The sequence below is a fragment of the Neoarius graeffei genome, chromosome 11 (genome assembly GCF_027579695.1).
Source record: "Neoarius graeffei isolate fNeoGra1 chromosome 11, fNeoGra1.pri, whole genome shotgun sequence".
Classification (NCBI taxonomy): Eukaryota; Metazoa; Chordata; class Actinopteri; order Siluriformes; family Ariidae; genus Neoarius; species Neoarius graeffei.
Window position 1 is genome coordinate 62,194,925 of NC_083579.1, and position 129,946 is coordinate 62,324,870.

At 42.7% G+C, this 129,946-nt stretch overlaps 6 protein-coding genes across 12 annotated transcripts; 3 read left to right on the forward strand and 3 right to left on the reverse strand.

The window, feature by feature from the left end:
• Positions 1 to 13,227: 13,227 nt before the first annotated feature.
• Positions 13,228 to 17,025, reverse strand: plaat1l (phospholipase A and acyltransferase 1-like). Of its 2 annotated transcripts, XM_060933113.1 has the most exons (5): positions 17,006 to 17,025; positions 16,215 to 16,295; positions 15,695 to 15,824; positions 15,364 to 15,617; positions 13,228 to 14,028 (listed from the first exon to the last, which is right to left on the reverse strand). In XM_060933113.1, exons 2-5 carry the CDS (start codon positions 16,221 to 16,223, stop codon positions 13,963 to 13,965), a joined length of 459 nt encoding a protein of 152 aa, XP_060789096.1. In that variant the 5' UTR covers positions 16,224 to 16,295; positions 17,006 to 17,025; the 3' UTR covers positions 13,228 to 13,962. The 2 variants fall into 2 exon arrangements, with proteins under 2 accessions (XP_060789096.1, XP_060789095.1); XM_060933112.1 differs by lacking the exon at positions 17,006 to 17,025 and having other exon boundaries at positions 16,215 to 16,304.
• Positions 17,026 to 35,959: 18,934 nt separating this feature from the next.
• LOC132894556 (zinc finger protein 513) lies at positions 35,960 to 40,150 on the reverse strand. 2 transcript variants are annotated; one of them, XM_060934540.1, is made up of 4 exons: positions 39,251 to 40,150; positions 38,726 to 38,845; positions 37,908 to 38,618; positions 35,960 to 37,576 (listed from the first exon to the last, which is right to left on the reverse strand). In XM_060934540.1, the coding sequence occupies exons 1-4, from the start codon at positions 39,288 to 39,290 to the stop codon at positions 36,813 to 36,815; spliced, it is 1,635 nt and encodes a 544-aa protein (XP_060790523.1). In that variant the 5' UTR covers positions 39,291 to 40,150; the 3' UTR covers positions 35,960 to 36,812. The 2 variants fall into 2 exon arrangements, with proteins under 2 accessions (XP_060790523.1, XP_060790522.1); XM_060934539.1 differs by having other exon boundaries at positions 38,726 to 38,848.
• A 7,343-nt stretch (positions 40,151 to 47,493) lies between these two features.
• On the reverse strand, positions 47,494 to 67,950 carry fndc4b (fibronectin type III domain containing 4b). The gene is made up of 7 exons (XM_060932818.1): positions 67,876 to 67,950; positions 67,571 to 67,679; positions 54,401 to 54,516; positions 54,023 to 54,227; positions 51,230 to 51,319; positions 49,480 to 49,616; positions 47,494 to 47,529 (listed from the first exon to the last, which is right to left on the reverse strand). Exons 1-7 carry the CDS (start codon positions 67,948 to 67,950, stop codon positions 47,494 to 47,496), a joined length of 768 nt encoding a protein of 255 aa, XP_060788801.1.
• On the forward strand, positions 62,918 to 88,126 carry gckr (glucokinase (hexokinase 4) regulator). Of its 5 annotated transcripts, XM_060934541.1 has the most exons (21): positions 62,930 to 62,988; positions 74,693 to 74,802; positions 75,543 to 75,701; positions 75,831 to 75,986; positions 76,091 to 76,159; positions 77,986 to 78,054; positions 78,208 to 78,281; positions 78,382 to 78,448; positions 79,178 to 79,231; positions 79,345 to 79,439; positions 79,550 to 79,655; positions 80,223 to 80,341; positions 80,425 to 80,523; positions 82,426 to 82,523; positions 82,636 to 82,712; positions 82,909 to 83,005; positions 83,095 to 83,192; positions 83,295 to 83,375; positions 85,102 to 85,251; positions 86,767 to 86,901; positions 87,084 to 88,126. In XM_060934541.1, exons 3-21 carry the CDS (start codon positions 75,687 to 75,689, stop codon positions 87,201 to 87,203), a joined length of 1,779 nt encoding a protein of 592 aa, XP_060790524.1. In that variant the 5' UTR covers positions 62,930 to 62,988; positions 74,693 to 74,802; positions 75,543 to 75,686; the 3' UTR covers positions 87,204 to 88,126. The 5 variants fall into 5 exon arrangements, with proteins under 5 accessions (XP_060790525.1, XP_060790524.1, XP_060790526.1 ...); XM_060934542.1 differs by lacking the exon at positions 74,693 to 74,802 and having other exon boundaries at positions 62,918 to 62,988; XM_060934543.1 differs by lacking the exons at positions 62,930 to 62,988; positions 74,693 to 74,802 and adding an exon at positions 73,289 to 73,455.
• A 91-nt stretch (positions 88,127 to 88,217) lies between these two features.
• Positions 88,218 to 99,778, forward strand: si:ch73-340m8.2 (tyrosine-protein kinase SRK3). Its single transcript, XM_060934547.1, has 9 exons — positions 88,218 to 88,640; positions 90,220 to 90,341; positions 97,588 to 97,754; positions 97,848 to 98,007; positions 98,118 to 98,270; positions 98,377 to 98,432; positions 98,574 to 98,727; positions 98,819 to 98,947; positions 99,043 to 99,778. Exons 1-9 carry the CDS (start codon positions 88,357 to 88,359, stop codon positions 99,261 to 99,263), a joined length of 1,446 nt encoding a protein of 481 aa, XP_060790530.1. The 5' UTR covers positions 88,218 to 88,356; the 3' UTR covers positions 99,264 to 99,778.
• A 24,871-nt stretch (positions 99,779 to 124,649) lies between these two features.
• Positions 124,650 to 129,020, forward strand: c11h8orf74 (chromosome 11 C8orf74 homolog). The gene is made up of 4 exons (XM_060933115.1): positions 124,650 to 124,694; positions 125,198 to 125,387; positions 126,033 to 126,430; positions 128,814 to 129,020. The coding sequence occupies exons 1-4, from the start codon at positions 124,650 to 124,652 to the stop codon at positions 129,018 to 129,020; spliced, it is 840 nt and encodes a 279-aa protein (XP_060789098.1).
• The last annotated feature ends 926 nt before the right edge of the window (positions 129,021 to 129,946 follow it).

Here is a 129,946-nt window from a genome sequence, read left to right on the forward strand (position 1 = left end):
TTTAGCAAATCCAATTATCAGAGATACTGTATGTTATAGCAAGCTTGAGAATATTGGTTAGCATACCTCCTATGGTGGACCCAGAGACCTTGACCAAGATAAAGCAGTTACTGAAGATGAATGAATAAATACCTCTTGTGTTTTCGCATCATCATAAACATATTTTAAAATTTTTAAACCAAAATCTAAACTAATTTATCTCTGTTTACAATATCATATATCAAGACAAAGCTGTTGAGAAATCCATACCCAAGATGTACATGATCATTAGTTACTCACTCAGCTAAGGATAAAAAGCAACATCATCAGCATTTTCTTGATATGTTCCCCTCTTTATATTTTATGGATAAATGTGCTTTGAGATTGAATAAAACCACTTGTGTGAATCAGTGTCTTAGGAAAGAGTGACAACTCCATTGTGACCTGATATTCTTGTACTGGAAAAATGGATCATTTTTCCCCATTGCCACTGCTGGGAGGTCATGTAAAGCATGCAACTAATTAAAATTAAATTGAATGCTTTAATTGAAGTTGAAATACAGCAGTTATTGCTATTAAATAAGTAAGCAAGCAAACAAACAAACATGGTGTCAGAAAGCAGACACTCCAACAGTCCTGCCAAACACTGAACATGAAACGGATTTTTCACCAGGAACTAAATTATGTTCTCTGGCAAGACAATAATTGTTTATTTATTTTGCATTATTAGATATCTCTGGTAGCCTCTACTCTGTATTTCACATCTCCCCTCATGGCTAGCAATTGCTTTATACCTTAGAGCTATATACAGGAAATGACTGAATATAATGACTTTTTCGAAATCACAGTGAAAATACACATTATTATTGAAAAATGAAGGAATACAAGTGCACATCTAGAATGGTTTACTATTTGGATTTCATTTTCACACATCTTTCAACTGGTGTTCATGTAATAAGTCTCATTCGTCAAACTGTCGAGTCGATGTCTGCGTTCTTAGACCTGACTGCTCCGTTAATAAACACATTGTGCAATTTAATATGCTGTTGACTCCAAGGCCGGATTAACTATATGGGCCTGCGGCACAGTGCCCAGGGGCACCAGCCAGTGGGGGGGCACCACATGACAGAAACTTTAAAAATATTTTTCATGAATGTTTGTATACTTAAAATGGTTATACACTTGACACTGTTAAATAGTCATATATAATTCATTATGAACACTGATTTCATAAGAACAATAATCACAATTCTGAGCAAGAGTGGCCTATGTGACCATTAACCCCCCTTTCCTCAACCTGTCAGTTGAGCCAGTCCACCTACGGTGAAATGCATCAATTTTTTAAAAACCGCGGTAGAAATGAAAAATGGACAGACATCAATTGAGTGGTTGTGCGAAGAGAAAATAAAAAAAAAAAGAGAAAGACTCCAGGCGTGTAGCTGCAATTAAAAATGTTCCAGTGTTGGATCGTTTTTTTAATAAAAACATCGACAACTGCTGTCACTACCAGCGCTGAAGCCGAAGCTAGTGAAATCAGCGATGCTAGTGAGGGAGATGGCCCTGCTAGCACTAGCCAGGGAGATGCTACAACCACAGCCAGTGTTAGCCGAGGGGTCGGCAACTGAATATGCCGTACTGGATGTTATTTGAATTTATATTTTGAATTGAGACATTTGAATATGTTGCCTAGATCGATGCTATTTTAATTGATACACATTTTGAATTGACACATTTGAATATGCTGTATTGTATATAGATGGATGCTGTTTGAATTGATACACATTTTGAATTGAGACATTTGAATATGGATAGAATAGAGTATGGATGCTTTGAAGGTTTTTATTGAGACATACAAATATATGCTGCTCATTTTTGAATAAGACATTTCAATATGCCTACATGCATATCGTTGGTTGTTTTCAGTGAATTTGATGGGCTGATGTAGCCTACTTAATACATTTTCAATGAGGAAGAATGACCTTGTTTATGTGTACTATTGTTTATGTATATGCTACTATTTTTGACAGCAAAGGGCAAGGTTTGTGAGTGTGTGCAGGAGGTTACTGAACGCGTGCGCGCAGGGTGGGTGGGGGGCACTTGAGGTATAGTGCCCAGGGGCACCGCATTGGCTTAATACGGCACTGGTTGACTCTGTATACAATTCTCAAACAAGTCTCAATGTACATATGAATTTACTATCCTGATTCCATATAAACAAACAAACAAACAAACAAACAAACAAATAAAAAAATCCCACTGAACCACAGATGCTAAAGAAGGCAACTGGATGTGCTTGAAATCCTTGAAGACATTTCACTTCTCATCCAAAGGGTTTCTTCAGTTCAGCTTCTTCAGGTCCTGAAGAACTGAAGAAGTCTTTTGGATGAGAGGTGAAACGTCTTCAAGGATTTTAAGCATGTCCAGTTGCCTTCTTTAGCACCTGCAGTTTACGATGACCTGGATGACTGACAACCTTCATAGACAAAAAAACAAAACAAAAAACACTGATTTATATACAGAATTAAAAGCATCAGCTGACCACTTACCTAAATTCTTATTGTTACCTCACCCACAATGGCGTAAACAGGGCGAGGTATTGTAATCAGTGCTGTTTGTTTGTTTGTGTGTCTGTCTGTTAACAATCTAGTATCTAGACGGTTGCACTGATTGACTTCAAATTTTCAGGGTAGGTTGCCAATGGTCCGTAGATTACCTGATTAAATTTTGGGGGTAATCGGGTCAAGGTGAAGGTCACTGGAAAGGTCAACCTGAGGAAATTTCCCCATTTATTTCTACTATTGTTTAATTCTTATTATTTTCTTTTAATTCTTTTAATTCTTTTAATTAATTATTTTAGAATAAAGATAAAATTATTTTATGTAATTTTATTTCTCTATTGTTTACTGTTTTTGTTTTTACTTCTGTAAAGCACATTGAACTGCCATTGTGTATGAAATGTGCTATATAAATAAACTTGCCTTGCCTTGCCTTGCCATTGTGGAAATTTCTTCTTATCGTATCTTTTGGTCAAAATAACGTGTTCCATTATAACTCAAAAATGGTTGCCAATAGACAGATGTTTACTACTATGAGCATATAGGAACTCCCATATGGCCTTTCATTTGGCACCATGATCTTTGACCTTGAGTGACCTTGAAAGGCCAAACTGAAGGTCATGGGTTTTCAAAGGGCTATAACTTTAAAATGATTCATGAGAGCCAGATGTTTACCATTATCAACATATAAAAAGTCCCATATGGGCTTTCAGTTGCTGCCATGACCTTTGACCTTGAATGATTTGAAATGTTAAACTCAAGGTCATGGATTTTCATAGGACTATAACCTGACAGCTGATGACTGAGAAATATTACCATTATCAACATATAGGTATAAAATAAGTGCTGCCAGGCAAGATTTGTTTTGCCTGGCAACACTTGTTGAGATTTATTTTTTTCCTCTCTCTATATGTTAAATAAGATTTACTTTTAAAAAGATACACAAATCTGCAATTTTGTTCTTGACACATGCAAAAAAAAAAAAAGATGAGCTCGAAAAACCAGGTTGGTTTGTGTCTTTGATTGAGGGTTTTATTATTTCTTCTGTTGCCTTCAGTAATGGTCAGGGCATAAAATCATAGAGCGGGCTGATGAGAAGCCTTGTTTTTGTACAGGTCTAAAATTACTGCTTTGTGAAGTGTCACACTTAATACAGTAGGACAGTTGCATTACTGAAGACTCATTAGAGAAGATGGCTTATAAATATACTGACACGGTGACTGTGTCTAAACTAATTAACTTTCCTAAATTGCAACATGGCAATGAGATTTAGCATAGTTAAGCAAATTATGCAAATGATGATAAAGTGCCTATTTAGTTGGAGCGACTTTTGATATGGAACAAGCTGCTGAACCATCTCAAGCCAACAACCTCAGTAAAACAGAGCACTGTTAGGGATTTTTTTTTTTTTGCTAATATTATTTATTGTTAATAAACGCAAATTAAGTAGTATGTCAAAGTATTCAAGATTCAACGATTTTTTATTGTCAATTCACTATATCCAGGACATATAGGAGAATCGAAATGCCGTTTCTCTCTCACCTTACTTGTAAAAACAGATAAAGATTACCAAATATATATATATAAAGAAAAACAATATATATAAATATTTATAAATATAGATAAAAATACACTCTAAAATCAATGTACAAAATAGCAGTAGTGCAAAATCTAACAGAGAAGGTGCTTAAGAAGAACCCTTTATTTGTCACTTGTACACTTCAAGCACAGTGAAATTCATCTTCTGCATTTAACCCATCTGAAGCAGTGTACACATGCGCGCACACACCCAGAGCAGTGGGCAGCCATACTAGAGCACCCAGGGAGCAGTCAGGGTTTAGGTACCTTGCTCAAGGGCACTTCAGCCCAAGGCCACCCCACATTAACCTAACTGCATGTCTTTGAGGGAAACCGGAGTACCCAGAGGAAACATGGGGTGTCTCCCATGCAGACACAGGGAAAACATGCAAACTCCACACAGAAAGGCCCTCTCCGGCCACTGGGTTTGAACCCAGAACCTTCTTGCTGTGAGGCGACCATGCTAACCACTACACCACCGTGCTGCCGGGTGAGTAGAAGAGTAGCTTATGAGATGTATATGAACAGTAGTGCAAATGAGCAATAGCAGCAGATACAGCAGTAATGCAAATGTTTGTAGTGTGATGTGCAAACAGATGAGATAGAGTTTCTTGTGTGAATGAATGTGTTACAGACTAGGGGTAGGGGGTAGGTAGTGGACAGAGTTCAGCATCCTGACATCCTGGTGGATGAAGCTGTTCAGCAGTCTTGTGGAGCAAGCAAGCCCGGAGGCTCCGGTACCTTTTTCCTGAGGGCAGGAGGTTGAAGAGTGAGTGTGAAGGGTGGGAGGTGTCACCAGCGATGCTGATGGCTCTGCAGGTGAGACGGGAGTGATAGATGTCCGTAAGGGAGGGCTGAGGAGTACCAATGATCTTGCTGGCCGTGTTCACTATGTGTTGCAGAGTCTTCTGGCAGGTGGCACTGCAGCCTCCGTACCACGCAGTGATGCAGCCAGTGAGGACACTCTCAATGGTGCCCCTGTAGAATGAGCAGATGATGGGGGGTGGGACTCGTGCACTCCTCAGTTTGCGGAGGAAGTAGAGGCGAGTTTGAGCCTTCTTGGCCAGCGAAGCGGTATTGTTGGACCAGGAGAGGTCCTCAGCGATGTGCACCCCTAGAAATTTGGTGCTGCTCACCTGCACATCGATGGTCAGAGGGGGATGCTGTGAGTGACCCCTCCTGAAGTCGACTACAATCTCTTTGGTCTTTTCCACGTTCAGGAAGAGATTGTTTGCTTATGATATTTGTTTTTAATGAATATTTCTATACTGTATACAACCCCGATTCCAAAAAAGTTGGGACAAAATAGAAATTGTAAATTAAAAAAAATGGAATGCAATGATGTGGAAGTTTCAAAATTCCATATTTTATTCAGAATAGAACATAGATGACATATCAAATGTTTAAACTGAGAAAATGTATCATTTAAAGAGAAAAATTAGGTGATTTTAAATTTCATGACAACAACACATCTCAAAAAAGTTGGGCACAAGGCCATGTTTACCACTGTGAGACATCCCCTTTTCTCTTTACAACAGTCTGTAAATGTCTGGGGACTGAGGAGACAAGTTGCTCAAGTTTAGGGATAGGAATGTTAACCCATTCTTGTCTAATGTAGGATTCTAGTTGCTCAACTGTCTTAGGTCTTTTTTGTTGTATCTTCCATTTTATGATGCACCAAATGTTTTCTATCGGTGAAAGATCTGGACTGCAGGCTGGCCAGTTCAGTACCCGGACCCTTCTTCTACGCAGCCATGATGCTGTAATTGATGCAGTATGTGGTTTGGCATTGTCATGTTGGAAAATGCAAGGTCTTCCCTGAAAGAGACGTTATCTGGATGGGAGCATATGTTGCTCTAGAACCTGGATATACCTTTCAGCATTGATGGTTCCTTTCCAGATGTGGAAGCTGCCCATGCCACACGCACTAATGCAACCCTATACCATCAGAGATGCAGGCTTCTGAACTGAGCGCTGATAACAACTTGGGTCGTCCTTCTCCTCTTTAGTCCGAATGACATGGTGTCCCTGATTTCCATAAAGAACTTCAAATTTTGATTCGTCTGACCACAGAACAGTTTTCCACTTTGCCACAGTCCATTTTAAATGAGCCTTGGCCCAGAGAAGACGTCTGCGCTTCTGGATCATGTTTAGATACGGCTTCTTCTTTGAACTATAGAGTTTTAGCTGGCAACGGCGGATGGCACGGTGAATTGTGTTCACAGATAATGTTCTCTGGAAATATTCCTGAGCCCATTTTGTGATTTCCAATACAGAAGCCCCTGCCCCAACTTTTTTGAGATGTGTTACTGTCATGAAATTTCAAATGAGCCAATATTTGGCATGAAATTTCAAAATCTCACTTTCGACATTTGATATGTTGTCTATGTTCTATTGTGAATAAAATATCATTTTTTGAGATTTGTAAATTATTGCATTCCATTTTTATTTCCAATTTGTACTTTGTCCCAACTTTTTACATCCAAGTAATCCGGTTGTAAAACTTTTTTAGCTGTAGCTTTCTTCGAACCACAGATGTCTGACATCTTCAATATCACTTGTCTTCAGGACAAACAAAAATTCACTTGTCCCCCAGGACAAGGGTAGCAACAGTTGCTAAGGTAAGTGTGACATCAGTGCAAGGGGTCTATAGTAAAAATTTGCTATTTTGATGAATTACAGGATACAGTACACGGGTCATACAGAGGAAAGGTGAACTTTAATATTTCACCTTCTAGCTTCTAATAGTAGGATGTTTGATCTGTGATGTACATGGTATATTCCCACCTCATGATCAGGGATAAGCTCTGGATCAACCCTGGCCCTGAGAAGGATAAAGCTGATAATGAAGATGAGTGAATTAATCAAACAAATGATCTGGGAACGTTGTGTGTAAGATTGTCGACATGACCATAGTGTTAAACAGGTTTTGGTCACATGCAACACCTTAGAATTATGATAGTAGCCTTGGGAAGTACAGGTCTCTGGAGCATCCAGGTGAGAATGAATTGCAGCAGGAAGTTAACTGTATGTGCAAACAATGACAGACAAACAGGGGAGTGAATCAATACCCTGCAGCAGCGTTACACTGAGACACATACAGTTGAAAAGACAGGGTTAACAGAATTTTATGTATGACGGAAGCATACACAACATGGTGTACGGTAATCACAGTGCAAGTAGGGTCTCCAGCAGGTCTAGTTATGACGGCATGACTAAAATAAGAAAACCTGGAAGTAGTACAGGCACGAGGGCACCTTGAGACGTCAGCAGCCACTCCTGCCACTGTTATCCTGACTGAATGTGCAAGAGGACCATGTTTAGCATTAATATCCCTGATTTGTAGCTTTTTTGGGTAAAAACTGTCAACAAAAGGCCAGATTAAACAAAATGGTTTTCAGCATAGATTTCTCAGAGACAGACAGGAAGGTTAGTTCAAAGTTGGTGCATTGTAGGGTGAAAAAAGGTGCTCACTGTGCTGCAATTTTCATTATTCTATGCATTGATAAAGAATATTTTGATCTAGAAAGAGATGGCAGATCGTAACAAACTGCGTTTACTCGGGTAATATGTAATAAGACCACTCAGAGCTTTGTAAACTCGTAGGGTTCTTTAAGGCAGTGTTCCTCAACCACTGAGCTGCGGCCCATTAGTGGGCTGTGAAGCGCCATCTAATGGGCTGCAAATTTTTTTCAAGTTGAAGTTAATGTTTTACTCATAATAGGGTACAGTTTCTGGGTTGCAGCCGATGTCACATCCGCCTCATTAAGCTACGGTCAAACTGCAGCTCGCAATACTTTGCAATGGGTTATCGATGAAAATGAGGCATTTTGGTGGCAAAATACACACGTGAGCTAAAGTTGTGGTTGCACAGTAGGTGAACACTTGACTGTCACCCCTTTGCGCACTTGAGCCTGGTGCAGTTCGAGCAGCTGCGTGCGCTTGGGACCCAGTCGTTATAGGAAACACCTGATACTAAGCACAATCAGCACACACAGACACGGAAGCTGTTTTCACAGAGGCTTTGCACAGTATTATCATTATCACTGTCATGTTTGTTTCTAGCCATGTTTATAACTCTGTTTAAATATTCTGCTTTGTGTTTTGTTTTTGTAAATATCACACCTGCTAATAAACACTCTTCCTGCACTTAGATCCATCTACCACCGTCTATCTTAGTGGCCTGATCCCCAGATCATTAACCCAGCCACATGGGCCCGGCGCGATGGGCGGGCCTTTGGGGGCCGGGCCCGCCCATTTAGTCATGTGGGCCCGCCCTAGTGTGGGCCCGCCCACCCTGTCATAGGCTAGGGCCAACAGCTTAACACGATATTTTAAATAAATAAATAAATAAATCGCAGACTATTACAATTAAACACTTTTCTTTTTTTTTTTTTTAAAAAAAGGGCATAATATTAAAGAAAAAGTCCTTAATTTAAAATGTGTTAAAAGTATTTGGAGTCATCTGATTGGTTATTTCGTAATGATCTGGGTTAAACGGAAATGGTGTAGCAGCTGTAAACGGAAATGGTGTAACGGAATATTCCCTGCAAATGCGCTCAGTGATGGACAATATATAGCAGCGGAACAGGGTGTCTGAAGAGCTCAAAATACACCATTTTAGAGTGGTTTTTTTTCTTCAAAAATTTCTTCTGGGGAAGCATGCCCCCGGACCCCCCTAGCAAATTTGGGTTCGCCGATGCGTGCCCACCCCCAGCCAGTGCAATGCCCCACTACTAGACCGCTTCTGCTGCTGGGTCTGCAGCCACATATAAAAAGTTGTACACCTCCAAACTCTTCCAGGTTTACATCTGTTTGTCCGTGTAGAACAATGTCTGCAGCACCAGGTAGTCTGAGATGTCAAGGAACTCAACAGATGGATAATTTTCCAACTCATAGGAAAAATCCTTCTTCGTTAATGTGACTATCCCATTGAGTGGTTTCTATATCCACTTCTTTTGAGTGAACTTTTTGATTTTAATAACTTGCTTGCTTGCTGTACAATAACATGTCAATAAGTTCTTGTGTTAATGGACCAGACTCCACTTTTGGATCATTAATCCCTTTTGGCTGAGAATGTCCTGCATGCATGGTTTTATGCTGGCTTCTGGCACATCCATACAGTTTTAAATACAATACCTACAATTAAAAACAGTTCATTTTTATTGCATTTAATTAATTCCTGGACTCCCATCTGTAACAGAGAGTGATGTTGCATCCCATTAATACACTTTACAATAGATTATTAGAGTCTAATAGAATAGATGAGCCAAAATAATTGGGGAGCTTTTTTAATGGACCCCGACTTGTTACAAGTAAGAATAGGTGGGCCTTAAAGTAGAAAAGGTTGAGAACCCCTGGTTTAAGGGGTTCTATGTATTCTAGCATTTCAGTCGCATGACTTTGCTCTTGTGGTCGCCATATTTGGGACCGGATTTTGCACAATGTAGCTAAAATTGAATGATGGCTATAATGTCTGTCCTTGTTTCAGACAAGAATAAACAGTATATCAACAAAGCTCATGAAAGGTTGTAATGTATGACAGAAAACTTACCAAATATGTGTTTTCCTAGTGTATAGATTCATCTGATACACAACCCCATTCCCTATTCTGGAGAATGCCTCAAAGCGTTTAAGTGCACAGGGAAGGCCCCTTGGCCAGGGCTTTCAACAGGAGGAGAGAAAAGTGTTTGTCTTTATGGAATATGTATGTCTTGCTTAACACTTGTAACTTTTGCTAATATTACCAATACCTGCTGCAGATATAAACTGGTCTAGATATTGCAACTAAGTATGGAAGAGAGGCTATGATAAGGTATTAGAAATGGAAAAGGCCCTTTGGTTGACCTTGCCAGAAGAAAGAGGACTCATAACTGATTCTGGGACAGCAGCGCAGCCTGACACTGAGGCAGGATCAGACCTTGACATTGGGATGGGAGAAGACACTGATCAGCCATAACATTAAAACCACTGACAGTTGAAGTGAATAACATTGATTATCTGCTTACAATGGCACCTGTCAATGAATGGGATAAATTATGCAGCAAGTGAACAGTCAATTCTCAAAGTCTGGGATTGAGATGCTGGCCTCTTCTGCCCCTCGGACCTGCTTGATCCATCCTGGTGCCCTGTGTCTGGTCGGAGTTTTATCACACCGCTCCTGTGAAGGACGGCCCCATGAGGACAGTTGAGGGTTATACCTGTTAAAACTGTTAATATTATAGTCAGGCTGTCTGTTGTTGCCCAAATGAGGATGGGTTCCCTTTTGAGTCTGGTTCCTCTCGAGGTTTCTTCCTCATGTCGTCTGAGGGAGTTTTTCCTTGCCACCGTCGCCACAGGCTTGCTCATTGGGGATAGATTAGGGATAAAATTAGCTCATGTTTTAAGTCGTTCAAATTCTGTAAAGCTGCTTTGCAACAATGTTTATTGTTAAAAGCGCTATACAAATAAACTTGATTTGATTTGATTTGAAAGTTGATGTCTTGGAAGCAGGAAAAATGGGCAAGCAAAAGGATCTGAGTGTCTTTCACAAGGGCCAAATTGTGCTGGCTAGATGACTGGGTCAGAGCATCTCCAAAATGGCAGGTCTAGTGGGGTGATCCCAGTATGCAGTGGTTAGTACCTACCAAAAGTGGTCCAAGGAAGGACCACCGGTGAACCGGTGACAGGGTCACGGGCACCCAAGGTTCAGTGATGTGTGTGGAGAGCAAAGGCTAGCCCATCTGCTCTGATCCCACAGAAGAGCTCCTGTCGCACAAATTGCTGAAAAGGTTAATACTGGATAAGATAGAAAGGTGTCAAAACATAGTACATCACTGCTTACTGTGTATGGAGCTGTGTAACCTCAGACCGGTCAGAGAGCCCATGTTGACCTCTGTCCACCACTGAAAGGGCTTACAATGAGCATCAGAACTGGACCATAGAGCAATGGAAGAAGGTGGCCTGGTCTGATGAATAATTTTATCTTTGTGTGCATCACTTACCTGGGGAAGAGATGGCACCAGGATGCACTATGGAAAGAAGGTAAGTCAGTGTGGTACTCTGGGCAATGTTCTGCTGGGAATTCTTGGGCCCTGGCATTCATGTGGATGTTAATTTGACACCCACCTACTGTATCTAAGCATTGTTCCAGAACAAGAACACCCCTTCCTGGCAATGATATTCACGAATGACAGTGACTTCTTTCAGCAGGATAATGCACCCTGCCAACCTCTTAACTTACAGAACTTAAAGGATTTGCTGCTAATGTCTTGGTACCAGATACCACAGGACACCTTCAGAGGTCTTACGGAGTGCATGCCTCAAATGAGTCAGAGCTGTTTTGGTGGCACAGGGGGACCTACACAATATTAGGCAGGTGGTTTTAATTTTATGGCTGCTTGGTATAAACACACCACACCAAAGGATTAATTGGGAAGACCAGATCCTGAGATTTTTCATCATTCTGGTCTGTGGTGTCAGGCAGAGACAGCTACAAAGAAAAACTGCCAACAGAAACCATTAATAAGGCATGAACAGGGGTAGAAACAGAGGCCATGACAGGAGCTGGATCAGAAGCTGAAAAAGGTACAAGACTTCACAAAGAAAATATAGAGTTGGGAGGAAATACATAATTAACAAGCCAAACAAAAGTGTTAACAAATCAAACACAGGTGCAAACAACAATCGGTAGATATGGACAAGATGGAGCTCAGGCTGGACCTGACAGCAATACCAAGGCAAACATGAAATGTTAATGACATGAAATAATCAGGCCATGCATCACTTTAAATCTCCTTTGACTTATGCAGCTCTAAGTGAGGCCACATCACAAACCAGAGAGATCAATAATTGCTCAATGTCTAAATGTCACTGCTTTAAATCTGTTGTCTTTTTCCAGTTGTTTGGAATTCAGGGTCTAAATTACACAGCTCTTGACTCCAACCTCCTCTAAAAATTCTTTACCTAAAACCTGATGTGAAAATCACAAATAAGTGAAGGACGCAACAATCAATATGTTGATAACAGCAATAAGGTGCTGGCATAGCAGAACACCTTCTAGGTCATCTTGAAGATACTAGTGAAAGACATGAATTGTTGTATTGCAGAACGAGTCACGTGCTGACAGATTAACTACACATTTATTAGTTGTGGAATTATTTTCTCATCTCATCTCATTATCTGTAGCCGCTTTATCCTGTTCTACAGGGTCGCAGGCAAGCTGGAGCCTATCCCAGCTGACTACGGGCGAAAGGCGGGGTACACCCTGGACAAGTCGCCAGGTCATCACAGGGCTGACACATAGACACAGACAACCATTCACACTCACATTCACACCTACGGTCAATTTAGAGTCACCAGTTAACCTAACCTGCATGTCTTTGGACTGTGGGGGAAACCGGAGCACCCGGAGGAAACCCACGGGGAGAACATGCAAACTCCACACAGAAAGGCCCTCGCCGGCCACGGGGCTCGAACCCAGACCTTCTTGCTGTGAGGCAACAGCGCTAACCACTACACCACCGTGCCGCCCTGGAATTATTTTATATATGTAAAATAATGCCATGGCCTAATGGTTAGAGAAGCAGTTTGGGACCAAAAGGTTGCCAGTTTGATTCCCTGGACCAGCAGGAATAGCTGAAGTGCCCTTGAGCAAGGCACTTAACCCCCAACTGCTCCCCAGGCTGCTCTGGGTATGTTGTACGTCGCTCTGGATAAGAGCATCTGCTAAATGCCTGTAATGTAATAATGCTTTGACCTTAGCTATGATTTTTGTCTGTATACTCAATTATTAGACTTCCTTAACCATTTCTTAAACAGCTTGCATCGCTTTAGAATTTAAATTAATAAAGTGTAAGAAATTAATGGCAATGTTAAAATCAGTAGAAAACTGAAGTGCATATTTCTTCTCTTCTTCTTCTCCTTCTTTGTGGTTTTCATTATTTTTTCCACACATGCATATTACAACAAAAACAATTATTCAGTCATGTTCCAGCAAATTTTACACTTGAGTGTTTGTGATGAACAACAATTTAATCAGGATATAGCCAATATTTCAACATCTCTCTTTCAAATGTTGGATTATTATAATGTTTCAGTTCCAAATTGTATTCATATTAAAATATTCACAATGTCTGAGCAATATGAATTGCAGAAAATAAAACAAAAACAGGCATCAGAAATATTACATTCCAAAAGCTTATGTTATGCTGACATTGTGGAGTACAAACTATATTCTAATATACACATAGCTTATGGAAATAATTGCGTAAATAATCTTATGTAAAGACAAAGGCATTTAAAGATAAAAAAAAGAAAATATGCCAAGGGATTTTCAGATTATGAACATTTCAGATTATGTAAAGAGCGGAGGTTTCCAGTACTGAGGGTACAAATTATCTAATGTCTGATATAACTGGCATGTCAAAAGAGAAGGGAAGGAAATAGTTCTGTCTTGTTAATGATGAAACATAACCAATAACTCAGAGTATGATAGCTTATTGTGATGAGAGTTTGAGGAAAGGAAATGCAGTACTTCAGCATTAAGAAGGTGGAAAAACAGTACAGTGAAATAGTAGTTCTGTAACCTGCGGGCTTAGGACAGAAATACTGTTCCAAGTAAAAAGAGAAATATGAAGTTTGAAATCCAGTTTTGATATTACCAAGCTTCCTTTTTAGACATTTTGTGAAAGCTGACATTCATTTTTCTAATGCCAAAGTCTCCAGTCTCCTCCAGTACCACAGCAGGAATGACTTCTCCAAACTCACAGCACAGAATGAATCACTCAGAGTTTGACTTCATGCCACGCTTCAGTTGAACAATCTTGAATGTTTCTTTTCTGCCCCCAAGTGGAGATTTGGAGACCCTCAATCAAAATTTCTTCTTCACAAATGGTTCACGCCAAGTGCGAACTATCTTTGCATAGGCCTTTTCAATCTGAAAACCACATGACACCAGGATTAGATGAGAAACGCCTCCTTTATTCCTAATAATAGTCTCGCAATATGTCCTGATATAAAGTTGTAGATTCACTGTAAGAAATCGAACCATCTAAACTGCAGTTGGTAGAGATTTAGAGAACAATTTACAATACTGTTCAATTAATCATAGATAGTACAATATTAGCACTGATGTTAATCTAATGAATACTGGGTAATTACTCACTGAGTAACAATAAAGTCATGGTTTGGTCGTTCGTTATGAACTAGGCAATAATTCCCAAGTATTATATAGCTCTTGGAGAACTTACTATTATTAGTAATATATTAGTATATTTGAGTAGTATATTTGTCATATTTAGCTCCTGGAGAACTCATTCAATAATATTTGGAAACTATATTGCAAAGACTATGGAATTAAGGCACATCTGTAGCACAGTGATGTATTTATGTGAGCCATCTCTTTGTGATTGGTGATTACTGAGATGGAACACAGACACACTCATTCAAATACTCATGCAGAACAGAATGATCTAGTTTACAAGACACTTGTGTTTGAGTCTCAAGCTAAGATAGGTGAGGCAGTATTTCCATCCATCCGTCCATTATCTGTAACCGTTTATCCTGTGCAGGGTCACGGGCAAGCTGGAGCCTATCCCAGCTGACTATGGGTGAAAGGCAGGGTGCACCCTGGACAAGTCGCCAGATCATCGCAGGGCTGACACATAGAGACAAACAACAACACTCACACCTACGGTCAATTTAGAGCCACCAGTTAAACACAGTCTTTGGACTGTGGGGGAAACCGGCGCACCCGGAGGAAACCCACACAGACACGAGGAGAACATGCAAACTCCACACAGAAAGGCCCCCGGCGACCACTGGGCTTGAACCCAGGACCTTCTTGCTGTGAGGCGACAGTGCTAACCACTGCACCACCGTGCCGCCCCTAAGGCAGTATTTGAGGATTAATAAAGTGATTAGTAATTAATCAGTTGTCCAGGTGACATATAAGACTGGGTCATTATTGTAATGCTCATAATGAACTGCCAAACCATTACATTATTATTACTTACTTAGTAATTCCCTAATGTTCTTTCCCAGTTAATAGTAGTTATTTAGGTGTTAATATAATACTACTCATTTGTTCCTATTTAATCCCTGCATAGCATCTATGACTTATTTAAGAGTATTGTTTTGCATCTTGAATACAAAATCCAAAAACATAATGCTTATTTTTTAGATATATAAGCAAACATGTCAAAATTATAATAGCATAAAACAGTGTACCTCATTAATTCATTGTATGATTAGTGAAAATTGTATTTCTCACTTGCTCTGACTTTTTGACTCCATAGCGTAACAGTGTTGCCTGGTGTTCACTGTTGTGGAACAGGATATCATAGGTGAAAGTTTTAGTCATGGCATCTTCAATCTCTGGCTTGATGTGGGAGTAGAAGTCTCGAGGTGGGTGCTTATCATCCAGGTAATTATTCACTTTGTATTTTTTTCCAACTACATCAATTGGGTCCAGCTTTATAGCAGCGTTCAAACCCCGACCAAAGAGGAGGAACTTTGTCTCACAGTCTAAAATGAAAGATTCTTTTTAAGAATTCTGTATAAATCAATTATTAACATATGCATAAATATTATACACAACTTACCCCTGCATGTTAAATGAGCCACATAGGGAACGCCATCTCTTTCTCCATAGTAAATTCCAAACTGGGAGAAATACTTGTTTCGGGGGAATTCAAGAATATCTCCAGGGAACGGCTGTGGCCGTGAATTACGCTGAAAACCGATCAATTTCAGACAGTAATTTTACCCTACAGAATTCTTTTACATCGTACAGTGCATATATCTTTACCCATTTCCTTAGTATTAGGTAAACTGATTTACTGGATTGAATTAAGTATTATTTAATTTTCAGTTGAATCATCTTATAGTTTATATTCAAGATTGTATATATACATTTGTGAAAAGTTGTATTAGGCTAAATAAGAAGTATCTTTTCTCATATATGTATATATCTTTACAAGAATCAAACCTACCCTGAGAATCATTAAATTCTTTTTGATTAAATCAAATGCATATCTTATCATGTATCTCATCATGCATATTTAAAGACACTTTTCAGGAAATGGGAACCAGAGTTACATTAATAGTGAAAATGTAGCTTACCAGACCCATTGCTGAGGTTGATTTCTTTACGGAGGCAAGTGCTACTGATGAAGAGAAGTGCTTTCGTGGTGCCCTTAGGTGCTGAAGCATAGAAAAACACACTTATCAGTCAAAAAGGGGTGTTTCCCACTACCCACTATCAAATACTGAACATCAGTGATTGCTCATGTGAATCCTGATGTAATAATACATTTATATAACATAAAGCAAACTATAACTCCTTAAGAGGCACGTTCAGGAACTACGGCTTAATGACCTTAAAGTGTTGTTTCATGAATGCATCACTGATTACATTGTGCCTTAACGTAGATGTTTTAAATGGGCTGCTGAAATGGAGAAAGGATATATTGGTGGCATGTGTTAATTTACAAGAGTTTAACAAGGCAAATAAAGCATAAACTTAAGAAAATATAGATCGTCTAGACATTTGGTTCACAAAGGTCATGAGAATAGCAGCTAAACCTGTGAGATATGTGAAACCAGTGACCCTAGTTATGTATTGCTTTCTCTTCTTCTCTTCTTAAACTTCTCATTTCATCAGGAAACATCTGTTTGTTGAATTCATGTGGGCAAAACCCTCTATGCAAATCATCCACCAGACTTCGAGAAGATTAGATGAAATGAAACACTGCACAAAGTTCTCTATGAATACTAGTAGCTAAAATTGGTGACTCAAATGCCCTAGAAATGAACAATATCAAAACAGAGCAATAGCTTCATAAAGATGATTGTGCATAGTTAGTTTTTTTTTTCCCTTTTTTATCAGACATCTAGTTTTTGGGTTTGTTTACCTGACATGTTTCGACGTACGACTGTCGTCTTCCTCAGAGTGTCACCGGATGCCGGGACAAAAGGGATATCAAAAGGGATATCAAAAGGGGCGGAACAGGTTAAGAACAACAAAACACAGAAGAAAGAGAAAAAACAAACCAACAAACAAGAACACAGGGGAGTAGTTACATTACCATACATTAGGGGAATAACTGAACGCATTCAAAGAGCAATGAGGAAACACAACATTAACACACCTGTCAAACCATACACAACACTCCGTCAGATCCTGGTTCATCCCAAAGACAGAATACATCCGGACAACAGATGCAACACCATATATGAGATTCCATGTCAATTATGCAATAAAACTTACATTGGGGAGACAGGAAGGAGTTTCAACACAAGAAAAAATGAACATAAGAAAGAGTGCGAAAAGGAGACAGCTACAAGACAAACCCGAACAATAAAAGAAAAGGCACAACAGGAAAATTATAAGTCAGCCATAACAGGGAAAATCATATTATGGACTGGGGGAATGCTAGAGTCATCCGCACAGAAGATAACAAACATCAGCGCTGGATCAGGGAGGCCATAGAGATCCGTAAGCGAAGCCCGAGGACCATCAACCGGGATGAGGGAGCATACATGCTCTCCCACACCTGGAGTGCCATCTTGCAGGGGACGAACAGACAGTAGAAGGCGTGACCGACCTGTCAATCCAGACAGGAAGGCCACGCCTTCAGAAACATCAGCTGATAAAAGATGCGTCACCAATTAACATCCGGTGACACTCTGAGGAAGACGACAGTCGTACGTCGAAACATGTCAGGTAAACAAACCCAAAAACTAGATGTCTGATAAAAAAGGAAAAAAAAAAAAAAACTAACTATATTTAATATAAGACATAATGAACGTAATCGAAATATAAAGATGATTGTGCATTTGGCATTGTAACAAGCATTAGTTTTTGGATTCAGTAGGAATATTCTGTAGACTTCATACTGCTGAGAACAGCCTACAAAGCAAGCATGAAGAAGACAGAGCGCAGTGGGGACAAATGCAGTTTGTTGCCTAACATCCTGAAGATGTTGCAAAAAATACATGGGCTCGCTTAGCAACGGCAGCAGCAGCTATTAATCATACACTTGTGAGAATGAATGCTTAAAGTATGTTGTTTCCATCACTGAACAATTGATAACTTCAGTTTCATACAAGAAACTTAAAACTCTAATGATGCTCATACTCAGGCCCGGCGCCATGGGGGGGGGGCGAAAGGGGGCGTCGCCCCCTCGTGGCTACAGCCCCGCCCCCTCAACGGAGACTCAGATCACTTAATTGTTTTCTTATGAAAATATAATGTATTATAGATGTATTAATAATTTGCATTTTCAAATACGAAATATTAAGTGGTTGCGCATTGCACAAAAATACATTTTACATAAATCACTACTAAAACTGGCACGGTAGAACAAATCTGATTGGTTGTTATGATTCTTACGTTGCAATCGTAGAATTCAACTGTATTAAGGTAGGATTATTTCAAAAAGCCTGAATTTAATATTAACCCTGTTTTAGACATATGTATCAATCCTAACTACTGGGGACTACTAGTTATTGTGGGTGTATGTGTGAAATGCTGACACAGCCGCACACACACAGACCTGTGATAAGGACAAGGGTCGTGCGGGCGGGGGTTTTACATGTACACTTACAAGTGCACTGTCTCTGCAATATCCTGCAATATGCAGTCAGTTTACGGGAGTAGTCTTTCCCCTTCCGAATTAAACGAATTCAATCACAATATTGTGAATCCATTTTCTTTCTTTGTAGGCTAAGTTTATCTCCGTTTATGTTGGTGTACGTGTTCATATATGGTCCGCTTTGTGCGCAAATAGCGTAAGAATATGCGTCGTTGACGTCACCCCCCATGCAGCGGGGGTGAAAATTCATCACTTCAGAGTGTTTAGTCCCCTACACGCCTAAACTGGGATCGCGGATTAAGTGGTTAGCGTTGACTCGGTGCGAGTCAGGAAGGCTATTACTGGTGCAGCCGCGGGGTCTGTTGATTTTTTTAAATTATGATTTTGGCCGCCGAGCCAAGTACCTTAGCCTTGCATTGACGTTTTGTTTTCATGCCGCAGAGCTATTTGTATGTATTTTAAATGTAAAGGACTTGCCTGTAGGTTTGTGTGTGTTGTTTTATGTTTGGCATCTTTCCGGTTGTAACGCGTGTCTGTGAGAAAATTGGAGGGGAGGGTTAACAGGTGGGCACGGGGGTTGATAAAGCGCAACTGCCCTGGTAATATGCCACATGATTTTCCCAGACTAAAGGGGCCGTGGTTTTGTGGTTGGCGCAGTTAATTGTTTGAAACACGTTGTCAGACCGCCATCACTACTACACACTATATGAAAAAATATTTGCCCCCTTGCGATTTCTAATTGCCCCCTTAGTAAACTGTTCCTGGTGCCGGGCCTGCTCATACTTAAGTTCTTTTTAACACGCTTAGTGCTGCTTGACTTTATAGTATACAATTATAGAAGTGGAATGATTTATAATCACACTATCCAGTATCATCTAGATGAGGATGGGTTCCCTTCTGAGTCTGGTTCCTCTCAAGGTTTCTTCCTCTTATCGCCTCAAGAAACACGAAACAACCGCTTCACAGGCACAGGAGAGCCGGTTCCTCAGGCCAGGAGTCTGCAGTCTATCTTCATCTCAATAACAAAAGACACTCGTTTCAGGACTGCAATGTACACATTTTAGCCAGAGAAGACTGGTGGTTTGAAAGAGGAGTAAAAGAAGCCATCTTCGTCAACCTGGAACGACTATCACTGAACAGAGGAGGTGGTCTGAAACACCACTTATCAGCCACCTACAATGCAGTCCTTGGCACACTTCCCAGAAAACTGAATACACATCCACACCAAAACTCAGCTGACTTCAGTCTCACATGATGACTCACATGATGGCAAAGAGAACCAATGACCCACATATCACCCTAACGATTCGCTAGGCTGCTAATGCTGTTCACACCTGGCCCCCAGGGACCCTAACAACTTACAGGATGACTGAGAAGGTCAACGACCCACGTGACCTCAACAACTCAACTTAGGCCCTGTCCACACGGCAACAGATTCAGGTGAATCCGATAAAATTGTTTATCGTTTCGGCCTGGCGTCCACACGGCACCGGCGTTTTGGGTGCCCCAAAACGAAATCTTTTGAGACCGGGTTCCAGAGTGGAAAGATCTGGCAACGGCACCGTTGCGAAGTTGTCTGGATGAGTAGAATGAATTTGTTTACGATGACGTCACAACCACATGTGCTTCACGCTGGGTAGAAGTGTAACGAACTCGATGCGAGTTGTCAACAAATCCTATAACTTGGTTCATGAAACGTGCTTACAAAATATTTTCACTGTGAATATTTATTGTGTAATGGTGCAAAGTGAGAGAGAGAGAGAGAATAGCCCTTAGGGCAGAGTCAATCCCGCCAGCAAAAATAGGGAAAAAAAGGAGTGATCTCACCTCTTCAGATGTTGGTTTAAGTCCTACAATACATTCCTCAAAAAGGGCATAGAAGTACAAATTAATCCATCAACGTGTAGCATTCAATTTATTCCGGACCATTAAAGACGGCGCCTTCCGCGTAAAATCATACGTCATCCTCGCCGCCATATTGGATGGGTCAAAGCGGAGAATAAAGATGCCTCATTCATGTGCTGCGTTTAACTGTACCAACAGGTTTGCCGTCCAAACGAGATCACATGGGATTACCTTTCACAGGTGAGACTGGAAAAATACTTTTCATTGTATTTGGTCATTATAATGTAATTTTACGAACAGATTTTTCTGACTTTGTGGCTAATATGAAGTCTCGCGCATAATAGTTTATGCGCATGCGTCCTTACTTCTTCTATTGTTCTGGTGTCTCCAAAGGGACTGTCTTACAGCGCCCCTAGAGGTGTGGCATGTGTATTGCATCGTTTTCAGCAAGCGTTGCTTGCCATATGTACCTGATATTTTACTGATCCGTTGCCCATGTGGACGCGATATTTTTTTAATAACATCTCGTTGCCGTTGTTGTGTGGCTGTAGCCTAGTGTTGCTTTTGGTCCACTAGAGGGTAAATACCTGGAACTCCCCACTAGTCAGACAGAACTGAAGAAGCCTTTCAGATGAGAGGCGAAATGTCAAGAATTTCAAGCAAGTCCAATTGCCTTCTTTAGCACCTACGGTTTACGATGACCTGGATGACTGAGAACCTTCATAGACATGCCTCAAGAGGTTTTTCCTTGCCACTGTCACCTCTAACTATATAAATAAAATCAAACTGAATTGAATGGAATTGATCTCTCTAAGTCATTACAATTTTATCAACATATTCACTCATAGACTGACAGGATTTCTTCACTTCAATTGTTCTCTGAGGGAGAAGGCTTTTCGACGCTTTCTTTATTCAATGACTTGACTATTTCGATTAGTATTAGTCTGCTTTAGGGTTTAAGATTGATTAGGTTCATTCATGGTGACTCCAATGGTTGACTTTACATTTGCTAAGTGTATACATACTCTATATGTATTGCATACTATGTATAAGATACACAATGTTTCATGTATTTTCTCATCTCTCAACAGACACACAAAGCACATGCATGTGAGTTTTAAAACAAATGCCTTCACAACTGTCATTAAACATTCAGGGAAGACCACAGTAGGCCTTGAATGGCATGCTAGAGATTTGGATAATGTGCTAAATGTGCATAGCTGCTTCCTTGCCCTGCCAAGCTCGCAGGAACTTAAACAATGGGGCACATGAGACATGGGCATTATCCCAGCTGAAAAGCCTGGCCTTGGAGAGAGGTGACATTGCTGGAGGAGGCGAGTTCTCAGGTCGTACTCCACCTGCTGTGCGGACCATGTGTAGGCCTTCGGTGTGTGTGTGTGTGTGTGTGTGTATGTGTGTGTGTGTGTGTGTGTGTGTGTGTGTGTGTGTGTGTGTGTGTGTGTGTGTGTGTGTGTGAGAGGCAGACTACCAGCTGCTTTTCAACTGTGGTATGGTGAAAGGGAGCAAGCAACAGTACTGACTAGGCAATGGGGTTTTCTTATGGCCTGTCAACTACTAATCAATAACTTAATAACTTCAAGAAACTGGTGTCTCCAAGCTCTGTTTTTAGCTGATTCCCTGGTGTAGATGTCCTCTCCTGCATACATGACAGTCTGTGAAAAGTTTGATCTGTCTATTCTTCATGTCTCCGGAGAGAACTCTCAGCTGTCGATTCCTTTTTGACTTGAAATACTGTTAGCATTTTTTTTTCAATCCCCAAATCACTGTGGTATGTTATAAACTTATTTGTCTAAATTTAATTATCCACGACCTTCTTTGGAACATAGTGGCCAGAATAATTTCTACTTTTCTGTGCAAAAGTCTTCATGCAAACTTTGTTATCGATTTCTATTTTATGAATTCTACATTATCGAGTCAGTACAAAAACATTTTCGAGTTCCAAACACTTGTTTTTCAGCACAAAATTAAATGTTACAGAAAAAAAATGTTTGTATCTAAGCAGCATATTACATAAGAGACCACTTTCCAGATGAAAAAAGAAAACATAATGACGGCTACTGGGTTTTGCTGCAAAATTAAGAAGCAAGTGTGACAAAGTGTCCAGATGCTCAGTGAAACCTACAGCTCATTTCCTTATAAAACTGCACTCATTGTACCTGAGACTACTTTTATTTTTTAAAGCAAAGGGTTGTCTCACACTAAATATTGACTTTGTTTCATTTATTATGGCTTACTGCTGTATATATCCATCCATTATCCATAACCGCTTATCCTGTGCAGGATCACGGGCAAGCTGGATCCTATCCCAGATGACTATGGGCGAGAGGCAGGGTACACCCTGGACAAGTCGCCAGATCATTGCAGGGCTGACACATAGACACAGACAACCATTCACACTCACATTCACACCTACAGTCAATTTAGAGCCACCAATTAGCTTAACCTGCATGCCTTTGGACTGTGGAGGAAACCCACGCAGACATGGGGAGAACATGCAAACTCCACACAGAAAGGCCCTCATTGGCCACTGAGATCAAACCCAGAACCTTCTTGCTGTGAGGTGACAGTGCTAACCACTACACCACCGTCCTGCCCCTGTTGTATATAGTAGTTTTTTAAATGTTGAAACATTTAATTGTTCATTTATTTGTTCTGTAAGCCATATTTGATCTACAGCATTTCTTTACATGTGCCTAAGACTTCAGCACAGTAATATATATATATATATATATATATATATAGTATATACTAACCCCTTCAGTCACCGCATACACAATTTTGTACATCACTTTCTCCAGTAGTATAATGTAATATCGTGTGTGCGTTTGTGTGTTGTCTTATTTTGCTAAAAACCTGTGAAGACTTCTATTTATTTCATTATTGGACTGAAAATGGACACACAGTTACGGGTCCAACTTATTAAAGATAATTCAGGAGCATGGATGGCTGATATAAATGAGCTAGCAGGGCTAAGCTCTCTCTCTCTCTCTTTGAAGAAAAAAAAATAAAAATATTTCTAACTTTCTGAAATCTGTATCATCTGATTTGCTGTTGATTAATTAAAGTAGATTGTGTTTGACTTTTTTCTGGAACAGAAATAAAAGCACCACCAATGGTCATAGGTAAAAAACAAACAAACAAACACATTGTTATGATGTAGAAGCTGGGGCTAAATTATTTCTGGCCCAGACTGTAGATTCACACAACCAATATTGTCCAATCAAAGTATAGATCACACAAAGTGACTGACAGAACCGCACATTTGTGTGCTTTGAACAACAGATCTGTGGTGGGTTTCCCAAAAGCCTCTTAATGCTAAGAGCATCTTAACTAGGAGAGCAAGTGTTCATTGTGCTGCTCGCTCTACCATTTAATGATGATCTTTGTACTACAGTGCTTTTGGGAAACTTGGCACTGGCTATTTGCAAGCACTGTTTACTGTGATTGCAATTCGGAAGAGACTCAGCAGGACAACTAAATTGAGGCCAAGTTTACATTAGACCGTATCTGTCTCGTTTTCTTCGCGGATGCACTGTCCGTTTACATTAAACCACCTGGAAACGCCGGGAAACGGGAATCCGCCAGGGTCCACGTATTCAATCCAGATCGTGTCTGATCCGATGCTGTGTAAACATTGAGATACGCGGATACGCTGAGCTGAGCTCTAGCTGGCATCGTCATTGGACAACGTCACTGTGACATCCACCTTCCTGATTCGCTGGCGTTGGTCATGTGACGCGACTGCTGAAAAACGGCGCGGACTTCCGCCTTGTATCACCTTTCATTAAAGAGTATAAAAGTATGAAAATACTGCAAATACTGATGCAAATACTGCCCATTGTGTAATTATGATTGTCTTTAGGCTTGCCATCCTTCCACTTGCAAGTGGTAAGTGATATGCGCTGGGATCACACACACAGCGGCTCAGTCCCGAAAACACTGCTTGTGCACTTCACTCGCGCGCTGTGTGAGCTGCGCAGGGCTGGAGTTCGCACCCTCCAGAGGGCACTCGCTGTTCAGGGTGGAGTGATTTGGAGCGCAGGAAGCCTGCGGAGCCGAGCGTATCCATGTATTGGTGTTGCTGTGTGCACGCAAATCGTGTATTGGTGTTGCTGTGTGCACACTAATCGTTTTAAAAACGTTAATCTGATGATCTGCTGATACGGTCTAATGTAAACATGGGCTGAGACACGTGATTGAAAAATAGGAGGGTAAGTCAAAAAATTCTAAGACAAATTGAAAAAAAATCTTTATTTATGAAAATAACAAAGCTATTTCTCGACATACTCTCCAGTTAAGTCTAAAATTATGTGTTTGGGCGCTGTGTGAGACGGCTGCCTCTCCAGTAGCTCTGTAGGTTTTAGCTCTTTAAACCTCCTTTTTTCCACCTTTTTTTACTTTTTTGCTTTGAACTTGAACTCGCTGCCGAATAAAGTCGACGAGCTTTCCGCTCTGAACAACCAGTGGATTTACCGGGAGAGCAGCTTATTTATCTTTATGGAGACATGGCTAACACACCTTGTACCGGATGCTAACATGGACCTGCGGGGATTCACTGCTGTGAGGGCCGACAGAGACACTAACACATGCAGGAAAAGCAAAGGTGGGGGACTCATCATTTATGTTAACAACCGCTGGTGTAACCCGGGACATATCTCCGTAAAGACAGTTTTATGTTGCCCGGACTTGGAGCTGCTAGCCGTTAGCCTGCGGCCATATTATCTGCCGAGGGAGTTCAGTCACATGATCACCATCTGTGTTTACATCCCTCCGAAGGCAGACGCAGCCGCTGCATGTGAGAGGATTCACTCTGTCACAGCAAGGCTGCAGACACAGCACCCTGAGGCATTTATCATCATTTCTGGGGACTTTAATCACGCTACTTTGGAGGGGACAGTGGAGAGGGTGAACGAGTTGAATGACTTCTTCAATCGGTTCAACCAGCCCACGTCCCCCCCCACCCTCTCCCTCACTGCAGCCATCTCTCCTTCTTCCCTCAACACACCTCCCCCCAGTCATCACAGCAGCCCCCTCCTCCCCCACCTCAACACAGACTCCTTTATGCATTACTGCAGACCAGGTCAGAGGTCAACTGAGGAAGCTTCACCCCAGGAAAGCAGCAGGCCCGGACAAGGTGTGTCCACGATTACTGAAGACCTGCGCTGCTGAACTGGGTGAACCACTCCAACGCATCTTCAACCTCAGCCTGCAGCTGGGGAGAGTGCCAACCCTCTGGAAGACATCATGTATCGTTCCAGTTCCCAAAAAGAATCGGTCCAGCGAGCTGAACGACTTCCAACCGGTGGCACTCACTTCACATCTGATGAAGACATTGGAGCGGCTCTTCCTCAGCCTCCTCAGACCCCAGGTACAACATGCCCAGGACTGTCTGCAGTTTGTGTACCGGGCAGGTGTCAGTGTGGAAGACGCCATCCTCTACCTGCTACACTGAGCCCACTCGCATCTGGATAAGGGAAATGGCACAGTGAGGATCCTTTTCTTGGACTTCTCGAGTGCCTTCAACACCATCCAGCCCCTACTGCTTCAGGACAAACTGAACAGGATGCGAGTGGACCCCTGCCTGGTCACCTGGATCTCCAGTTACCTCACTGACAGGCCGCAGTACGTCAGGCTAAAGCACATCACATCTGACACTGTAATTAGCAGCACCAGAGCGCCCCAGGGCACGGTGCTGGCCCCTCTTCTCTTTACCCTGTACACTGCGGACTTCTGCTACAACTCGGAGCTGTGTCACATTCAGAAGTTTGCCGATGACACAGCCATCGTTGGGTGTATCAGTGACGACAGAGAGGAGGAGTATAGGAGCCTGGTGAGGGACTTTGCTGTGTGGTGCAACAGGAACCATCGGCAGCTCAACACCTTGAAGACCAAGGAGCTGGTCATTGACTTTGGGAGGTCCAAACCAAGGTCACGACCAGTTCTGATCGAGGGAGTCGAGGTGGAGGCTGTGGATTCCTACAAGTACCTCGGGCTGTGGCTGGACAGCAAGCTGGACTGGACTTGCAACACCAAACACTTATACAGGAAGGAACAGAGCAGGCTGTACTTCCTTAGGAGGCTGCGGTCCTTTAACATCTGCAGGAAACTCCTGTGGATGTTCTATCAGTCTGTGGTCGCCAGTGTCCTGTTTTACACCGTGGTGTGCTGGGGGGGCAGCACATCCAAGAAGGACACATCCAGGCTGGACAAACTGATCAGGCGGGCCGGCTCTGTGGTCGGCATGAAGCTGGACTCTCTGGTGATGGTGGCAGAGAAGAGGTCTATGGACAAACTATTGAACATCATGGACGATGTCAGTCACCCTCTGCACACCATCATCAGCAACCAGAGGAGCCTGTTCAGTGACAGAATGCTCCTTCCCAAGTGCAGGACGAACAGACTCAGACCCCGTTTACACGTAGCCGGGTATCTATAAAAACGGATATTTATGCGGTTGCACCCATCATTTACACGTAAACGGAGGTTTCAGTCACTGAAAATGGCTGCTTTCGAAAACTCCAGGCAAAGTGGAGATTTGTGAAAACTCCGTTTCCATGCCTGCGTGTAAATAGTTGAAAACGGAATTTTCTCCGTGTTATGGGGAAAACGGAGTTTTAGCATTGTGATCCAACGGTCCCTCCTCCTTGGCTTTCAGATCTCTGGTTGGCTTTCTATTTGTTTGACATGTTTTTGACAGACTTCCCTGGCTGTTTTTGAGCATTGTGTAAACGGAATTATTTTCTAGTACGGGGAGGAGAAGATACCTGTTTTCATACATACCCGGCTACGTGTAAGCAAAGTATCAAAAACTCCTTTGTCCCTCACGCCATCAGACTGTACAACTCCTCTCTGGGGGGGGGGGGGTAACAGGAGGACAGAGGACGGGAAGGAGCAGTAGCCTAGCCTAACAATAAGCAATACCGGACAATGTACAATATAATGTGCAATATAAAGTGCAATATCTTTCCTGCTCCCCCCCCACACACACACACTTACCCTAACCCCACTTCTCCCCCCTTTCCCCCTCCCCCTTCCTCTCTTCCCCATATCTTATTCTTTTATATTTGTATATGTAAATACTTAATTTATTTTAATTTATCTAGAAGTTTTCTCTATTTCTTTTTTCTGTTTATCTGTAATGATGCTGCTGGACTCTTAATTTCCCTGAGGGAACCCGCCCAAAGGGATCAATAAAGTTTTATCTAATCTAATCTAATCTAATCTAATCTAATCTAATCTAATCTAATCTAATCTAATCTAATCTAAACACTTCTGTAAGCGGTGTTTCCATCGGAGAATTCCTTCTTTGGCGAATTCTGGGGGATGCCTTTCATACCTTTTGAAATTATAACATCTGTCTTAGAACTTTTTGACTTACCCTCATATAACAGTCGTGAACGGTGTGCCTATCTGCCTTTTAATGAATATGTTCCTATGTGTACGCATAATAGGTTCATTCCTATGCTGAGACTTTGTGCTATAACGCTCAACACTAATGGTTTGATAATAGTAATGCCAGCTTACTGGTAGGTAGTAGAATTTCTTTAGAACTCCCATTCAGTATTGTCACTGTGAAACACTCTTCACCAACTATAAAGCCAAACCACACATGGAGATGAGTACATTCAATCTAGTTTGCAAATTGCTATAGAACTCTGCCCAACGAAGAGGAAAATCAGCACATGCTACATTCAGTCAGAATCACCACCTGTTTTTTAGCTGTTGATTGTAGTACCTTTGACCTCTGGGATAGGAAGATACACAATGGCAGGCCTTTAGGAGACTGGTCGTGTGGCCCTTAGTGAACAGCTGTATCCACCTCAAGGCTGGCAACTGGCAAGCACACACTAGGACTTCACCTCTTTTAATGCTGAGGACCTTCTGAGTCAGCATGGGTTTGTGAATCAGTCTTTTCTGTGCCACAGCCCTGATGTAGTACTGAGTCACATAAATGCACAATTTTAAGCAGTTAAGGAGACATTGTTCAGATAAGGCATCGTTTCACACACACTGATTCTTTAGCTGAACTCAAGTTACCGTTGAATTTACTGAATATCAATAAGTATTATTGTTTATGCTTTTATATTTCAGCCATTTTGTAATTTGGAAACTGTCAATTTCTATAAAAATGAAAGAAATTATCCTGAACACACAGAGACACGGTGGGCATTATTATTCCTTGTCAAGTATTTATTTTTGATTTTACAAAATCTACGCACACCATTAGAGGCTAAACTGAATGAACAGGAAGGACTCTTAACCTGCATTTGTGATGACAAGGTGATAGATGAGTTATTGAATGGAGAATAAAATGATTACACCACCAGCGTGTTTTTACACCACCAGTGTGTTTAGCAATCTAAAAATAAGCTGGCTCACTCCATTATGAGTTACACTCTGCAGCACGCCATTTAAACACTGATCAGGTTGAGCAGCTTACCGGTATATTGTGATTGAATATCCCTGAGTATATTGCTCAGAGTAAAATTAAGTCATAATTAATGTGTTTCTTTTACAAACTTGTAAGCAAAACAGCTGAATATTGAAAATATTGTAGGTCCATAACAGTTTTTGAAGCGCATAGTCTCATCTCATGTCATTATCTCTAGCCGCTTTATCCTGTTCTACAGGGTCACAGGCAAGCTGGAGCCTATCCCAGCTGACTACGGGCAAAAGGCAGGGTACACCCTGGACAAGTCGCCAGGTCATCACAGGGCTGACACATAGACACAGACAACCATTCACACCTACGGTCAATTTAGGGTCACCAGCTAACCTAACCTGCATGTCTTTGGACTGTGGGGGAAACCGGAGCACCCGGAGGAAACCCACGCGGACACGGGGAGAACATGCAAACTCCGCACAGAAAGGCCCTCGCCGGCCACGGGGCTCGAACCCGGACCTTCTTTCTGTGAGGCGACAGCGCTAACCACTACACCACCATGCTGCCTGAAGCGCATAGTGTCTTGCAAAAGTATTCCTCTCCCTTGGTGTTTGTCCTGTTTTGTTGCATTCCAAGCTGGAATTAAAATGGATTTTTGGATCGTTAGCACCATTTGATTTACACAACATGCCTACCACTTTAAAGGTGCTAATTGTTTTTTTTTTTTTATTGTGACACAAACAATAATTAAGATGAAAAAAACAGAATTCTGGAGTGTGCATAAGTATTCACCCCCTTTCGTTTGAAACCCCTAAATAAGAGCCGGTCCAACCAATTCACTTCATAAGTCGCATAATTATTTGATTAAGATCCACCTATGTGCAATCAAAGTGTCACATGATCTGTCACATGATATCTGTATAAATCAACCTGTTCTGGAAGGACCCTGACTCTGCAACACTACTAAGCAAGCAACATGAGAACCAAGGAGCCTCCAAACAGGTCAGAGACAAAGTTGTGAAGAAGTACGGTATGGATCAGGGTTGGGTTATAAAAAATATCCCAAACTTTGAATATCCCAGGGAGCACCATTAAATCCATTATAGCAAAATGGAAAGAATATGGCACCACTACAAACCTGACAAGAGAAGGTCACCCACCAAAACTCACAGACTGGGCAAGGAGGGCATTAATCAGAGATGCAACAAAACCACCAAAGAGAACACTGAAGGAGCTGCAAAGATCCACAATGGAGATGGGAGTATCTGTCCATAGGACCACTTTAAGCCGTACACTCCAGAGAGTGGGGATTTATGGAAGAGTGGCCAGAAAAAAGTAACTGCTGAAGAAAACATGTTTGGAGTTTGCCCAACAGCATGTGGTAGACTCCCCAAACACATAGAAGAAGATTCTCTGGTCAAATGAGACAAAAATTGATCTTTTTGGCCATCATGGGAAACGCCATGTGTGGCACAAACCCAACACCCTGAGAACACCATTCCTACAGTGAAGCATGGTGGTGGCAGCATCATCATTCTGTGGGGAGGTTTTTCATCTGCAGGGACAGGAAAGCTGGTCAGGACTGAAGGAAAGATGGATGCCACTAAATACAGGGCAATTCTCGAGGAAAACCTGTTTGAGTCGGCCAGAGGTTTGAGACTGGGACGAAGGTTCACGGTCCAGCAGGACAATGACCCAAAACATACTGCTAAAGCAACAGTGGAGTGGTTTAAAGGGAAGCATTTAAATGTCTTGGAATGGCCTAGTCAAAGCCCAGACCTCAATCCAATTGAGAATCTGTGGCATAACTTGAAGATTGCTGTACACCAACACAACCCATCTAACTTGAAGGAGTTGGAGCAGTTTTGCCTTGAGGAATGGGCAAAAATCTCAGTGGCTAGATGTGCTAAGCTAATAGAGACATACCACAAGAGATTTGCAGCTGGAATTGCAGCAAAAGGTGGCTCTACAAAGTATTGACTTTTTTTTTTGGGGGGGGGGGGGTTTGAATACCTATATTTTTTTCATCTTAATTATTGTTTGTGTCACAATAAAACAACAATTTGCACCTTTAAAGTGGTAGGCATGTCGTGTAAATCAAATGGTGCTAACCCTCCAAAAATCCATTTTAAATCCAGCTTGTAATGCGACAAAACATGACAAACACCAACGGAGATGAATACTTTTGCAAACTTTTGAAAACTTCATACAAACTTTTTTATGACTTCTCCATTAGCGAGTCAGTACAAAAATATTTTCGGGTTCCAAACGTTTGTTTTCCAGCACAAAATTAAATGTTACAGGAGAAAAATTGTTTGTATTGGAGCAGCATATTACATGAGACCACTTTTCAGATTAAAAAAGAAAACATAACGAAGGCTACTGGGTTTTGCTGCAAAATTAAGAAGCAAGTGTGACAAAGTGTCCAGAAGAACTGTGGCTGGTTCTGTAAGATGCTCAGTAAAACCTACAGCTCGTTTCCTTATAAAACTGCACTCATTGTACCTGAGACTACTATATAGAAACACAGGGGGCTGCAAAAGTAGGTATACAGTAAGGATAATTCCAGTATTACCAGTATTATAATAGTGGTGCTAGGTTTCATTTAATACTAATGTTTTATGCAAACGTTTTGTTTTTCATTACTGTATACCTACTTTTGCAGCCCCCCCCCCCCCCCCCCCCCCCCGTGTGTGTGTGTGTGTGTATATATATATATATATATATATATATAGAAAGCAAAGGGTCGTCTCACACCACATATTGACTTTGTTTCATTTATTATGGCTTACTGCTGTATTTAATATTTTTTTAAATGTTGAAACATTTCATTTCATTATTTTTTAAGCCATATTTAGTCTACAGCTTTTCTTTACATGTGCCTAAGACTTTTGCACAGTACTCTCTCTCTCTCTCTCTCTCTCTCTATATATATATATATATATATATATATATATATACGTATATATATATATATATATATATATATATATATATATACGTATATATATATATATATATATATATATATATATATATATATATTACCGTTCAAAAGTTTGGGGTCACTTTGAAATTTCCTTATTTTTGAAAGAAAAGCACTGTTCTCTTCAATGAAGATCACTTTAAACTAATCAGAAATCCACTCTATACATTGCTAATGTGGTGAATGACTATTCTAGCTGCAAATGTCTGGTTTTTGGTGCAATATCTCCATAGGTGTATAGAGACCCATTTCCAGCAACTCTCACTCCAGTGTTCTAATGGTACAATGTGTTTGCTCATTGCCTCAGAAGGCTAATGGATGATTAGAAAACCCTTGTACAATCATGTTAGCACAGCTGAAAACAGTTGAGCTCTTTAGAGAAGCTATAAAACTGACCTTCCTTTGAGCAGATTGAGTTTCTGGAGCATCACATTTGTGGGGTCGATTAAATGCTCAAAATGGCCAGAAAAATGTCTTGACTATATTTTCTATTCATTTTACAACTTATGGTGGTAAATAAAAGTGTGACTTTTCATGGAAAACACAAAATTTTCTCGGTGACCCCAAACTTTTGAACGGTAGTGTGTGTATATATATATATATATATATATATATATATATATATATATATATATATATATATATATAAAAGAACGTGTTTGTGTTACATTTATCGCCTAAGGAAGCTAAGTAGTGTTAAGGAAAATGCTTTAATGAAGGATGCATCCCTGAGTCAGTGCCATAATCAGATCTACATCAGTTATTTATTTCTAGGGCATGTGTCTCTCACTCTGCCAAAGGACAGCACCCAGAAAATAAAACAGGCAGATTGTCAGCCCCTGTGTAGAACTTACATAGTGTCAATCGTTGTCCTTCACTATCAGTGTTTATATGTATGAGCTTGTCTTATAATTATCCTGCCTCTCTGGCTGAGTTTAGAACACAGGTGTTGACCTTAGTGCCCATGAAGTGCTCGCTTCCCTGTTCACATTTCCCTGTGCTCTCCTGTTTCCAGCTTCAGCCATGGAAGGGATCCCTATTTGTGATCCCACAGCCACTAGATGGAAAGTTGAAATGGAAAAAGGGAAATGTATATGAGTTCATCTGGTGCATTCTGTTATCATGCTCACATGCAGTTAATCAGTCAAACAGGAACTTAATCCAATCCATGGACCAAATGTTGTTTTGTTAACCATAGCAGATTTTGCCTCACTGGTGAATACTAAAGATGTTTTCCTTACTATGTTTCCTTCCTATGTTTACCCCACTGTATATTGTTCAAAATCATAACTGCTGCTGATCTCACTGAACCAAAGGCCATTACCAAAAGTGATTAATTCACTGCAGACGCTTTACGTCTGAGAAGCCGTTATGATCAAATGTGATTAAAGCTTAGTGATCTTTTTTGGTCACAGTAGACAAGGTACGTTAGAGTACGTGTCCCTGTATACGACATACCTAAAATTACAAACTCCGCAGTCAGCTGTGCTGCTGGAACCATTTTCTTCTCTACTGTCCCAATAAAAAACTCCTCGCAGTTGTCTCCCAGTCATCCCTACCCCCAAAAGTGCTCCCTTTTTAAGGAGCCATTGACATTCAGTGGAAGAGTGAGCAGTGGGTATAGGGTGTCTCGAGTGTAGTGCGAACAGCTGAGAGGTGTGATTTCACAGGCTGCCTGGCCCTGTCAGAGTGCTGAGGCCTGGGAACAGGAGGCGCAGGAGAGCCCCAGGCCTCTAAAGGACACTGACAGGTGGAAGGCCAACAGCAAGGGGGAGGGCGGCTCATAGAAAAGGCTGAGAAGCCAAGCCTGGCCTGGATACAGTCCAGCGCACGACTGCAGAGGAGGAGGATATGGAAGGGAGAGCAGCACAAAGGACAGAGGGACAGGCCAAGGTGGACAAACTCCACTGCGAGTGAGGGACCAGCTTTCAAGGGTTGGGCAAGTAATGTGCAGAGCCTTATAATTTTCTTAATACGTGTCCAGGGAACCATGAAGTCAGATTCATAACTGCTGCATAATGAGAGTGGCAATTTCAGCTCATTAAGGGTTTCTAGCAAATATAAATTGGTTTCTTTGGATGGTGAGACAAAGAAGGAGATCATTTGCTTCTCAGTGTGATTATATTCTGGTGTGTATGAAAATGAGCTGAACTACTTCAAACAGGTCAGTTAATGTTAACTTGTTAGGCGATAAAGTGTTGTCCACAAAACGTCAAAGGTGTTGAACCAAATACATGCTAGCACTGGAGTTTAGTATTGTATAATATCATTAGTCTTCTTAAATTATGACAGCAAATCCTTTTTTGTTCTGGTACATATCTGCATTTTATGTTTTACACTATAAACTAGAGGCAGTGTGGCAGATAGAGGAATTCATATTTACCCTTTGAGATAACATACTTCCTTATATCCCCATATACTGCACTCAGCTATGGAATGTAAGGAAGTGTGTGGTTTCAGGGGGACCGTCGTCATCATATACAGGTCAAGTTCGACTAAAGAAGTAAACAATTATTTTCTTCACTGGTATTTTGACATTAACAAATGAGTAAATAATTATCTTCACTGTGTAACCATTTTCTTCTTTTATCCATCTTTCTTTTTCATATATAAAATTATGGAGACTAAATGCATATTACTGGTGGAGAGGATATGTCAAAGTCACGTGGACATCACATGGAGATCGTATTATATGTATGTATGTATGTTCCCTCCCTCCATGACATGCATGCTGCACTAGTAGACTAGCATCTTATTCAGCCAGTGATGGTGCAGGCTGAGTGACAGAACACAGGTGCAATGAAGTGTTCACTTTTATAAATAGAGGGACAGGTGTGAGGAAGCTAATTTGGGTGGGCTGTTTCCATAAGGACATAATGGCACATCTATTTACACTCTCAGTGTCTTGGTAGCTAATGAACAAAAAAAAAAAAAAAAAAGGTTTAAGGAAACAAGCAAGTTTTGGGAAAACATGCAAAGAAAGTATAAAGCAGACCAACAAACCTAATGTACAGCAGATGGAGCTCTAACTACAGGATAAAGAGTCCTTGATATTTTCCAAGCCAGTTACCAAAACACACCCTTGTAGACTTTCTTCTCTTTTTTTAGTGTTTGGACATTTTTTAAATATTTATAAGGTTAATACAATTTCATTTATTATATAGAATTATTCCACTCTTCAATGGAAGTGTACCATACTGACATTAGACTAACACGAAGGAAGAATGCGTTAAGAATTAAATGCTGCACATCCACCCATCTTGCTGGACAGCACGTCTTAGTGGCTGGTAAACTGGAACCAAGTCAGGAGTCTTAGTGAGGTTTGGTCCCCTTCAACCAGCTACTGCGCCGTGATTTCAGCCAGCAACACCCCTCTCTGGAGCAATACTGAAAATTTCTATAAGTGTTTGTCATCCACAAGCCATAGAGTACAATGTGTTCACGTGTACTGCTCACAGCTGTTTCAGTTCTCTAAAAATGAAGAAAGCCTTCTATTCGATGTAATAATCATCTTTAATGTTGTTTACAAGCTCGATGCTGATCTCTAGAGGCAAGTGACCTCAAATGCTCAGAGAAACTCCAAAATTCCTTTTATATTTTCAGTGTAAGGAAATATCAAGACATGCAATTAAAAATAAATATATAATCTAAGCTCATTTTATTATAAAGCCAAAGGTCATTTAACAAGTCCCCACAACAATGAAGCAAATGAAAAAAAGTACATAAATAATTGACAATATATAGCAAAAATCACATCCATAATAATGCATAAGTTATGTTGACTTAGTCCCTGATTTCATTGAATGATTAAGGAGCTTGACCATTTTATAAATGTTGTGCTCTTTCTGTACAAAATATATTTTACTATTAAAAAATATATTGTACAAAAAGCATAGTGACAACCATTAAGACACTTACAATCAGAGAAATGTGCTGTCTGACTGTCAATAAAATATCATCATCAAATGTGGTCTCTTTCCTTTTTTTTTTCCACCTCATGAAGTCTTCCCCAAACAAAACATAATAAAATTACACCTTTATCCCTTTTCATTGGTTTATTTTTCATGACATTTCACAGTAGGCATCACAACTTAATTAGAAAAAAAAAAAATTGTCTGAAAGTCACTTACAAAAAGTCTCTCACTCACTCACACACACACTTACTTACTTCCCTAGGAAATAAGGTGAGTGCCAGGGGCCAAGAAGATCCCCTGTGTACACATACGTACACACCCACACCAGTGCAGCATTGGTGCAGGGGCAGCTGACAATAGTTTTACAGTAAAACTCAGAAACGCACCTACATACACTTGTACATCCTACATAATTTAGCAGCAACCAGAGGTTTTCAGTGTAATCAAATCCACAATATAGAATTTAAAATAAAAATAGTATCAACCTCGAAAAGGATGACTCATTGGCTTTATTGCAACACTCTTTCGCTCAGTAAATCAAAATTGATAAGAATGGAGGTGTTAAACGTTTAGCCTTGAAGTCAGCTTCATCAGATGAGCTTTAGTCACAGATATAGAACCACAAATGTCCAGCTCTCTGTCTAAAGTTAAAAAATCAATTGCTTTTCAAAGCAGATATGAATGGTTTGTCAGATTAGACATAACTTAATTGTGTCAATTCCTATGCATGCTTGCAGTGATATTCTTACTTCTCTGATGAATTTGTTCAGCATGATGATAAAAAGATTTATCGGTGGTCTTACTACGGTCCTTACTATTATCTGCATTCGAAGACAAACAAAATTTGAATGAAGGGGTCAAACATAAAATGACACTCTTGCCATATGCACCTTTGCAATATTAAAACAGTAAGGCAACATCTGCTAGGTATTAAGAGCACGAGAGAAGAGCGCCATTAAAAAAAAAAAGCACCCGCTACATCTCGCCTTCCTCCTCTTCCTCTTCCTTCTCCGGCAATGGCAACTTCATCCACCCTTCAGAGGCGTGGCCGTGCTTTTTTTGGTGCCGTTTGTAGTTGTCCCAGTGGCCTGTGGTGTAGGCACACTCCTGGCACTTGAACGGTTTCTCGCCAGTGTGCCGCAGCATGTGGCGTTTCAGGTTCATGCTCTGGTTACAGCTGTAGCTGCACACAGTACACTGGAAGGGCTTGGCACCCGAGTGGATGCGTTCGTGTCGCTTCAGGTTAGCCAGGTTTCCGCAAGCATAGTCACACAGGTGGCACTTGTAGGGCTTTTCACCTGTGTGTACGCGGTGGTGCCTTTTCAGGTTGTCGAAATGAGCTGAGGCGTAGTTGCACTGTGGACATTTGTAAGGCTTTTCCCCGCTGTGAGTCTTCATGTGCCGCACCAGATGATTGGGGTACTGTGTGATGAAAGAGCATGAAGTGCATGAAAAAAGCTTGTCTCCTTTCTCTGGGCTAGATGGAGAGCTCTTAGCTAGCATATCCAGAGTGCACTTGTTACAGATGTGCATAGCCTCCGCTTCCTCATCCTCCAGTGCCGAGCCACACACGCGACACGTGAAGGGGAAAAGAAGCTCGGCCATGGGCTCCGTCTCCTGGCCGAGTGCCTCGGCCTCCAGCAGACTGGGGGGGTGACGATCAGCATGCAGGCTCCCAATACTTTGCAGGAAGTCTGGATCAGCACTAATGTGCAGACTCAGATCAGACTCGACACTCTCTGCAAAAATACACACAGAAAAAGCAGGGGTTTTTTTGTGAGGCATAGACAGAATAAACCTCTTCCTCTCTGTGAGGGAAGTTCAGCTTAAGGAACTTGATTGTTCTTACTTCCCCTTACAAGTTCAGCGCTTAGCGTTTAAAGGCATGCTGTGCAATGTGTGGTTCCTCTTTGGTTAATAAAGCTGAGAGAACATTTCTAACTTGAAACATGCAATTACCAACTCTTAGGCAAAAAATAAAAAATAAAAAATGCAGAAGCAACTACAAGAGCTTAATTGCAATTCATTTCCATTTATCTATTCACTTACATAGACTAAACATACATATACCTTCCATCACAGCTGTGGATGCATCTGTCTTATGTACCATCATATGTCGTTTTAGGGTGTGGCTGCTACTTGCCCGGTATTCACATTGGCAACACTTGTTGGGCTTCTCCTGAGTGTGCATGCGTCGATGCCTCTTTAGGTTGCCTAGGGAGTTGCAGGCGAATGTACAGTAATCACACTTGTATGGTTTCTCTCCAGTGTGCGTACGCACATGTCTCTGTAAGTTAACCAGTTGAGATGACGCGTAGGTGCAGTGCTGGCACTGGTACGGCTTCTCGCCATTGTGTGTTTTCATGTGCCGCTTCAGATGGTTGGAGTAGCGCGAAGTAAAGCTGCACAGCTTACACGAGTAAGATTTGTAGGAGTTGGTGGTAGATTTCACTCTGTGTCCTTTCTGCTGGGCGCCCTGAGCAGACACAGCCTCCTTTCCCTGTTCATGTTTCTGTTCTGCTCCCCTCTCTTCACCACCACACTGAAGGCAGTAGAGTCCTGCTACATCTAGGGCCCCACTAAGGGGATCACCAAGAAGCTGGCCACACTGCCTGCACGAGAGGTATGGGGCAAAGGCTGAGTCTCCGCCCATCTCCTCCCGTTCACTCTCAGTGTCTCGGGGGTCCTCAAAATCACTTTCCATGCTGAGGCGGTTGTAACTGGAGCAGTCCTCATCACTGAAGGCGTACGCTGGAATTCCCATGTCAGCAGTTACCGAATCTGTAAAGAAACCCCAGAACATGTTTCACAAGCTTTTGGAAAAAGAATGGGAACTACTCCGTGTGTGTGTTTGTTTTATTTTGTCTGTCACACTTAAATTTACTAACCAGAGTCTCTCTCAAATCCAATGATCTTGTAGTCATTCTCTCCAAAATCCTGTTCGAGGAGGAAATCACTCTCCAGAACCAAACTCTCCGGATTCCCAACCCCAACAGCATCTTCAGACCCTACTGAGAAACCGAGAACAAGAGTTACATTAATTTCAATGAAATAAGTAGCAGAGACTAAAATACTGGCAAACGTTTCTTAACAGCACAGTGAGCAGTCAGCAGTGATAGAGGAAAAGGGAGTAAGAAAGTGAGGAAGGAACCAGAGAAAGGACACAGATAGACAGGGAGGGGTACAGATTTCTGCTCATGGCAGAGATTTTGAAAGGAAACGAAGCTTGGAAAGAATGACAACGGAAGACGAAATAAGCTGGTTGAGAACAGTGAGAGAGTTTTAAGGCTTGTATAAGCAAGTCTTAAAACAACAAAAGGTGAGATTTGTAAAAACGAGCTAGATTTCATAAATCTGTCGTGCAGATGATAAAACACACCAACGTAATACACACATGGAAAAGCCATACTTACATTTGACAGGCTGTGGATTTGACTGTTTTCTTCTGGGCATTTTCGAGCAGTCTCCGAGGATTGTTCTGGTCGACTCTCAATCAGCTCATCACCCTTCTTCCTACACTGTCATCTTCCTCTTCCAGAGCCACACAAAGCCAAGACTAGCCGTGTGATCAGCTCACTCATCTTTCTTTCCTTCTCAACTTCACCGAGTGACTTAACAGATCTTTATCGGTAGCAGATCAGAGTTAAACAAATCATACCGGGTTTAACAGAAAACTAACCAAAGGATCTTGTTGGTCATTTTAAAAGGCCAACTAACCAAACCATACGCAGTTTCTAACTCGGGGTTTTCTCATTAGCTAATGCTGACAGACTGAGAAATAAAAAAAAGAAACACGTCTGCCATCTAGACGGCTTTTCTACTCAACTGTCAACTAGCGTTAGCGACCTAAAACTAAAAAAAAAAAATTCAATAAACAGCTGAATGGACCACGTTAAACACAAACATTAGTAGCCAGAAAACTTTTGACCAACCGTTATCTTTCTAACACAGGCGAGAAGTTCAAACAGACCAAAACAACGCACTGGCATGGCAAAAAAAAATGTTTTTCTCAACAATACTATATGAAACAATTAACTGCTAAATTAGCAAACTAGCTAGCACACTAGAAACAGCTAACTAAATAGCCTGTAGCCGAACTTGGTGGCTACCTCACTAGCATTAGCTCAGCTGAATAACGTCGAGTTGATAACAGCAGCGTTTAAAATATCAGAAAAATAAAACAGAGTAACAATGCTGGCAATCCGGTGTGAAAAATGTCAAGCTTATTGCCTGACAAGCAGCTAGCTTAGCCACTCACAGCACTATTTGGAAATAGTTCATGTTAACAACAATGCATTGCAAGCGGTTTCGACTACAGGAAGCGATTCAGTGTTTGCGCATGCGTCAACATTTTGACCGTCGTGCAAGCGCCCTCTAACGGATATGGACATAATCTTCAGCCTCCTAACTCCATCAGCCTCACAAATCTCATCTCATCACATCACATCACATTATCTCTAGCCGCTTTATCCTTCTACAGGGTCGCAGGCAAGCTGGAGCCTATCCCAGCTGACTACGGGCGAAAGGCGGGGTACACCCTGGACAAGTCGCCAGGTCATCACAGGGCTGACACATAGACACAGACAACCATTCACACTCACACCTATGGTCAATTTAGAGTCACCAGTTAACCTAACCTGCATGTCTTTGGACTGTGGGGGAAACCGGAGCACCCGGAGGAAACCCACGCGGACACAGGGAGAACATGCAAACTCCGCACAGAAAGGCCCTCGCCGGCCCCGGGGCTCGAACCCAGGACCTTCTTGCTGTGAGGCGACAGCGCTAACCACTACACCACCGTGCCGCCTCTCATCTCATCATATCTCATTATTCGGTTCTACAGGGTCGCAGGCAAGCTGGAGCCTATCCCAGTAGACTACGGGCGAAAGGTGGGGTACACCCTGGACAAGTCGCCAGGTCATCACAGGGCTGACACATAGACACAGACAACCATTCACACTCACATTCACACCTACGGTCAATTTAGAGTCACCAGTTAACCTAACCTGCATGTCTTTGGACTGTGGGGGAAACCGGAGCACCCGGAGGAAACCCACGCGGACACGGGGAGAACATGCAAACTCCGCACAGAAAGGCCCTCGCCGGCCACGGGGCTCGAACCCGGACCTTCTTGCTGTGTGGCGACAGCGCTAACCACTACACCACTGTGCCGCCCCTCAACAACATCAAAGCCTCCTAACTCCATCAGCCTCATAAATCTCATCTCATCTCATCTTATTATCTCTAGCCGTTTTATCCTGTTCTACAGGGTCGCAGGCAAGCTGGAGTCTATCCCAGCTGACTACGGGCGAAAGGCGGGGTACACCCTGGACAAGTCACCAGGTCATCACAGGGCTGACACATAGACACAGACAACCATTCACACTCACATTCACACCTACGGTCAATTTAGAGTCACCAGTTAACCTAACCTGCATGTCTTTGGACTGTGGGGGAAACCGGAGCACCCGGAGGAAACCCATGGGGAGAACATGCAAACTCCACACAGAAAGGCCCTCGCCGGCCACGGGGCTCAAACCCGGACCTTCTTGCTGTGAGGCGACAGCGCTAACCACTACACCACTGTGCCGCCCCTCAACAACATCAAAGCCTCCTAACTCCATCAGCCTCATAAATCTCATCTCATCTCATCTCATCTCATCTCATCTCATTATCTCTAGCCACTTTATCCTGTTCTACAGGGTCGCAGGCAAGCTGGAGCCTATCCCAGCTGACTACGGGCGAAAGGCGGGGTACACCCTGGACAAGTCGCCAGGTCATCACAGGGCTGACACATAGACACAGACAACCATTCACACCTATGGTCAATTTAGAGTGACCAACCTGCATGTCTTTGGACTGTGAGGGAAACCGGAGCACCCGGAGGAAACCCACACGGACACAGGGAGAACATGCAAACTTTGCACAGAAAGGCCCTCGCCGGCCACGGAGCTCAAACCCGGACCTTCTTGCTGTGAGGCAACAGCGCTAAGCACTACACCACCGTGCTGCCAGCCTCACAAATATCTTACTTAATGACATAGTATCAATTTTCCATCCATCCATCCATTATCTGTAGCCGCTTATCCTGTTCTACAGGGTCGCAGGCAAGCTGGAGCCTGCGACCCTGTTCGAACCCAGCGGCCGGCGAGGGCCTTTCTGTGTGGAGTTTGCATGTTCTCCCCGTGTCTGCGTGGGTTTCCTCCAGGTGCTCAAGTTTCCCCCACAGTCCAAAGACATGTGATTAGGTTAATATGGGATGGCCTTGGGCTGAGGTGCCCTTGAGCGAGGCTCCCGACTGCTACCCGGGCGCTGTTTGCACGTCTGCCCACTGCTCTGGGTATGTGTGTGTGCTCACATGTGTGTGTTCACTGCTTCAGATGGGTTAAATGCAGAGAGGAAATTTCACAAGTGTGTGATGAATAAAGTTGTGCTTTCTTTTCTTCTTTCTTTCTTTCCTATCCCAGCTGACTATGGGCGAGAGGCGGGGTACACCCTGGACAAGTCACCAGATCATCACAGGGCTGACACAGAGACAAACAACCATTCGCACTCACATTCACACCTACGGTCAATTTAGAGTCACCAGTTAACCTAACCTGCATGTCTTTGGACTGTGGGGGAAACCGGAGCACCCGGAGGAAACCCACGCGGACACGGGGAGAACATGCAAACTCCACACAGAAAGGCCCTCGTCGGCCACTGGGCTCAAACCCAGGACCTTCTTGCTGTGAGGCGACAATGTGAACCGCTACACCACCATGCCGCCCAGTATCAATTTTTATTATGTTTAATATGTATTTTAATATTTTATATTTAGTATTGGGGCGGCACGGTGGTGTAGTGATTAGCACTGTTGCCTTACAGCAAGAAGGTCCTGGGTTTGAGCCCGGTGGCCAACGGGGGTTCTTTCTGTGTGGAGTTTGCATGTTCTCCACGTATCTGCGTGGGTTTCCTCCGGGTGCTCCAGTTTCCCCCACAGTCCAAAGGCATGCAGGTTAGGCTAATTGGTGGCTCTAAATTGATGGTAGGTGTCAATGTGAGTGCGAATGGTTGTCTGTCTCTGTGTCAGCCCTGCAATAACCTGGCGACTTGTCCAGGGTGTACCCCGCCCCTCGGCCATAGTCAGCTGGGATAGGATCCAGCTTGCCTGTGACCTTGCAGAGGATAAGCAGCTACAGATAATGGATGATACTGTATCAATTTTAAGTCTGTTTAATATGTATTTTAATATTTTATATTTAGTATTGGGGTGGCACGGTGGTGTAGTGGTTAGCGCTGTCGCCTCACGGCAAGAAGTTTCTGGGTTCAAGCCCAGCGGCTGGCAAGGGCCTTTCTGTGTGGAGTTTGCATGTTCTCCGGGTGCTCCGGTTTCCCCCACAGTCCAAAAGACATGCAGGTTAAGCTAAATTGACTGTTGGTGTGAATGTGAGTGTGAATGGTTGTTTGTCTCTCTATCAGCCCTGCGATGACCTGGCGACTTGTCCAGGGTGTACCCCGCCTCTCACCCATAGTCAGCTGGGATAGGCTCCAGCTTGTCTGCAACTCTGTAGAACAGGATAAGCGGTTACAGGTAATGGATGGATATTTAGTATTGGTTACTGTGGGTGGGTATCCACATGGATAGCCTAAATGTTTGCACTCCTCCCAAAACAAGTTTATGCCCAAGTCTCACTATTGCTTGTACTGTAGACTTGAACCTAAAACTGCTGCTCTAATCATAACAGTTACCCTGTGCTTATCTCAGGACTCATATTCACAATATGTTGATATTCAATATCCTTTCCACACATGTAGTATAAAATTGGTGTCGTATAATGATTTATAATCCCTCTGTCTGACGTCACTCAGGAGAGGAAGGGTTTCCTTTTGATTCTAGTTCCTCTCAAGGTTTCATCTTCATGTCCACTTAGGGATTTTTTTTTTCTTGCCAAAGCCACCTCTGGCTTGCTTATTAGGGATCTAAATCTAACTAAAAATCTACATACCAGCTGCAAATTTTTTTTTTTGTCTGGTTGTTTCTGTTTCCTTAACATAAGATTTCCAAACTGCAATTTTAAACCATAAATTAAAACCATTATGGTCAAATCTTGTAAACCCATGGCTATCTGGAGTTTCTGCAGGGTTTCTTAAAAATCCACCCTGACACAAGCTACAGTTCCAGTCAAAAGTTTGGACACACTTTCTAATTCAATGGTTGTTCTTTCTTTCTTTTTTTTAATTAAAAGACACTTCATGTCTTAAAGTAATGATGGATGTCGTTTCTCTTTACTTAGTTGAGTGATTATTGACATATTATGGATTACTACAGTTGTGGAATAGGGCTATTTACTGTAGTTTTATTATTTAATATTTAATGTTTGGGGCAGCACGGTGGTGTAGTGGTTAGCGCTGTCGCCTCATAGCAAGAAGGTCCGGGTTCGAGCCCCGTGGCCGGCAAGGGCCTTTCTGTGCGGAGTTTGCATGTTATCCCCGTGTCCGCGTGGGTTTCCTCCGGGTGCTCCGGTTTCCCCCACAGGCCAAAGACATGCAGGTTAGGTTAACTGGTGACTCTAAATTGACCGTAGGTGTGAGTGTGAATGGTTGTCTGTGTCTATGTGTCAGCCCTGTGATGACCTGGCGACTTGTCCAGGGTGTACCCCGCCTTTAGCCCGCAGTCAGCTGGGATAGGCTCCAGCTTGCCTGCGACCCTGTAGAACAGGATAAAGCGGCTAGAGATAATGAGATGAGATGAGATTTACTGTTTGATTTCAAATGCATTACGAAGGCATGAATTAACTTTTGACGAGGCACCTGTTAATTGAAAAGCATTCCAGGTGGCTACCTCATGAAGCTGGTTAAGATAATGCCAATAATGTGCAAAGCGTCATCAAGGTAAATGGTGGCTACTTCGAAGAATCTAAAATATGAAACATTTTGGTTTTTTAAAAACGTTTTTTGTTCACCACATAATTCCATAGGGCAGCACGGTGGTGTAGTGGTTAGTGCTGTTGCCTCACAGCAAGAAGGTCTGGGTTCGAGCCCCGTGGCCGGCAAGGGCCTTTCTGTGCGGAGTTTGCATGTTCTCCCCGTGTCCGCGTGGGTTTCCTCTGGGTGCTCCGGTTTCCCCCACAGTCCAAAGACATGCAGGTTAGGTTAACTGGTGACTCTAAATTGACCGTAGGTGTGAATGTGAGTGTGAATGGTTGTCTGTGTCTATGTGTCAGCCCTGTGATGACCTGGCGACTTGTCCAGGGTGTACCCTGCCTTTCGCCTATAGTCAGCTGGGATAGGCTCCAGCTTGCCTGCGACCCTGTAGAAGGATAAAGCGGCTAGAGATAATGAGATGAGATGAGATCTTAAAACTTGAGAAACGTAGGGCCTTGTTTCCCATTAGTGACTGGATCTTTTCAGTTATATGTTTAAGCTCATATAGTCATTTATGCATAGAAAAGCTTATTTGTAATTAGCACTTACACTAATAATTACACTTATTACCATAAGTGATGTTTGTGTATGCATATACATTACGAGTAGGATCCCATAAGATATATTTAACAGTTATTCCATGAAATCGAGTTGTACATGAGCTGAAAGCTGATGAGGTGCATAGCGCCGAGTCGGCTATAAGCCATATACAATGAGATTGAGTGGAATAACTGTTTTATTCTATCCACATTCACTGGATTTTGAGAAATGGAGCATTTTTATTTTTTTGCAAATTCGATAAATAAAAACTTTATACAAACCGTCCAACAAAATAATTTCCGCTTAGAATGTAAACAAATCAGCGAAATGACAGTAGCAATTTGTGAAAAATGCTAGAAGAATAATAATTCTTGAAAAATAAAAAAGATACGTTCTGACCATCAAATACTTTTACTCCGTATTTCTTTTTTTTTTGCATTTTTTGGGGTTTCTTCTTCTTCTTTAGTTTTTTTTCTTTTTTTTGTGGTTGGCAAACCAACTTAAAGGTACATTAGTGCCACCAACTGGACTGGAGTGTGAAACAGGTGTGTGTGGGGGGGGAATGACACTATATTCTTTGAGCTATTTCTGTTTCTTTTAAATACTTGATAACAATTTTTGAGGTTTTGTTTTTGAATAGAGTTTTTATTTCGTCCTCAGTTGGTTCAGCAATACGTTCTGCCATTTTGTTTTTCTCTATTCATAGTATATGAGCTGATAGCCTAATAGTAGAGTAGCCAATTAGAGCGCACGATTGCTCATATCCAGTTAATGTGGATAGAATCTCATTATCTCTAGCCGTTTTATCCTGTTCTACAGGGTCGCAGGTAAGCTGGAGCCTATCCCAGCCGACTACGGGCGAAAGGCGGGGTACACCCTGGACAAGTCGCCAGGTCATCACAGGGTGTGGATAGAATAATGTATTTTATTCAGAGTTCAGGCAAGCAGAGTTCAGAGCTTATAGGTTTATTTGGATGTATTCCAGATGTGACACATTTCCAGTAATAACAGCTACTATGAACAGTAGGTATAAAAGAAAAAAATGTGGAAATTTCAACTACATTTATGCCAAAAGGTGATGGAATTCTCTTATGTATTATAATGCTGTATGTTATGTGGAAAATGAAACCAACCTGACTTAGTGTCCTACTGTAACAGTTTACAAATGGTTCTACTACAGTCCTCTATCAACAACATTCTCAAAATGCCACATGTAGCATTATTTTCCAATTGAAAAAAATATATATACAATCAAAACAATATATCTAATGCGCTATCAATATGCATCTTAAATTTATTATATTACAACTTTCCAATTCATTATATACAACAAATTTTGTAACATAAAAGTAAGACTATGGTTGCATGCTATCACCCAAAGTCACAGAAATACAGTGCTATTTTTCACTGCAGCTAAATTTCATTATAGTCCAGGATTTGTGTGTGTGTGTGTATATATATATATATATATATATATATATATATATATATATATATATATATATATGTATATATATATAAAACAGAGATTATCTACAAGAGTGAGATCAAATTGTGTCTTTAAACCTGGAGAGTACAGTAGCAGACATTTTATAATATTGTCATATATCAAGTAGTAGGTGATACTATGTGAGAAAAATACATTTTAAAGTATTGTTGTTGGCAGTATAGAAGTGTGGTCGAAGTGTAATGTGTCAGTAGCATTTTTTGGTACAGATAATAAAATTTGATCATATTTTAACCTGATCAGGATGCTATGGAAATAAGTTCATTTCTGCACTATTAAAATTACTATTAAATGCAACTTTCATATTTTTCATATGCATAGAGGATAGGTAGCAGAAAGACAATTCATATTTGTTCATTATGAACAGATTTCAATATTTAGCATTTATTCCTGGACATAACACCGATTAGGTTATGCCTCATTGACTGATAAGATAAACCTGGTCAATAATAATGCAATTTAGTCCCAGCATGATTCTAAATAAATAAATAAATAAAACAAACCTGTAACTGAGCTTTAATTTGTATCAATCTTCTTCTATTGTTTTGTCACTACATTTACATTGTCCTACTGACTATTTCAGACTGTAATGCAGAACAGAAATACACTGTATTACACAGAGCTGGATGTTATTACTATTGAACGATGAGTTAGAGGATCCCTCTAGGACCCGATCGACCACTTTCTGCATCAGTGTGCTGGTCAGACCTTAATGATGCTAACTGCTGATGGTGTCCTCTGGAAATAGGGAAAACACAATACGCAAGACAATCTCAGTCACACAGAAAACTCAAAAATTAGAAAATGCAAAAATAGGGAAAGAACTTTTTTTTAATTCATTTTTTTGAATTACAAACTACTAATATATGTACAACCCCAATTCCAAAAAAGTTGGGACAAAGTACAAATTGTAAATAAAAACAGAATGCAGTGATGTGGAAGTTTCAAAATTCCATATTTTATTCAGAATAGAACATAGATGACATATCAAATGTTTAAACTGAGAAAATGTATCATTTAAAGAGAAAAATTAGGTGATTTTAAATTTCATGACAACAACACATCTCAAAAAAGTTGGGACAAGGCCATGTTTCCCACTGTGAGACATCCCCTTTTCTCTTTACAACAGTCTGTAAACGTCTGGGGACTGAGGAGACAAGATGCTCAAGTTTAGGGATAGGAATGTTAACCCATTCTTGTCTAATGTAGGATTCTAGTTGCTCAACTGTCTTAGGTCTTTTTTGTTGTATCTTCCGTTTTATGATGCGCCAAATGTTTTCTATGGGTGAAAGATCTGGACTGCAGGCTGGCCAGTTCAGTACCCGGACCCTTCTTCTACGCAGCTGTGATGCTGTAATTGATGCAGTATGTGGTTTGGCATTGTCATGTTGGAAAATGCAAGGTCTTCCCTGAAAGAGACGTCGTCTGGATGGGAGCATATGTTGCTCTAGAACCTGGATATACCTTTCAGCATTGATGGTGTCTTTCCAGATGTGTAAGCTGCCCATGGCACACGCACTAATGCAACCCCATACCATCAGAGATGCAGGCTTCTGAACTGAGCGCTGACAACAACTTGGGTCATCCTTCTCCTCTTTAGTCCGAATGACACAGCGTCCCTGATTTCCATAAAGAACTTCAAATTTTGATTCGTCTGACCACAGAACAGTTTTCCACTTTGCCACAGTCCATTTTAAATGAGCCTTGGCCTAGAGAAGACGTCTGCGCTTCTGGATCATGTTTAGATACGGCTTCTTCTTTGAACTATAGAGTTTTAGCTGGCAACGACGGATGGCACGGTGAATTGTGTTCACAGATAATGTTCTCTGGAAATATTCCTGAGCCCATTTTGTGATTTCCAATACAGAAGCATGCCTATATGTGATGCAGTGCCGTCTAAGGGCCCGAAGATCACGGGCACCCAGTATGGTTTTCCGGCCTTGACCCTTACGCAGAGAGATTGTTCCAGATTCTCTGAATCTTTTGATGATATTATGCACTGTAGATGATGATTATGTTCAAACTCTTTGCAATTTTACACTGTCGAACTCCTTTCTGATATTGCTCCACTATTTGTCGGCACAGAATTAGGGGGATTGGTGAGCCTCTTCCCATCTTTACTTCTGAGAGCCGCTGCCACTCCAAGATGCTCTTTTTATACCCAGTCATGTTAATGACCTATTGCCAATTGACCTAATGAGTTGCAATTTGGTCCTCCAGCTGTTCCTTTTTTGTACCTTTAACTTTTCCAGCCTCTTATTGCCCCTGTCCCAACTTTTTTGAGATGTGTTGCTGTCATGAAATTTCAAATTAGCCAATATTTGGCATGAAATTTCAAAGTGTCTCACTTTCAACATCTGATACGTTGTCAATGTTCTACTGTGAATACAATATCAGTTTTTGAGATTTGTAAATTATTGCATTCCGTTTTGATTTACAATTTGTACTTTGTCCCAACTTTTTTGGAATCAGGGTTGTAAAGAAATAAGATAAAAATGATCATCTTGTTTCTAGATATGATTAATGTCTATGATCCATGTTTTTTTTTTTTTGTTTTGTACAAGTGCCGCATATCATAGAAATGTGATGAACCATAGAAAAGTCACTGCTTTTATGACTCAGTCCATGACTCAATCCATACCGCAGTGATTAAATTATAGCCATCTGCGTCAGCAGTTTTGGGCTCACCTTGTTCCCGAGAAGCCCTCCATTATGGTAATCTGGAGTACTGTGCACAGAGAGGGGTTTGGTCTTCTCCTTACTGTGGTTGTTTGAGTCATTGTCTTTGATGATCTCGTACTGCCTACAGAAGAGAGCAATCACCGCTGCACCAAGACAAATACATCCGATTAGAAAGTGGATCAGATCCACTTGAACTCAAGCTCTGGCATCTGGCCAAAAGAGCGAAATTTAAAACCATGCACATCCTCTAAATGTGCTCTTAATGCCAGCATGGCAATTTAATTTCATTCTGATGGAAAAAAAAAAAAAACTTAACACTGCAATACTAATATGGTAGTATAAAAAAAAAAATCACAGTTATGGCTAGTGTGCACTGTATTTTTTTTATTATACACAGTACTGTGCAAAAGTCTTAGGTGGCCTGTTTTTTTTATTCAAACTTTATTATAGATTTGTATTTATGACTTATACATTATCAAGTCAGTACAAAACATTTTAGATTTCCAAACGTTAGTCTTCCAGCATGGCGGCACGGTGGTGTAGTGGTTAGCGCTGTCGCCTCACAGCAAGAAGGTCCTGGGTTCGAGCCCCGGGGCCAGCGAGGGCCTTTCTGTGCGGAGTTTGCATGTTCTCGCCGTGTCCGTGTGGGTTTCCTCCGGGTGCTCCGGTTTCCCCCACAGTCCAAAGACATGCAGGTTAGGTTAACTGGTGACTCTAAATTGACCGTAGGTGTGAATGGTTGTCTGTGTCTATGTGTCAGCCCTGTGATGACCTGGCGACTTGTCCAGGGTGTACCCCGCCTTTCGCCCATAGTCAGCTTGGATAGGCTCCAGCTTGCCTGCGACCCTGTAGAAGGATAAAGCGGCTAGAGATAATGTGAATGTGAACTTTATTATAGATTTGTATTTATGACTTATACATTATCAAGTCAGTACAAAACATTTTAGATTTCCAAACGTTAGTCTTCCAGCATGGCGGCACGGTGGTGTAGTGGTTAGCGCTGTCGCCTCACAGCAAGAAGGTCCTGGGTTCGAGCCCCGGGGCCGGCGAGGGCCTTTCTGTGCGGAGTTTGCATGTTCTCGCCGTGTCCGCGTGGGTTTCCTCCGGGTGCTCCGGTTTCCCCCACAGTCCAAAGACATGCAGGTTAGGTTAACTGGTGACTCTAAATTGACCGTAGGTGTGAATGTGAGTGTGAATGGTTGTCTGTGTCTATGTGTCAGCCCTGTGATGACCTGGCGACTTGTCCAGGGTGTACCCCGCCTTTCGCCCGTAGTCAGCTGGGATAGGCTCCAGCTTGCCTGTGACCCTGTAGAAGGATAAAGCGGCTAGAGATAATGAGAATGAGATGAGTCTTCCAGCACAAAATTAAATGCTACAGAAAAATGTTTGTATGTCAGTAAAGAAAGCAGGATATATTTTTTTCGACAAAGAAATACAATGAAGGCTGCTGGGCAAAATTAAGAAGTGTGTATGACAGTCAAAATCTCCAGAAGAACTGGTTCTGCAAGATGTTCTCCAAGATGTTCTGCAAGATGATCCGACAGCTCATTTCCTTATAAAACTACAGACTACTATTTTTTTAAGGCAAAGGGTCGTCACACCAAATATTGACATTTTTAATGTTTACTGTTCTTTATAGTATTTTTAAATTCCATTATTTTTGAAGGCATCTTTGCTCTATAGCATTTCTGTGCATGTACCTAAGACTTCTGCACACAGTACCGTATATTTAAATTTGTTGATTTTGAACAGTCACCTGCCCACATTAGGAGCACAGTCGTAATGATTAACATCTCTCCAGTCTGAAGGTGCCTGGAAATATCAAGACCTTCTACTGAGGGGTCACCTTGACAGACACACACACACACACACACACACACACACACACACACACACACACACACACTGTAGTGTACTGTAGTGATGACCAAATCATCACAGAAAAACACCCAAAGCTAATCACTAGGTAGTACTGGACATTCTGATGGATTTTTGATTTCCTAGAAATGCATGTCATATAAAAAAAGTCCATTAGCTTTTGGTAAAAATTGCCTAAATACAGTCTCTGTAATTTACATTTAAAAAAATTTCACATAACATTTTTTAAATAAATTGACCCAAACACTTACAATTTAAAGGAGAACTGAAGGCAATTTTTTTATTGTCAAAATTCTATTTATCTCATTTTATTAAATATAAAAATGCATTTTTGATAGCTATTTTGTCGCTGCTATAGCAAGTTATGAGTGTTTGAAATATGCTCTGTAATATATCAGTCCATATGTCAAGGCAATGGCCGTAAACGAGACCTGTGCGAGACATCGTAGGACGGAAGTAAAACGTACAGCGGAAATCAAAGTGACCGACATCTGCCAACGTTGTCAAAAGATGCGTGCGCCCTCTTTCGAATGCTGATGTAATCAAGCCGGAAGTTTTGTGTGTTTTGATAGCTATCAGGAAAGTTTGAAAAAAGTAGGCAGTAATTGTCATTTAAACTCATTTTTGTGCAATATTTCGTTTGGAAAACAGTTCATTTGGTGGAATAAATGTGACACAAGATGCTGAGTATGTGTTTTGCACCTAGTTGTGGTCTGGCTGACACTTCACGCTTCGAAGTCTCGCACAAGTCTCGTGAAGATCGCGTGGATAAGCGACACCTGCAGTGGACCAAACGAACTAAATTCAACATGGCTAAAAACTGAATAGGCCGATAAGTATACAGTGGTGCTTGAAAGATTGTGAACCCTTTAGAATGTTCTATATTTCTGCATAAATATGACCTTAAACATCATCAGATTTTCACATAAGTCCTAAAAGTAGATAAAGAGAACCCAGTTAAACAAATGAGACAAAAATATTATACGTGGTCATTTATTTATTGAGGAAAATGATCCAATATTACACATCTGTGAGTGGCAAAAGTACTGTATGTGAACCTCTAGGATTAGCAGTGAATTTGAAGGTGAAATTAGAGTCAGGTGTTTTCAATCAATGGGATGACAATCAGGTGTGAGTGGGCACCCTGTTTTATTTAAAGAACAGGGATCTATCAAAGTCTGATCTTCACAACACGTTTGTGGAAGTGTATCATGGCATGAACAAAGGAGATTTCTGAGGACCTCAGAAAAAGCGTTGTTGATGCTCATCAGGCTGGAAAAGGTTACAAAACCGTCTCTAAAGAGTTTGGACTCCACCAATCCACAGTCAGACAGATTGTGTACAAATGGAGGAAATTCAAGCCCATTGTTACCCTCCCCAGGAGTGGTTGACCAACAAAGATCACTCCAAGAGCAAGGCGTGTAATAGTCGGCGAGGTCACAAAGGACCCCAGGGTAACTTCTAAGCAACCGAAGGCCTCTCTCACATTGTTAATGTTCATGAGTCCACCATCAGGAGAACACTGAACAACAATGGTGTGCATGGCAGGGTTACAAGGAGAAAGCCACTGCTCTCCAAAAAGAACATTGCTGCTTGTCTGCAGTTTGCTAAAGATCACATGGACAAGCCAGAAGGCTATTGGAAAAATGTTTTGTGGAGGGATGAGACCAAGTAGAACTTTTCGGTTTAAATGAGAAGCGTTATGTTTGGAGAAAGGAAAACACTGCATTCCAGCATAAGAACCTTATCCCATCTGTGAAACATGGTGGTGGTAGTATCATGGTTTGGGCCTGTTTTGCTGCATCTGGGCCAGGACGGCTTGCCATCATTGATGGAACAATGAATTCTGAATTATATCAGCAAATTCTAAAGGAAAATGTCAGGACATCTGTCCATGAACTGAATCTCAAGAGAAGGTGGGTCATGCAGCAAGACAACGACCCTAAGCACACAAGTCGTTCTACCAAAGAATGGTTAAAGAAGAATAAAGTTAATGTTTTGGAATGGTTAAGTCTAAGTCCTGACCTTAATCCAACTTAAATGTTGTGGAAGGACTTGAAGCGAGCAGTGCATGTGAGGAAACCCACCAACATCCCAGAGTTGAAGCTGTTCTGTACGGAGGAACGGGCTAAAATTACTCCAAGCCGGTGTGCAGGACTGATCAACAGTTACCGGAAACATTTAGTTGCAGTTATTGCTGCACAAGGGGGTCACAGCAGATACTGAAAGCAGAGATTCATATACTTTTGCCACTCACAGATATGTAATATTGGATCATTTTCCTCAATAAATAAATGACCAAGTATAATATTTTTGCCTCATTTGTTTAACTGGGTTCTCTTTATCTACTTTTAGGACTTGTGTGAAAATCTAATGATGTTTAAGGTCATATTTATGCAGAAATATAGAAAATTCTAAAGGGTTCACAAACTTTCAAGCACTACTGTAATATTTAATTGCAATTAGTTGCCAATATGAGTCACGATATAAGGTTACTAAAACCGAAAATGTAATTGAATAACACATTAATTAAGAAATAAAGCAAGTTTAAAAATGACTTCAGTTCTCCTTTAATGCTGGAAAATTTCTGAACTGTACCTTAATATAAATGCTTTTTCCTCTCTGTATTGTATGTGTGGCAGAACCATTAAACCAAAATGTCTCAGAGTACCTTGAGCCACCATGTTAGACTGGAAGTGGTCTGATTTTTCAAGGGTTCGAAAATGAACCCTCTTGCTGGTTTGGCTCTCCCCATGCAACCCGATAGACTGGACCTGAATAATATAATCTGTGTTTTCATCTAGGTCCCATAGCACACAAGCACGACTGGTGGTGTTAATTTCCCTGATGAACCGCTGCATGAGGCCATCTTGTCTCTGCAGGATCAAACCCACACAAAGACATGAAGTTTATTTGTACAGAACCTAAAGAGAAGGTTTATTAAAGAGGAGTAGCTGCATAGTTAATGAAGCCATAAACGGCATGGTTTTCTCAACTGATATGATAGATTTTGTTAGGGCTGTACATCATTTTAATAACTTTACAGAACCTGCTGGGAGATGGCGTAGCCAATTACAGCCTCCCCCTCTGGGACGTTCCAGGATATGGTGGCTGAGTTTGCTCTCAGGTGAGTGACAGAGACATTGACAGGAGCAGCAGGACGATCTGTAGACAGTCATGAATACAACTCATTTCTTAAAATTTGTACATCACTGCACACCATTCACTACAAAATAAGAATAAGATAAAAATTCAACCATACGCTGTTATTATATTAATATTAAACAATAATATGGATGCAATTTTAATTATTACACACAACCATTTTTAGTTTATGTTTGATTTCCGCATTAAATATTTTTCAGCGGCGGCACGGTGGTGTAGTGGTTAGTGCTGTCGCCTCACAGCAAGAAGGTCCGGGTTCGAGCCCTGTGGCCGGCGAGGGCCTTTCTGTGCGGAGTTTGCATGTTGTCCGCGTGGGTTTCCTCCGGGTGCTCCGGTTTCCCCCACAGTCCAAAGACATGCAGGTTAGGTTAAGTGGTGACTCTAAATTGACCGTAGGTGTGAATGTGAGTGTGAATGGTTGTCTGTGTCTATGTGTCAGCCCTGTGATGACCTGGCGACTTGTCCAGGGTGTACCCCGCCTTTCGCCCGTAGTCAGCTGGGATAGGCTCCGGCTTGCCTGCGACCCTATAGAACAGGATAAAGCGGCTAGAGATAATGAGATGAGATATTTTTCAGCAATATACTCTTTTAGTTTAAATAGAAATGTTTAAAAAAATGATATGATAATGCAAAAAAGTGTGTGTGTGTGTGGGGGGGGGGGGGGGGGTTTAAAACAAATAAAATTCTCAAGTTTAACCACGGGCAGCACGGTGGTGTAGTGGTTAGCGCTGTCGCCTCACAGCAAGAAGGTCCTGGGTTCGAGCCCCGGGGCCGGCGAGGGCCTTTCTGTGTGGAGTTTGCATGTTCTCCCCGTGTCTGCGTGGGTTTCCTCCGGGTGCTCCGGTTTCCCCCACAGTCCAAAGACATGCAGGTTAGGTTAACTGGTGACTCTAAATTGACTGTAGGTGTGAATGTGAGTGTGAATGGTTGTCTGTGTCTATGTGTCAGCCCTGTGATGACCTGGCGACTTGTCCAGGGTGTACCCCGCCTTTCGCCCGTAGTCAGCTGGGATAGGCTCCAGCTTGCCTGCGACCCTATAGAACAGGATAAAGCGGCTAGAGATAATCAGATGAGATATTTTTCAGCAATATACTCTTTTAGTTTAAATAGAAATGTTTAAAAAAATGATATGATAATGCAAAAAAGTGTGTGTGTGTGGGGGGGTTAAAACAAATAAAATTCTCAAGTTTAACCACGGGTGGCACGGTGGTGTAGTGGTTAGTGCTGTCGCCTCACAGCAAGAAGGTCCTGGGTTTGAGCCCCGGGGCCGGCGAGGGCCTTTCTGTGTGGAGTTTGCATGTTCTCCCCGTGTCCGCGTGGGTTTCCTCCGGGTGCTCCAGTTTCCCCCACAGTCCAAAGACATGCAGGTTAGGTTAACTGGTGACTCTAAATTGACCGTAGGTGTGAATGTGAGTGTGAATGGTTGTCTGTGTCTATGTGTCAGCCCTGTGATGACCTGGCGACTTGTCCAGGGTGTACCCCGCCTTTCGCCCGTAGTCAGCTGGGATAGGCTCCAGCTTGCCTGCGACCCTGTAGAAGGATAAAGCGGCTAGAGATAATGAGATGAGAATGAAGTTTAACCACAAAATGGGCGGTGTAGTGGTTAGTTTCAGGTTTATTTTTATAGCGCTTTTAACAATAGACATTGTCGCAAAGCAGCTTTACAGAATTTAAATGACTTTAAACATGAGCTAATTTTATCCCTAATCTATCATGCATTTCACATGCACACTCAAGCAAAGTGAACTTCATCCTCTGCATTTAACTCATCTGAAGTAGTGAACACACACAAGTGAGCAAGGAGCACACACATATACCCAGAGCAGTGAGCAAACATGCTACAGTGCCCGGGGAGCAGTTGGGGGTTAGGTACCTTGCTAAGCAGTGAACACACACAAGTGAGCAATGAGCACACACTGTTATCACTGTTGCCTAACAGCAAAAAGGTTCTGGGTTCGAGCCCAGTGGCCGACAGGGGCCTTTCTATGTGGAGTTTGCATGTTCTCCCCATGTCTGTGTGGGTTTCCTCTGGGTGTTCCGGTTTCCTCCACAGTCCAAAGACATGCAGGTTAGGTTAACATGGGGTGACCATGGTCTGAAGTGCCCTTGAGCAAGGTATCTAACCCCTGACTGCTCCCCGGGCGCTGGCTGTTCACTGCTCTGGGTACGTGTGTGTGCTCATTGCTCACTTGTGTGTGTTCACTGCTTCAGATGGGTTAAATGCAGAGGACGAATTTCACTGTGCTCGAGTGTGCATGTGACAAATAAAGGGTTCTTCTTCTCTAAATTTGTATAAAAATACACAATGCACATAAAACTAGCTAGACTTGAACTAAATCTGCTGTGCTCTAGGTTTGCTGTAAGTAAGCATGATGAAATGTGTAATTTAGTTAACATTAATGACGAATAAAGTTTCTCATTCTCATCTCATTATCTCTAGCCGCTTTATCCTGTTCTACAGGGTCGCAGGCAAGCTGGAGCCTATCCCAGCTGACTACGGGCGAAAGGCGGGGTACACCCTGGACAAGTCACCAGGTCATCACAGGGCTGACACATAGACACAGACAACCATTCACACTCACATTCACACCTACGCTCAATTTAGAGTCACCAGTTAAATTTTAAGACATGGCTAAAGGTGTAGCAATGGTCCCAGGCTACTTTTGGTAATTTAGTTGTGCATGTCCAATATATAAGTGCTAGCCTCATTAAATACAGTAGACTATGTTCAAATGGCTCGTGTAACTGTGCATTATTGAGACGATGTGGTAATGCAATATGGATAATACGCATGAATAGTCCTGTGTAATGAATTTTATACTGTATATGGCTGTGTAGTATTCAGGTTAGCACTCACACTGTGGTGGAGTGGGTGGGAGTAGGCAGCCTGACAGCTCAAGAATAGAAGCTGTTCTTTAGCCTTGAGATTATGGAACAGCTTGCCATTTTTATAAAGGCATCGCCCACAACAGACATTTGAAATCCAATTTAAAAGCATATTTATTTGTCTAGGCATTTGAGGTTTGTAGTATATGTAGTTCTCTGTTTTGTCTTGTCTTTAGTAGTTTTATCGCTTACTCACTTTTATTGTTCAATTCACTTATTCATTTATTTTATTTTTAATTACTCGGTTGTATTGTGCAGCACTCTGGCTTGTCATTCAAATGTGATATATGTGTGGTTCTCAATGTTTTTGAACCCAGGGAACTCTTTGACTGGAAGAAGAAGAAGAAGAAGAAGAAGAAATAATAATAATCCATGGACCCCTTCACTTTATTTTATGGAAGTTGAATCATTTATTTTATCTATGAACAACTACTCAAAAATATTAAACTCATTATTTTAATACGTACAATGATAGTTTGGCTAATTTTTGAAGGCACAGTGCTTTTTATGAGCTCATCCAGCCAACAGGTGATGAGCTTATGCCATCATGTGTTGTCCGTCGTCCATCCGTTGTCCGTTGTCCAACCGGCGTCATCCACATTTCACAAAAAACGCTTCTTCTCTCTCAATACTTCACCGATTTTTATTCTTTTTGGCAGGAAGGTAGGTCTGCCTGGGGTGCATATACATAGCTCCTACAAATTTTCAATTATGCAAATTTGGATTTGCATAATTGCAATTAATAATGAATATATGGAGTAATTAAGCCCTAACGAGCAGTTTCCACACAAATCGATTCTTCTCCCTCAATTCTTCACCGATTTTGATTCTTCCTGGCATGAAGATAGGGGTACCTAGGGTGCATATAACTTCTACCCAGATTTGCTTAATTACAATTATTAATGAAGTTATGGACTAATTAAGCCTTAATGAGCAATTCAACAAAAATCGCTTCTTCTCGGTCAATTCCTCGCCATTTTGGATTCTATCTGGCAAATAGGTCGGTATTCCTAGGGTGTACAGTGCTCAGCGTAAATGAGTACACCCCCTTTGAAAAGTAACATTTTAAACAATATCTCAATGAACACAAAGAATTTCCAAAATGTTGACAAGACACAGTTTAATATAACATCTGTTTAACTTATAACGTGAAAGTAAGGTTAATAATATAACTTAGATTACACATTTTTCAGTTTTACTCAAATTAGGGTGGTGCAAAAATGAGTACACCCCACAACAAAAACTACTACATCTAGTACTTTGTATGGCCGCCATGATTTTTAATGACAGCACCAAGTCTTCTCGGCATGGAATGAACAAGTTGGCGACATTTTGCAACATCAATCTTTTTCCATTCTTCAACAATGACCTCTTTTAGTGACTGGATGCTGGATGGAGAGTGATGCTCAACTTGTCTCTTCAGAATTCCCCATAGGTGTTCGATTGGGTTCAGATCAGGAGACATACTTGGCCACTGAATCACTTTCACCCTGTTCTTCTTCAGAAATCCAACAGTGGCCTTAGATGTGTGTTTAGTCATGTTGGAAAAGTGCACGACGACCAAGGGCACGGCTTGATGGTAGCATCTTCTCTTTCAGTATAGAGCAATACATCTGTGAATTCATGATGCCATCAATGAAATGCAGCTCCCCGACACCAGCAGCACTCATGCAACAAAAATTGCTTCTTCTCGGTCAATTCCTCGCCATTTTGGATTCTTTCTGGCAAATAGGTTGGTATTCCTAGGGTGTACAGTGCTCAGCGTAAATGAGTACACCCCCTTTGAAAAGTAATATTTTAAACAACACCTCAATGAACACAAACAATTTCCAAAATGTTGACAAGACACAGTTTAATATAACATCTGTTTAACTTATAACGTGAAATTAAGGTTAATAATATAAACTTAGATTACACATTTTTCAGTTTTACTCAAATTAGGATGGTGCAAAAATGAGTACACCCCACAACAGAAACTACTACATCTAGTGCTTTGTATGGCCTCCATGATTTTTAATGACAGCACCAAGTCTTCTCGGCATGGAATGAACAAGTTGGCGACATTTTGCAACATCAATCTTTTTCCATTCTTCAGCAATGACCTCTTTTAGTGACTGGATGCTGGATGGAGAGTGATGCTCAACTTGTCTCTTCAGAATTCCCCACAGGTGTTCGATTGGGTTCAGATCAGGAGACATACTTGGCCACTGAATCAATTTCACTCTGTTCTTCAGAAATCCAACAGTGGCCTTAGAAGTGTGTTTAGTCATGTTGGAAAAGTGCACGACGACCAAGGGCACAGAGTGATGGTAGCATCTTCTCTTTCAGTATAGAGCAATACATCTGTGAATTCATGATGTCATCAGTGAAATGCAGCTCCCCGACACCAGCAGCACTCATGCAGCCCCACATAAGGACACTGCCACCACCATGTTTCACTGTAGGCACCATGCATTTTTCTTTGTATTCCTCACCTTTGTGACGCCATACAGTTTTGAAGCAATCAGTTCCAAAAACATTTATCTTGGTCTCATCACTCCAGAGTATAGAGTCCCAGTAGTCTTCATCTTTGTCAGCATGGGCCCTGGCAAACTCTAGGTGGGCTTTTTTGTGCCTGGGCTTTAGGAGAGGCTTCTTTCGTGGATGGCATCCATGAATGCCATTCCTCTGCAGGGTACGCCGTATTGTGTCACGGGAAATAGTCACCCCAGTTTGGCTTTCTACTTCTTTAGATAACTGCAGTGAACTTGCATGCTAATTTTCTTCAACCCTTCTCATCTGAAGACGCTCCTGTCGAGGTGTTAACTTCCGCGGACGACCTGGACGTCTCTGTGAGATGGTTGCAGTTCCATCTTTCTTAAATTTTTGTACCACTTTTGCTACAGTATTCTGACTGATAAGTAAAGCTTTGCTGATCTTCTTGTAGCCTTCACCTTTGTGGTGTAAAGAAATTATTTTCTTTGGGGAATTCTGAAGTATGGAAGCCGCGAGAGGCCCTTCATATAATCTTTTTTTATTCACCTTGTTATCCCGAGATAATGACATAATTAATTCAGGATCTCGAGAAAACAACACAACTAATTCGAGATCTCGAGAAAACAAAACCGTTATTCCGAGATAACGACATAATTAATTCAGGATGTCGAGAAAACAACACAACTAATTCGAGATCTCGAGAAAACAAAACAATTATTTCATGATCTCGAGAAAACAGCTGAGATTTCTAGCAGAGCTGCGCCCCCCTGTGGGTCAGACAACGAAGACTTAGAAATTGGCGGACATGTAACAGAGCAGAAATGGCTTTTTACGATGCCTTGAGAGAGAGAGGGTTCCCAGAGGAGATTATTCCAGACATTCTGATGACCAAAGTTGCGTCTATACAGAATGAGAAATAGCCCCAAAGTCAGCATATCACAAGTCTATTGGCGTACCTGAATGAACCATTTCTCAGCTGTTTACTCGAGATCATGAAATAATTGTTTTGTTTTCTCGAGATCACGGAATAATTGTTTTGTTTTCTCGAGATCTTGAAATAACGGTTTTGTTTTCTCGAGATCTCGAATTAGTTGTGTTGTTTTCTCGAGATCCTGAATTAATTATGTTGTTATCTCGGAATAATGGTTTTGTTTTCTCGAGATCTCAAATTAGTTGTGTTGTTTTCTTGAGATCCTGAATTAATTATGTCGTTATCTCGGGATAACAAGGTGAATAAAAAAAAGGATTATATGAAGGGCCTCTCTCAGCTTCCGTACTGAAGAGACAAGTTGAGCATCACTCTCCATCCAGCATCCAGTCACTAAAAGAGGTCATTGTTGAAGAATGGAAAAAGATTGATGTTGCAAAATGTCGCCAACTTGTTCATTCCATGCCTAGAAGACTTGATGCTGTCATTAAAAATCATGGAGGCCATACAAAGTACTAGATGTAGTAGTTTTTGTTGTGGGGTGTACTCATTTTTGCACCACCCTAATTTGAGTAAAACTGAAAAATGTGTAATCTAAGTTATATTATTAACCTTATTTCATGTTATAAGTTAAACAGATGTTGTATTAAACTGTGTCTTGTCAACATTTTGGAAATTGTTTGTGTTCATTGAGATATCGTTTAAAATGTTACTTTTCAAAGGGGGTGTACTCATTTACACTGAGCACTGTAAATAGCTTCTATATATAGCTTATATATAGTGTATATAGCTTGCGATATTTATTGCGCAAGGTGGCCCACTTTACAGTAGATCGTTCCTTCTGGACTAGACGGGGCCGGAGTGAGCTATGCCGTCACAGACGGTCTCGTTGGGGGTTAAATTAAACCCACTGAACTGAATGAACACGATAGTAACCATAAAAACTCAATAAAAAAGTAAATTATGATGATTTTAAAAACTGCGCAATCCCACCCACCCCACCCAACTATGCTTCACAGACGCCACTTTGAGAAATGTGGTGCTCTACAAATTAAGTTACCCTAACTTGGCTTTATTCTGAAACTGCATGCTATAATTCTAATAAAGAGGCTGTGGCTTGGGAGTATGGGATCTGAGATTATGCTGCATGTTTTCCTCACACGTCATAATGCAGAGTTCCCAACTGGGTGACAGACTATGATGTACTTGTCTGACTTCACCAGCCTCTGCACAGTTTTGCAGTAGAGCAGCCATATCAGATTGTGATGTACCGTAGCTGCTTCTCCACTGAATATCTGGGTGGTTGACGTGACGTGTGATTTTAGTGTAACATAGTGTAAATACTTACTAAAATGTGTTTTTCCTTCCAAAAATCATAAGTAAATGAAGAAAATTACAGTATTTTATGTTGTAAATTTACTTTTGTATGAAAAAATATATTTTGTTCATGTTTATTTTAAGGTTGTTATGCCAAATGACGGCGGCACGGTGGTGTAGTGGTTGGCGCTGTCGCCTCACAGCAAGAAGGTCCTGGGTTCGAGCCCCGGGGCCGGCGAGGGCCTTTCTGTGCGGAGTTTGCATGTTCTCCCCGTGTCCGCGTGGGTTTTCTCCGGGTGCTCCGGTTTCCCCCACAGTCCAAAGACATGCAGGTTAGGTTAACTGGTGACTCTAAATTGACCGTAGGTGTGAATGTGAGTGTGAATGGTTGTCTGTGTCTATGTGTCAGCCCTGTGATGACCTGGCGACTTGTCCAGGGTGTACCCCGCCTCTCGCCCGTAGTCAGCTGGGATAGGCTCCAGCTTGCCTGCGACCCTGTAGAAGGATAAAGCGGCTAGAGATAATGAGATGAGATGAGATGCCAAATGACCTGTGGTGTGACTGTAACACGAATGAGACATGAAATATAAACAGCTATAAAATAAACCAGCAACATTTGGAATAATTCATAAAAGCTTTGGCATTATTTTGCAAATATTAACTACTTTAAAAAAAGGTTTTGACTTGCAAAAACATTATACAGTAATGTTTACAACAAGTTAAATTTTGTAACGTAAATGCCGTCCTGCGGCATGGAAGTTCAGGTTTTTGAACAGGCAGTTGCATGGACAACTGTAGGGGCCTTCAAAACGGAACCCCTACCAGGAAGTAACTCAGTTATTGAGGAGTGCTGTGAAGTTTGAAAGGTGAGTATTAATCTCTTAATATTTATACAGATTTCAATGTTTCTGTTAGACAATGTATGTGTCCATTTCTAGTGTCCTGTAATGTGACAGCTCTTATTTAAGAAAAAAATATAAGGAATTGAAGTAAGGAGTGAACTGAAAAACAGCTGTCGAAAATAACTGTATCCTGGATTTCAATGGGTGGCACGGTGGTGTAGTGGTTAGCGCTGTTGCCTCACAGCAAGAAGGTCCGGGTTCGAGCCCCGTGGCCGACGAGGGCCTTTCTGTGCGGAGTTTGCATGTTCTCCCCGTGTCCGCGTGGGTTTCCTCCGGGTGCTCCGGTTTCCCCCACAGTCCAAAGACATGCAGGTTAGGTTAACTGGTGACTCTAAATTGACCGTAGGTGTGAATGTGAGTGTGAATGGTTGTCTGTGTCTATGTGTCAGCCCTGTGATGACCTGGCGACTTGTCCAGGGTGTACCCCGCCTTTCGCCCGTAGTCAGCTGGGATAGGCTCCAGCTTGCCTGCGACCCTGTAGAACAGGATAAAGCGGCTAGAGATAATGAGATGAGATGAGACCTCTATTTGTCAAGTACCCATCTGAAGAAGTTAGAAATTAGCAGGGGGTATAAACTGAATTGTGACACTTATGCTATACAGTATACACTATATGGCCAAATGTTTGTGGACAAATGATTATCACAGCAATTTGTGGGTCTTCTCCAAACTGTGGTCACAAAGATGGAAGCATGCAGTTGTCTAGAGTACCTCTGTATGCTGTAGAATTACAAGTTCCCTTCACTGTAATTAAGAGGCCTAAACCTGTTCCAGCATGACAATGCCCCTGTGCAAAGCAAGGTATGTGAAGACATGGTTTACTAAGGTTGGGTTGGGAGAACCCAATGATCTACACAGAGCCCTAACCTCAACCCCAGTGAACACCTTTGGGATGAACTGGAACACTGACTGCACTACAGGCCTCCTCACTCAACTCCAGTGTCTGACCGCATTCATGCTCTTGTGGCTGAATGGGCTAATCCCCACACCCATGCTCCAAAATCTAGTGGAAAGCCTTCCCATGAAGAGTGGATGTTATTAGAACAATAAAGAAGGACTAAATCTGGAATGGGATGTTCAAAAAGTACAGTATGTATGGGACTGATGGTCAGGTGTCCGTATACTTTTAGCCACTTTATCTTGTGTAAAAACAAAAAAAACAGTGCAAGCCTACATTTGAAAGACTACCTCTAATAAGATCAATAAATGAAAACATAAATCCTGCTAGTCAGCAACAGCTGTGTTGTCAGTGTACTGTAATATGCTTTGTTTGGCTAATGTTCTTCTAAATGAATAAAAGTTTGATGTGATTATGGTAGATAAGGCTGAAAAGTGTTTTTATGGATTTCCAAATTCTGCTGAGTTTGTGTCTGGCTAAATAGCTGTCATTAACTGAATGAACAGCTAAGCATTTTGAATTTATGAATATGTACCAGGGTGACACTATGGCACAGCGGGTAGCTTCGTCTCTGTTTGTGTGGAATTTGTGCTTGTTCTTTCTCCCACCTCCTAAAAATATGTCAGTTGATGGAATGGCTACTCTAAACTGCCCCAAGGGGTGTGTGTGTGTGTGTGTGTGTGTGTTATAGACCATTGTCCCATCCGGTGTGTATTACTGGCCAGTGCACCCATGACAGGCACCGTGAACCAGACCAGGACAAAGCGGTTACTGAAGATGAATGAATGAATATGTATGAGATTCTGTAGTTGGTTGTAATTGTCTTCTGGGTTATTATGCTAATGTATTCGGACTCTGAGTTTCATTCTCTTCTATAGTTAGAAGGATGAGAGGCTAGTTGACAAAGGCTGCTACAATCCATCATCACTATAATCTGAACTCAGCCCATCCCTATAACCTCAGTACACATGCAGCCATGTGAGTCCTTTAGTTAAAAGTAAAACCTTCATATATGCTATTACTGCGTTTGTATTTTAAAAAGATATTTCATCATTTGAAACGTTTTTTTGTTCAGTAAAAAAAAAAAAATGTAAAAGGTGAATGGAGTCAGATTGTGAACTATTAGTTATAGCGATTAACTGTCAGCTCTAACAGCATAATGGCATTATACAACAACAGAAGAAGAAGAAGAAGAAGAAGAAGAAGCCTTAATAATTATGTTATGCTCTGCAAAAATTAAATTGCTGGAAGTCAATACTGGCACGATTCCATGAATTCAGAAAAGAAATTAGGATAAAAGCTGTAAGGCAAATTAATTATGAATTACTGCTCGAATACCACGCCTAGTTCAAGACTTAAATGAAGACCCGAAGATCCATCTCATTTATCATACAGATATGATGTACTTGTGCCTTCTAGATAGCTGAATCATATGGTGCTATCTGAGCTAAAAATTACTCTGCAAGTTTAAGTGTAAGCTTGAAGGCAGATACTTTTCGATTTGCATATATTTTATCTACTATTCAGGTGGTCTGGTGCATTTTAATATGAAAATTTAAAGCTAGTGTAGGCAATTTATTTTAGAAACCTTTTTTTGGGTTATATTTCTTGAAATTCATCCCCGAAGCAATGAATAAATCAAATGCTTTGACAATAAAAAGAAAAAAATGCAATCTGTGGTAAGTGCAGGGTTGTAAAAAATAAAAAACTGTCCAATTATTTCATTTGGTCTGCATGAAATAACCGGATAGGCTACCTGCCTACCTCTGTGCACTCAAGAGTGGCAGAGAAAGGACGGCCAAAATTTCCAGTTACACCTAATGTGATATCTACAACAACTTGCATTACTAAACGAAGCAAGAAAAGAAAGACTGAAGTAGAAAAGGCTATGGTGAAAAACAGGTGAACATTGGTATGGCTTTTCAACAAAGGTGACAAGGGAGTTGAAGTGATGCCATGGTTGCTAAATTTCTGTTAGACAAATAATGATCTGGTTTGGTTTGGTTTGGTTTGGTTTGGTTTGGGCGAAATTTTGTTTCCCCCTTGCGGTCCAGAAGTAGTCAGGCAATGTCATGTTTTTTGGATGTTTGGCCTTGGACGAAGGCCTGAAGGGAGTGGGTGAGATTTTTCAGTTGGATACTTTCAAAATCTAGCATACTTTTGCTGGCTTCTCCAATGTCACCTACCCTACCTTTAAATAAATGAGTTTAAATTAAATTCCATCCATTATCTCTAGCTGCTTATCCTGTTTTACAGGGTCACAGGCAAGCTGGAGCCTATCCCAGCTGACTATGGGCAAGAGGCGGGGTACACCCTGGACAAGTCGCCGGGTTATCACAGGGCTGACACATATGGCCCTTTTCCACTACCCTTTTTCAGCTCACTTCAGCTCACTTCAGCCCAACACGGCTCGTGTTTTGACTACCTCAGAGCAGCACGACTCAGCTCGCTTCAGCCCTACTCAGCACCCAAAACTCGCAGGGTTTTGGAGTAGGGCTGAAGCGAGCCAAACTGAGCCGAGTGGGGCTAGGGGCGTGAGGAGACACTCCCCTGTGCACTGATTGGTGAGGAGGAGTGTCCTCACATGCCCACACACGCCCCGCGAGCACGAATTACGAGAATTTCTGAAGCCTTATGCGCCTCGCCTCATCTATACGCTCTTGCCAGTATCTGTTGGCGTTGTCGGTGACAACAAGCCACAGCACCAAGACCAGCAACACTAACGACTCCATGTCCTCCATGTTTATTGTTTACTATCCGGATCATGAGACTACCGCTTAAAAGGTCACTGATGTCACTGTTTGCGCCGCCTAACGACATCACGTGACGTCCACCCACTTTCGCTAACTCCACCCAATGTGTCCACCCACTTCCAGCCAGCACAGTTCAGCGCGGTTGTAGTCGAAATGCAACTCCAACAGCCCCACTCAGCTCGACTCAGCCCAACTCAGCACCGCACGGCTCAGCCCAACTCAGCTGCGTTGGTAGTGGAAAAGCGGCAATAGAGACAAACAACCATTCACACTCACGGTCAATTTAGAGCCATCAATTAGCCTAACCTGCATGTCTTTGGACTGTGAAGGAAACCGGAGTACCTGGAGGAAACCCACGCAGACACGAGGAGAACATGCAAACTCCACACAGAAAGGCCTTCACCGGCTGCTGGGCTCAAACCCAGGACCTTCTTGGTGTGAGGCGACAGTGCTAACCACTACACCATCGTGCCTCCCTTTAAATGAAATTATAAAATATAATAGTTAAAATAAAACTGTACAGTAATTATAATTATACATGTTACATGTATACACACACATCATCATCATCATGTTCCCCTTTCTGAAGACTTATCTCCTTGGGGTACACCCATGTCAATGAGGCACATAAAGTTCTCTCTGTCCATCATTTGTCGCCTGATCTGCTGGGCATCCATGCCCAACAGTCTTTCGAACCTTGTCCATTTTGAGGACTGCTCGTCAAACAGTATCTGCTTTCTGATGTCTGCATTGTCCATCCTGCAGATGTGTGCCAGGTATTTCAGTTGATGAGCAATACAGACGGACTTGATTGATTTAGTCCCAGTTATATGGTGCAAATCCGCGTTTGAATATTTGAACCTCCACTCCTGTCTCCCATTATCGCTCATATTACCCACATCCTCATCACTTTGTCGCTTATATCCACCTTTCACCATCTTCCTTAAGAAACCATTCCAGACCACCTCGATCTTCGCTAATTCTTTTGCAGTCAGCTCCCATGTCTGAACATTATATAAGAGTCGGGATCTCACGCAGGCAGTGAGGAACTTTATTCTAATGGACAGGTGTATACGATGATCTGTTAACACATGTTTGAGCTCGTTCCATTTCTCAAAAGTGGATCTGATTCTAGTGCCAAGATTCTGTGTATTGTCTCGAGTTTGTGATTGTGTAACCCAGGTATCGGAAACTTCTGACGTTCTTTAATTTGGTTCCCCCGACATCAACAAGACTCTCTTGGTTCTTGACGGCATCGCTGACATTGAAGGCCATCGTCTCTGTTTTCGTGTACGACATTTTCAGTCCAAATCGCGTAAATCATAAATCTGGAGGATGGTTTGTAGTTCTTCTATTGATTCTGCAAAGATGGCTTGGTCATCTGCATATAGAAGCTCCAATATTCTTCTCTCCCCTCTCGCTCTAGCATTTCCCCGGAGTCCCCCCCCCATGCACCATACTTAAAACTAACTAGTAAATCCTTGACGAAATGGTTAACCCTTGAGGAATTATTTGGACAAAATAGTTTTAAATTTGTTAAGAAGCGTGGATACCATGATCTACTGAAACATCTAAATGTGCAGAACTGGTCAGCATGCTTGCAGCACACAATGAAACTGTGACTGGTTAGAGGGCTTACTGCAGTCTTCTGCTATATCAGTACTGGTCAAGTAGCCTAAAGTTACATACTGCATTAAACAGTGAATGATATATTGTGCAGCCACAAGCTTACACATTTAAACACATCCAGATCATGCACCCATCCATCCATTATCTGTAACCACTTATCCTGTGCAGGGTCACAGGCAAGCTGGAGCCTATCCCAGCTGACTATGGGCGAGAGGCAGGGTACACCCTGGACGAGTCACCAGGTCATTGCAGGGCTGACGCATAGAGACAAACAACCGTTCACACTCACATTCACACCTACGGTCAATTTAGAGCCACCAATTAGCCTAACCTGCATGTCTTTGGACTGTAGGGGAAACCGGCACACCCGGAGGAAACCCATGCAGACACGGGGAGAACATGCAAACTCCACACAGAATGGCCCCCGTTGGCCACTGGGCTTGAACCCAGAACCTTCTTGCTGTGAGGCAACAGTGCTAACCACCACACCACTATGCCACCCCAGATCATGCACCATTCAATCATTTCACTAGGAAGCTCATTTATTTATTTAGCTTTGCCATAGAGAGATATACATGTGGCTGAGAAACCTCTACAGCTTGCTCCAGTTCCAGTCGCCCCGTTGCACCTAATCTGCATGTCTTTGAACTGGGGGAAACCGGAGCGCCCAGAGAAAACCCACGCAGACACGGGGCGAACACGCAGAAAGGCCCCCATCAGCTGTGAGGTTCGAACCTGGAACCTTCTTGCTGTGAGGGAATAGTGCTATGCCGCCTGAAGTTCTCACTGATTTGATCTACAACAGGCTAGGTTCCACCTAGCCTGTAACTCAATCCAGTGACCTAATAAATAACATGACCCACAAACACTGCATTGAGAGCAAGATCTGTTGTGTGTAAATCAGTCATGAAGGATCAGACCATGTCAGTAAGACTCTGACATGGAGATGATGATGATGATGATGATGATGATGGTGATGAAGAAGAAGAAGAAATGGCAGGGATTAGATACTCTGTTCACTCACTTGCTTGGCTAAGGCAGATGTGGCAGCACACCAGCAGCTGGAGAGAGCTGACAGCAGGAAGGAGAGCACTCATATCTTCCTTGAAGTTGCCCAAAATGTTACAATCCCATCAACTTGTCGGACCTTCAGTCACATTAGTGGTGCGCAAACTTCACAGTCAGTGCCGTGCGTCCTGCCCAACTCCTGCACCCGCGGTCACAGAATGAACATGAACTTAACTCGCCACCATTTTCACCCACAGCATCGCCTTCAGCATGCAATCCAGAGGCTGTTTCTTTCTCTCTCTCTTTTTTTTTCTTCCACACTCCAATATTGGACAGCAGTGTAATATCTAGCCTCAATTACAAAGCGAGCAGGTCAGGTTCCAACGCTGTTTTAATCTGAAGCGTAATTACGCAAAAACATGTGCCATTAGCGGTAGACTTCAGTAACAGCAAATGTGTCAAATCTCACCAGTTCATCGAACTCATACTGCAGATGTGTGGTAAAAGAAATCTATCCGTATGTGTCCAGTGCAGAGATGGTTCATTTTGCGTCCTCGTTTTGTCACTACGCTTTAAGAATACCAATAAATCTGCGATGCTGCGACACAAGCGCATGACCTACAGGTGGTGGTGAGCTCCATCTCTCTCTCTCTCTCTCTCTCTCGCCTTCTGAATAGTGATAGCCACAGAGAATCACTGAATCGACTCTTTCTAACCGATCCGTTTCAGTGAATCGAATGCTTCGGTAATTTATAGGGATCAGGGAACGTGGTGCAGCTGTCAGGAGCAAGCTTTATTCCTCCAGGAACCTATAGATCATCCTCATCTCATCTCATCTCATTATCTCTAGCCGCTTTATCCTGTTCTACAGGGTCGCAGGCAAGCTGGAGCCTATCCCAGCTGACTACGGGCGAAAGGCGGGGTACACCCTGGACAAGTCGCCAGGTCATCACAGGGCTGACACATAGACACAGACAACCATTCACACCTACGGTCAATTTAGAGTCACCAGTTAACCTAACCTGCATGTCTTTGGACTGTGGGGGAAACCGGAGCACCCGGAGGAAACCCACGGGAAGAACATGCAAACTCCATACAGAAAGGCCCTCACCGGCCACGGGGCTCGAACCCGGACCTTCTTGCTGTGAGACGACAGCGCTAACCACTACACCACCGTGCCGCCCATTATTATTATGATGATGATGTCAACTGGTGACCTTAAATTGCCCATAGATGACGCAACCACACGATCAAAATGTGCTACGTCATGAGCGTCCGCCATGACGGTGGTGGATATATAACAACTAGGGTGGGGTTTAAATTAGACCGTATCAGCGGATCATCAGATTAACGTTTTTAAAAACGATTAGCGTGCACACAGCAACGCCAATACACGGATACGCTAATCCGGCACGTAAGTTGAAATGTGTCAGTGCGGCTCATCGCTTCCTCCTCAGCGGCTGCACTCCAAATCACTCCGCCCTGAACAGCGAGTGCCCTCTGGAGGGTCCGCACTCCGGCCCTGCGCAGCTCACAGAGTGCGCGAGTGTAGTGCACGAGCAGTGATTCGGGACTGAGCCGCTGTGCGCAAGTCACTTACCACTTGCAAGTGGAAGGATGGCAAGCCTAAAGACCATCATAACTACACAATGGGCAGTATTTGCATCAGTATTTGCAGTATTTTCATACTTTTATACTCTTTAATGAAAGGTGATACAAGGCGGAAGTCCGCGCCGTTTTTCAGCAGTCGCGTCACATGACCAACGCCAGCGAATCAGGAAGGTGGATGTCACAGTGACGTTGTCCAATGACGACGCCAGCTAGAGCTCAGCACAGCGTATCCGCGTATTCTCAATGTTTACACAGCACCCGATCAGACACGATCTGGATTGAATACGTGGACCCTGGCGGATTCCCGTTTCCCGGCGTTTCCAGGCGTTTTAATGTAACCGGACAGTGCATCCGCGAAGAAAATGAGACAGATACGGTCTAATGTAAACTTGGCCTAGGATTGCAGCCGCTGAAAGCGTGTCTGTAAACCATGCTGAATTTTCTCAGTATTACTACGATTTGAACACGCTTCTACCAACCATCTTCTTTTAGCTATGCCATATCTTTGTGCTGTATATAGTCATGGTCACAACAGTACTCGTGACCATGGCACGTTCTGATTTTTTGGAATTCCGTCCGTGATTCAGAAAGAGGGCGAGGAAACTCTGAGGCTTAGTACGGAGAGGAGACGAACACGGCTGAACAACATCGGCAGGGCTGATCTAACAGAGCCTAAAACCAAAACAGCTCATGTTTGCAGTAATCATTTTATCTCAGGTGAGATTCAAAAGCTTTCTCGATAATATCATGGAAGAATGTTATTTCGTGTTGCTAGAATTTTGCTATAAAATGAGCGTTCTCTTGTCATGGTTCACTCAGTCATTGTTAAAATTTTAACACGTGTGTTACCATTTCACTTCTAGGAACGCCAGCAAAATTATACGATAGAAACAATCTAGACTGGGCACCCACTCAGAAAATGGGCTATGTTTCGTCCAAGGTCAGACTTGATTCTTCGGCAGCCAAACCAGATAGAACGTGATATCGATGGTCGGTAGAAGCATCTTCAGAAAAGTGAGTAGAACATCTTCAAAAATGGTTGGTAGAAGACGCTTCTACTGACCATCGAGTACCCAGATATATATCACGTTCTATCTGGTTTGGCTGCCGAAGAATCAAGTCTGACCTCGGGCGAAACGTAGCCCATTTTCTGAGTGGGTGTCCAGTCTGGATTGTTTCTATCGTATAATTTTGCTGGCGCTCCTAGAAGTGAAATGGGAATACACATGTTAAAATTATAACAACGACCGAGTGAACCACGACAAGAGAACGCTCATTTTATAGCAAAATTCTAGCAACACGAAATAAAATTCTTCCATGATATCATCGAGAAACAATTATTACTGCAAACATGAGCTGTTTTGGTTTTAGGCTCTGTTAGATCAGCCCTGCTGATGTTGTTCAGCCGTGCTCATCTCCTCTCCGTACTAAGCCTCAGAGTTTCCTCGCCCTCTTTCTGAATCACGGACGGAATTCCAAAAAATCGGAACGTGCCACAGTCACGAGTACTGTTGTAACCACAACCACGTACAGCACAAAGATATGGCAGAGCTAAAAGAACACTTAAAGCAGTGGAAAAACAGATTGGCGACCTGTTCAGGGTGCAACCCGCCTCATGCTAAATGTCAGCTGGGATTGGCTCCAGCTCACCTGCAACCTGCAATGGATAAGTGGTATAGAAAATGAATGAATGTTTCCAATCATTTTTGGTGACGATACTTCCCAGCAAACCAGCCATCAATGGTAACAATCAATGGTAACAAGATGCCAGCCCAAAGAAGAAAACCTGCTAAGGTCCACAAGTGGCTCTTGATTAGTTGACCACTTGTAAATGTGCTAGTGTTAGACCCACCATGCCTGTCATTTCTTTTTCTCTCTCACATATAGTGGTAATGAAAGCAAGCTTAAAAGTAGCCAGGTAAGAATATCACAGTCATTCATCAGTATCACAGTATCATTGAAAATAAGGATAAAAAATGATCGCCGCCTTCTTCATCCTACGATCTTTGAGAAATTCAAATGATGTAACTTCATGTAACTTCATTAGCTGTCCCATGTGTATGTCGAATGAATTCATACAGTAATGCAAAGATAGTAATATTTCTGAAGCATTATAATTAAATTTCAAGTGTTATAGTGGATTGGGGTAAACAAAATTTACATTTCTGACTGTTGTAGGTTTTATTAATCTCATCTCATCTCATCATCTCTAACCGCTTTATCCTGTTCTACAGGGTCGCAGGCAAGCCGGAGCCTATCCCAGCTGACTACGGGCGAAAGGCGGGGTACACCCTGGACAAGTCGCCAGGTCATCACAGGGCTGACACATAGACACAGACAACCATTCACACTCACATTCACACCTACGGTCAATTTAGAGTCACCAGTTAACCTAACCTGCATGTCTTTGGACTGTGGGGGAAACCGGAGCACCCGGAGGAAACCCACGCGTACACGGGGAGAACATGCAAACTCCACACAGAAAGGCCCTCGCCGGCCACGGGGCTCGAACCCGGACCTTCTTGCTGTGAGGTGACAGCGCTAACCACTACGCCACTGTGCCGCCCGGTTTTATTAATGTTCTAAGTTATTTATTTGAGATATGCCCAGAGGTTATTGCTATGAATGACACTACTTATGCTTGTATGCCAATATTCAATGCACTGTTTGGTCTTTTTATTTTTTTTTCTCAGTAATTATTACAAGTATTAACTCCATAAATGTGTGTGTGTGTGTGTGTGTGTGTGAGAGAGAGAGAGAGATTTAGTATTTTGTAAGTATATGTGGTTTTCTCTGCTACAGGACTAAAACACTGCATGTTAGAATTGTCTGCATTAAGAATGGTCCAGGGCGGCACGGTTAGCGCTGTCGCCTCACAGCAAGAAGGTTCTGGGTTCGAGCCCCGTGTCCAGCGAGGGCCTTTCTGTGTGGAGTTTGCATGTTATCCCCGTGTCCACGTGGGTTTCCTCCAGGTGCTCCGGTTTCCCCCACAGTCCAAAGACATGCAGGTTAGGTTAACTGGTGACTCTAAATTGACCGTAGGTGTGAATGTGAGTGTGAATGGTTGTCTGTGTCTATGTGTCAGCCCTGTGATGACCTGGCGACTTGTCCAGGGTGTACCCTGCCTTTCGCCCGTAGTCAGCTGGGATAGGCTCCGGCTTGCCTGCGACCCTGTAGAACAGGATAAAGTGGCTAGAGATAATGAGATGAGATGAGAAGAATGAATTAAACCCCCATCCCCACCCCAATCTTGGTTGGATATCTTTGGGTAGTGGACCACCCAAAATGATCATTATCACTTTGGTTGGTGGTAATGTCCTTTCGAATTGTGAAAAAAAAAAAAAACCACCCTGTTCAGCATTTTTTATGACTTTCTATCTTTTTCTGTACATTTTCTAAATCAACTTTGATCCGTTTATATTTAATTTATACATTTAAAAACATGAAATGAATTAAGGCATTCATTTATTTTTTTTTTAAAATCAAGTATTTAGCATACTTCTCTGCTGAACAGCTCCTTCCCCAGTTGGTATTAGAGCAACACAGTAGGATAACTGAAAGATCCATCCATTATCTGTAGCCACTTATCCTGTACAGGGTCTCGGGCAAACTGGAGCCTATCCCAGCTGACTACGGGCGAAAGGCGGGGTACACCCTGGACAAGTCGCCAGATCATCACAGGGCTGACTCATAGACACAAACAACCATTCACACCTACGGTCAATTTAGAGCCACCAATTAGCCTAACCTGCATGTCTTTGGACTGTAGAGGAAACCGGAGCACCCAGAGGAAACCCACGCGGACACGGGGAGAACATGCAAACTCCACACAGAAAGGCTCCTGTCGGCCACTGGGCTTGAACCCAGAACCTTCTTGCTGTGAGTCGACAGTGCTAACCACTACACCACTGTGCCGCCCTGAAAGATCCCATTTCTATTATTTTTACTTTTCAAACTAATAGTTGTATCCAAATTGTGTGCTTGTACTTATAAGTGACTGAAAAATAGGTTGCTTGTGAAGTTTGGTAGTAAATAAGCTCTGTGACTAAAATGTGTATTTGCCTATTTGTTAAACTGTAAACTGTACATTTCCCCTTTGGACAATGCTCATAACTGAGAATTGTGCTAATACTGACTGCTTAATTGTTGATGCCAAATTACTTACATACCAAATCCAAAGTAATCTTTCTAATTGGGGACTAAAGGCAGCAGTGTGCTGTCATAAACTGCAGTGCAAGGTTGGACCAATCCTGGACCATTGATTAAAACAGAAAAACTGCAGTGGACTGCTTTACTGCCTAGGAGCAAAAGGATAGCTGACTACTGCAGACAATTGCCAGCAGCTCAGTGTTTTTTGCCCTACAGCAGCCTAATGGGCTAATATATTGTGATTAAATACAATCTAAATGTATAGAATTGGCACGCATGGCATTTGAGCTTGGCATTAATAAGCCTATAAAAATCATAGTTTGACCATTTTAACTTTTGTTTTGCTTAAAAATCTGAGTTTGTTGCGACCTGGTTTGTGCAGCAGGCTAAAGTCTGCTCTGCAAAGAAAAACCTTTACAGCCAATATCAAAGTCCATTTACATGAGCCTTGGTTTTTCTCTTCTGCCTAGTGTGAGTTACACCGCACAATTCCTGAGCAACTGTAGAGCTTGCCGTGTATAACCGTGGCATGCATGAAACATGTTCAAAAGGACCTAAGCTAGATTACAAGAAAAAAGTCAAAGGGGCTTAAATTTGATGACGAAATACAGGATATGCAACACTGGCAGGTAAGAGGATAGAGTGTATCTGTGGTAAGACGTAGATAATCACGGTTATGATTTTTTTTTTTTAACAGCCTGCATGGTTGCCTTTAATGCCTTTGTTATTGTGGAAATTTTTTTGTATTTCCCTGATAGCAATCCAGTTATGAGCCCTACTTACCGGTCACAGAGAAATCAAATCCAATTACCACAGACATTGATAGAGCAAATCCCAAAGAAATAGTACAAATGCTGCAAAAATGTGATGCAGAACTCTTTGAAAGAACATCACATGGAAATCCTATGTATCAGGTTTGTGTTAAAACTGTTCTAAGTGTTATAGGTGTACTTTATGTAATGATGTACAGTATGGACTGTATGCAAACATTAAGCTGTTAATATAATAATGTTTATAGACATTGAACAGCTCATCTGTGATACAGACAATAGTGGACGTGTCCAAGAGGGTTGAAGTGATCCTTAAGGTATGTAGACCATAGACCAGAACTGTGTATACAGACTTTATGATTTATATTGTATTATAAGTATCTGAAAAACTGTGATACATATACACTCACCAGCCACTTTATTAGGCACAATTGACAACATTATTTAAAATCTACAACTGTCCGATTTCAGTGAGTCTGTACCCAATGTAGCCACAGATATCTGTTCTTGGTTGACAGGAGTGGAACTCGGTGTAGTCTTTTTTGGTAGAAACTCATCCACCACTAAGTTCGACATGTTGTGCTGTGCATTCTGACACGCTTTTCTGCTCTCTGCGGTTCTAAAGAGTGGTCATTTGAGTTTCCATAGCCTTCCTGTCATCTTGAATCAGTGAAGCCATTCTCCTTTGACTTCTCTCATCGACTAAGTGTTTCTGCCTGCAGAATTCCCATTCACTGGGAGTTTTTTTTTTCCTCCACTATTCAGTGTAACCTTTAGAAACTGCTATGCTTGAAAATCCCAGGAGATCAGAGTTTCTGAAATACTCAAACTAGCTTCAACAACCATGCCACAAATCACATTTTCCCTCTTCTAAGGACTGATGTGAACAGTAACAGGTCTTGATTTGGAACTGAATGATTTTATACAGGTGGTGTAGTGGTTAGCGCTGTCGACTCACAGCAAGAAGGTTCTGGGTTTGAGCCCAATGGCCGACGAGGGCCTTTCTGTATGGAGTTTGCATGTTCTTCCCTTGTCTGTGTGGGTTTCCTCCGGGTGCTCCAGTTTCCCCTACAGTCCAAAGACATGCAGGTTAGGCTAATTGGTGGCTCTAAATTGACCGTAGGTGTGAATGTGAGTGTGAATGGTTGTTTGTCTCTGCCCATGTTTACATTAGACCGTATCAGCGGATCATCAGATTAACGTTTTTAAAACGATTAGTGTGCACACAGCAACACCAATACACGATTTGCGTGCACATAGCAACGCCAGTACACGGATACGCTCGGCTCCGCAGGCATCCTGCGCTCCAAATCACTCCGCCCTGAACAGCGAGTGCCCTCTGGAGGGTGCGCACTCCGGCCCTGCGCAGCTCACACAGCGCGCGAGTGAAGTGCACAAGCTGTGATTCGGGACTGAGCCACTGTGTGTGTGTGATCCCAGCGCATATCACTTACTACTTGCAAGTGGAAGGATGGCAAGCCTAAAGACAATCATAACTACACAATGGGCAGTATTTGCATCAGTATTTGCAGTATTTTCATACTTTTATACTCTTTAATGAAAGGTGATACAAGGCGGAAGTCCGCGCCGTTTTTCAGCAGTCGCGTCACATGACCAACGCCAGCGAATCAGGAAGGTGGATGTCACAGTGACGTTGTCTAATGAGACGCCAGCTAGAGCTCAGCACAGAGTATCCGCGTATTCTGAATGTTTACACAGCACCGGAGCTGACACGATCTGGATTGAATACGTGGGCTCTGGCGGATTCCCGTTTCCCGGCATTTCCAGGCGGTTTAATGTAAACGGACAGTGCATCCGCGAAGAAAACGAGACAGATACGGTCTAATGTAAACGTAGCCTCTGTGTGTCAGCTTTCTGATGACCTGGTGACTTGTCCAGGGTGTACCCCGCCTCTCACCCATAGTCAGCTGGGATAGGCTCCAGCTTGCCCTCAACCCTGAATAGGATAAGCGGCTACAGATAGTGGATGGATGATTTTATACATTGTGCTGCTGCCACATGATTGGTTGATCGGCTAATTGCATAAATGGACAGGTGTACATGTGTTCCTAATAAAGTGGCTATATATTCTAAGAAATCTAGAGAAGTATGGGGAAACAGTTTAAATGGTTTATTGCAATAGGATCCAGAAGACAGTTTGATTGTCCTGAGTGGATGTGGAACTTCAGGCCGTATCGCATTTCTCTTGGCGGTAAAAAGAAAATAAAAAATAATTCCTAAAGAATTTTCCTCCACATTACAGAATTTCTGTACATTTATTATATTTCATTTGTGATGTCATGAGAGTTCACTGGTGATTTCTGTTAATATAATTGTTCATTTCATCTCATTGGTTGGGCTTTAGACATCCCTTAATCGGTGGCTTGCTTCTCATCATCAAAAGCAAATCTATTGGTACATCATTGCTGGAGGTGACAAGTGAGTAAACACTGGTTGGTCAATTATTACACTGGATGACAAGTCACACTGCAGTATTTTAGGAGGTTTTTTTTTTATTTTTTATTTATTTATTTTTAAGGTCCCTGCTGACATCACAAGAAACTGTAGAGGATGATCCCTTGCTGGGAGCTCTTACACTGGAGAAGGTGAATAGTAGGTAGAAAAACAAAAGATTATGTCATAGAGCAAGTATTTACTTCCTGTTGTAATGAATTACTCTCATGCCATGCTTCGGCCACATACCAAACAACCAAAACATTGAACAAGGAAATGATACTGTAGTATGTAACATACAGTATCGGTCAAAAGTTTGAACACAGCTTCTAATTCAATGTTTTTCTTTATTTTTATTCATTAAAAGCCACTTCATGTCTTAAAGTAATGATGGATGTCGTTTCTCTTTACTTAGTTGAGCGGTTCTTGACATAATATGGATTACTACAGTTGTGGAATCAGGCTATTTACTATATGTTTATTACTTACTATTTACTGTTTGAGCTCAAACACATTAAGAAGGCAAGAAATTGCACGAATTAACTTTTGACGAGGCACCTGTTAATTGAAAAGCGTTTCAGGTGACTGCCTCATGAAGCTGGTTAAAATAATGCCAATAGTGTGCAAAGCATCATCAAGGTAAACGGTGGTCACTTTGAAGAATCTAAAATATGAAAATTTTGTAAAGCTTTTTTGTTTACCTAATTCCAGATATGTTCCATGTGTTACTTCATAGTTTCGATGCCTTCAGTATCTACAATGTAGAAAATTAGTCAAAATACAGAAAAACCTATGAATGAGTAGGGGTGTGCAAACTTTTGACTGGTATTGTAGTTATCTGACCAAGCATGGTTTAGCCCTTTTTTTTTTTTCCTGGACAGGCTTGTGCGGGAAAGAAGCACGTTCTCTTCTTTGGAATATCCTGTGGTTTGTCTGTATGAACAGTTTAGTCATTTCATTCATTTGTGGAATGTATTTGAATTCTTTACTCCTAGCTCACTATTATGCTTTGATAACTATCCTGATGTGATATTTTTCTATTTTGTAGGCACCATTTGTTGCTGGCCAACTTGACTTTTGTCTCAGGAATCTGGAGAGCTTTACTCCAGTGCTGATTGGATTTAACCCTGTTGACATGGCACGGTACCAAAGCTATTAAAGGACATTATGTTTGGCTAATAAACTTAGAAGGGAAAATGAAAATTTGTGATTTACAGTAGAATATCTTAAATTGCTGTTGATTATGTTGACAGGACTGAACCAATTCAGAACTGTACATTTCACTTCAAGGAGGTTGCAGAGAGAATGAATGAAATGCAGAAACAGCAAAAGGCCTACGTGCTCAATCCAACAGTAGGGGTATAAAATTTTCTATCTGACTAAAATACATTCCATCTTTAAAAGACTTTTTAAAATATCAGTATACAGCTTTTGCATAGTTAGTAATCTTTTGAAGACCTGACAATTTCTTGAGTATATAAAATAGTTTTCTTTATGAATACATGTATATAGAAACAATGACTGTATTTTGAATTTACTATAATAATATCTGCTTGGGGGAAGCACGGTGGTGTAGTGGTTAGCGCTGTCGCTTCACAGCAAGAAGGTCCAGGTTCGAGCCCCGTGGCCGGCGAGGGCCTTTCTGTGCAGAGTTTGCATGTTCTCCCCGTGTCCGCGTGGGTTTCCTCCGGGTGCTCCGGTTTCCCCCACAGTCCAAAGACATGCAGGTTAGGTTAACTGGTGACTCTAAATTGACCGTAGGTGTGAATGTGAACCTGGCAACTTGTCCAGGGTGTACCCCGCCTTTCGCCCATAGTCAGCTGGGATAGGCTCCAGCTTGCCTGCGACCCTGTAGAACAGGATAAAGTGGCTAGAGATAATGAGATGAGATGAGAATATCTGCTTAATTTTTTTTTTATCTCAAAGCCAGAAGCAATCAGTGGATCTTCAAGAATGAAAGGAGGAAGTGCCACAAAAATCATTTTAGAAACTATCCTTTTGGCAGGCCACGAAGCTGCATGCAATAAGAAAGCAGTAACTCTCAAGTATGCTTTCAAAGAGTTTTCCTTTTGTGAATATATACTAGTTTTCCTTTTCTATATTAACACCAATATGTTGCTTTTACCAGTGGTATACTGAGCCAACTCAGTACGTTTGAGAAAGTTCATCAACTCACTTACTCACAGACTAATGAACTGGCAGCCCTGGTTCAAAAAGCAGCAATAAGGTAGTGTTGATTTATCTCATCATTTTAGAGGTTTTGTCTGCATAACTTGCTTGAGCAGTGCCAGTTGTGTTCAGTTTTCAGATGAAAAAAGCCACTAAGTTTATCATCTATACAACACCTATTCCAAAAAAGTTGGGACAAAGTACAAATTGTAAATAAAAACGGAATGCAATAATTTACAAATCTCAAAAACTGATATTGTATTCACAATAGAACATAGACAACATATCAAATGTCGAAAGTGAGACATTTTGAAATTTCATGCCAAATATTGTCTCATTTGAAATTTCATGACAGCAACACATCTCAAAAAAGTTGGGACGGGGCAATAAGAGGCTGGAAAAGTTAAAGGTACAAAAAAGGAACAGCTGGAGGACCAAATTGCAACTCATTAGGTCAATTGGCAATAGGTCATTAACATGACTGGGTATAAAAAGAGCATCTTGGAGTGGCAGCGTCTCTCAGAAGTAAAGATGGGAAGAGGATCACCAATCCCCCTAATTCTGCGCCGACAAATAGTGGAGCAATATCAGAAAGGAGTTCAACAGTGTAAAATTGCAAAGAGTTTGAACATATCATCATCTACAGTGCATAATATCATCAAAAGATTCAGAGAATCTGGAAGAATCTCTGTGCGTAAGGGTCAAGGCTGGAAAACCATACTGGGTGCCCATGATCTTCGGGCCCTTAGACGGCACTGCATCACATACAGGCATGCTTCTGTATTGGAAATCACAAAATGGGCTCAGGAATATTTCCAGAGAACATTATCTGTGAACACAATTCACTGTGCCATCCGCCGTTGCCAGCTAAAACTCTATAGTTCAAAGAAGAAGCCGTATCTAAACATGATCCAGAAGCGCAGACGTCTTCTCTGGGCCAAGGCTCATTTAAAATGGACTGTGGCAAAGTGGAAAACTGTTCTGTGGTCAGACGAATCAAAATTTGAAGTTCTTTATGGAAATCAGGGACGCCGTGTCATTCGGACTAAAGAGGAGAAGGACGACCCAAGTTGTTATCAGCGCTCAGTTCAGAAGCCTGCATCTCTGATGGTATGGGGTTGCATTAGTGCGTGTGCCATGGGCAGCTTACACATCTGGAAAGACACCATCAATGCTGAAAGGTATATCCAGGTTCTAGAGCAACATATGCTCCCATCCAGACGACGTCTCTTTCAGGGAAGACCTTGCATTTTCCAACATGACAATGCCAAACCACATACTGCATCAATTACAGCATCATGGCTGCGTAGAAGAAGGGTCCGGGTACTGAACTGGCCAGCCTGCAGTCCAGATCTTTCACCCATAGAAAACATTTGGCGCATCATAAAACGGAAGATACGACAAAAAAGACCTAAGACAGTTGAGCAACTAGAATCCTACATTAGACAAGAATGGGTTAACATTCCTATCCCTAAACTTGAGCAACTTGTCTCCTCAGTCCCCAGACGTTTACAGACTGTTGTAAAGAGAAAAGGGGATGTCTCACAGTGGTAAACATGGCCTTGTCCCAACTTTTTTGAGATGTGTTGTTGTCATGAAATTTAAAATCACCTAATTTTTCTCTTTAAATGATACATTTTCTCAGTTTAAACATTTGATATGTCATCTACGTTCTATTCTTAATAAAATATGGAATTTTGAAACTTCCACATCATTGCATTCCGTTTTTATTTACAATTTGTACTTTGTCCCAACTTTTTTTGGAATCGGGGTTGTACACTGTATACTGTAGATTACACTGGAGACTGCAATACAGAATATAAATTCCAGACCATTACTTCCATTGCTATTTTAACATTGCTATTTCTTTACACATATTGCAATGGGCCTGAATAACCAAGGCTTCTCAGAACTGATGAGATAATATAAAGCAAGAATAATATATGATTTGTAAAAACAGCCTCCAAAGGAAAGGACATGTGTATTACCTTGGATGGCAGACTCTTGGCATTATCGGGATTATTGATGCTTGTGAATGCATTCCGACATTTGGAGCAGGTATCACGACTGATAATTTCGAAATACATTCAAAAAGTGTGATGATTTTTTCAGATTATTGTAATATTAATGATATAATCTCAACCAAAGCTACATTTTGTATTTTTTCCAGGCTTTGATGATATCAGAGGCTTTGTTAGCAATGGCTTCAGTGAAATGAACAACAAAGAGGGAGATCTATCATCTCTAGTAGGTGAAAGGCTTTGCATTCAACTAGAATAATGAATAGTAGCATCTAGGAAACAGACTGCCTGTATTCGTGTCTTGCTCCTTTTGTTTCCTTGTTTTTTTGTGTGTGTCTCTCTCTGTCTATATCTCTGTCTCTATCTCTGCCTTTCCTTTCTCTGTTTCTATCCTCATTATCCATGTCCTATGGGATGTCTAGGGACCACATTTCATTATTGACCACAAGGATTTTGTGGACACCATTTTACCCAATCTTAGTGACGATGATACAGTGATATTTCTCTATAGCGAAAATGGTAAGGAGTATTTAGAGCCAAATCTGATCATTGTACTGTTGGCACTATTACATGATATCAGTGCACATGATGCTGAAATGCCTTCACAGATGACATGAATGAGGTTTCATTATTGGCCAAGAGTGTGAGACAGCGCATATCAAACCTTCATGCAATTGCCCATGAGCTTAAGGGACTCAGTGATCCTGTGAGTAAAATGAGCCATGGTGTTGTTGTTTTTTTTTTTTTTTTACAAATATATCATAATGTTAGATTTTTATTTTTTTAAAGAATGATATTTACCTTTCAGGAAATAATGAAAAACCAGTTTATGACAGTCTTGACAATTAAGTGGCCCTCATCATTGTATAAGGACAACCCTGTCCTAATGGTAAGCTAGATATAGAAATATATAGAAATATACACTCACCAGCCATTTTAATTGGAACTCCTGTGCGCTACATGATTCATGAAATCCAGTCAGCCAATCATGTGGTAGCAGTACAATGCACAAAATTATGCAGATACATGTAATAAGCCTCAGTTAATGTTCATATCAAACAGCATATGATTTTGAAAAATATGATTTTGCTACTAGATTGGCAGGTTTGAGTATTTCAGGAACTGCTGATCTCCTGCAGCAGTTCTGTGTTCGGAAATGCCTTGGAGAGGTTCGAGGAGAATGGTCAGACTGGTTCAAGCAGACAGGAAGGCTATGGTATCCATTCCCAACCATGAAGAGCAGAAAAACATCTCACAAGACATTGGTTGAACATTTCAGAAATTGCTGATCTCCTAGGAATTTAACTTAAAACCGTTTTTAGATTTGAGACAGAATGGTGTGAAAAACATACAGTGAACAGCGGTAGGTAGAAAAGCCTTACTAGTGAGAGAGGACATAGAAAAATGCCCAGACACTTTGAAGCACAATATGTCAAAACTTGCTTATGGGTTACAACAGCAGAAGACCATATCAGGTTCAACTTCAGTCAGCCAAAAACAGGAATCTGAGGTTACATTGATCACACGCTCATAAAACTGGACAGTTGAAGACTTGGAAAAACATAGTCTGGGCTGAAGACTCTAGGTTTCTTCTGAGGCGCACAGAATTTGGTATCAGAATTTGCTATCAACACCATGAATCCATGGACTCAACCTGCCTTGTGTCAACAGTTCAGGGTGCTGATGGTGGTTTAATGGTGTGGGGAATGGTTAATGGTTTAATGGTTTCCTGGTCACATATTGGGCATCAAGGATACCAGCAAGCATCATTTGAATGTCACAGCCCATTTGAGTATTGTTGCTGACCGTGTGCATCCCTTTATGGCTACAATTTACCCATACTATAATGACTACTTCCAGTACGATAAGGTACTATGACATAAAGTTATTTCAGACTGGTTCCATGATAATGAAAATGAGGTTAGTGTACTTCAGTGGCCTTCTCAGTCACCAGATCTGAATCCAACCTTCAAGATGTGGTCAAGTCAAGTCAAGTTTATTTTTATAGCGCTTTTAACAATAGACATTGTCGCAAAGCAGCTTTACAGAAATTTAAAGACTTTTTAAACATGAGCTAATTTTGTCCCCTAATCTATCCCCAATGAGCAAGCGTGTAGGATGGTGGCAAGGAAAAACTCCCTCAAACGACATGAGGAAGAAACCTCAAGAGGAACCAGACTCCAAAGGGAACCCATCCTCATTTGGATGATAACAGACAACGTGATTATAAATAACTTGCTTCTATAACTGTGCCCTGTATAGTCACAAAGTATAACTGTGAAACCAGGAAGTTCATTATAGTTTTAACATGAAGTCTGTTTTGTTGAAATTATAAACTGTTCATTGATGGAAACTTGAGTGCAAAACTGTTCATGACAACTGCACTCCTAAAGTTAGCAAGTTAACTGTAGTCCACAGACATAAAAGCATTACTGTAAGTGTCCAGAGCGTCTTCCAAGTGTGACTTTGTGGGGCCGTCCTCCACAAAGATTTACAGTAGAAATGTCCTAGCCAGTGATAGTATGGTGTTCCTAATAAAGTGGCCAGTGAGTGTATATCCTTATATAGGTAGTAAGTGATATATATTGAATAGTGCTATTTTCTTTCTAACACAGAAACAGTACTGGGAGCTTTCCACTAAGTGGTGCCTCAATGCGATCAGCACAGGGGCTCATGTGATTATTGGAAAAGTGTACATGAATTTCATGATAGACCTCAGAGTAACTAACACAAAACTCTACAGAAGAGCCATTCACATACTACAGGTAATTTATACTTTGTGCAATATGCAAACATGTTCAGTTGAGAGGTACAGAGGTGCTTGAAAGCTTGTGAACCCTTTAGACTTTTCTATATTTCTGCATAAATATGACCTAAAACAACATTTTCACACAAGTCCTAAAAGTAGATAAAGAGAACCCAGTTAAGCAAATGAGACAAAAATTTTATACTTGGTCATTTATTTACAGAGGAAAATGATCCAATATTACATATCTGTGTGTGGCAAAAGTATGTGAAGTATTTGGTGTGACCTCCTTGTGCAGCAAAACAGGCCCAAACCATGATACTACCACCACCATGTTTCACAGATGGGATAAGGTTCTTATGCTGGAATGCAGTGTTTTCCTTTCTCCAAACATAACGCTTCTCATTTAAACCAAAAAGTTCTATTTTGGTCTCATCCATCCACAAAACATTTTTCCAATAGCCTTCTGGCTTGTCCATGTGATCTTTAGCAAACTGCAGACGAGCAGCAATGTTCTTTTTGGAGAGCAATGGCTTTCTCCTTGCAACCCTGCCATGCACACCATTGTTGGTCAGTGTTCTCCTGATGGTGGGCGCATGAACATTAACGTTAGCCAATGTGAGAAAGGCCTTCAGTTTCTTAGAAGTTACCCTGGGGTTCTTTGTGACCTTGCCGACTATTACACACCTTGCTCTTGGAGTGATCTTTGTTGGTCGACCAATCCTGGGGAGGGTAACAATGGTCTTGAATTTCCTCCATTTGTACACAATCTGTCTGACTGTGGATTGGTGGAGTCCAAACTCTTTAGAGATGGTTTTGTAACCTTTTCCAGCCTGATGAGCATCAACAACACTTTTTCTGAGGTCCTCAGAAATCTCCTTTGTTCGTGCCATGATACACTTCCACAAACGTGTTGTGAAGATCAGACTTTGATAGATCCCTGTTCTTTAAATAAAACAGGGTGCCCACTCACACCTGATTGTCATCCCATTGATTGAAAACACCTGACTCTAATTTCATCTTCAAATTAACTGCTAATCCTAGAGGTTCACATACTTTTGCCACTCACAGATATGTAATATTGGATCATTTTCCTCAATAAATAAATGACCAAGTATAATATTTTTTGTCTCATTTGTTTAACTGGGTTCTCTTTATCTACTTTTAGGACTTGTGTGAAAATCTGATGATGCTTTAGGTCATATTTATGCAGAAATATAGAAAATTCTAAAGGTTTCACAAACTTTCAAGCACCACCATACATGCTGTTTCAATAGACCTGATTAGAGCCTGTATGCTCCTGCCCCTTATTATAATGAAGTGAGCATTGATTGGTCAGAAACTTTATTATAATGTTTTTATTAAATGTTTTCAACCAGCCCTAGCTTTTTCATATGTGGCCACTGAAGAGTTCATTAAAGACTTTTGATTCATCAGTGGTTCAGGGTAATTGCACTGCAAAGGCAGTGTGACCCCAGCTTCAGATTTAAATTATGAATTCAATATAAAATGTATTCAATGTCTTCACCTTCAGAGGTTGACGGGCAGCACCCGGGAACAGTGTGAGACAGCTCTGTTAAGAGCTCTCTATGACGTAGAAGAGCTGAGTGACGAGATGAGCTCCACTGATGTCATACGACACACACTGGTGGCTAATGAAAGGGGCAGTGTAAGAGCTTGTTCACAGACCATTGCTTCTGGGTGCATGCAAATGTGACAGACGTGTGTGTGTGTGTGTGTGTGTGTGTGTGTGTAGGAGGTATTTGTAATATTACTGCTGTCATATGGTGGCAAAATACATTATCACACACACACAGTCTTGTCTATAATGTGAATTTGTTGTTATTATAGGTTGTTCCCCTTGCATTGGTGATGCTACAGTCTAGATGCACCATCGCTGAGGCCAAGTCCTACACTGATGCTTATTCTGTGATTCGGGATGCAGTGGCTGCCTGCCAGAGGTTGCTTTAATATAGGAGCACTTAAGACTGCAGCAACCTGCTTCTCAATTCCCAACTGGTTCCTAAAGGGATTTATTGATATTTCAACTTTGTTAAGTGAGATTACATGCTATGTGGTGACATTAAAATCGAGTTTAATACTAAAAAGAAAATTACATCCATTGAAAAACTAACCTTATTGACCATTTCGAAGAGGAATGCCATCCTGGTTGTTTCTTTTCTCTTAATGTATAGGACATACAACAGGAATCAACAACACCAATTTGTTCCTTTTACCATTTATTTCCTGATATTGATTTGTTTAATCTCTCTTTGCTGATTCACAAAATATGTTGGCTGTATCTAGCTGTGTCTAGCACTGTGACCTTGACTATGAAAATCAATAAAGAAACATCCATCCATTATCTGTAGCCAGTTATCCTGTTCTACAGGGTCGCAGGCAAGCTGGAGCCTATCCCAGCTGACTACGGGCGAAAGGCGGGGTACACCCTGGACAAGTCGCCAGATCATCACAGGGCTGACACATAGACACAGACAACCATTCACACTCACATTCACACCTACGGTCAATTTAGAGCCACCAATTAGCCTAACCTGCATGTCTTTGGACTGTGGGGGAAACCGGAGCACCCGGAGGAAACCCACGCGGACACAGGGAGAACATGCAAACTCTACACGGAAAGGCCCTCGCCGGCCGCTGGACTCAAACCCAGGACTTTCTTGGTGTGAGGCGACAGTGCTAACCACTACACCACCGTGCCGCCCCCAATAAAGAAACAATTACAAAGAAAAGAAAAGACCTAGACAAACAAATGAGCATGTTCATTAAGTAGTAAAAAATAAATAGTAAATTATGGAATAATTGTGACATTTGTGTTTTGTATAATTAATTGATTCATTTAAAAGCTATTAAATATAATTGTCAATGGAAAAGCTTTCCACCTCCCATGGATTACTTTACTAAGAAAATACTGTATATGTGTCATCAGGGGAATGTACTGTAAGCCATGCATAGTTATAACGATTACTGTTCTTGTTGTTTTCAACTAGAACCTAAACAAACCGGTTTTGCTGCTACTAACATGTTGTGTTAAGAAACCCTTGGCATATCAGTCTACATTTAACAACAGCAGGGATGGTGTCCTCAGATACACTCGGAAAAGATGGGCAATAGTGCCTGCTCTTGCTGTTTGCTGTGTTTGAAGGAAAAGGAAGCAGTTATAGATGTGCACAAACTAGTGTACAAATCGATCTGCGAATACCCCTGTAATACCCTGAGTGATCTGACACTCAGAAGAGGTGATATCTTGGAGGTGATTGAAGAAGGGGAACGCTGGGTATTCGCAAAGAAAATCTCACCTCAGCATGACAAGAAAGGATTTACTGAAGAACAGATCCACGTACCAAGAGACTTTGTTAAACCAGTGGATAGTTTGGAGGCACAGCCGTGAGTATTTACACTGATGTGATGGGGAAAAAATGCCATAAATTATATACATTTATTCTCCATAGTACTCTTTAGGTAAATATAAGAAAAAAATATGTCAGCTGTATTTGAAAAACTTTCTACAATGCTTTTGCTAACTTTCTTGCTACAAGCTTGGAACAAACCGCAGCAGACACTTGTAGGTTCCTTGTACTGACTCATATTGCAGCAATGAATCCTGTTACTATTTATTCTGTAGTGAAGTATGTGGCCTGAACAGATTTAAAATACTCCTTGAAATAATAATTCAGACATGGAGCAACTCATCTGGTTTCTCAAGTTCCGTTGCTGTTCTATTGTGTAGCTCCTGAGAGCTATATGATGTATTGTATAAAGTAAAGAATGACATGCTGCCTGCTAATATGACAGACCTGTTTACCATGTATTTACAATCTCAGAAATTCAGACTTTTTTATCAACAGATTCAACACTGTGCATTATGGGAAACATTCACTTTGATACTTTGGCCAATATTTGTGGTCAAAACTAGATAGTAATGACAAATTCTGTATCTTCCTTTAAGTCACACATAAGAAAGAAGGATCTTATATCTATAGTACAAGGCAGCTGTGCCTCATGCTCTGCATGTCAAAGTTAGGACGTCCTTTCCAAGTTTTATGGTATATGTTTAAGATGATAGATAGATAGATAGATAGATAGATAGATAGATAGATAGATAGATAGATAGATAGATAGATAGATAGATAGAACAACAACTTTTTGATCACATGTATACTTGTGAAAATCCTTTCTGCATTTAACCCATCTGAACCAGTGAACACACACACATGCACACACACATGAGCAATGAGCACACACACATACCCAGAGCAGTGGGCAGCCGCGCTACAGCGCCCAGGGAGCAGTTGGTATAGAAATATATATTTTGGATTTATTTCTTTCTTTCTTTCTTTCTTTCTTTTATTTATCTCATCTCATTATCTGTAGCCGCTTTATCCTGTTCTACAGGGTCACAGGCAAGCTGGAGCCTATCCCAGCTGACTATGGGCGAAAGGCGGGGTACACCCTGGACAAGTCGCCAGGTCATCACAGGGCTGACACATAGACACACAGCCATTCACACTCACATTCACACCTACGGTCAATTTAGAGTCACCAGTTAACCTAACCTGCATGTCTTTGGACTGTGGGGGAAACCGGAGCACCCGGAGGAAACCCACACAGACACAGGGAAAACATGCAAACTCCACACAGAAAGGCCCTCGCCGGCCATGGGGCTCGAACCCGGACCTTCTTGCTGTGAGGCGACAGCGCTAGCCACCGTGCCGCCCTTCTTTTATTTATTTTTTTATTTTTTTATTTATAGCTAGTGTCCCCAATTAGTAGGCTACTTGTGGTCAGCTATAGGTTTGACACTTTAATAAAATTGTTGATTGATTGATTGATTGATTGATTGATTGATTGATTGATTGATTGATTGATTGATTGATTGATTGATTGAGAGGTGTTTTGTGTGTTAGAGAAAGTCTAGGAATACTGATAATACAACTGGGGCCAAACTAAAATAATTTAATTACAGATGGTATTTTGAAAACATCACAAATCGCACTGGGGCCAAAAGATGTCTTCTGAGACCAGAAAACAGTGAGGGTGCATTTCTTGTGTGGAGAAGTACAGAGAATAATTGCTTCTACCTTTCAGGTAATCACAGTTTCCTACAAACTAAAAAAATTTATATATACAGTGGGGCAAAAAAGTATTTAGTCAGCCACCAATTGTGCAAGTTCTCCCACTTAAAAAGATGAGAGAGGCCTGTAATTTTCATCATAGGTACACTTCAACTATGAGAGACAGAATGGGGGGAAAGAATCCAGGAAATCACATTGTAGGATTTTTAATGAATTAATTGGTAAATTCCTCGGTAAAATAAGTATTTGGTCACCTACAAACAAGCAAGATTTCTGGCTCTCACAGACCTGTAACTTCTTCTTTAAGAGGCTCCTCTGTCCTCCACTCGTTACCTGTATTAATGGCACCTGTTTGAACTCGTTATCAGTATAAAAGACACCTGTCCACAACCTCAAACAGTCACACTCCAAACTCCACTATGGCCAAGACCAAAGAGCTGTCAAAGGACACCAGAAACAAAATTGTAGACCTGCAGCAGGCTGGGAAGACTGAATCTGCAATAAGCAATAAGCTGTAAGCAGCTTGGTGTGAAGAAATCAACTGTGGGAGCAATTATTAGAAAATGGAAGACATACAAGACCACTGATAATCTCCATCGATCTGGGGCTCCACGCAAGATCTCACCCCGTGGGGTCAAAATGATCACAAGAATGGTGAGCAAAAATCCCAGAACCACACAGGGGGACCTAGTGAATGACCTGCAGAGAGCTGGGACCAAAGTAACAAAGGCTACCATCAGTAACACACTACGCCGCCAGGGACTCAAATCCTGCAGTGCCAGACGTGTCCCCCTGCTTAAGCCAGTACATGTCCAGGCCCGTCTGAAGTTTGCTAGTGTTAGGACTTGGACTTTGTTGGCCTCTAGAGGCCGCTATCATTCCTTTTTGTTGTCATGTTTGTTTTGACTGCTAGAGGCCGCTATTGTTTCTGTGTGTTGTGTTTTGTTTTTCCATGTGCCTTGTGCTCCGCCTAGTCCTCATTATTGTCACCTGTGTTCTATTTAGTTTGTGTATTTATACTCCCTCAGTCTGGCCTCTAGTCACTGAGTCTTTTTGTTATGCTGTTTAGTGCTAGTTACCTCTGTCCCATGTGCCTTGCCTATGTCCTTGTGTTCTTTGTATTTTTGCTTTCTTTTGGACTTTGTGGATTTTGTTTTTGACTTTTTGGATCTTCTGAGCATTTGGATTTTTACCCCTTCTTTTCTGGTTATTGGCTTTTGTATTGACTTTGAACTTTTGGATTTTTTATTTTTTCCCTTATATCTTCTGAGCATTTTGGATTATACTTTTTGGATTTTTTGCATTGTAAATAAACTGTTTTTGCTACTCTACTTTCGCCTCATGCCTCTGCACTTGAGTCATTTCCCTGGTGGCCTAGTGGGGGTTTGCTGGATCACTACACCAGCGACCCGGGTTCGATTCCCAGCAAAGCCCTAACAGAAAGACTCCATCATGACCAACTCAGCAGAGGCTTCGTCAACTCTCTACCCAGCCAACCTTCAGGGAATTATGGCTGCTTTAACGTGCTTCGGAGCTCTCATGGACGTACACTTGCAAGCCAACGTGAGGCCCTTGCTTGTCATGAGGTACTGCTTCAGCAAATTGGGAAAACCCTGGCACAGCTGACTCCTCTGTCTCCTGTTCCACCATCTGCTCCCTCTCCAGTGTCTCCTGCCATGCTGTCTCTTCCAGCTTGCGAACCCTGCCTTCCTGCACCACAGAGGTATGACGGCAAGCACAGTGATTGCCGAGAGTTCCTTACCCAGTGCCAACTCACCTTTGAGCTCTAGCCTACCCTACACTATGGATCACCACAAGATTGCCTTTGTGATAACCTTGTTAGCTGGTAAGGCACGAGCTTGGGCAACAGCCATCTGACAGGGACCCGAGTGCTCTGATTTCAAGCTGTTTACAGAGGAGATGCTTCGTGTTTTTGACCAGGCAGACATCAGTAAGGATGCAGCCAGGAAGCTCATGTCCATCCGACAAGGAGGAAGCGTGGCAGACTACGCCATCTCGTTCCGGACGCTCACAGCAGTAAGTGGATGGAATGAGACTGCCCTTGTTTCAGCCTTCCACCATGGTCTGTCTGATCCCATCTGGCCTCTATCGGATGCCCAAGTGACCTCGAAACACTGATCTCACATGCCATTCATCTTGACAACAGGATTAGAGAGCGCCGCCAAGTCCAGAGCTTCCCCGGCCTCACCGCCTCAACCTGGAGCCCGTCTACCTCCTCCAGCGACTGTCCGGAGCCCATGCAAGTGGGCCGTACCCGTCTTTCCGCATCTGAGAGGGAGTGCAGAAGGAGGGACAAGTGCTGCATCTACTGTGGCAAGCCTGGCCACTTCCGAGCATCATGTCCCGAACTCTCGGGAAAAGGACCGCCCCGTCCAGCCGAGGGAGGGTTGTGACGGGGCCTGCCCTATCTCCCGAACTTCCTGGCCAAGGAGTCTACATCCCGGTCTCCATCTCCTGGGGTGAGTCCGTCCACTCTTGCCAGGCCTTGTTAGACTCCGGGGCAGCTGGAAACTTTATGGATGTTCACTTCGCCCAAAGAATCAATGTCCCGACTGCACCTCTTGAAGTCCCACTGTCTGTGTCTGCCCTGAATGGCCAAGCCTTAGGTGACAGAAGAGTCACCCAAGTTACTTCTCCAGTCTTTCTCCAGTCTCAAGGTCACAAAGAAGAAATATCCCTGCACCTTATTCATTCACCAGAGTTCCCAGTCATTCTAGGCCTTCCCTGGCTTACCCGCCACAACCCTCGTATAGACTGGGTAACAAGCCAGGTTGTGGAATGGGGTCCTGCATGCTATGCCTCTTGTCTGCTCTCCAGCTCTCCTGTGTCTTCTGCCGAGCCTTCTGATCTCACCGAGTTATCTCAAGTTCCCACAGAGTACTGGGATCTTAAAGAAGTTTTCAGCAAGAGCAGGGCTGCCGTTCTTCCTCCGCACCGTGCCTACGACTGTGCCATCGACTTGCTTCCTGGGGCTACCCCTCCTCGCGGCAGACTGTTTTCCCTCTCTCAGCCAGAACGCAAGGCCATGGAGTAGTACATCAAGGATGCCCTGGCCTCTGGGTTCATTCGACCCTCCACCTCACCCGCTGGTGCCGGCTTCTTCTTCGTCGGCAAGAAGGATGGGGGGCTCCGGCCGTATATTGATTACAGGGGCCTGAACAAGATCACTGTGCGTAACCGTTATCCCCTTCTGCTGATGTCCACAGCGTTCGATCTGCTCCAAGGCACTACTATCTTCACCAAGCTGGACTTACAGAATGCATACCACCTCATCCACATCCAACAGGGAGATGAGTGGAAGACTGCCTTTAACACCCCATCAGGGCACTATGAATACCAAGTGATGCCCTTCGGACTCACCAATGCGCCAGCTGTCTTTCAGGCCCTTATCAATGACGTCTTGAGAGACATGATCAACCTATATGTCTTTGTTTACCTCGACGACATTCTGATTTTCTCCAAGACCTTGCAGGAGCATAGCCACCACGTCCGCCAGGTTCTCCAAAAGAACAATATGTTTGCCAAAGCCCAGAAATGTGAGTTCCATGTCCCCGAGGTCTCCTTTCTGGGTTTTATTGTACAAATGGGACAACTCCAGATGGATCCAGCCAAGACCCTGGCCGTCCAGGACTGGCCCACTCCCAAGTCCATTAAAGAAGTTCAGTGGTTCTTAGGGTTTGCTAACTTCTACCGCAAGTTTGTCAGGAACTTCAGTTCTGTAGCAGCGCCCATTTCGGATCTCACCAGAAAGACAGGTGGATCCTTTGTCTGGTCTCCTCAGGTGGAAAAGGCATTCAGGGACCTCAAGCAACGCTTCTGCACGGCACCCATTCTGGTCCTCCCGGACACTTCACAACCATTCATCGTCAAGGTAGACGCCTTGGACAGTGGCGTCGGCGCGGTCCTCTCTCAACGTTCGGATGGAAGGTTGCACCCCTGCGCATACTTCTCCCACCGCCTGAGCCCTGCGGAGTCCCGGTATGATGTGGGGGATCAGGAACTGCTCGCAGTTAAACTGGCCCTTGAGGAGTGGAGGCACTGGCTGGAGGGAGCATAACATCCATTCCTGGTTTGGACGGACCACAAGAACCTGGAGTACCTCCAGCAAGCCAAGAGACTTAATCCATGACAGGCTAGGTGGGCCTTGTTCTTTAGCCGATTTAACTTCACCCTATCGTACTGCCCTGACTCTAAGAACACCAAACCGGACGCGCTTTCCAGGCTATTCTCGTCCAACAACAGGGAAAGTGAAGTTGGACCTATCATCCCTGTGTCCCAGATTGTGGCCCCTGTCCGCTGGGGTGTTGAGGAGGCCATCCGACAAGCTCAACGCCAGGACCCCGGCCCTGGGACGGGGCCACCGGGCCTCTTGTACGTCCCTCGTCAAGCCCGGGCCAAGGTTCTCCAGTGGGGTCACTCGTCCCCTCTCACCGCCCACCCGGGAGCTCGGAGGACCCTGGACTTCTTGAGAAGACGCTTCTAGTGGCCAAGCATGGAGAAGGAGGTGAGGTCATTCGTCCTGTCCTGCGAGGTGTGCACCAGAAGCAAGAACCCATGACAGCATCCCCAGGGCCTCCTGCATCCTCTGCTCATTCCCCAGCGTCCCTGGTCCCACGTGGCAGTCGACTTCATCACGGGTCTTCCTGACTCACAAGGTAACATTGTCATTTTGGTTATCGTCGACAGATTCTCTAAGGCCTGTCGCTTTATACCGCTGTGCAAACTCCCTTCTGCTCTTGAAACTGCCAAACTTATATTTACCCATGTCTTCCGAGTCTTTGGTCTCCCACAGGACATCGTCTCAGACCGGGGGCCCCAGTTCTCCTCCCGAGTGTGGCGCGGGTTCTGCAAACTCATCGGGGCCACTGCCAGCCTCTCTTCTGGGTTCCACCCCCAGTCCAATGGCCAGACTGAGAGGCTCAACCAAGACCTTGAAACCACCCTGCGAGGCCTGGTGATGGATAACCCGACATCGTGGAGCACCTGGCTGCCATGGGCAGAGTACGCCCACAACACCCTGCAGTCATCGGCCACCAAGCTGTCGCCGTTCCAGTGCCAATTCGGGTTCCAGCCACCTCTGTTCCCGGACCAGGAGGAGGACGCTGGGGTGCCCTCAGTCAACCAATATGTGAGATGGTGTCGCAAGACCTGGATCAAGGTCAGGAGGACCCTCATCCAGACCTCCAGGGCTAACCAGACTCAGGCCAACCGCCATAGAAGGCCTGCCCACGTTTTCCGCCCTGGGCAGCGGGTTTGGCTGTCCGCCAAGGACCTTCCGCTGAGGGTGGAGAACCGCAAGCTTGCTCCTCGCTACATTGGCCCCTTCAAGGTGGTGTGCAGGGTGAACCCTGTCGCCTACCAGCTCCAGTTGCCCCGGACTCTAAGGATCAACCCCACATTCCATGTTTCCCTGTTGCGGCCCGTACTGTCGTCCACGTATGCCCCTGCCCCTAGGAATCCCCCACCCCCCCGCATCTTCCAGGGTCAGACTGTGTTCACTGTGCGCCGCCTGCTTGACTCCCGCCGGGTCCGCGGTGGGCTCTAATACCTAGTGGACTGGGAGGGCTATGGCCCTGAGGAGCGCTGTTGGGTCCCCACCCGGGACATTTTAAATAAAGAACTTTGTCGGGACTTCCATTTGGCCCATCCTGAGCGCCCTGGGAACATCAGGAGATGCTCCTTAAGGGGGGGGGCCCTGTTAGGACTTGGACTTTGTTGGCCTCTAGAGACCGCTATCATTCCTTTTTGTTGTCATGTTTGTTTTGACTCCTAGAGGCCGCTATTGTTTCTGTGTGTTGTGTTTTGTTTTTCCATGTGCCTTGTGCCCCGCCTAGTCCTCATTATTGTCACCTGCGTTCTCTTTAGTTTGTGTATTTATACTCCCTCAGTTTGGCCTCTAGTCACGGAGTCTTTTTGCTATGCTGTTTAGTGCTAGTTACCTCTGTCCCATGTGCCTTGCCTATATCCTTGTGTTCTTTGTATTTTTGCTTTCTTTTGGACTTTGTGGATTTTGTTTTTGACTTTTTGGATTTTCTGAGCGTTTGGATTTTTACCCCTTCTTTTCTGGTTATTGGCTTTTGTATTGACTTTGAACTTTTGGATTTTTTTTATTTTTTCGCTTATATCTTCTGAGCATTTTGGATTATACTTTTTGGATTTTTTGCATTGTAAATAAACTGTTTTTTGCTACTCTACTTTCGCCTCACGCCTCTGCACTTGAGTCATTCCCCTGGTGGCCTAGTGGGGGTTTGCTGGATCAGTGACCCAAGTTCAATTCCCAGCAAAACCCTAACAGCTAGAGAGTATTTGAATGATCCAGAAGAGGATTGGGAGAATGTCATATGGTTAGATGAAACCAAAATAGAACTTTTTGGTAAAAACTCAACTTGTCGTGTTTGGAGGAGAAAGAATGCTGAGTTGCATCCAAAGAACACCATACCTACTGTGAAGCATGGGGGTGGAAACATCATGCTTTGGGGCTGTTTTTCTGTAAATGGACCAGGACAACTGATCCGTGTAAAGGAAAGAATGAATGGGGCCATGTATCGTGAGATTTTGAGTGAAAACCTCCTTCCATCAGCAAGGGCATTGAAGATGAAACATGGCTGGGTCTTTCAGTATGACAATGATCACAAACACACTGCCCGGGCAACGAAGGAGTGGCTTCGTAAGAAGCATTTCAAGGTCCTGGAGTGGCCTAGCCAGTCTCCAGATCTCAACCCCATAGAAAATCTTTGGAGGGAGTTGAAAGTCCGTGTTGCCCAGCGACAGCCCCAAAACATCACTGCTCTAGAGGAGATCTGCATGGAGGAATGGGCCAAAATACCAGCAACAGTGTGTGAAAACCTTGTGAAGACTTACAGAATGTTTGACCTCTGTCATTGCCAACAAAGGGTATATAACAAAGTATTGAGATGAACTTTTGTTATTGACCAAATACTTATTTTCCACCATAATTTGCAAATAAAGTCTTTAAAAATCAGACAATGTGATTTTCTGGATTTTTTTCTCATTTTGTCTCTCATAGTTGAAGTGTACCTATGATGAAAATTACAGGCCTCTCTCATCTTTTTAAGTGGGAGAACTTGCACAATTGGTGGCTGACTAAATACTTTTTTGCCCCACTGTGTGTAATTATATATATATATATATATATATATATATATATATATATATATATATATATATATATATATATATATAAAATTAAATATATGTATATTCTGTCTCATTTTCAGTCAAGAATGGGCCCTATGCAAGGCATTACAAAATTAGGGAAACAGAATCTGACAAGCGGTTTTACCTTGTTAGTCGGAAAACATTTCAGACCCTTCCTGAGTTAGTGCGATCATATTCCAAACATCAGGATGGACTTTGTGCACGCCTTAACCTCCCTTGTATTATGGTATGTATTCCAGTAATACAAAGTGTTATCTTTCACATTTAATAGAGTAAACGCCATGCCATGTGCTCCCTGCATATAATGTTTTACTTTCAGCTGGACAATCCATCTCTTCCCAGCCTGTCATATGAGGAACAATGGGAAATTGACCGAAACTCTTTGACAAAAGTGAAGAAGCTTGGCAGTGGGGAATTTGGAGAAGTGTGGCACGGGATGTGGAACAATATGATAGACGTGGCTATTAAAGAGTTTCGAGGTAACTTAATAAAATGATCATCACAGATATGTTACCATTTTCAGTTCAATCCAAGAAAGGGTGTGTTTGTGTGTTAATCACATGTGAGTCACTTTGCACCTTTCTCACAGTTATCAGCCCAGATATTCAGACAGAGATAAAGATCATGAAAGAACTTCAGCATAAACACCTACTCAGGCTGTATGCTGTGTGCACTGTTGATGAGCCCTTCTGTATTGTTACCGAGCTCATGAAAAATGGAAGCTTGAAGAAATACCTGATCAGTAAGCGCAATAATGTTATAATGCTGTTAATTTCGGTCAACAAAATGATGAAAAAAATCTCAAGATATGAATAAACATTGTTAATATCCATTTCATTGCGTTTTAGGTCACAAAGAGTTGAGAGATGTTGAGTTTACACTCATGGTGGACTTTGCAGTGCAGGTATATTGATTAATCTGGATCATAATTTAGTTTATAAGAATTTTCAAGATGTTTACAAAGCCAGCCATATATACGGTAAGGCTCCATCAAGCTATTTTAGGAAATGAAAAAAATTTGCTTAAAATTTGATCATGTGTTAAGATTACAGAAGGGATGGAATATTTGGAGAGCAAGAACATAGTTCACAGAGACTTGAGAGCTGATAATATCCTACTGACTGAAATGCTGTCTTGCAAGATAGCAGATTTTGGATTAGCTCAGTTTATTTTTCCCCAGGATCAGCAGTTATCTTCAGGTAAGCAGCATGCGTATCAAAAACATTTACTTTAATCATTGTAATTCAAAGATTGGAGAAAGCACCAATGTAAATGTTCTCCGAATGATAGGTAAAGTCCCAATAAAATGGATGGCACCTGAAATCTTCGCTGGAAAGGACTACACAAAAAAATGTGACGTCTGGTCTTTTGGGATCCTCTTGACTGAAATTATAACATATGGAAATGATCCATACCCAGGTAAATGGAAAAGAATGAATGAGAATGCATTCAGGACTATTTATTAAGTATTACTAATCATGGTATCCCTCTGCACCTTTTTTTTCTGAACTCAGACATGGACAATGTGGCTTGTATTCAGGCCATTCAGAGGGGAGAAAGGATGGAACGACCATCAGACTGCCCTGTAACATTGTATGATATCATATTACTGTGCTGGCATTCCAACCCTGATGAAAGGCCAGCATTCATGGAGCTTCACGATAAGTTAAGTGCTCTGATCCCAGAACCTGTTGTGGTGCTTGATGAGAACTTTGCTACTGTAGATATAAACTGATGCATTCTGGACTTTTGGTGTGGGGTTTATTCATTTTCCTGATGCCTGGAATAAACTACTGCCTCAAATATATGATATCTACATTTAAATAAAAACCCTACAAACATATTCCAACAAAATGCTGCTGCGGTAATATTATCTGTTGGGATGCTAATGTTTTTAAATCATTTTTCTAAAGTGTTGGTCTTGCAGCATTGTCTTTAAAACAAAAATACAAGATGTGCTTTTGTATTGAATTTCCCTTTAAATCAATATTTTGGCTGTGTTCAGACTGAAAAAGCTGACTGTAAGGGTGACTGATACATCTGCAGTGATGTCTGATTTAGTTATTACCAAACTGAACTGAAAGAAAACCCTTTATTGATCATGGACGCTCGATATTTAAATTGTGCCAAAGAAATAAACCAGAAAGCAAAAATAATCTCCATCTCGACCGAACCATGCATTCCAAATTCATCTCATCTCATCTCATTATCTGTAGCCACTTTATCCTGTTCTACAGGGTCGCAGGCAAGCTGGAGCCCATCCCAGCTGACCACAGGCGAAAGGCAGGGCACACCCCGGACAAGCCGCCAGGTCATCACAGGGCTGACACATAGACACAGACAACCATTCACACTCACATTCACACCTACGGTCAATTTAGAGTCACCAGTTAACCTAACCTGCATGTCTTTGGACTGTGGGGGAAACCGGAGCATCCGGAGGAAACCCACGCGGACACGGGGAGAACATGCAAACTCCGCACAGAAAGGCCCTCGCCGGCCACGGGCTCGAACCCAGGACCTTCTTGCTGTGAGGCGACAGCGCTAACCAACTACACCACCGTGCCGCCCGCATTCCAAATTTATAAAATCAATTTTTAAAAATGAATAAAATCTATGGCTGTTATTTCATATAACATTGAACAGCTACTGCTATGCAACAGGGTCCATATGACTAAACTAGTTAGCTAACATAGTCACATCACTGTATGTACACTTTTTGTCTTTAGACAGATGAATAATACCTGTTTCAGATGGAATGATGCAAGTTAGCTTTAATCCTTTTTCCCCATCTAAAGATATTCACACTGCATAGGTGGTGGGATTATCAAGATGATGTAAGTTATATGTGGATCAGGATAGATGTGTGCCATGACTTTTGTTGAGTTGACTCAACAAAAGTCATGGCACACATCTATCCTGATGCATATATAACAGAACATATCCTTCCATGATCAATACCACTTATCCATCAGGGTTTTGGTGGAAGCTAGAACCAATCCCAGCTGACTTTGCACTTTGCACATGCACTCCACACAGAAAGGCCAGAGCTGGCCATAAGCTTTGAACCCAGAACATTAAAGGTCCGGGTTCGAGCCCCGTGGCCGGCGAGGGCCTTTCTGTGCGGAGTTTGCATGTTCTCCCCGTGTCCGCGTGGGTTTCCTCCGGGTGCTTCGGTTTCCCCCACAGTCCAAAGACATGCAGGTTAGGTTAACTGGTGACACTAAGGCTACATCCACACGACAACGGCAACGAGATTTTTTTTTTAAATATCGCGCCCACATGGGCAACGGATCAGTAAAATATCAGGTACATATGGCAACGCAACGCTTGCTGAAAACGATGCAATACACATGCCACACCTCTAGGGGCGCTGTGAGACGGTCCCATCAGAGACACCAGAACAATAGAAGAAGTAGATGCATGCACATAAACCCCTTCTTCTGTAGCATCAGCCACATAAAGTTTTGATTATTAATCAGTAGCGTAAAACGAAAGACGCGGAAAGAGGAATGAATGGGGGTAGATGGAAGCCGGTACACCAACATTCTGATATCCTCCAGAATTCTTTAATGGTCTAGAATAAATTGAATGCTACACGTTGATAGATTACTTTGTTCTTCTACGCCCTTTTTGAGGAATGTATTGTCGGACTTAAACCAACATCTGAAGAGATGAGATTGCTCCTTTTTTTTCCCTATTTTTGCTGGCGGGATTGTTTTTGTTTTTGGAAAGCAGTGAAAATATTTTGGAAGCGCGTTTCATGAACCAAGTTATAGGATTTGTTGACAACTCGCATCGAGTTCGTTACACTTCTACCTGGCGTGAAGCACTGACAGTCATGTGGTTGTGACGTCATTGTAAACAAATCCGTTCTACTCATCCAGACGACTTCGCAACGGCGCCGTTGCCAGATTTTTCCACTCTGGAACCCGTTCTCAAAAGATTTCGTTTTGGGGCACTCAAAACGCCGGTGCTGTGTGGATGCCAGGCCAAAACGATAAACAATTTTATCAGATTCACCTGAATCCGTTGCCGTGTGGACAGGGCCTAAATTGAGCGTAGGTGTGAATGTGAGTGTGAATGGTTGTCTGTGTCTATGTGTCAGCCCTGTGATGACCTGGCGACTTGTCCAGGGTGTACCCCGCCTTTCGCCCATAGTCAGCTGGGATAGGCTCCAGCTTGCCTGCGACCCTGTAGAACAGGATAAAGCGGCTAGAGATAATGATATGATATGATATGATATGATATGATATGATATGATATGATATGATATGATATGATATGATATGATATGATATATATAAAACTGAGCAATCTGTGCAGCTACAGGCACTTATGAACTGCTTGCTTTTTCAATGTTTATATTTTATTAAACATACAGTATAGTAACATTATTCTACAAATATTGGTCAAATGCTTTAAGTACCATGCTTAAAAAGAAGTTTAAATGTTTAAAATGCGGTACCAACCATAAAGCAGCATCAGAAAATCTTAGCCACAAATAAAACACAAATCGGTAAATAACACATGTTTTTCGTTTGTACTCAAACTTCTCAGTGTAAAGTGTCAGTCAAATTCCTTCATTAGTTCTCACTGTCACTACTCTGTAACATCATTATTAACAATTACAACCATAACCATTTATATGCACAGTAGCCTATATGATTATATATCACACCTTATTTTTTTCATGCAATTGCATTTTACAGATAAATATTAATATGAATATATTCAAGTAAGTCTTTAAACATCTTTAATCTTTAAACACCCTGATAAAAATGTGACGGTAAAAATATGTCGGGACTCTATGAAAATTAGAGTACATTTGTATTCCATGCTGTAAAATATACTGTATAACAAATGTATTTCTAGTTTTGTCTGCTTTAAATTGTTTGTATGTTGTTTGTATTTTTATAATTATTCATTTTTAAAACATTTCCTTTAAACTGTTTCTGCTATAATAACCACACACTGTAACTATGCACTTAATATTAAAATGTACTCAAATAGAAGAACATGTGTTTCTGCAATTATTTTCATTTTCAGGTATTCTAACTTTATTTCAGAAACTAATATCTCGATCAGTTGTCTCAATGCAGAAATGTCACTGAAAAATAAAGTGCACAAATTAAAGTCAAGTGAGGGATTAAAACGCCACTTCATCCACCGTAACCTGGATTTCTCTGAACCTTCTTTGTTTAGTGACCCTGACTGTTTTATTCTCTTGGGTGAAACTTGATAATTTATCATCACATTCAATCAATGACTATAAATCTTGATCAGTCAAACTTTCCATAAAACTCTGAATATCCTGTAGCTTTTCTTTCATGGTCAAATCCTTGGAGTATTCCAATGATCCTGTTTGGGATTCAATTGATGTTTTTGTTATCTGTGTAATAAGCTTACAGTCAGAATTTTCACCACAGATTTGACTCGGATGATCAAGGCCCTCTGCTTGGTTCTCAATACTCTCTGCTCTCATGCCAGTTTGATGCTTTCCATGAGTTCCATAATCATCCATGTCTGCCTGGTTACAATCCTCCTCCTCAGAGACCAGCTGTCCCATTACAGATATGCTATCTTTCTTTTTGGTTGGCTTCTGAATATATGTCTCACCTTTGCTCTCGTGTGACTCCTTTCCAACCTCATTTTCTGCCTCAGTAGATTCACTCTGATTTTCATCTGCACTATTTACAATGGACATCTTAGCATCACTCTTTCTTGGGGTACCACCTTGCTCTGTTTTTTCACCTTCTGTCATTTTAGCTATTTCACTCTTTCTAGGCTTAGCTTCATCTGCAGCAGCCGGCGCATTATCTTGTGCTCGCTCATCACTTGTCGCATTACTATTCTCAGCTTCTTCTGATTCATCCCTGGATGTCTTGTCTTCTTTGGCTGATTGTGTTTCCTCTCCTGTTCTATTTTCTGTTTCCATACCCTCTTCTGGTATCTCTGCCTTCTCTTCAATTCCATCAGTTTCCTCTTCTTCAGCGTCCCCAGATTCACGCCCTTTATTTGTTTCCCCTTCAGACACCTCCTCTTCAGCTCTTTCATCATTTGATTCTTTTTCTCCCACTGGATTCTCTTCCCCCTCTTCAATGTCACTGCTTTCTATTTCTTTTCTTTCTGCAGCTCCTTCATCTGGTGGATCTTTTTCCATTGCTACCTCTTCACCTGCTGTTGTGTCTCCCTCTGTTTCCTCTTCTGCCTCTTCATTCTCTCTATTCATCACTTCCTTGTCCTTCTTATCTGTGCTGTTGTCCTCCAAATCCTCTCCCGTTTCATGTATTTCCCTTTCTGTGTTACTTTCTCCATCAACGTTGTTATCAAACATGTTCTCTTCTGCTGGCCGCCCATCATCTTTATAATCAGATGGTCCTTCGTTCACTGTCCTACTTCCTTCATCATTTATTACCCCTCCATCTTCGTCTTGATTCTTGCAGGCCTGAATTCCATGCTCTGTGATGATTTTGTGCTTAGCCTCCTCTGCCATAAGGATATCATCTTCGCCTATCTGGCTTGTTGTATATACTTTGGCCTCCTCGTTAGCCACTTCTAAATGATTTTTATCTTGGACATTGGTACTGTCAGTACCCTCAATCCGATCTTTTTGTTCATGCAGCTTGGATTGTACTGGCATAGTACCAGGGGGCTCCTTCTTTTTTTGCAAGATTTTCCTAAGATCAAAATCCTTAAGAACTGGAGCCACACTCAAAGTTTTATCACACTGGCTGACTCTAGATGTCATCTTCTTTTTCATGCATGTGTCACATGGACAGTATTCATCTTCACTGCGCTGGTCACTGAATTTAGTACCTGAAGCAACATTTATGTCTTCACTTCTTGAAGCGTTAATGAGTTTATTCTGCATCACTTTAAGACGTCTTCGCCGTTGCTCAGTTTGGACAGTAGAATCTCTAGAAAGCATGCTGATTGGTGGTCTTGGTGTTCTACCTGCTCGACTTTGGATCTTCTGGAGTTCTCGGTTTATAGTAGACTGAATCCTTTTATGAACCTCTTCTTTCAGTTCACTGATCATTACATCAAGTGTCTCGTTGTCATTTAAATCCCACCTTACTTTGAACTCTGCTATTGCATTTGCATAGTGAGACATAAATTGCTTTTCCAGTTTCTTCAACAAGCTTAAAACCCATAGTGGATCTGGGTCTTGTGAAATTCTCTTAGTTAATTGACCTTTCTGATTTGATGGCGTTCTTGAGTCGTTATTTTCTGGTGGATTTGTTTCTGGTGGATTTCCATTATTCTGAGAGGTCCTCGTGGAAAATGTTAATGCTATATCCTTAATATCTTTAATATGTTCATTAGTCTGAAAGACAGCATCTGTGGCTTTATGGCCTTCAATTTTTTGTGCTTCCTTGCCAAATTGTTCATGCTCAGGACTGCATCGGACCCTCTCAGCAATGTCTGGAGTTATAGGGTCTGAATTGACAAGTGAAGTATTTAAGTTTTCTGGTGTAGCAGATAAAGAGTCACATCCACCCCTCATAATAGCATCTCCTTGAATCTGTGGGAAGGCCTTCTGTTCAACAATTAGTATTGTTCTGCCTTGTGCTGTTTCTGATTTTTCGAGCCCACCACTGATGCTTCCCTTGCCAGACCCTATGGAACCACTGCTTAAATCTATCCCTGATGATGATCTTGGGTTAAACTCATCCTCTACTGAATGAACTTTTGTTTTCTGCTCATTTTGCACAGTTTCGTAGGGTCTATTAATCCATAGTGACTGGAGAGTGCTTATTATTTCACTGTATTTATCATATATCTTTGGATCTGGGTCAATCAATTGTAAACTAGCAAGGCAGTCTAATAGTCCTTTGGCTGATGTGCTTAATCTTCTCCCATATGTTGGTGAAACTTCAGGCAAACTATTGCATCTGTCCAATTTTGGGCTTAAGAGGACCTTCATGACCTGTATCGAGGATTGACAATTATTTGTTAAACTCCCTCTCTTAGTTAATTTCAGACTGGGGTGACTGCAATCTCTGTTGGCTGCAATAGTTTGAAATGTCTCATTACATGACAGTTTTGCATCAAAGGTGGTATTTATATCTTCTGTAACAGGATCTGCACCTTCAGGCCCACATATTTCTTGAGATTCTTTCATTTTCATTGGCTTTTCAGACTGTTCTCTGATTTCATTTTGAAAACATCCTTCTTCTTTCACAGCAGGTATGGGAAGGAGAGTTTCATCATGTTGCTCACTGAATTCATCCTCCATTTCATACATAGGATCATCGTTCGGTATATTTTTAAGCCAGTCATTAATAACATCCGTAGGAGATGCATTAGGTAAACAGGATGGCATCAGTGGTTCCTTATCACGATTCTCAGTTTCGTTCTGTGATGTGGTGCTAATTTTCCTTTGTTTAAAACCGCTGGTGTTTTTACAGTTACTGTCAATATGCTGCATCTCTTCAAGAATATAGTTTTTGCCCAATGTGTTTGATCTTGATCTTCTACCATCTGATTTTGCATCAGTATCCTTTTCCCTAAATAGTTCTGGACTGTGAGACAAAACACTCTCAGCTTTAGAATCTGGAGAGGTGCAGTTTTGTGACGCTTCAGACTTAGTGACATATTTATGCTCGAGTGGAGGTTTCTTGTCTAATTTGGATGTTTTTAAAGAAATCACACTAGTGGCACTGTTAGAATCAGTTTTCCTGGCTTCTTTTATTTCCAGGTTTGAGGAGGATTTTTCTTTGCTCTTTGTACTATATTGATCTGTAGATGTAGCAGCTCTGGGGGTGGTAGTCTTCCCTGAGATCATTTTAATTTGACTAGATTTTGAAGAACTTCCAGATACAGTTGAAGCTTTGTTTGTTTCACCCTTATCTATATTTTTATTGATTGCTTGAGTGCCATGTTTATACATTTTTATGGATTGAGTGTTTTTACGAGTTGAGTTCTGCTGTGATTTCTCTGATGACACTGATGATGCAGGTGGCAGTCTATGATCACCATCATTTTGTAAAAGCTGGACCTCTTCCTTGCTTTCTGTCTTTGACTTGGTCGATACGATGCTTTCAGATTCAGCTCCCAGGACAACTTCAGGATTCTTGCATGAGTCTTCCACAAAATTAGACAATTTTGACTTCTCTGAAACTGTAGAACTTGTAGACACAGCTGTTTTGACCTTCTCTCTGGTTTCTGCTGTTGCTGAATTGTTAATAGCCTGATCTAATACAGAGGGTTCAAAGGTATATTTCTCTGACAAACATCTCGGTTCATCAGTGATTTGTGATGTGGTGCTCATGGATCGTTTACTGAGGTCCTCAGACCGCTCTTCTGCACCAAGTCCAAGAGAGACAGAAGCTGTTGATGTTGGACTTAGGGGTACATCTATCAGGTCGTGTGCAGCTGGAGTGGGAGATTTTGTAGATTTGTTTTGTCCTGAGGGACTATTTGCTTCTCTTTGAACACATCTGCTTGAAGAGCAGTGATGTTTGTTAGATCTTGTTGATTTTGAAGATGCTTTAGAATGACCCGATTTTATACTTAATGACTGATTATTATTTTCAACTGCAATTGGTGACTTTGGTGTGCTTGATGTTTGAACTACGTTTATCATTTTGGGTGATGGAGAGGCCGCTGATAAGGAATTCCATGCACTACAGTTTGCATCATCTGTTGTTTGTCTAGATTCCTGCCTTGCAGACATATCAGTGGGATTCAACACTGACTCTAAATCTGCCTCTGAGCCTGCCACTGATTTTACTGAAACTTTGGCATTCTTGCACAGTGCAATTGTTGACCTCTCTGAATGTATTTTTTCATGATGAGTGTCAGTAATAGGGATTTTAGAAACTGGTGGTGAGGCAGCTGCAGTGTGTTGAAGGTTGTTTGAATTGTGGGACTTGTCAGACTCTTTAGAAGAGCGTGTTTTAGTTGACATTGCACTAGGGACTCTTTCGTTAGTGTCCATATCATAAGCTTGCATTACAGTCTCTGTTTCTGTTATATATTTCTGGGCCATATGCAAATTCCCAATTTCCTCAGCAGTTTGATTCTCTAGTCCAGATGTTATAGCTGGTATGTCATTGTTTGTCTTTGCAGATCCAGCTGATTTCACTGACATGGCACATTCGGCCCTTCCTTCTTCTACATCCTCTACGCCAGTATTTTCAGAAATCATTTCTGCAACAGATGACCTCTCACATGTAGGCTGGTTATTGGATTGTTTTGAAGCAGTGCAATGATTTGATAAATCAGACAATGCACTTTGGGGGCGAGCATGCCTGACCTCTCCATCCGTTATATTATTTTGAACAGGTTCAAAATTCTCTAGTATGTTTGAAATAGTAGGATCTCTTTGCAGTGTACAATGTCTACATTTATTAGATCTATCAGACCCGGGTGACTTAGATGATCTTTGACCAAGTGACTTAACCTCACCATCTTCCTCAGCTACCTGAACTGGTATATCGTGCATATTTGCTGGTACTGTTGATATTAATTTTCCACATCCACCACAACAAGGGCATACTGTGGACTTAAATGAGAAACATGTGTTTGTTGACGTGGCACTTACAGATCTATTCCCACTCTTTGTTTCCTCCTTGCATGCTTTCTGAGCACCACTGTCTGATATCACTGTCCTTGGGGAATATGTTCTAGTTTGAGATTTATTCGACACTTTGCTGTCATCAGACATGGAATTCTGAACCCTTTTGTTTAAACCACCCTTCCTATCAGATTCCACCAAGTCTGTTATTGCTTCTCTGCATTGGCTGCAGCAGCAGCATTCAGACCTTGAGGACGCTTTTGAAAGGGAAGATCTGGCACTGTCCGTACTATCATTGTCTGCATGACCTTCTTGGGGCACATCTGGTGCTGTATACCCACTTTTGGATTTTAATGGATCAGCAGAGCAGCTTGAGACTTCAGCTGATATGAAAGATGAGTGCAAATTTTGTGACTGTTGACTGCCATGGCAGTGTACACATGTAACATGTTTATCCTGTTCAGAACACCATTGGGATGCTCTTGATACGCTTGAGGAAAGGTCATCGTAATCATCATCCTCATCCTTTTTGAATGACTGGATGATGGATGAATTTCTGGTAGCAGAAATCAAATGTTCAGCTACTTTTGTGACTTTGCTCAAATGATCAAATTCTGCATAATCATGATGGTGGCATATTTGCCCAGCATTACTCTTACATGTGTCACTGGGTATATTACACTTTGTGGTGCTCATTGATACCTCACTCCCACTGCAACAACGACTTAATGAGCAATATTCAATCCTTTTGTCCCCCTCCTCAATAGTCTGTTGGAAGCAAGATGCCTTCTCTACCACATGTTCAGTATATTCCTCACTGGACCTGGAAACTGTATACACATTGTCCACAGATGCCTTTTGATGCATAATTCTGTTGGATGATCCAGCAGAATCAGAGGAACTCCTGGTTCCACTGGTTCCATCATCCTTGTGTAAGGGGTTTTTCCAAATGTCATATCCTTGACTCTGGTTGCAGCAATTTTGACAGTAGGATTCTATAAAGTTCATTTGATGACATTTTGGTGAACAGGCCACCTCAACCTCACATTCAGCATTGGACTCTGGTTCAGAGTATACAACTTTGCCTTGAAGACAATGAGGGTCTCCCTCTTGTAAAGAACTACATTCATTTGTAGATGTTGGCAACTTCTTGATTTCAGTGGACCACTGAAGAGTTTCATCATTGACTAGGCGGAACCGAACTTTCATTTCTACAGACATACTGCCATCTTTGTTCATGAAAACCCGTTTTTCAACATCATCATTCATTATGACTTCCTTTGTAACATAACTCGGCTGCCTTGGTGTCATGCCTGCTCCATTCGGGTAAGATTTTTCTGATGATAGGGAGAACCTTGTAGATTTGTTACTTGAATCTGACCTTGGATGGATGATACTTTTCTTGGCCTCAAGTCCAAAGTTCACTGTAAATACAATATGAGAAATCATAATGAACAATTTGTTTTACAACAAATAAACAGTTTATTGTCTTATCCATTGGTACTGATGTCTACTAATTCAGTATAACTTGTTAGTTTATATATTAATGTAAATCATGTTAATACATGAAGCAAGAAGATTTCATATATTTTCATATTACTGTTAGAAACATTTGCTCCCCAAAATAGAACAACTCTTCAAATTAATAAACAATGTCTTTTTTCCAGAAAACTACTAATTTATATCTCCAGGCAATACCATTTTTCTTGCTGTCGTGGCCCTCACTGTAGATGCTGGAGTGCGACATTGCACCTATCCCAGGCAACTTCTCCTCTGAGTTCTTTCTCAGATTCTCCAGAAGTAGGGGCTTTAAAGGCTCTCGGCCCACACACACTAGCACACTGGGACATTGCATCAGGCTCTGCGTACTATCAATCTGTGGGAGTCCAATTATAAAGTTATCACACAGGTGGTATTCATAAAAATATCTTTTAAGCTTTAAACTCTACATGTTTTTTTTTTTCATTCTATAAGCACCATCAAAAATATGGGTTATCATTTAAAACATATTCCCTTTGGCTCTTATATTGATTTTTAACAGTAGAAATGTAATAAAAATCAAATTAATAGGTAACTATTTGTGAGAAAAATGTTAGATTAAGGTTTAAAACTAAGCATATTTAAAATCAAAATATTTTTGATGACTAGAACATCTCATAATATTCTAGTCAAATCGCATTTTGGTTACAACACTGCCTCCGAATGTAACAAGAAGCTCTTTGCCGCATGATGTTTTACTAGTGCCAACTAAGGCTCAAGAGCAGAAATACTGGCTAACCTTCCGTCCTTCCAAGGTGTATAGCTTCCTGACATGACACTGCATGAGTTCTGAAATCTCATCCATAAAGACACGAAGACTGCGAGCCTTCTTTCTGCTCAAAACGATGGACCTTCTCACTGCAGGATCATTGTTTTTCACCAGCAAAATCCTCTTTGGTTGTCGATGGTAGTGATGGCCAGAACGTCCTGTAGGTGGCTCGTCAGGTCGGGAAGGCTTTCTAAGGGTGTTAAGTGGGTAGCTGTGGTGCCAAACAGCAGGCCATTTACATGCAGCCTCCATATCGATTGGCTTAACATAGTGGCGATCAGAGCACAGGTAGCAGGCCCCGTCCTGTAACTGCTCCAGACTCTGAATAGTGTGAGTTCCTTTGGGTGTAGTGATCATGCGCACACCAAATGGCAAAGGCATTTTCTGCGAAAGGTCATCCAGCAAGGCATCAAAGCATTTGAAGCTCCGCTTATGAATGGGCATTTTGATACCACTGAACTGGGTGTCTCCACTTTTGTAGAAAGTGATTCTCTTGGCTGGGGTGGCAGTGGTCACACTGGAGAAATGAGACAAGGAATCATTCCTAATCTGGGAGCTTGCATTGGAGAAGCTTGCACTCAGCATTCTTCCTAGTTGTTCAACTCTGCAAGAGAGAAATTCTGTATCATTAACACTCCAAAATTCTTCTAAATAAAGGCTCAGTCTACAGTGCATTATTTTTTTTAAAATATCATGAATAATGCTGTTTCATTTGCAAACAATAGAAAAATTATATTAAATGACACCATATGATGTGTTACCTTTAAGGGAAATATAATAATAAAGAAAAAAAATGTTAGTCCAACAGATTTTCATGCCAGATGCTCAGATTATGGATTTTGAGTTATACCTGCTGCATTAAACTACCAAGCCTCTGTATGCAGGAAATACAAACCAAAGTGAAATTGGACCAAGGAAAGTCACTGTAAACCTGACATGAAATCATGTGTGCGCAACCCAAAATGGTCTATTTTCCATGCACTGACTACAGATGATACAGAACCTTGTGACTCCATCAGGAGACAATCTCAACTGTAGATTATTGGCGAATTTCCCAGATTTGTTGAGCAACAGACCACAAAATGCTTCTCGGAAGGTTAAGAAAACACGTGAACTATTAGCGCCGTCAAGCGAATGTTGCATGAAAACTGCGCTCGCATGATCGATGCATTTTCACTGCAAATCAAAATGCCATTCATCGATTTTTATGGCCGAAGGAAGTGCTATACTTGTCTCAGTCATGGAAGATGTTAAAAGTGGTAAATGTATCCTGTAGGGAGGCGGCACGGTGGTGTAGTGGTTAGCACGGTCACCTCACAGTAAGAAGGTTCTGGGTTCAAGCCCAGTGGCCGACAGGGGCCTTTCTGTGTGGAGGTTGCATGTTCTCCCCATGTCTGCATGGGTTTCCTCCGGGTGCTCCGGTTTCCCCCACAGTCCAAAGACATGCAGGTTAGGCTAATTGGTGGCTCTAAATTTACCGTAGGTGTGAATGTGAGTGTGAATGGTTGTTTGTCTCTGTGTTGGCCCTGCGATGATTTGGCGACTTGTCCAGGGTGTACCCCGCCTCTCGCCGATAGTCAGCTGGGATAGGCTCCAGCTTGCCTGCGACCCTGCACAGGATAAGCGGTTATGGATAACGGATTGATAGAGGGATGGATCCTGTAGGGGCGTTATTGAGGTGATTATCCGTTGATAGTTACTGGATCAGCCAGCAAAAACAGTGCAAAATATTGCATGCTTTTCAACGCCATTTCTATACATGCTGTAAACAGCACATCTGGTACAAAATTCCCGTGGCGCAACACAATTATAGAGCATCTATAAGGTAGCATACTGTAAGATTCAATCAAACATCCTGTATGGTTTGATAATAAACCTAACCATACTGGATCAATAATAGATTACAAACAAACAACATTTCCAATACTAACACTTACTGACTTCTCTATTACTGCCACAGGAGCCCCATTTATCCATACTATATTCAATTTATATGACTGTGGCAGCGGGGGCGTGGTCAAGCGCCGGTCTGTGACAGGAGGGTGGAGCCGGGGAAGGTGAGTGGCAGAATCGCGACACCTGAGGATAATTAACCTGTGTTTGTGTGTGTGTTTTCCCAGTAACCGCTCCCTATTTAAGGAGGTAGAGAGAGAGGAGAGGGAGCGCAACCCGGGACCAGACGAGTGTGTGTGTGTGTGAATAAACAAACGAATAACTAAGATTTTTAGACTGAAAAGTTGTAAGAATAAATCACCTTGTCTGCCTCCAAACGCTGTCCTGCCGTCCTCTGTGCTCCACCCACACTCAATACGCGCTACAGTGGTGCCGAAACCCGGGACACAGGTGGAGCACCAACACAGCAGCCCCATGGAATCCTCCCCGTTCACGGACTTGGTCCACGCCCTCGCCACGGCTCAGCAGAGCCAGCACCAGGCACTTGTCACGCTCCGAAAGGAGCAGGAGCGCCGCTTCGAAGCCCTGGTGCTGGCCCAGCAGGAAGATCGAGAGGCGTTCCGGCGTCTCCTCGCGTCGGCGGGGTCCACCAGCGCCCCGGCCGCGGGCCCGTCTCCCCTCACCGTGACCAAGATGGGCCCGCAGGACGACCCCGAGGCTTTTATCACATTGTTCGAACAGGTCGCCGAAGCCTCGGGGTGGCCGATGGAGCAGCGCGCGGCGCGCCTCCTCCCCCTCCTGACGGGAGAGGCGCAGCTGGCCGCGCTACAGCTCCCCGCCGATCGCAGGCTGGCCTACGCCGACCTTCGCTGGGCTGTCCTCCAGCGCGTGGGGCGCACGCCGGAGCAGCAGCGCCAGCGCTTCCGCGCGCTGCGGATGGAGGAAGTCGGCAGCCCGTTCGCGTTCGGCCAGCAGCTCCGGGACGCCTGCTGGCGGTGGCTGAGGGCCGAAGATCGCGACGCCGAGGGAATCATCGACCAGGTGGCGCTGGAGCAGTTCATCGCCCGCTTACCAGCTGGAACCGCGGAGTGGGTCCAGTGCCACCGCCCGGCGTCGCTGGATCAGGCCGTGGGACTGGCGGAGGATCATCTGGCGGCTGTTCCTGCAGCAGGACAGCGGACGACAGCATCTTCGTTCTCCTCTCTTCTCTCTCTTTCTCCCCCCCCTCCTCCCGTGTCCCGTCCTCGCCCCATTCCCCCACCGCGGAGGCGGGGGCCGGCTCCACCCCAGCCGGCCCGCCGCCCCCGTGGTGCCCTCCCGTTGGTGTCGGTCCACATACATTTCAGAGGGGAGAAATCGATAGTGAAGGCGGCGGTTAATCCTCGCCTTACCCACTCTTTGATCTTGGGGACTGATTGGCCGGGATTTCGGGGTTTAATGGCACGCCTAATAAAGAGTGGGTCCTGCCGGTTAACAGGGGAGGGTCCCGGTGTCGCCTTGGCTGGAGCTGCGGTCGCAGAGCCGTCTACGTCATCTCCGCGACAGAGTGAGGAGCCACCGGCCCCTCCTCTTTCTATTGGGGAATCCCTCGCGGATTTCCCACTGGAACAATCGCGAGACGAGACTCTGCGACACGCGTTTGACCAAGTGAGAGTAATCGATGGTCAGACGCTCCCGCCGGGCGCCACCCCGTCCTTCCCCTATTTTGCCATTTTGAAGGATAGGTTATACCGAGTGACGCAGGACACTCAGACGAAAGAGCGGGTCACCCAATTGCTAATTCCAAAGAGCCGCCGGGAATTGGTATTTCAGGCGGCTCACTTTAATCCCATGGCTGGACACCTCGGGCAGGATAAGACACTCGCCCGGATAATGGCCCGGTTCTATTGGCCGGGGATTCGCGGCGACGTCCGTAAGTGGTGTACGGCGTGCCGCGAATGCCAGTTAGTAAATCCAGCGGCCATTCCAAAAGCGCCCTTGCGCCCCCTACCATTAATCGAGACCCCATTCGAAAGGATTGGGATGGATCTCGTCGGGCCATTAGATCGGTCAACACGAGGGTACCGCTTTATATTGGTTCTGGTGGACTATGCAACGCGATACCCGGAAGCGGTGCCTCTTCGCAATATCTCAGCACGCAGTATTGCGGAGGCCCTCTTCCACGTCATCTCCCGGGTTGGAATCCCGAAAGAGATTCTGACTGACCAAGGCACCTCGTTTATGTCACGAACACTGAGCGAACTGTATGGGCTATTGGGTATTAAGCCGATCCGCACCAGCGTGTATCACCCACAGACGGACGGTTTAGTTGAACGGTTCAACCGCACCCTCAAGAATATTATCAAAAAATTCGTAAGTGAGGATGCACGTAACTGGGATAAGTGGCTCGAACCCTTGTTGTTTGCAGTGCGAGAGGTCCCCCAAGCCTCCACGGGGTTCTCCCCATTTGAATTATTATATGGGCGTAAGCCGCGCGGCATCTTAGATGTACTGCGGGAAAATTGGGAGGAGGGACCTTCACCGAGCAAAAACGAAATTCAGTACGTTATGGATCTGCGCGCAAAACTCCACACGCTCACCCACCTAACTCAGGAGAATTTGCGGCAGGCCCAGGAACGGCAAACCCGCCTGTACAACAAGGGCACGCGCCTTAGAGAGTTCACTCCGGGAGATAAGGTACTCGTCCTGTTGCCCACGTCGAGCTCCAAATTAATCGCCAAGTGGCAAGGACCCTTTGAGGTCACACGGCGAGTCGGGGACGTCGACTATGAGGTTAGGCGAACGGACAGGGAGGGGGCGCTACAGATCTACCACCTCAATCTGCTGAAACTTTGGAACGAGGAGGTCCCCGTGGCGTTGGTGTCGGTAGTTCCGGAGAAGGCGGAGCTGGGGCTGGAGGTCCAAAAAGGGTCATTGGCATCGCGTACCTCTCCGGTCCCCTGTGGAGACCACCTCTCCCCGACCCAACTCACGGAGGTCGCCCAGTTGCAGGCCGAGTTTTCGGATGTGTTCTCGCCCCTGCCCGGTCGCACTAACCTCATAGAACACCACATAGAGACGCCCCCGGGGGTGGTAGTGCGGAGCCGTCCTTATAGATTACCCGAACACAAAAAAAAGGTGGTTCGGGAAGAACTTCAGGCCATGCTCGAAATGGGAATCGTCGAGGAGTCCCACAGTGACTGGAGCAGCCCTGTGGTCTTGGTTCCCAAGGCCGACGGCTCGGTCCGGTTCTGTGTGGACTATAGAAAAGTCAACGCGGTGTCTAAATTTGATGCGTACCCAATGCCTCTTATTGATGAGCTGCTCGATCGACTAGGCACGGCTCGCTTTTACTCGACACTGGATTTGACGAAGGGATATTGGCAGATCCCCTTGACTCCATTATCCCGGGAAAAAACGGCCTTTTCCACACCGTTCGGCTTACACCAGTTCGTCACACTTCCTTTTGGGCTGTTTGGGGCGCCCGCTACATTTCAGCGGCTGATGGACAGGGTCCTCCGGCCCCACGCCACCTATGCCGCCGCTTACCTAGATGATATCATCATTTATAGTAATGATTGGCAGCGGCACCTACAACACCTGAGGGCCGTCCTTAGGTCGCTGAGGCGGGCGGGACTCACTGCCAACCCGAAGAAGTGTGCGATTGGGCGGGTGGAAGTACGGTATCTGGGCTTCCACTTGGGCAACGGGCAGGTGCGTCCCCAAATTAATAAGACGGCAGCGATTGCGGCCTGCCCGAGGCCCAAGACCAAAAAGGGGGTGAGGCAGTTCCTGGGGCTGGCTGGCTACTATCGTAGGTTTATACCTAATTATTCGGACGTCACCAGCCCGCTGACTGACCTCACTAAAAAGGGGGCGCCAGATCCGGTCCAGTGGACGGAGCAGTGCCAGCGGGCTTTCTCTGAGGTAAAGGCTGCACTGTGTGGGGGGCCACTTTTACACTCCCCTGACTTCTCTCTCCCTTTTGTGTTGCAGACCGATGCGTCGGACAGAGGGCTGGGGGCCGTTTTGTCCCAGCAGGTGGAGGGGGAGGACCGCCCGGTCCTGTATATCAGCCGGAAGCTGTCGGTGCGTGAGGGGCGCTACAGCACCATTGAAAAAGAGTGCCTGGCGATTAAGTGGGCGGTCCTCGCCCTCCGTTACTACCTGCTGGGGCGCTCTTTCACTCTCTGTTCGGACCACGCGCCCCTCCAGTGGCTCCACCGCATGAAGGATGCCAACGCGCGGATCACCCGTTGGTATCTGGCACTCCAACCCTTCAACTTCAAGGTGGTCCACAGGCCGGGGGCGCAGATGGTCGTGGCGGACTTCCTCTCCCGTCGAGGGGGGGGGGAGTCGGCTGCCGGCCGGACGAGCGCCCGGCCTGAGTCGGGCGGTGGGGGTATGTGGCAGCGGGGGCGTGGTCAAGCGCCGGTCTGTGACAGGAGGGTGGAGCCGGGGAAGGTGAGTGGCAGAATCGCGACACCTGAGGATAATTAACCTGTGTTTGTGTGTGTGTTTTCCCAGTAACCGCTCCCTATTTAAGGAGGTAGAGAGAGAGGAGAGGGAGCGCAACCCGGGACCAGACGAGTGTGTGTGTGTGTGTGAATAAACAAACGAATAACTAAGATTTTTAGACTGAAAAGTTGTAAGAATAAATCACCTTGTCTGCCTCCAAACGCTGTCCTGCCGTCCTCTGTGCTCCACCCACACTCAATACGCGCTACAATGACATAAACATAAAAAGGATGCAAAGCAACTTCCATCTTCTAGGCCAAAACAAGTAAGTCACCATATGATACAGGATTTGTAAATAAATTTAATTTAAAATTGTCATAAGAAACACTTATTTTATGTCATTAAGCTGTCTGATGGGAAGGACCATTTCCAGCCAGTAAAATGTAAGCTATGAAGATATGAATAAGATATGATAAGATATGAATATGAATAAGTAACTATTGGCCTTTAAATGAATTTGATATGCCTTTTTAATGTTTTTGATTGATTTTTAGCTTTAATGTAAATGTAGGTAAATATGTAACATCATATTGTTTGTATTATCATCGTAATATTACAAAATTAACCAACTCCAAATGTGCATAGTTTGAATCTCCAGGTCTGCCTACACTTGATGTGCGCTGTCTGTCAGAATAAAGCTAGAATAAGTCATTGGTTGGACTAAAACATTTTTCCTAAAATCAATTCTAATTTCTAAATGTCTCCCAGATATACATGGCATGGAATCAGCATCTACTATTATAAACATAGAAACAGAAATGTACTCACACTCAAAGGACACATGATCCGAGTAAATATTATAATGATACAAATATTTAGAAAAACTAAAACAAATTTATCCAAATCAATGACAGAAGCATGTTTCAGGTCGCATCAAGTCATCTGAAGTACGTACAGCAAGCATCACAGTAATGTACGTTCAAAATCCAGCCACTAAAGAGGCAGCCATTAAGCATGTCCTTTTGAAGCTAAGGATAGAGTGCAAAGCTTCTTTAATCATCTTGAGATTTCTGAAGTCTGCTCGAGCATTAGATGCATGCCAGGAAGGCCCAGATTGAGTAAAGAATGAGAGGCAGAATAGGCAGTGAGGAAAAATTGTGAGGAAAAAAAAATGCATTATCAAGTGACTGGAACTGCATATTCTGTGCTTTAGCATATTATTATTATTATTATTATTATTGGGTGGCACGGTGGTGTAGTGATTAGCGATGTCGCCTCACAGCAAGAAGGTCCGGGTTCGAGCCCCGTGGCCGGCGAGGGCCTTTCTGTATGGAGTTTGCATGTTCTCCCCGTGTCCGCGTGGGTTTCCTCCGGGTGCTCCGGTTTCCCCCACAGTCCAAAGACATGCAGGTTAGGTTAACTGGTGACTCTAAGGTGGTGTTTACATTAGACCGTATCAGCGGATCATCAGATTAACGTTTTTAAAACGATTCGCGTGCACACAGCAACGCCAATACACGATTCGCATGCACACAGCAATGCCAATACACGGATACGCTAATCACATGACTAATTAGACGGCACGTAAGTTGAAATGTGTCAGTGCGGCTCAGCGCTTCCTCCTCAGCGGCTGCGCTCCAAATCACTCCGCCCTGAACAGCGAGTGCCCTCTGGAGGGTGCGCACTCCGGCCCTGCGCAGCTCACAGAGCGCGCGAGTGAAGCGCACGAGCAGTGATTCGGGACTGAGCCGCTGTGTGTGTGATCCCAGTGCATATCGGGCATGCGCAAGTCACTCACCACTTGCAAGTGGAAGGATGGCAAGCCTAAAGACAATCATAACTACACAGTGGGCAGTATTTGCATCTTACCATGAACAACATTAAGAATGACAAAGCAAAGCATTATATTCATACTTTTATACTCTTTAATGAAAAACAAAAAGGTGATACAAGGCAGAAACAATAGCAGGAAGTGAAGTCCGCACCGTTTTTCAGCAGTCGCGTCACATGACCAACGTGGCATGAACAACGCCAGCGAATCAGGAAGGTGGATATCACAGTGACGTCGTCCAATGACGACGTCAGCTAGAGCTCAGCACTGCGTTTCCTCGTATCTCAATGTTTACACAGCACCGGATCAGATACGAACTGGGTTGAATACGTGGGCCCTGGCGGATTCAAGTTGTTCCGCCTGTGGAGTCGTTTCCCGGCGTTTTAATGTGAACGGACAGTGCATCCGCGACGAAAACGAGACGGATATGGTCTAATGTAAACACCACCTATATTGACCGTAGGCGTGAATGTGAGTGTGAATGGTTGTCTGTGTCTATGTGTCAGCCCTGTGATGACCTGATGACTTGTCCAGGGTGTACTCCGCCTTTCGCCCGTAGTCAGCTGGGATAGGCTCCAGCTTGCCTGCGACCCTGTAGAACAGGATAAAGCGGCTACAGATAATGAGATGAGATGAGATTATTATTATTATTGCAATGAATAATGACGTGCAGCTGGCTGCCAGTACAGACATTTCTTCTTTAAACAATGCACACACAATTAAGAAAAACACTGTGACATTAAGGCAAGGACATTAGTTACTTGTGAAAACGAGACATGTAACTGGCATTAAATTCTGTTTTAACTGTACCGGTACATTCACTGTGAGCTTTGTGCACATGTAGGTAGGTAAATATAACGTTTCTGTTTCCATAGAGAAGCTCGGACTAAACGTGGCGTATGAATATACATTTCTACAGACTATACAAAAGGATTAAGTTAAAATATAGCAACAGATCTCAGTACAGATATTCCTGTTTATCATAGCAACACTACCCTTAATATTTAATATCCAAAACCGCCCACATTTAACTAGATATCAGTTGTACTTTTACTGTACACTATAATAAGCTCTCTTTTGTGTCGAACATGTGCTACTGTTAAGTCACTCCTATACTGACAGAAAATGGCTTACTGTAAGCCCTTGTAAAGCCGGCAAAACCTCTGCACCTTAAAATAAAGTGACCCTCCTTTACCTCCATTCAACACAGCTACTGTTCTCCTGATTACAAATCAGAGCAACATTTCAGATCTGTTTCGTAATGCCAAGATTTTCTACAGTGAGCCTGAAATATCTCTTTCATGTCATGCTCAGTGGTAATGCTGGAAGAAAAAGCTATCAATGTGAATATTTTAGTAAATCACAGGCCATTGCTTCATTTAAGGAAAAAAGAGAGAACACTAAATAAACAATATACAACAGGAAATGATCATAAGCAGCATAAAAAATTCGTTCATATAACAATAAGAAGAGACAGTTTTTCAGACTTCATTTATCTTCTGCTCTGTATGACAAACTCAAGCGGGCACTTGTGACGCTCATGGGAACAAACGCTGTGAAGGTCTGTCAGACACACATTTCACTAATCTGAATCAGAAACGTTTAGAGCCCGAGGACTGTCAGTTAAAAACAAAGGGAATGACATAACGGCTTCTCAAGGGATCCAACATCACGTGCGTAACATAAGGCCCGGATTTATTAAGCTCCAAAATAAACAATAATTAATGTGTGCAATGGGTTAGACTGCACAGTGAATCTGTTATGAAACCAACTTTACCATGGTAATAGGATATTTAGTAATCGTTTTGGGGGGGGGGGAACTTTTATGATGGCAAAATTGAGATAAACTTTCTACTTGTTAAGACTTGATAAAGGGTATGACTAATATTTTGTCTATCACTGGCACAAACAGGCTTCCAGAAGGTTATTCAGGCCTTAATCTTCTGGATGTATTCATTTGCCCAGTTCTTAACATGACTTTCAGGCTTAATAAAGGTGTAAAAGTTGCAAAAGGACATTGAATTGAATCTTTTCCCATAGACGACACACATTTTGGCCCTTTAAATAAAATTGCCCCAAAATGCCTATTCATTAACCTAAACACGCAAAACAGGGGGTAAAATGTGTTATTTGCTCATGTGAAAGATGTTAGTAAATTGGTGTGACATTTTATACAATTAACTGGATAGGAACTAGGTATTAGGTACTACCCAAGAGCACCGGTTACACTTAATTAACTTTTAAATTCAAAATCTCCTTTATTCTCGTATCCAGCATGTGTGTACAGCAATGTGGTCTCCAGAGTTAATGTGTTGCTTGATCCATGAAAAAATAATCAAAATGACATGTAACTATAATCAGACATCAAACTGATTGATAGAACAATAATAATCACTCTATACAATCTACAGTCTTTCTAGTGTGCTTTTCTAGTCCATAACGTCCTGATAAGTCAGCACAAAGCCTAATTAGGTCACAGGATTTAATGCTAGCCCTGTTGCACAGCTTTTATTCCACTGTGATTACGACCATTGATCTTGACAGCATAATAAGATTCTAGACTGCATTAGTTCTGTACTGCACACATTCACAATGCCCAAACCTCCATCATCCTACCAATCACGTTATAAACAATGGCCTGTTGCTTTATTCATATACTTGTTGGATAAGGCCCAGGTCCTTTCTGGTAACCCTTTCTGAGTCGTAGCTATCTTGTGTCTCTTGCACTAATTTCACACCGCATTGCACACATCAGCAGCTTACCCTTTAGCGATGGATTCATTGTTGCAGTGGGCTACGCCAAAAACCTCTAAACTCTGTTGTTGGCTATCAAGGATTCCAGAACGCTAGTTCAGCAAGCACTGTAACTCTGAAAATGTCTGCAAAGGCGAAACGGTATCCAATCCAGCATGGCGATATATCACTCAGCAGCTACAGAGACCCACTACAGGGATGACACATCTGTATGTTGTTCTCTTCACTCTGTCTCCATTCATTCCATTAGGCTAATTATCAGATACATGCAGACCCCCATGCAGGCAGGAGTGGCTCCTATGAAAGAGGATTACACTGTTCCACCATCTGTTCCAGTAGATATTAACTCTTACTTCCCCAAAAGTAATATATATGTCAAGAACCCTTAAATAAAATGTAATGTTAAAATGAAAACACAGAATGAGTCACTTATGTACAGACTATTCACAAACTATTTGTGTGTTTAAATCTGCTAAACATACCAATATAATATAACACAATATTCCTTGCCTAACCTATCCTTGTAACATGCTGCCACTTTTGATTAAACATTAAACTAAGGCATATAATTTGGCTTTCAGTCAACTGGAGGGTTTTTTTTTAGTTTTCTTTTACGTTTTTAAAACTTTATTAGTTGACTCATTGTATGAAAGGGAATGAATGAATAAATGAACAAATGAATCCATTAACAACAACTTACAATTACATACAATTACGATTACATACAAATGATCATGAAGAAATGATGTCTCCTGTTCAGTATTTTATCTCTGTAATAGAAATGCTGAGTGGTGGTGGTGGTATTATTATTATTATTATTATTATTGGTGGCACGGTGGTGTAGTGGTTAGCACTGTCGCCCCACAGCAAGAAGGTTCTGGGTTTGAGCCCAGTGGCTGACGAGGGCCTTTCTGTGTGGAGTTTGCATGTTCTCCCCGTGTCTGTGTGGGTTTCCTCCGGGTGCTCCGGTTTCCCCCACAGTCCAAAGACATGCAGGTTAGGTTAACTGGTGACTCTAAATTGACCGTAGGTGTGAATGTGAGTGTGAATGGTTGTCTCTGTGTCAGCCCTGTAATGATTTGGTGACTTCTCCAGGGTGTACCCCGCCTCTCACCCATAGTTAGCTGGGATAGGATCCAGCTTGCCTGCAACCCTGCACAGAATAAGCGGTTACAGATAATGGATTGATTTATTTATTATTATTATTATCCAACCATCCATTATCTGTAGCCGCTAATCCTGTTCTACAGGGTCGCAGGCAAGCTGGAGCCTATCCCAGCTGACTACGGGCGAAAGGTGGGGTACACCCTGGACAAGTCGCCAGGTCATCGCAGGGCTGACACAGAGACACAGACAACCATTCACACTCACATTCACACCTACGGTCAATTAAGAGCCACCGATTAGCCTAACCTGCATGTCTTTGGACTGTGGGTGGTAAAAGACATGCAGGTTAGGACTTCAAGCAACTGGACTTGCTTGAAGATTCTTGAAGACGTTTCACCTCTCATCCGAAAGGCTTCTTCAGTTTTGTCTGACTAATAGGGGGTAACAGTAACAGTCAGACAGAACTGAAGAAGCCTTTCGGATGAGAGGTGAAACGTCTTCAAGAATCTTCAAGCAAGTCCAGTTGCTCCCTTTTACCACCCACATTTTACTATAACCTGGATGACTGAGAATCTTCACAGACATGTCTTTGGACTGTGGGGGAAACCGGAGCACCCAGAAGAAACCCATGCAGACACGAGGAGAACATGTAAACTCCACACAGAAAGGCCCTCGCCAACCGCTGGGCTCGAATCCAGGACCTTCTTGCTGTGAGGCGACAAGGCCAACCACTACACCACTGTGCCACCCTATTATTATTATTTTGCGATTGTCTTGGCTCTTCAATGTTATGACCGGTTAATTTTTTATAGTACTGTGCCTCAGCTGCTACCCGCAGCTTCGGTGCACGACACTTTCCTAAGGATATGAACTGTTCTGAACAAGGCTGTCATTTGCGCATTTCCTATGATGTCTGGGATTCCCAGAACCTCTTTGGTTTCCAAAAGGTTCTTTGAGATGGTCCCCAGTGCACCTATTACAAAAGGTACGATCTTCACTGTTGCTTGGTGCAATCGCCTAACTCCGAGTGCCAGATCTTGGTATCTTTCTACCTTCCACCCTTCTGTTCTAACTACATTTTGATCGGCAGGTACGGCCATGTCAATCATAACCCACTCGTGGCGGGTCTTATCTACCAGCGTAATGTCAGGTCTGTTGTGCTCTAGCTGCCGGTCTGTGAAGACAGTTGAGTCCCACATGAGCCTGGTTTGCTCATCTTCAATTATTGGCGGTGGTGTATGTTCGTACCATTATTATTATTATTATTATTATTATTATTATTATCTCATTATCTCTAGCCGCTTTATCCTGTTCTACAGGGTCGCAGGCAAGCTGGAGCCTATCCCAGCTGACTACGGGCGAAAGGCAGGGTACACCCTGGACAAGTCGCCAGGTCATCACAGGGCTGACAGACACAGACAACCATTCACACTCACATTCACACCTACGGTCAATTTAGACTCACCAGTTAACCTAACCTGCATGTCTTTGGACTGTGGGGGAAACCGGAGCACCCGGAGGAAACCCACGCGGACACGGGCAGAACATGCAAACTCCACACAGAAAGGCCCTCGCCAGCCACGGGGCTCGAACCCGGACCTTCTTGCTATGAGGCGACAGCGCTAACCACTACACCACCGTGCCGCCAATTATTATTATTATTATTATTATTATTATATATCCAGCAAAGAATAACATAGAAAATAGGACACCTGACTTCATACAAACACATCATGCATTATGTGTCTTGATATTTTTAATGAGGTTTTAGAGTAGTTGGCAAAAAGTTGGTCAAATTACATCATTTACAGACAGACAGACAGACAGACAGACAGACAGACAGACACTTTATTAATTTCCTGCAGGGAGATTTGTGTACTACAGCAACAAAATACATTGATGCAGTATAAAGACATTACCTTCAAATAATAAGTGAAAACAAATCACTAACAGTGTAAAATACAATATTACACGACAAGGTACAGAAAGCAATAGACATTCACACCAACCAAGTGGTAATTTGGTAAGATATTGGAGGTTGTTGTTCAAGAAATGTTAGGTGACTATCATTAACGACAGCACTGAAATTTGAGGAAAACTTTCTCTGAAGCATTTATTAACATGCTCATCCTGCTCAGATGCTAAATGTGTGACTGCTCAGTAAACACAACACTCGTGTAGTCAAAGGAGTCACGTGACTAGTAGATGGTTGTGTGTGTGTGTCTCCCTAGTAACAAGCTTTCTCTTAACAACAGCAGGCGCCGCAATGGACGCGTTAAAGACCGTCATACAGGAGGCAGCGAAGCTCAAGGTAACTGTCTACTGTCCAGGCTTCCATTAGGTGTAATGTTTACCAAGTACGACATCCACCTACAGTTAGACTGGGGCGTTTTTTTAGGCCGTTTACAAACCGATATCAGCGGCTGCACGGGCAGGCCAGGGGCAGTTAAAACAAATCAAGTGATGTTTATCACTGTGGAAAGAAATCGGGTGCTGCTGATTAATCGTTAGCATGAAGGTAAAAGCAGTAACAGGCAGGCCTCACCATTGTTCTTTTATAGTCTAACTATAGTGTCTACATTTGTAGATGCAACAGGTTTCACATCATGCATGCCTGCAATTTCCATCAGACACTTAAAATGTTTCATTCATTGCAATCAGTGTGATCAGTGCAGCAGCTTACCTCCAGTTACCTTACACTCAGTACCGGTGCCAAAACAGGTGGGTGTTAGTGTAATCACACCTCTTTCCATATCATCAGGAGCATCGACAGTCACTCCTGCCTTATTGCCACTGTGCGCTGTGTCCTTTCAGAGGGATGAAGGCATAATGCGCCTGAGCAGCTGTTTTCAGTGGAGAGAGTTTGAAGGCGACGACCAGAAGCAGTATATACACCAAGAATTTGTGTATGAGAATGTGATGTACTCAGTACAGCGTGGGCTTCCATGGACTGCAGTGGCCCAAATAGCAAATCTGAGTAAAGAGCTCCTCCCTGAGTTTAGAGGTGAGTCATGGCTCCTGAATACATGCTTCATTTATGTTTCACTTATTAAGCATATCTACATTTTAACAATAATATTGCTGAATAACAGCTGGACATAGACAACCTGGAATTGTGATGATTGCATCCTGGCCAAAACCATCGTTTGTTTAGCCCTGTGAAAAATGAAATCAGGCACTATAATCTCATCTCATCTCATCTCATTATCTCTAGCCGCTTTATCCTTCTACAGGGTCGCAGGCAAGCTGGAGCCTATCCCAGCTGACTACGGGCGAAAGGCGGGGTACACCCTGGACAAGTCGCCAGGTCATCACAGGGCTGACACATAGACACAGACAACCATTCACACTCACATTCACACCTACGGTCAATTTAGAGTCACCAGTTAACCTAACCTGCATGTCTTTGGACTGTGGGGGAAACCGGAGCACCCGGAGGAAACCCACGCGGACACGGGGAGAACATGCAAACTCCACACAGAAAGGTCCTCGCCGGCCCCGGGGCTCGAACCCAGGACCTTCTTGCTGTGAGGCGACAGCGCTAACCACTACACCACCGTGCCGCCCGGCACTATAATCATAATCATAAAATCTAATGTATTCTCTGTAAGTTCTGTTAACTTGGCTCTGAATATGTGTGTGGTATCAGGTTTGGAGAGATCTGAAGTACTGTCTTTGATCCAGACACGACTGTCACAGTTTGATCAACGACTGCCTCCCTGTCATCACGCCACCATGTATGACTTCATGGTGCAGAACTATATCCGTCATCAGTGCCTCTATCAAGCGTTTTTAAAAGGAGAGCTGAACCCTAAGTGCATGTACTCTCACCTTGATATTCATGTTCCACCACGTCCACTACCACTATCTGAGGGAACAGAGTTGGAAGTCTGGGAGAAGCAGCAGGCTTTGAAAAAACTAACAGCAGCCGAGACAGTGAAGCTTGCAGAAATCCAAAGACTGAAAAAACAGGCTGAGGTACAAATAATGGAGAAGCTGCAAGTCAGTCTCAGTGACCTTTCACTGGAGGACAGACTAGAAAAACAGGTACTAGTGCTTCTCAAATTATGACTGACTTTAACATTGTGCTTGCTAGCACATGCTGTTAAAGTGCATATCACGGGTAAATTCAGGAGCAAGATCAACGCAATTCTCCTATTTTATATTAAACTTTGGCCAAATATCTGTAACATTCTGCATTCTCTGCAATTTTTTTACCTTGCGCAATACCAGAAAAATTCAGTTGAAATCAAGCCATTTGAGGCGAATTGGTCCGCCTCTGAAAAAACTTGGCATTTGGATTTCCCGGCAAACATTGATTTTCGTGACGTCATCTGCGGGACGCCTCCCTCTGAATCCTACGTCAGCGCTGGTTTGTTTATGAGAAAACGACCTGGTGGTTTTCTGCAAATTTCTTCAACGTTATCGCGTAATTATTAAAATGGTTAACAGATGTATTGTAGGAGGGTGTAGCAACACCAATCTTGATGGGATTAGTACGCATCGTTTTCCAAAAGACCGGACAATGAGAGAGAAATGGGGGCGCTTGGTCTACACAGGCTGTGCACTGAAACTGTTCAAAGCTCGCGCAGCCTGCTCGCGCTTCCGCAGGTGACGTCACGAATCTGGCTCCAGACTCCCTTGGGATTTTTCCAGACGTGCTTTGTTATTTTATTTTTTTCTGCTGTAGACAGATGGCCTTGAGCAAAATTACCCTTCTGGATGAGTGTGTAAAGGGACATACTTTCATATTAAAAAAAAAACACGAAATTGGTCCAAAATATGCACTTTAAGGGTAAATTAACAAGTTTAAGGTCAGCTGACGCTTCAGAAATTCTTAGTTTAGGACAACAAGTGAGAAATACAAGTGAGTATACACACAAGTGAGAAATTAAAGGAAAAAAACAACAACATAAACTGACTTAGTAGGGTGGTGGGCTATTACAAGACTTCATAACAGCTTCAGTGCACTTGATTTGGGTTCACTTGATCCCTCAGAGGGAAAGACCACTGCAAATCAATGCAAAGTGATTCTGTCTAGTCCTCTTTATCATGGTGAAACAATTACACTTACAGCATATAAACGACACCCTTATCGAAAGTGATTTACAGCAGGACTTTGTAGTCTCAATAGTTGAAAGTTGTTAGTACAGCAAGAAACTATCCATCCATCCTTCCATTATCTGTAGCCGCTTATCCTGTACAGGGTCGTAGGCAAGCTGGAGCCTATCCCGGCTGACTATGGGTGAGAGGCGGGGTACACCCTGGACAAGTCACCAGGTCATCGCAGGGCTGACACATATAGACAAACAACCATTCACACTCACATTCACACCTACGGTCAATTTAGAGCCACCAGTTAGCCTCACCTGCATGTCTTTGGGCTGTGGCGGAAACCGGAGCAACATGGGGAGAACATGCAAACTCCACACAGAAAGGCCCTCGTCAGCTGCTGGACTCAAACCCAGGACCTTCTTGCTGTGAGGCAATAGTGCTAACCACTACACCAGCATGCCACCCAAGTCAAAGTCAAAGAGTCCCATATACGTTCATACGTACGTTGGGGAGTGCCTGTTAGAGAGCACACTCTGTCTAGGCCGTCGGCATGGTGAGGTAGGGTGGCCAGTTCCTTTCCTCGCCGCCTTTAACTTCCCCAGTGTTTCCACCAGGTCCCCATTCACTGCTGGGTGGACAGGAGGCGAGCCTCAGATCACCGTCCGAGGCGAGGCTCAAACCGGGGACCGTTCGCTTAGTGGTCAAGCGCTCTAACCACTTGGCCACTTCGCCTCCCGTGCCACCCAGCAAGAACTAATTTTTAATAAATTAAATATGTGCTAATTAAAGTGCTTGGTGAAGCCAATCTAGCATCTCTATCCTGATGGGAGTGATGTCTTCCAGAATGACACTATCCCACAACCCACTGCCCCTTCCACCCATCATACCCCCACCCCTGGGAAGCTGCAGCTGTTCTAGTGGCTGTGGTGACGCAACACATCAGACTGACACTTTATTGTTCTTTTGTCACTGGACTGTTTCTTAGATATGAGTATTTTTAGACAATTTGTTACTCACCACCTCCACACCACAAAAGCAAGACGGCCTTCAGGTCCAAGTGCTGTGCTGTAATCAGCTAAAAAGCACTTCACCTTTCAACACCCATGCTTCATCAGCAGTTATCATAAACTGGATTAAACGAGCGCATTTGTCATTTACTCCTACTGACAGCTTACTTTGGGTTATATAAGGAAGAGAACAGGTTTGACGAAAATTTTTCTTGTCTTATTTATAAGTGCTGTTATCTAAGAACTTATTCATGTTCGCTTTTGCTATATTTGAACTCTATACGCTAGTAAAAGTTATACTACATTGTGTCAGAGATGAGAACTAAGTGTTTTTATACTCTTCCTTAACAATATTATATTGACTCTAGGCACTGGAAAGCATGGTTCGCTCCTTTCTGCAGTCAGAAGTAGGCATGATAAAGGAGATTTTAATAAAGGAAATCACAGCTGTACAAGAGCTGCTGGAAATAAGATGGAGGCAGACAGCTCTACATGGAACAGGACCTTCTTCAGATGCATCAGACTTCTCACAAAAAGAATCTACATCTGGCTCCACAAAAACGAAAAAGAAATGAGGGTAACAAGACGGTTTGCCATCATCCATCCATTATCTATACCACTTATTTGTCAGGGTCATGGGGGAAGCTGGAGCCAATCCCAGCTGACTTCAGGGGAGAGGCGGGGTACACCCTGGGGAGGTTGCCAATCTATTGCAGTGCTAACACAGAAACAAACAACCATTCACACCTATGGGCAATTCAGAGGAGCCCGTTAACCTAATTCTTGGGTTTCACGTGACATCACATCTGCCTCATTAATTATTCAAAACTTTAGCTGGTGGTCTACCAAAGCTCAGTTGACAAAGCGTTTGTACGAAGAAGGTGCATTGTTCGCGTGAAAAATGCCTTACGCTTGTGTTGTTTTAGGTTGTTCGAATCGCTCAAACCGTTAAACTGATAAAAGTTTCTTCAGGGCTCCCCGTGAACTAATAAAAAAGGGTGAACGAACACAGGATTTCACAAAAAGACATCAAGAAAGGTGGCTTTTGAACCTCTCACTGAAATCGAAGGGAGCCGATTCGAAGCATGCTCGAGTTTGCAGCGATCACTTCATGAAAGGTTTGTATTTCCCTCTCTGCTATGGCATTAGTGTTTTCCAAGTACTTTTCTTGCTATGTGTCGTTATTTTACGGTACTTTTTTTAAGTCACGTAGCCATACAGTTACAATGCGCCGTGATCACTTCTCCATCTTGTTTAACTAAGATCCAGGTCTTTAAAGGGGTTTCTGATGATCTTTGTGAATGATTTACCTGAGAGATAAGAGCCAACACAAGTGAGAATCAAGCCAACTGTTGTTTGTTTACGCTTCAACTTGCAGCACTTCGTTGTAAAGGCACGAACAAAAAGCTTTAAAAAAAAACCAACATACTTACACGGGCAAAAACAATCCAGGATAGATTCTGCAGCGACCTGATACCAAGGTCTTTTACCCAGCCACATA

What these genes read in the sequence shown, in the direction of transcription:
- si:ch73-340m8.2 (XM_060934547.1), top strand. Translation starts at nt 88,357, where the DNA reads ATGGGCAATAGTGCCTGCTCTTGCTGTTTGCTGTGTTTGAAGGAAAAG. An exon ending in GATAGTTTGGAGGCACAGCC is followed by an intron (nt 88,641 to 90,219) that starts GTGAGTATTTAC and finishes ATTTAATTACAG; the next exon opens with ATGGTATTTTGAAAACATCA. An exon ending in CTTGAAGAAATACCTGATCA is followed by an intron (nt 98,271 to 98,376) that starts GTAAGCGCAATA and finishes ATTGCGTTTTAG; the next exon opens with GTCACAAAGAGTTGAGAGAT.
- gckr (XM_060934542.1), top strand. An exon ending in GGGTTGAAGTGATCCTTAAG is followed by an intron (nt 76,160 to 77,985) that starts GTATGTAGACCA and finishes TTATTGCAATAG; the next exon opens with GATCCAGAAGACAGTTTGAT. An exon ending in CATTCCGACATTTGGAGCAG is followed by an intron (nt 82,524 to 82,635) that starts GTATCACGACTG and finishes TATTTTTTCCAG; the next exon opens with GCTTTGATGATATCAGAGGC.
- plaat1l (XM_060933112.1), bottom strand. Translation starts at nt 16,304, where the DNA reads ATGCTTCAGCACCTAAGGGCACCACGAAAGCACTTCTCTTCATCAGTA. An exon ending in CAACCTCAGCAATGGGTCTG is followed by an intron (nt 15,825 to 16,214) that starts GTAAGCTACATT and finishes ATCGGTTTTCAG; the next exon opens with CGTAATTCACGGCCACAGCC. An exon ending in GAGTCAAAAAGTCAGAGCAA is followed by an intron (nt 14,029 to 15,363) that starts GTGAGAAATACA and finishes TGTGGTTTTCAG; the next exon opens with ATTGAAAAGGCCTATGCAAA.
- LOC132894556 (XM_060934539.1), bottom strand. Translation starts at nt 39,290, where the DNA reads ATGCCCAGAAGAAAACAGTCAAATCCACAGCCTGTCAAAT. An exon ending in TGGATTTGAGAGAGACTCTG is followed by an intron (nt 38,619 to 38,725) that starts GTTAGTAAATTT and finishes GTTTCTTTACAG; the next exon opens with ATTCGGTAACTGCTGACATG. An exon ending in ATCCACAGCTGTGATGGAAG is followed by an intron (nt 37,577 to 37,907) that starts GTATATGTATGT and finishes GTATTTTTGCAG; the next exon opens with AGAGTGTCGAGTCTGATCTG.
- c11h8orf74 (XM_060933115.1), top strand. Translation starts at nt 124,650, where the DNA reads ATGGACGCGTTAAAGACCGTCATACAGGAGGCAGCGAAGCTCAAG. An exon ending in GCTCCTCCCTGAGTTTAGAG is followed by an intron (nt 125,388 to 126,032) that starts GTGAGTCATGGC and finishes GTGTGGTATCAG; the next exon opens with GTTTGGAGAGATCTGAAGTA. An exon ending in AGGACAGACTAGAAAAACAG is followed by an intron (nt 126,431 to 128,813) that starts GTACTAGTGCTT and finishes TATTGACTCTAG; the next exon opens with GCACTGGAAAGCATGGTTCG.
- fndc4b (XM_060932818.1), bottom strand. Translation starts at nt 67,950, where the DNA reads ATGGCCTTCAATGTCAGCGATGCCGTCAAGAACCAAGAGAGTCTTGTT. An exon ending in ACAAAGTGATGAGGATGTGG is followed by an intron (nt 54,517 to 67,570) that starts GTAATATGAGCG and finishes GACTGTCTACAG; the next exon opens with ATCGTCCTGCTGCTCCTGTC. An exon ending in GTCTAACATGGTGGCTCAAG is followed by an intron (nt 51,320 to 54,022) that starts GTACTCTGAGAC and finishes GTGTCTGTCAAG; the next exon opens with GTGACCCCTCAGTAGAAGGT.